We start from the raw sequence: 144,179 nt of genomic DNA on the forward strand, positions 1-144,179 counted from the left end.
TTGTACTCAGTGACTCATTTGAAAATGTGTCCGGCGTGACTATGGCCGTACAACAGGAATGAACACACTTTGAATGGGGATTGCTAGTTGGAGGTAGACGCATGGGACATTACATTGCGGCAATCGTTAGGGATTTCAGTATTCCAAGATCCACTGTGCCAACAGCGTGCCGAGAATATCAAATTTCAGGCATTGCCAGGGACAACGCAGTGGCTGACAGCTTTCACTTAACGACCGAGAGCAGCGGCGCTTGTGTAGAGTTGCCAGTGTTAACAGACAAGAAACACTGCGTGAAAGAACCGGAGAAATCATTGTGGGGTACGACGAACGTATCTGTTACGACAGTGCGGCGAAATCTGGCATCAATAGGCTATGTATGGCAGCAGATGAGCGACGCGAGTGCCTTTGCTTAACAGCACGACATGGCCTGCAGCGCCTCTCCTGGGCTCGTGACTATGTTGGTATGAGTCTCGATTTCAGTTGGTAAGAGCTGATGGTAGGCTTGAGTGTGACGCACACCCCTCGAAGCAATGGATCCAAGTTGTCAACAAGGCACTGTGCAAGCTGGTGTTGGCTCCATAATGTTGTGGGCGGCGTTTACATTGAAAGAACTGGGTCCTTTGATGCTACTGAACAAATCACTGACTAGAATTAATTATGTTCGGCTACTTGGAGATCATTTGCAGCCATTGATGGACTTCATGTTCCCAAACAAAGGTGGAATTTTTATAGATGACAGTCCGCCACGACATGGGGGACACAGTTGTTCGCGATTGGTTTGAAGAACATTCTGGACAATTCGAGCGAATGATCTGGTCACTCAAATAGAGCCGACATGAATCCCATCGAATATTCGTGGGACATAGTCGAAAGGACAGTCCGTGCACAATATCCTGCAACGGCAGAACTTTCGTAATTACGGGCGGCTGTAGAGGCGGTATGGCTCAATATTTCGGCGGGAGAATTCCAACGACTTGTTGAGTTCATGCCGTGTCGAGTTTCTGCAGCACTCCTGGTGTGAGGAGGTCCGGCACAAGATCAGGAGGTATCCCATGACTTTTTTCACCTCATTCAATGTTCGTGAGGAGGAGCAGTTGTTGACAACTGTATAAGCGTGTATGTGCGTTATATACCCGAGTCTGCTAGTATTACTACTATAAACAGAATTTCCATACAAGTGGAGTTTACAGACGGCATACCACTTTCTATTAGAGCTCCAATTGGTTTGAATGCAATACATTCTGAATTTGAAGTACTTAAAAAACAGTTATTTGAAAATATTATAGAATGGTGATTTGGATTGATGTAGAAAAAAGAGTGACATTTTTCAACAGTGATTTATTTTTCACAGTTAACAAGGCACAGGCACAAAAATGTATATTAGCAATGTATAAAAATTGCGTCAAAATGTGTATAGTAATAAATAATATTTGCGGTGTGTTTTGTCCCATCACACTTATTTCCCATCAGACTTCGCAGTTGAATTATTGAAGAGAGAGAGCCTTAACAGTTCATAAATTGTCAGTAGCACGAAGGAAGATATTACAGTCCAGTTGGAGAGACATAGCACATTTTACTCGATGTGAAGCTTAACGGTTCAGCTGCTGCAGTCTCGGAGAGAGAACCATAACGGTGCATAGATTTCCAGTCGTTCTTGCTGAGTTAGAGAGATCTAGCAGTTCATGCGTCTTCAATTGTTGTTGCTACTTCAAAATACACTAAAAAGTTCATTATTAGAATAGACAAAATGCATGGTCATTAGACTCTCGCCACTTCGAGGGAATGGGAACTTATTTTTAGCATTTGAATCAATTCCTGCCCGTTGGAGATATTGTTAGGGAGGTAACCTATTAATTGCTTAAGAATCTATCTACCTTACTAGCTGAGCTATGATCTTTATGTTCCCTTATGAACTCATCTTCTCTCCACAGGTTGGTGGTGATCTAAGAGAAAAGTGATTACTGGTCCTATATAAAATCGTTAAGCAGACCGAAAGGTTCTATCCAATTACTCTTTGACCAGCCTGGCGGGGCAATAAAAGACAGCAAAAGGAAAAGTGAAGTTTTAAATCTCGCGTTTAGGAAATCATTCACGCAGGAGGTTTCTGCGAACAAACTGTCGTTTGACGTAAGATGAACTATGGAGGACATAGTAAAAGACATCCCTGGCACAGAGAAGCAGCTGAAAGAGTTGAAAACAAATAAATCGCCAGGTCTGGATGCAGTCCCATTTCGGCTTTACAGACAGTACTCTACCATACTGACCCTTTGCTTACCGAGCACTTCCCGCAAATCTCTCGCCCAGTACCAAGTCCCAAGTGACTGGAAATAAGCACAGGTGACTCCTGTATATCAGAAGGGTAAAAGAACGAATCTGCAAAATTACAGAAAAATATCCTTAATATCAGCTTGTTGCAAAATGCTTGAATGTATGCTGAGTTCGAATACAATAAACTTTCTTAAGATGGAGGAGCTTCTGTCCGCAAATCAGCACGGTTTTAGAAAGCATCGCCCGTTTCTCTCATGATGTCCTGTGAACCATGGATGAAGTGCATACGGCAGGTTGTATATTTCTAGATTTCCCGAAGGCGTTTGGCATGGTGCCCAAGTGAAGACTGTTAATGAAAGTACGGGCATACGGTGTAGGTTCTCATATACAGGGTGACAATTATGGAACTACACGAAAAAAACGCAAATTATTTACAAACTACGTCGTGCACACACTTTATTCAAGATGTAAACGTCACTATAGCTATTCAGATTTAGGTTATGACATGTTCGATATGCCTGCATCATTGGCGATGATGTGGCGCCGACGAATAGCGATATTCTGCATGACTCGCTGAAATGTCGGAACATCGATGCTGTCGATGAACTCCTTAATGGCTGAAACTTCCTGGCAGATAAAAACTGTGTGCCCGACCGAGACTCGAACTCGGGACCTTTGCCTTTCGCGGGCAAGTGCTCTACCATCTGAGCTACCGAAGCACGACTCACGACCGGTACTCACAGCTTTACTTCTGCCAGTATGGCTGTTTTCAGTTCAGCAGTGGACTTTGGGATTATTGCCGTACACCTTTTCTTTAAAACAGCCCCACAAAAAGGAGTCGCATGTGTTCAGATGCGGAGGATATGACGGTCAATCGAGGCCCATACCAGTGGCCTCTGGGTGCGCCAGGGGCGGAATGCCGTCCCCAGAGTGCTGCTCCAGGACATCAAATACTCTCCTGCTTCGATTGGGTTGAGCCCCATCTTGTATGAGTAACATCTTGTCCAAATCAGGATCACTGTGGATAATGGGAATGAAATCATCTTCCAAAACCCTCACGTACCGTTCGGTAGTCACCGTGCCATCAAGGAATATCACACCGATTATTCCGTGACTGAACACTGCGCACCATATAGTGACCCGTTGAAGGTGAAGAGACTTCTCGATCGCGAAATGCGGATTCTCAGTCCTCCAAAAATGCGCCAATAAAAATGAAAGTGGGCTTGGTTACTGAACCAAACCTCCAATTCCCACATGTCCAGCGGCTAACGTGTAGTTTGAACGTCCTAACTCAAACCGTTCAGAAGCTACGACGACTTCATTTCATATAGTTCAATAATTGTCTCCCTTTTTGTGAGAGGGTCGAAGACTTCATTAGTAATAGAACTCAGTACGTTGTCCTCAACGGCGATTGTTTATCAGAGACAGAGGTACGTCAGACATGCCCCAGAGAAGTGTGATTAGGCCACTCTTATTCTCTTTATACAAAGACGATCTGACAGACAGGGTGAACAGCAATCTGTGGCTGTTTGCTGGTGATGTTGTGGTGTATGGGAAAGTGTCGTCGTGGAGTGACTGTAGGAGGATACAAGATGATGTAGACAAAATTTATAGTAGATATAATGAATGGCGGCTTACTCTAAATGTAGAAAAATGGAAGTTAGTGGAGATGAGTAGGAAAAACAATCCCGTAATGTTTGAATACAATATTACTAGTGTACTGATTGACACAATCACATCGATTAAATATCTAGGCGTAATGTTAAAAAGAAGTATGAAATGGAACGAGGCCGTAAGGACGATAGTAGCAAAGGCGAATGGTCGACTTCGGTTTATTCTGAGAATTTTAGGGAAGTGTGGTTCATCTGTAAAGGAGACCACTTATAGAACACTTATCTCCTGCTCGTGTGTTTGGGATCGCCACTACGCCAGATTATAGGAAGGCATCGAAGCAATTCAGAGGGGTACTAATAAATTTGTTACCTGTAGTTTGGATCAACCTGCGAGTATTACAGAGATGCTTCGTGAACTCAAGTGGGAATCGCTGGAGGGAAGACGCCGTTCTTTTCGCGGAACACTATTGAGGAAATTTAGAGAACTGGCATTTGAAGCTGACTGCGGAATGGTCGCTCATTTCGTGTAAGGACCACAAACATAAAATTAGAGAAATTGGGGTTCGTATGGAGTCACATAGACAGTTGTTTTTGCTCTTGCTCTATTTGCGAGCGGAGTAGGAAGGGAAATGAGTGGTTGTGACGATAGGTATCCTTTGCCATGCATCATGTGGTGGCTTGCAGAGTATGCATGCAGATGTAGATTATTGTACGATTATCAGTTTCGAGTTTCGTTATTCACTCATTGCCCCTGAGGTAATGTTGCCCCTGAAGTAGCAACCGGAAACTGACACCACTCGCTATAAGAAGATGGCGGAGAAGAGTGAAAATAATAATGAGAACCTGCTTAAAAGTTACAGTATGCACGATGGAACGATACAAGAAGTCTGTGAGAGGCAGTCCCTCAAGTGCCACCCCTAGTTCCGCGTTGCATAATCCGAGTAACAGTGTTGCATAATCCCAGGAAGCGCGTCACATAATCTGGGGTATCACACTGCATAATTCGAGGTATCGAAATGCATAATCCGAGGTATCATGTTCCCACATTATCTGGGATACCACGCCGTACTACTGCCGACCTGGAAAGGGGAGGGGGGGAGGAGTTTCTGCCTGTGGCAGTTTAATGACTCTCTCGTTAGCATTGACAGACGTCTTACTGGGCTACATAAACCTCCAGTTGTTTAAATAAATTAAAAAAAAAGCGTTCCCAGCCTACCACACACACACACACACACACACACACACACACACACACGCCCATGGTCAAGCAGATGCAACTCATACATGGCGATGGTGCAGATCCCTGGAACAGTCAGTGCGGGGAAGGCACATGGCCTGCAGACATAGGGTCCTCAGCACAACACAGTCTACAGAGCTCCCAAGTCGTTTAAATAAATAAAAAAAATCCCCATCTTGCTACACGCAGGCGTGGCGCGAATAGTTTTGACATCATAATTGTTCGACGAAGTGGCGATGGTGGACACTGAGGTGTGGACAACTGTTCAGAAACTAATTATGACGTGGCGATGCCATTTTAAATTTAGGACAACTGGAATGGCTCCATTATCTTGGATTTTTTTGTATTTTACGCCTTTTTAAAGTTAAGAAAAGTATTATGCAAATCGGTGGTGGAGGGGGGAGAAACGAAACGAAAGGGATGTGACTACTGACGTCAGCTGAACCGGGACTTTATCTGGATCACCGATGACGAGTGAAAATGTGCGCTGGACCGGTATTCGAACCCAAGATCTCATGCTTACTAGGCAGCTGCCGTAACCACTGCACCACCCGGACATAGTGTTTATTGCAGTTGCGCGAACTATATCCGAATGCCTCTCGGCCAACCCACATTCCCAACATTCCCTCCTAGCACTGCCCATCCGCAGTCCCAACCCATGCCCTCATTGCTCACTACTTTGAGAGTCTCGCAGGAAGTCGGACGTAGTTGTGCATCCGCGCTGAAGGTGGTGGATTCATTGCCCTTCGAGGTGAATCAATTACATGGATTGGATTGGATTGTTTGGGGAAGGAAACCAGACAGCGAGGTTATCGGTCTCATCGGATTAGGGAAGGATGAGGAAGGAAGTCGGCCGTGCCCTTTCAAAGGAACCATCCCGGCATTTGCTCGGAGCGATTTAGGGAAATCACGGAAAACCTAAATCAGGATGGCCGGACGCGGGATTGAACCGTCGTCCTCCCGATTGCGAGTCCAGTGTCTAACCACTCGAAAGAACAAACACCATGCGGAATCTGCAGCTGTAATATGTATTATGTAAATTGAAGGTGGAGGGGGGGGGGGAGGAAGGAAAAGAGAGGAAAGGAAAGGAACCGTTCAATCCATCAACTTCAGTACGGATGCACATTTACGTCCGACCTCCTGCTGGAATTGCAGACAAGCAAGCGTGGAGGACATGGACTGGGCTGCAGATCGGTGACGCAGTCGAGAGGCACACCTAGATCCATGCAACTGCAATGAAAATTCTGTCCGAGTGATGCAGTGCTTAATGCAACTGCCTAGTAAGCGGTACATGCTTGGTTCAAATCTCAGTTCAGCACACATTTTCACTTGTCGCCACTAATCTTGCATAAAGTTCCGATCCAGCTGACATCAATAGTCACTGACCTTTCCTTTCTTTTCTCCCCCTTTTACCTTCAATTTACACAACATGTATCACAGCTGCAGATTCCGCAAAGTGCATGTTCTTTCTGACATGTCCAAAGGAACAGACTCCATTCATTAATGTAAGTTGGGAAAAGCATTATAATTCCGCCATCTTGGATTGGGATATCAGAGGGGTGTGGGAGGAGTGATGGAGGAAATATGGCAACGCTGCGTGATGTAGGGAAAGTTGGTCAGGGAAATCTGTCAACAATGCAGCCTGAGTCAGAGCTCTCATTATACACTGCTGTAATGTTCTGACATAAGGAAGTGATGTGCTGCTTGACACACTTATAGCAGTGCAAAGTGACATGAAATGAAATGAGCACGTAAGGTCGGTTGTAATCAAGGCTAATGATCGGCTTCAGTTTATTGGGAGAACTTTAGGAATGTGTAACTCATATATGAAAGAGACTGCATACAGAACGCTTCTGCGACCGATTCTTCAACACTGTTCAAGTATTTCCAATCCCCATCACGTCGGATTAAACTAAGATGTCTAAACAATTCACAGGTAAGCTGGTAGATTTGTTACCAGTAGGTTAGAGTAACATGCAAGTATTAAGAAAAATACTCTGGGAACTAGAATGGGGAATCCATGGCTGGAATAAGACACTTCGAAACACTACTCAGAAAGTTTAAAGAACCGGCATCTGCGTCAGATTGGAGAATGATTCTACTGCTGCCACCATACAAATTGCGTAAGATCCGTGGAGATAAGGTAAGAAAAATCAGGGCTCGTACAGAAGCACACAGACGATCTCTTTTTCATCACTCCATTTGACGAGAGTAACAGGAAGTGAATGAATAACAGTATCACAAGAAACCCTCCGCCATTCACGGCGTGGTGATTTTATGTATATGTAGATGAGGTCACAGGGACGTAACCACAGTCACTGGTCTCATCTCCCTCCTGAACACCTGTCCGTACCCCATCCCATTTGCAACTCAACGAAACGACCCCCGCAAATCGAGTGTGTGACAGTAAGACGTCCAGCTACCTCTCTGCCCGCCCACATACTACATCACATAATTTTTGAAAATATGGCTGTTTTTAAAACTCTTTTACACTTATCTTGTCTCTTCCTTTGAAATCCAACATGACAATCTTCTGTTTGACCTTTATTAAGTTGGTGGGTAAATTCGTAGTGTTTTTTGTTTTTACGTTGTTATTCCGGTTGCTACAGGTTTATTTGGCGACTGACATTTTTTATTTGTAGTTCACTGTTGCTATTTGAGTTTACGTTGTAAGGTGTATGCTTCGCCGGTGATGGGCGAGGCATGACAGAATCTCTGACCAGAGAGTAGTTTATTGTTAGTTGTTGCTTGTCGCGAGTCTGCGCTTGTCTGCGCGAGTCTGCAGTAGTAGTCAGTCGGATACAGTAGTAGTCGGTCGGCTTTAGTAGCGAGTGGACGGTAGTAGTCTGCGGGAGTCGGCATGCGTCGGCTGTGTGTTCTGGTCGCGACTCTGGTCAGGACTCTGGAGGATGATTATTGGTGTAGAAGGTAAAGAAGCAGCCTTGCGCATATTTAGTAATGTATGTTAATTGTAATTAATTTTTGTTCAGAAAAAAATGCCCCAATAATAATTTTTATAATATAAAGTAACTTTTTTTAAAGAAAAACATTCATTTCAATTTAAAGAACATTTCCAATGGATCGTCACTCCTTTCAAGAATCCAATATATATATATATATATATATATATATATATATATATATATATATATATATATATATATATATATGCCAGCTCTTTTAAAGAAAAGTATTCATTTTAATTTAAAGAATTTTTCCAATGCATTATCATTGCTTCCAAGAATAAAAAAAAAAAAAAAAAAACATATAGGCCAGCATTGCACGAAGCTGTGTCGAAGAATGTATACATAAGAGCAGATATATAATTGCAGTTTTACTGAGGTAAGAATTTTTGCTTGTTTTATTCAGAACACAGGACCGAAGGTCAGCGCTGCTGTCCTTATAAAATTTACCAGATATTATTATTTCTGTTGGGAGGTTACATTTCGTTCATGGTTCATTATTTAATTAATATTATTGTGTGGGTTTTTGGTCAATTTTCATTTATCAATTTTTTGCGGGGTGTTTACGCTTGGCTCCATTTCATTTAATTATTTAAATTTTTTTTTCTGCGGGGAGGTTACACTTGGCGACATCCGGCCAGGATTGTATTTCTTTGTGAATCTTCTGATAAGTAGTCCTACATCTGCTCTTAATTACTTAAACGTAGCTTGCATCTGGCGCAACGCATTTACTAATTTGTCACTCTTTCTTTCACAGGTCATAGGCAATTTGTTGCTCTTTGTTGTATTTGTGTTTGTTGCATTTTGCATTGTCTTTGTTTCATTTGTGAATAATTTTGATTAGAAAAATGCCGCGAAAAACTGTTAACAGTACATCGCGATGTGTAATGAGTGAAATAGCCGACTCAAATAATTTGACCGATAGTACTTGCGACACGCAGTGTAATGATGACAATCCTCCATTTACAGACAATTAGTGCGTACCGACCACTAATATTGATTTTGATCATAGTGATGAGCAGATAAATTCAATTGTGTCGTGTGTTAATTTAACGACAATGGATGACGCGGGACGTTCTGTTACAATGAACGCTGCCCAGCTTGACACACCCGGTTTGCAAGATTTACGTAAAGAACAGACAATTATTTCTAACGAAAATGAACAATGTACTCAAAGTACGACAGATGTATTTGATTCCGATTTTGTGACCAAGAGTGCACATTCGATTGGCAAACCTTTTCAAGAATCACAGAATATCCAAATGGATACACAAAACGTGACAATTGCAGGTATGCCATTAAACAGCACAAAGAATACAGTAGCTAATTTTGACATGAATCGAGTCATAGCATTAATGATACAACTTAACGAGAATCTCAGACAAGAATTTAATGAAAATTTCAAACAACAGAATGAAAGACAAGACAACAATCACAAACAACTTAATGAAATTAATAAAAAACAAGACAACCTTAATGAAAATTTCAAGCAACTTAATGAAAAACAAGACAAACGTAATGGAAACTTCAATCAGTTGAGTAAAAAACACGACCACCTAAATGAACAGAACAAACAACTTAGTGAACAGATTGCAGCTGTTGCCGTGCAGTGTCATGATACTAAAGAACAGTTACGTGAGGAAATTGAGGCTTGTGCTAGGAAAAGTAGTGAAGAAATTAAATCTGTTGCTCAAGAATTAAGGGATATGCAAACAGCTACAACAAAATCACTTAGAGACGAAATTAGTGCAGTCGGTAAACAATGCTCTGAAAAAGCAACACATTTACGCGACGAGTTTAAATTAATGACAGCAGAACTTTCACGCACATTGGATGCAAAAATAGACGCGAAATTCGACCAACAGAACAGTCAAATTGACGAACGTTTTAATCACCACCTACAAAACAGTGAAACGCGTTTCCGTAAATTTATACAGGAACAAAATAAAGTAAAACGACAAGTCATGGAAACAATTACTGCACAGAGACAGGAAGATAAACGTAAATCGTTTGCGAAAGCAAAAACATACGTAGACAACAATATTGCTACGGTATCGGACGAAATTAATACCATCAAACAGTTGAACACCGAATTGCGTGATGAAATTTCCGATCTTAAATCAAAAACAGATACACACACAGTAGATTTTCAAACAGTGACCGACAGACTCGAACAATTAGAACTAACACAGGATTCCGATGTCATCAAAGCTGACGTTAAAAAATTGAACGAAACCACACGTAAAATACAAAAACAAATTAATGCTTCTGACACTAAAAACAATGATCAGGTAAAAATACTGACTGAAAAATATGATGAATTGGCCAGTCGTATTGATGTTATCGAATGTAATAATGACAGCAAATCAGACGATACTTCTCCGATTTCGTTTAATCAAACACCTGAACTCCAAAATCTACAACAGACAACAGTGAGATAGATTCATCTAATAATACATTACGTAGAAAATTGTCAACTTTACAGCAAGAAGTGACAGAGATAAAAAATATTTCAGTTAATAACACGTCACAGCATACGGCACATTCCGAACATTTGTCAGACGCACACGGCCAGTATAATTTAGGTAATTTACAGAGAGTACGTGAGTTAGATTCCGAACAGTCAAAGACAAACAGATTCTTATGAAATCGTGAACCTGTTCACACATTCAGTGACGATAACGTTGATTACGAGCAATTTTCATCCGTAAAAATGTCTAAGGTATTTGAAAATGACAGAGCACAGGTACACGCTTTGAACCGTATACGACAATTTGTTTTTGTATTTTCAATAGCATTGCCTGTAATGCAGAAATTAGAATTAGCATTGGACTGGATACAACAACTTGTTTTTGAATTTTCACCGCCATTGCCTGTAACGCGAAAGCTGAAATTTATTTGCAGCGCGTAATAGACCTCAGGGGATTCATTACGCTTTAATGATTATGTGGCGTAGCGTGCACAGAGCCCCGAGCCGTAGTAGTGCTGTTCAATCTTTAGTTTTCTGCACTGCTGCCTTCTCTTCTACTATCCTTTATATCTATCAAAACAGCTCTTTAACTATCGGTCTATCTAGGATTAAGAATGAGTCAAGAAAACCCGATATGACAAATTTTACCGAAAGTGACAGTTCTCTTTAGACACTCCCGAAATGACAACTGCCACCGTAATTTTAATAACAGATAAAATTGTAATCATCAGTATGTATAGCATTTTCAGCAATCGTCAAAATTATCAGCAACATCGAACGCATTTTGGTTACAATAGAGGTTTTTAACCGCAACAGCATGAAAGCCAGCTGGATAGCATACCTAACCAACAATGTAATGTACAATGTCAACCAGGCTTTAATGTTTCGCCGGAGTACGTGTATAGCGTCGGCCCCAACAAATAGTAACGCACAGCAACAGGGGAATCAGTACGTACAGAAAACACACTATTTCAATTCCTATCGCAATGCACCGTATAGAAATGATTATCACGACAGACGTAAAAATAATGAGCACAATTTTCAGCGTACATTTAATAACAGTCGGTCTTATCAGCAGCAAGGACATCCGCCACAACATATAATCATGAATGAACCAGACAGTAGGTATCATCCAGAACGTAATACGTCGGGAAGAAATAACAGAACAGTTCAAATAGTGGGAATGCCACAGCATCCTCCCGAAAATAATAACACGTCAGATAGAATTTGACGAGATACAGTACAGGTTGCATCTTCCAGTAACGCAAGCAATACTTTTGACATGCAGAATCTTGTTCATGAGAATGTTATTTGAAACATGCCTTGTTGAATGCACCACTTTTATCGCACCCAGATCTTACCAGAAATTTTTCTATTGCCGCCGACAGTTCTAACACCGCTTTAGGCGTACACATTTTTCAAGAAATTGAAGAAGATGGTTGTACAGTAATTAAAAACATCGCTTTTGCGAGTCGCATTCTGTCACCTGCTGAACGAAATTATTCTGTTACAGAACTTGAGACATTATGTGTTGTAAGGGCTTTTGCCAGATTTTGGCATTTTCTTTATGGAAGACACATTACAGTTTATACAGACCATAGAGCGATACAATTTTTACTTTCCGCTAAATTTACACACGACAGATTAAGCAGATGGAAGCTTTATCTACAGGAATTTAATTTTACAATTGTTCACATTCCCGGCACACAAAATATTGTAGCAGATGCACTATCACGTTCTTTCAGCAACAATCAGCAAGACATCGCAACCAACTTCTGCAAAGCAAATTTCAGCGTCATGTACATTCAACAAGTTGCATTTGAAAATTGAATTTCGTCGTCATTACAAGACATAGCACAAGAGCAGAGTAAAGACAACGTATGGAAAGAAATCAAACACCTTTGGCAAGATAGGAATAATGTTACCATTAGAAACCATTACACTGTACGCAATGACATTCTGTTTCGCCACTCTCATCCTGACAGCAACAATTGGTTATTATGCATTCCTGACGAACTTGTTAACAAATTAATCTGGTATACTCATTTAAGTTACGCACATTACGGAGCTAGAAAATGTTTTCTTATACTGAGACAGAACTGTTATTTTACCAACATGGAGAAGCGTATTCGACGTGTTTTAGCGTCATGTAAAATCTGCCAGAAAGCTAAATCAGATACGACTTCACATGTTCCTCCATTACATCCCATTGTTCCTGTTAAATTGAGACATATGGCCGCTGTAGACATTTTTGGTCCGATTCCCAGAACTAATAGAGGTTTTTGCTACATCTTTGTCGCTGTTGAACTCACCTCAAAATTTGTTACCTTCACTCCGTTACGCAAAGCTACTGCTAAAACTGTTTCGAGAGCATTTGTAAAACATTTTCTATTTCATGTAGGGCATGTGTTGAAAGTAATTTCCGACAGTGGATCACAGTTTCGATCTGCTATATTGACACGTATGTTACGAGCAAGAAACATTTCCCCGGTCTATATATCCAGGTACCATGCTTCTTCGAACCCTTGTGAACGATTAATGAAAGCAATTGGTAAACTGTGTAGAATATACTGCCATAAAAAACATATTGATTGGGACACACACATACTATCATTCCAAGATGTAATTAATTCCATACCGAATGAATCGACTATGCTATCTCCGTCTGTTATACTGAAAAATGTTGAACCACCTAACAAAATTAAAGAATTAGTAACATTTCCTACATCTCGTCGACTACGACACCATGAAATAATTGACATTGCGCTGAACAACATCAAACGTGCCGCAGAGCGCCGGAGAAGACAGCAAAAACAGGTTTGTATACGCCGTGACTTTCACATTGGACAGAAGATATTAGTACGTACACACTATTTATCCAACAAAGGAAAGATTAGATGCAGCAAATTTGAGCTTCTATACGCAGGTCCATATCGGATTCGCAGCATTCCTCACCCCAATGTAGTACACGTCGAAACTTTGAGAACCAGAAAAACCAAAGGGAACCACCCCGTATCCAACATCAAACCTTTTATTGAATGAAGATACTTTATGATTTATCACACTGTAATGCGATTTCCTAATTTTTTTATGACCACTTATGCAATTATATTCACATGAACACTTACTGATGATTATCGCATTTTTTCTTGGCAAGTGCCCGGCAAGGTAAGGTTAGCAGGTCGCTTTTCTTGTCGTTACACACCAGACCGTGCATATTTTTCCAGAAGAACTTACACATTTTATGACCACTTATGCAATTATATTTATGTGACTACTTACTGATGATTATCGCATTTTTTCTTGGCAAGTGCCCGGAAGGTAAGGTTAGCAGGTCGCTTTTCTTGTCGTTACACATTAGACAGTGCACATTTTCCAGATAAAATTACGTATCTTACGAATAATTATGCAATTCTATCTAGTGATATATTAATTTTATCAAATTTTCTCTCTATTAAAGTCTTCAATTCTCGCCTCTATTAACTACACAACATACAAGCTGTACACAGAGAAGATCACATTTCTTGTCGTTATACACCCTAGACCGTGCGTATTTTCCATTTTTATGTATGTATGATTGTTTTCCTGTTTTGTTTGTATGTACTATGAAGTATTTAAGATATAACAAACACCAGTTGACTTTGACATTTTGCCTTATGATAACTAAACAGCGTGACTACTTTACTTTTTTTTTGCTGCTACATTGTGATACACTGTGTACATTTTTGCTTCTGAACACTGTCAATGTTTTTGACATATTACGTTTTCTGTCATGCTATGCTGTATGCTCAATTATGTTACTATAAACCAGTTTTTATCTAATGGATATATGAATTAAATGCAAGACATTAATCTTTGTTCATCATTTTCAGAAAGAAATAACGTGTAAACGAAATAAATTAAACAGAAATGGGAATTTCACCTTCGGAATGAACGAAAGAGGATGCAATACCTCGTGATGAAGAGTAAATGGATCAGAATTAACAAGCATTAACAAGAATATACTATACACATCGTAGAATAGCAGTCTTAACTAATTTTTTCTTTCAGAATACGAGGCGATTGATGCAGGCTGTCAGACAGAACTACACATCTTAGTTTTAGTGATGAAATATGCTAGAAATAAGGAATAGTTGTATAATGAATAATGAAGTGACGTTTTTTGCAGATGATAATGAATGGTGATGAATAGTGATGAAGAATATGCTACTATGGATAATGAAGTTTTTCTTTACAGGTGATGATAATAATGGAGTTATGGTGATATGGATAATGAAGTTTTTCTTTGCAGATGAAAATAATGATGAAGTTTATATATTTGCTGTTAGTTAAGAGATGCTATGTAGTTATTTAAGTATTTGTTGCAGTTCGTTTACACAGCATGTCTTATATCGCATGGTATGATGACTGAAGGTTTTGGAAAGGACAGCTGGAGAACATATATATTTTTATACACATTTCACTACCTGTTAATTCGAAGTTCACTACTTTTCAGCCTAATATGCGTTTCTTCTTTCAGTTTCATAATCCATTTTGTATATTTTGCAGGAGAAATTATTCATGAAATTAATGTGGTATAAATAGTTGTTTATTAAACCTATGTCGTTTATGAATGTGATCACATATACTCTACTTGTTTCATAACCTTGCTACAGCTGACTCATGACGAATGACGTTACACATCTTCATTTGCAGCAATAACTCGAAAGCAAACAAAGTAATTACCAGTCTCAAATAATGCTACTAGTTTAAGAGAGTTCTGAATAATACTGATCAGCTCTGAATAGTATGTCACTTCAATAATGACTTCTGAATAACACAAAAAAATGCTTTGTAACTGGCCAATGAATGCCACTGTTTATTCTAATAAGATTACCTATGATGCCAATGATTACTATAATTAGATTAATTATGTATAAATGCTATGCCAATAATTAACTCATTTTGAGTAATGACTTCTGAATAATTAAAAAAAATGCTTTGTAGCTGGCCAATGAATGCCACTGTTTATTGTAATAAGATTACCTATGATGCCAATGATTACTATAATTAAGTGAATTATGTTAATACTATACCATTCATTAGCTTCTGTTTTGAATGATGACTTCTGATGGTTTGTAACTGGGCAATGAGTGCCAATAATTATTATATTCAGATAATTTTATGAACAATATTCTGTAATACTACATACATGGTACAGAAATGTTCAGTAACTGGGCGATGAGTGCCACCAATTACTCAAATCAGTTGTTAGACTAGTGAAATTCTCAATGAAGACTACTATGTGACTTAATGTCCTTCACCTTCTGACCTAATTACCAGAAATTACTGCAATATCCATTTGTCCTGTCTATCCTCATGATCATGGAGCACTATATTTGGTTTTTGCACTAATTCTACGTTGGTCTACTTTACAAGAACATGGTGTTGACACGACATGCTGTCCACCACCTTGAGCGATGGAGATGTTATTATGGTCCCACTGTTTGGTGTACCTAGTGTACTACCAAAATGATAGCATGGAATATTATTACGACATTTCAGTGTCTTGGCTACACTGATTAATACTTCAAGGAAAAGAGCTTCAGATTGTCTCACTTGGTGTTGTGCTTCTGTAGAAAGATATGGACTTTCAGTGCAGCTGCGTGCAACCTAAAGTGCTACGACCATGATGCAATCCTTCCCATTCCTTTCCTAATTCTTGTAAAATGATAAAGACATATACAGTGCGTGTGCACTTTCGTCATTTTGTTAACATGATTTGTATTCATTGCTTATACATTATGTGATTTGCTGATATGTTCTGAACTACAGTGCGTGTGCACTTTTGCCATTTATTAATATGTTTTGTACTCATTGTGTATACATTTGTGATTCCCAGATATGTTCTGAACTTCAGTGCGTGTGCACTTTTGTCATTTGTCAATATGATTTGTACTCATTATGTTTATTTGTTGTAAAAATATTAGAGAGTTTTACAGTGCGTGTGCACTTTATGCCATTTGTTAATATGATTTGTACTCATTACGTATACATTTTGTGATTCCCAGATATGTTCTGTATTACAGTGCGTGTGCACTTTCGTCATTTTGTTAACATGATTTGTATTCATTGCTTATACATTTTGTGATTTGCTGATATGTTCTGAACTACAGTGCATGTGCACTTTTGCCATTTGTTAATATGTTTTGTACTCATTGTGTATACATTTTGTGATTCCCAGATATGTTCTGAACTTCAGTGCGTGTGCACTTTTGTCATTTTTCAATATGATTTGTACTCATTATGTTTATTTGTTGTAAAAATATTAGAGAGTTTTATAGTGCGTGTGCACTCTATGCCATTTGTTAATATGATTTGTACTCATTACGTATACATTTTGTGATTCCCAGATATGTTCTGTATTACAGTGCGTGTGCACTTTCGTCATTTTGTTAACATGATTTGTATTCATTGCATATACATTTTGTGATTTGATGATATATTAAGTACTACAGTGCGTGTGCACTTTATGTCATTTGTTAATATGATTTGTACTCATTTCGTATACATTTTGTGGTTTTCTGATACGTTCTGTACTACAGTGCGTGTGCACTTTTGTCATTTATCAATATGATTTGTACTCATTGCATATACATTTTGTGATTCCCAGATATGTTCTGTATTACAGTGCGTGTGCACTTTCGTCATTTTGTTAACATAATTTGTATTCATTGCTTATACATTTTGTGATTTGCTGATATGTTCTGAACTACAGTGCGTGTGCACTTTTGTCATTTCTCAATTTGATTTGTACTCATTGCCTATACATTTGTGATTTCCTGATATGTTCACTACTACAGTGCGTGTGCACTTTTGCCATTTGTTAATATGTTTTGTACTCATTGTGTATACATTTTGCCATTGCTTGATATGTCTGTACTCAGTGAGTGTGCACTATATTTTATTTCATGTTCTGCACTTATATATCTGTAAATATCCTGTGATTGTAAAGTTAATTAATTAAGAAAAATTTGTTGCTCATGGCAAGTCCAATTGACTCACCATCTCTGCCAAATTTTTGCCCCCCCCCCCCCCCAGTGGAGGGTTATGTAAGGTGTATGCTTCGCCGGCGATGGGCGAGGCATGACAGAATCTCTGACCAGAGAGTAGTTTATTGTTAGTTGTTGCTTGTCGCGAGTCTGCGCTTGTCTGCGCGAGTCTGCAGTAGTAGTCAGTCGGATACAGTAGTAGTCGGTCGGCTTTAGTAGCGAGTGGACGGTAGTAGTCTGCGGGAGTCGGCATGCGTTGGCTGTGTGTTCTGGTCGCGACTCTGGTCAGGACTCTGGAGGATGATTATTGGTGTAGAAGGTAAAGAAGCAGCCTTGCGCATATTTAGTAATGTATGTTAATTGTAATTAATTTTTGTTCAGAAAAAAATGCCCCAATAATAATTTTTATAATATAAAGTAACTTTTTTAAAAGAAAAACATTCATTTCAATTTAAAGAACATTTCCAATGGATCGTCACTCCTTTCAAGAATCCAAATATATATATATATATATATATATATATATATATATATATATATATATATATATATATATATATGCCAGCTCTTTTAAAGAAAAGTATTCATTTTAATTTAAAGAATTTTTCCAATGCATTATCATTGCTTCCAAGAATCAAAAATATTATATATATATATATATATATATATATATATATATATATATATATATATATATATATATATATATATATATATATATATATATAAGCCAGCATTGAACGAAGCTTTGTCGAAGAATGTATACATAAGAGCAGATATACAGGGTGATTCAAAAAGAATACCACAACTTTAAAAATGTGTATTTAATGAAAGAAACATAATATAACCTTCTGTTATACATCATTACAAAGAGTATTTAAAAAGGTTTTTTTCACTCAAAAACAAGTTCAGAGATGTTCAATATGGCCCCCTCCAGACACACGAGCAATATCAACCCGATACTCCAACTCGTTCCACACTCTCTGTAGCATATCAGGCTAAACAGTTTGGATAGCTGCTTTTATTTCTCGTTTCAAATCATCAATGGTGGCTGGGAGAGGTGGCCGAAACACCATACCCTTAACATACCCCCATAAGAAAAAATCGCAGGGGGTAAGATCAGGGCTTCTTGGAGGCCAGTGATGAAGTGCTCTGTCACGGGCTGCCTGGCGGCCGATCCATCGCCTCGGGTAGTTGACGTTCAGGTAGTTACGGACAGATAAGTGCCAATGTGGTGGCGCTCCATCCTGCTGAAATATGAATTGTTGTGCTTCTTGTTCGAGCTGAGGGAACAGCCAATTCTCTAACATCTCCAGATACTGCAGTCCAGTTACAGTAGCACCTCCGAAGAAAAAGGGACCAAAAACTTTATTGGCTGAAATGGCACAGAAAACGTTCGCCTTAGGCGAGTCACGTTCATACTGAGTTGTTTCCCACGGATTCTCAGTGCCCCATATACAGACATTGTGATGGTTGACTTTCCCGTTAGTGCGGAAAGTTGCTTCATCACTAAACACAATCTTTGAAATGAAAGATTCATCTGTTTCCATTTGAGCAAGGATAAAATCACAGAAATCGATTCTTTTATCTTATCAGCTGCAGACAGTGCTTGAACCAATTTCAGACGATAAGGTTTCATAACTAACCTTTTTCGTAGGACTCTCCATATAGTTGATTGTGGAATTTGCAGCTCTCTGCTAGCTCTGCGAGTCGATTTCCCTGGGGTGCGAACAAATGCTTGCTGGATGCGTGCTACATTTTCATCACTCGTTCTCGGTCGTCCAGAACTTTTCCCTTTACACAAACACCCATTCTCTGTAAACTGTTTATACCAACGTTTAATACACCACCTATCAGGAGGTTTAACACCATACTTCGTTCGAAATGCACGCTGAACAACTGTCGTCGATTCACTTCTGCCGTACTCAATAACACAAAAAGCTTTCTGTTGAGCGGTCGCCATCTTAGCATCAACTGACGCTGACGCCTAGTCAACAGCGCCCCAAGCGAACAAATGTACAACTAAATGAAACTTTATAGCTCCCTTAATTCGCCGACAGATAGTGCTTAGCTCTGCCTTTTGTCGTTGCAGAGTTTTAAATTCCTAAAGTTGTGGTATTCTTTTTGAATCACCCTGTATAATTACAGTTTTACTGAGGTAAGAATTTTTGCTTGTTTTATTCAGAATACAGGACCGAAGGTCAGCGCTGCTGTCCTTATAAAATTTACCAGATATTATTATTTCTGTTAGGAGGTTACATTTCGTTCATGGTTCATTATTTAATTAATATTATTGTGTGGGTTTTTGGTCAATTTTCATTTATCAATTTTTTGCGGGGAGTTTACGCTTGGCTCCATTTCATTTAATTATTAAAATTTTTTTTTTCTGTGGGAGGTTACAACGTATTTTGTCATTTGGAGATAGTGAGTGGACTTGTGGACGCTAGAAAAAAGAAAGCCAAGCGGAGAAATCGGAACATTTCCGACATAGTCTTCTGTTCGAGTTCAGTAGCGGGGTGACGGCAGCGGAGGCATTCAGAAACATTTGCGCCGTGCATGGGGATAATGCCACTGTACAGAACGCGGCAAGAAAATGGTTTTCTCGTCGCAGGAAAGTTCGTTTTAACATTTGTGACTCTTGAAATGATAATTAAATGGACACCCTAGCTGCAAACAGGCGTTGATGTACTTCATTGGGGACATGTTGAAAATGTGTGCCCCGACCGGGACTCGAACCCGGGATCTCCTGCTTACATGGCAGACGCTCTATGCATCTTTTTTTTTTTTTAATCTCATTTTGTTCGCTTTTGTTCGTTGTATCTGCTCTGAGCGGACGTCGTAAGACATCCGTTTTAAGTTCGTTGTTGATCGATTAACTCAGTTTTTTTGTTACAGAGGGTGACTAACCCTCTGACCGAACACGCTGAGCTACCGTGCCGGCTCCATGTGAGCCACCGCGGGCACAGAGGATAGTGCGTCTGCAGGGACTTATCCCTTGCACGCTCCCCGTGAGATCCACATTCCCAGCATGTCCACACCACTACATTCGTAGTGCGCCTAATAGATGTTTGCCCATCATACTCATTACTCGTGGCAGATTAATCTACCAAGTCCCTTACGAGTTCGGGCGTAGCGTGTGCATTCGCACAAGAAGTTTTCATATATATTTGTGACTCTCCATGTTCAGGAGACCTCCGAGATTTGATGAAGATCTTTGAAACGCATCAATCCACAGTGATTCACGTCAGTGTACTCGAGAACTGGCAAACGTGATAAACTGTGATCATTCCAACATCGTGCAAGGGGGAAGGTTCAAAAATAGGGTGTATGGGCACCGCGTGCTGTAAGCTAAAACCGCAAAACGCAGCGGGTGGACATAATGTGCCTCTCTGCTTGCTCATCAAATGGGTCGTGAACAACACCGATCATTCACTTCCTTTATTACTGGTGACGAGAAATTTTGTCTTTACACTAACGTAAAGAAAAGAAATGAGTGGTTGTGTCCAAACAAAGCAGCAACTCCCCGCAGAAAGACGTGCACACACCCATAAAACATGTTACAGATTTCGTTAGGTGGAACAGCGATGGTTTCTTCCCCGAGGTCTAACCATCACTGCTGACAGTCATTGTCAACAAGTGAGACGTCTTGCAAACACAGTCTAAGAAAAACTACCAGGAAGACAGCGTAAAGAGATGCTACACCACGATAATGACTGCGCTCAGTCTGTTAGACTGGCAAAAAACTCTACACAGGAGTTTGGTTGGAAAGTCATTCTACACCCACCTTGGTCACCTGATCTTGCGCTCTCAGGTTTTCGACTTTTATGCTCTCTATCCAACAACCTTCAAGGAACTTCCTCTCCGGATGAAAATGCGCTCCGAACATGGCTCGACGAGTTCTTCGGTTCAAAACCAAGTGCTCTTTACAGTTGTGGAGTCTAAAAGTTACACCAGCGTCGGCAGACTGTTGTAAATAGTGACGGAGAATATATTATTAATGCCTAGAGTCTATATTATGTGTATCTGTTGCGTTTATTAAACTTATGGAAAAACTAAACTAACTTATGCACCAACCCAATATTTTCGTGTGCTCACGATATTTGGGCGGCTCTTCCCTGCGTTATGACTACCTCTTCACAATATACACTCCTGGAAATGGAAAAAAGAACACATTGACACCGGTGTGTCAGACCCACCATACTTGCTCCGGACACTGCGAGAGGGCTGTACAAGCAATGATCACACGCACGGCACAGCGGACACACCAGGAACCGCGGTGTTGGCCGTCGAATGGCGCTAGCTGCGCAGCATTTGTGCACCGCCGCCGTCAGTGTCAGCCAGTTTGCCGTGGCATACGGAGCTCCATCGCAGTCTTTAACACTGGTAGCATGCCGCGACAGCGTGGACGTGAACCGTATGTGCAGTTGACGGACTTTGAGCGAGGGCGTATAGTGGGCATGCGGGACGTACCGCCGAATTGCTCAACACGTGGGGCGTGAGGTCTCCACAGTACATCGATGTTGTCGCCAGTGGTCGGCGGAAGGTGCACGTGCCCGTCGACCTGGGACCGGACCGCAGCGACGCACGGATGCACGCCAAGACCGTAGGATCCTACGCAGTGCCGTAGGGGACTGCACCGGCACTTCCCAGCAAATTAGGGACACTGTTGCTCCTGGGGTATCGGCGAGGACCATTCGCAACCGTCTCCATGAAGCTGGGCTACGGTCCCGCACACCGTTAGGCCGTCTTCCGCTCACGCCCCAACATCGTGCAGCCCGCCTCCAGTGGTGTCGCGACAGGCGTGAATGGAGGGACGAATGGAGACGTGTCGTCTTCAGCGATGAGAGTCGCTTCTGCCTTGGTGCCAATGATGGTCGTATGCGTGTTTGGCGCCGTGCAGGTGAGCGCCACAATCACGACTGCATACGACCGAGGCACACAGGGCCAACACCCGGCATCATGGTGTGGGGAGCGATCTCCTACACTGGCCGTACACCACTGGTGATCGTCGAGGGGACACTGAATAGTGCACGGTACATCCAAACCGTCATCGAACCCATCATTCTACCATTCCTAGACCGGCAAGGGAACTTGCTGTTCCAACAGGACAATGCACGTCCGCATGTATCCCGTGCCACCCAACGTGCTCTAGAAGGTGTAAGTCAACTACCCTGGCCAGCAAGATCTCCGGATCTGTCCCCCATTGAGCATGTTTGGGACTGGATGAAGCGTCGTCTCACGCGGTCTGCACGTCCAGCACGAACGCTGGTCCAACTGAGGCGCCAGGTGGAAATGGCATGGCAAGCCGTTCCACAGGACTACATCCAGCATCTCTACGATCGTCTCCATGGGAGAATAGCAGCCTGCATTGCTGCGAAAGGTGGATATACACTGTACTAGTGCCGACATTGTGCATGCTCTGTTGCCTGTGTCTATGTGCCTCTGGTTCTGTCAGTGTGATAATGTGATGTATCTGACCCCAGGAATGTGTCAATAAAGTTTCCCCTTCCTGGGACAATGAATTCACGGTGTTCTTATTTCAATTTCCAGGAGTGTATTTATTTCCTCATGAATTTTGTTGAAAATAATCCACTGCAAGTCGAAAGGAACAATGATTTGCATAATCACAATACCAGAAGGAAAAAGGACCTTCATTGCTCCACATTAAGATTGTCTTTAGCACAAAAAGACATGAAAATGCTGAAACTAAAATTTTTGATTACTTACCCACTGATATGAAATGTCTGACAGACAGAAAAAAATTTGAAAGAAAACTGAAAAACTTTGTCCTTGACAAAACCTTCATTCCGTAGAATGTAATATGTAAAAGGTGATTGGTAGGAATTACTAACTCACATCAGTATATTTATGCAGAAAAAGCATCTTATAAATGTTCAGCATGTAGCCATATTTACAAACTAATGTGCGATGTGAATGCAAAATGGCTCTTTCCACATAATTGCGATTTATCGTGCATAATGATCCATGGAATATGAGACTAACTAATCAACTACCTAACTAAGAACGCCACTGGTCTCTCAGTGTATAGACAGTTTCTCATCGGACAGTGCACAGAGTTGGGTTTGGTGTCTGTATTGTTACCCAGAAAGTACTCACGGAACAAGTTTTTAAGACCTACCAGCGTAGCACGCTGTGACCAAAAAAATGTGAAGATATTCTCAACAGATTCAAAATACATAGCTGTTCTTGATTAGTCTTTGAGGACTAAACTTAAATTGACACTTTATTACTTTTTGCACACCAATGAATACGGCGGTCATGACATATGCTCCGTAATAGGTTTGGCCCAAATACTTGCTCGAATCGAGACCTAGGTATTCAGTTAATTGGTGTTCGTATCCTAATGCAGACTGATCTGTGTCTTGGCTAAATGAGGTAACGATTTGCATATCTTTACGTCAGAATGATTTTCAACACAAGCTTCATTATTCTGACCAATGAAAAACTTCTTTTGACTGATGTCTTTCACTAATTTTTCCGCTTTTTCTTCCAGTTTTAATTTTTCCTACTTTTTTCTTTTTCTTTCTTTCCAATGGCGCCCTATCGTCGGGGGCATCGTTCCGGTCATCTCAGCCTAATTATGCCTTACTACTATCACTGGATAGTTTGTTTAATTGTGTGGTTATTATCTTCCACATATCCTCTTACACAACATACAACAACGTGTCCGCAGCTCGTAGTCACGCGGTCGCGTTCTCGCTTCCCGAGCACGGGATCCCGGGTTCGATTCCCGGCGGGGTCAGGGATTTTCATCTGCCTCGAGATGACGGGGTGTTTGCGTTGTCCTCATCATTTCATCATCATTCGTGAAAGTGGCGAGATTGGTCTGAGAAAAGGTTGGGAATTTGTACGGACGCTGATAACCGCGCAGTTGAGCGCCCCACAAACCAAACATCGTCATCACAGCAACGTGCAGCAGTTCTGAAGAGTATAGAGGTATCTGTAACACCCCACGCTTAGCATCATTCTGAAACGAGACGACTGGCGAGCAACATGATCGAGTCTAATGCCAGACGATAAAATCTTAGGAAAATTGTGAAATGCTGTGAGAAGACTGAACAAAGATAGAACGTAAGTCATCTGTGTTCCGTCAATTCATGGCACCTAAATTACACGTTTCTGTGGACGGGTTACGTCAATTCTCACAGCCATGTGTATATACTTAAAATGGAGGCCTTCGACATTGCAGTTATACAGTGAGGTGACAGAAGAGGGGTGCCCCTAATAGTGTGTCGAATCTCCTTTTGCCCGGCTTAATGCAGCAACTCAGCGTGGTTGGGCTCAAAAAGCCGTTTGAAGTCCTCTGCAGAAATACTGAGCCGTGCTGCCTCTGCAGCCGTACATAATTCCGAAAGTGTTAGCAGGGCACTAAATAACCTCTAGATTGTATCCCATAAATGTTCGATGTGATTAGTGTCGGGAGATCTGGGTGGCAAAATCATTCGCTCAAGTTGTCCAGAATGTTCTTCAAACCATTCTAGAACAATTGTGGGCCGGTGAGGCGGCATATTGTCATCCATAAACATTCCATCGCTGAAAAGCTGCAAACGAGTCTCCTGGTAACCGAATATAACTATTTCCAGTCAATGATCGGTTGAGTTGGACTGGAGGACCCAGTTCATTCTATTACGGAGCCAACATCAGCTTTGCACAGTGCCTCGTTGACAACTTGGATCCACGGCTTTGTGGGGTCAACGCCACCCTTGAACCCTACCATCACCTCTTACCAACTGAAATCGGGAGTCATCTGACCAGCCCACTGTTTTCCAATCATCCAGAATCCGACCGATATGGTCACGATCCCAGGAGAGGCGCTGCAGGCGATGTCGCGCTGTTAGCAAAGGCACTCGCGTCGCTCGTCTGCCGCCAAAGCCCATTAACGCTAAATTTCGCAGCACTGTCCTCGCAGATACGTTCGTCGTATGTCCCACACTCATCTCTGCTGTTATTTCACGCAGTGTTGCTTGTCTGTTAGCACTGACAACTCTACGCGAATGCTGTTGATCTCGATCGTTAAGTGAAGGGCGTAGGCCACTGCGCTGTCCGTGGTGAGAGGTAACTCTTGAAACTGCGGATCTCGGAATATTGAATTGTTTAACGATCAAATCAAATGGCTCTAAGCAGTATGGGACTTAACATCTGAGGTCATCAATCCCGTAGACTTAGAACTACTTAAACCTAACTAACCTAAGGACATCACACACATCCATGCCCGAGGCAGGATTCGAACCTGCGACCGTAGCAGCAGCGCGGTTCCGGACTGAAGCGGCAAGAAGCGTTCGGCCACAGCGGCCGGCTCTAACGATCTCCGAAATGGAATGTCCCATGTGTCCCACTCCTACTGCCATTCCGAAAAGCCTGTTAATTCCCGTCGTGTGATTAAAATCACGTCGTTAACGTTCCACATGAATCACCTGACAAGGGGAGGCCGCCAATTGTGAAATTCAGATTCGATTCATACTACGCATAATAAAAGCTCATGGCCAGAGGTGTAATGTGGCAAAGCACCAAGATGCTCTTCTCAGCCGTTGTCGAGAAAATCGACAGTTAGAAGAAACCGTTGCGGTGAAATACTCTCTACGATTAATAATGTTCTACAGCGTCGTGGCGCTGCGGTAAAACACACACACACACACACACACACACACATATATATATATATATATATATATATATATATATATATATATATATATATAATTCCCGGCAATCAGTTGCAACAATTATGCATATAATAACTTGTTGAAAGTCGTTTGTCGTGGAAAAACTGGCGACTTTGAACATCATTATGTTTTCCGCAAACAAAGTTGTATTTCACAAATGTTATTAATTGTCTTCATAATGTTAACCACGTATAGTTAACGGAAGACGTAGAAACGATATTCCGAAACGAATACGTATAGCGTAAGTCAAAAGTTCGAATTAGAATAGAAACCCCACGAACACAAATTTGCTGTGGCAGGTATGAAATATAAACTCCGTTACTCGCTCGTTACACTTGAAGGACATGTTGAATGGGCCGAAATGAGCCGCCGCATAACAGCGTAGTTGCCTGGTAACTTCGAAAGAAGGTAGATGCGGTCCCTAGTGCAACTTATAACATCGTCGAAAATCAGTGCGGACGTGAGAGCTTTGGTACACCCTGTTAAAAAAACGGAAAAATGGAGGCGGTACAATTGCATAAGCAATTCATTAATAGTTTATATATATATATATATATATATATATATATATATATATATATATATATATATATATATATATATTTGAATTACAAAAAAATTATAATAAAAAATGTTGCATGGCGCGAGATTCGATCCGGCGACCTTCGGATTACGAACCCGAGCGCTTACCGCTGCGCCACGACGCTGTAGAACAGTATTAATCGTAGAGAGTATTTCACCGCAACGGTTTCTTCTAACTGTCGATTTTCTCGACAACGGCTGAGAAGTGCATCTTGGTGCTTTGCCACATTACACCTCTGGCCATGAGCTTTTATTACGCACAGTATGAATCGAATCCGAATTTCACAATTGGCAGCCTCCCCTTGTGAGTACAAATGACAGTTCTGGCAAAGCACTGCCCTTTTATACCGTGTATATGCGATACTACCGCCATCTGTACACATGTGCATATTGCTGGTCACGGGAGTGTACAGTCGCAAGATGCCCGGGCCTGGGACTCCGGAAAGCCACGCTGCACTACCGAGAGGGAAGACCATCGTGTTTGGCGTATGGCTCTGGCCCATCGTACTGCATCTGTAGCAGCAATTTGAGAAGACGTTGGCACCATAGCGACACAACGCACTCTTACAAATGGTTACTTCAAGGACAACTCCGAGCCAGATTTTCTGTAGCGTGTATTCCACTGACTCCAAAACACCTCCATTTGCGACTTCAGTGGTGCCAAGCGAGAGTTCATCGGACGGCAGATTGGAGGTCTGTTGTGTTTTCTGATGAAATCTGGTTCTGCCACAGTGCCAGTGATGGACACGTGTCGGTTAGATGGAGGACAGCTGAGGGCGTGCAACCAACAGCCTATCTGCGTGCTAGACACATTGGACCTACATTTGGGATACCATTTCGTACGACAGCAGGAGCGCTCTCGTGGTGTTCCTGCGCACCCTGACTTTAAATTTGTACCTCAGACTGGTGATTCGACCCGTTGTGCTGCCATTCATGAACAGTATTCCAGGGTTATTTTACATCTGGATAACGGTCACCCACATATCGCTGTTGCAATCCAACATGCTCTACAGAGTGTCGACATGTTGCCTTGGCCTGCTCGATCACCACCTCTGTCTCCAATCGAGCAAATATGGACATCATTGGACGACAACTCCAGTCTCATCCGGATGCAGCATTAACTGTCGCGGTGTTGACCGCGGAAGTACAACGGGCATGGAATTCAACCCCAGAAACTGTCATCCGACACCAGTATAACACAATGCATGCATGTTTGCATTCAACATTCTGAGGGCTACACCGGTTATTAATGTACCAGCACGTCAAATTTTCAATGGCTTACCTCACCTTACATGAACCTGCTATCTTGCAATGTTAATCATTTAAATATATTACCTAGACACATGTATTCAAAAATCTGATTACTCTTCGCTAATTATTTTATGGTATTGCTATTTTTATATGTATGGTTCCTGGTAATAACAGTTTAGTGTGGTGCACTGTCTCGGCACAAGTGTTTCTATCGGACAGCACTTCGGCGATTTGCGTCTCCCAAGCCAGTTACACAAGTGAGAAAAAATGACATACAGTTTGACGTGGATTCCGAAATACGTTTCGTTTCTGGCGAATCTCCACATCACTGGGAGGTGGTTGCTAGGTTAAACAAAAATCTGTTGTCCTACCAGGACACGATCCCACTGCCTTTCGGTTACCAAGCTCGGCCAAAGCCGACTTCGGTTCAAAAATTGCTCGAATGGCTCTAAGCACTATGCGACTTAACATCTGAGGTTCAAAAAATGGTTCAAATGGCTCTAAGCACTATGGGACTCAACTTCTGAGGTCATAAGTCCCCTAGAACTTAGAACTACTTAAACCTAACTATCCTAAGGATATCACACACATACATACCCGGGCTTCGGTTATGCATTGGGAAATTGAGACGTGCAGTAGAGTACTGCAACGCTTTATGTTTGACCGGCTAGAGCTCTCCTGCTGAAGGGGCCACCGATCATCATCACTTAATACGGCGGTGGACCGAACCACTAGTGTTCTGACTCGGCTCGCTCACGTACTCGCTCCATGTCCGTTGTCCGGGCTCCGGGTGCTTGAATGATCGAGCATGACCGATCATCGCTGAACTGTCGCCTCACCTCGCCGCACTGCACAAATCCAACACCTCTTCCTCTCTCTCTCTCTCTCCCTCTCTCTCTTTCTTTCCGTCTCTCTCTCTCTCTCTCTCTCTCTCCTTTGCACCACAGAATTTACGTTTCAAAGAACGGTTTCGTGACACAGTTAACTTCATGCAGTGCGTGGAAAATAATTTTGTATTAAGTATAAGCACATAAAATGAGACTCTTCCCGAACAGAAGTTTTATTCTGCTTGTCAATAAGAGGAAACTGCATTCGCTTCAAATAAATTCTTTCCCTGATGTAAAGAAAGCATACGAACAACATTATACACTGCTGGAAAAACAATAGCGCACCTGGAAAGATGAGGTCGATTTTAATCCAGTGACGGCATATGCCACCTGGGGGATAGTAGACGTGCTGACAATGGCATCAACGCCGTCCGCCGCACAGCTACCAGAGCACCATCTGTGTCTACGGAATGCTCACAGCCAGAAGGCTCAGCGTGGTGCGAACTTGAAGCAAGCAGGCAAGAGACCCACTCGTTCTTCCTACAGCCAACTCAGCGAGTTTGAAAGGGGTCAAACTGTGGCCTTCCGAGTGGCAGGATGGTGTTTTCGGAGAACTGTCACACAAAACGGACGTGCTGCGTCAGTTGTGCAACGATGTGACGATCTGATGCCAGGGTGTGGGTATGGCGAATGCCCAGTGAACGTCATCTTCCAGCGTGTGTAGTGCCAACAGTAAAATTCGGAGGTGGTGGTGTTACAGTGCAGTCGTGTTTTTCATGGAGGGGGCTTGCACTCCTTGTTGTTTTCCGTGGCACTATCACAGCACAGGCCTACATTGATGTTTTAAGCACCTTCTTGCTTCCCACTGTTGAAGAGCAGTTCGGGGATGGCGATTGCAGCTTTCAACACGATCGACCACCTGTTCATAATGCACGGCAGTGGCAGAGTGGTTACACGACAATAACATCCCTGTAATGAACTGGCCTGCACAGAGTCCTGACCTGAATCATATAGAACACCTTTGGGATGTTTTGGAACGCCTACTTCGTGCCAGGCCTCACCGACCGTCATCGATACCTCTCTTCAGTGCAGCACTTCGTGAAGAATGGGCTGCTATTCCCCAAGAAACGTTCCAGCACCTGATTGAACGTATGCCTACGAGAGTGGAAGCTGTCATCAAGGGTAATGGAGGGCCAACACCATATTCAATTCCAGCATTACCGATGGAGGGCACCACGAACTTGTATCTCATTTTCAGATAGGTGTCCGAATACTTCTGATCATGTAGTGTAGCAAGTACTCGTATCTTAAGGAAATTTAACTCAGCCACGAAGAAAGTGAGTTATAAGGTGCTTGTTCGACCGATTCTTGAATACTGTGCATGAATATGGGATTTTCACCAGGTAGGACTGATAGAAGAGATAGAGGAGATCCTACGAAGAGTAGCGCGAGAGTGTTGTCGCAGGCCTCAACAAACTCCATTGGCAGACTTTACAAAAGAGGCTTGTGCATCGTGCAGAGGTATAGCATTGAAATTCCGAGATAGTACTTTCCGGAAAGAGTCGAATAAAATACAGGGAGTATCAAAAATGATTATCCAATTAAAAGAAAAATCATAACTATTCTGTTATTTGAGATATGTGCGTGAACGGCAAACTGTTGGAAAGAGCAAATTCTCGAGTTTTACACGGTGCCCGCTAGGTAGCAGCAGTGTACGCCCACTCCAGTTCTAGTAAAAATGGTGTCGGGACAACAGAAAGCGTTTTGTGTTCTATGTTTTGCGTAGTGCGGGTCAGTAATAACTGTTCAGCGTGACTTTCTTACTAGGTATGCTGTGGATTCTCTTACAGCACAGAGAATTAGACGATGGCATGAACAAATCCCAGAAAGAGGTTGCTTGTGGAAAGGAAAATCGCCGGGCCGTCCCCGAATGTCTGACAAAGACGTCGAAAGCATCCGCCATAGTTTCACAAGTCCACAGAAATCCATTGTCCGTGCAGCTCGACAGCTCAACATGCCCCCGATGTCTGTCTGGCGTGTGTTGCGTCGACGTTTATACATGAAACTATACAAAATTCAGCTACGGCAAGCTCTTTGTGAAAGTGACAAACAACAACGTGTGGAGTTCTGTAATTTCGCTCTTGGCAAGATGGAGGATGAGAGTTTTCCTCCACGCTTAGTGTTTAGTCATGAGGCAACATTCCATTTAAATGGAAAGGCGAACCGTCATAATGAGCTGTGGAAGTTGTAACTCAAGATGTGCTGTCTTGCAGTGTGGAAACAATTTGATTACCGGACTGACATATGCCGTGCATCTCAAGGGGGGCATTTTGAATACCTTTGAAAAGGTATGGGAAAAAAACTTTTTGAATTTCCCCTTCATCAAAAAACAAACTTCATTGCGTATGTTTATTAGTTTCAGAAATATAGGCGTGCCAAATCGCATGATTCTTTTTGATACACTCTGTGTCACTTCCTCACAAATACATCTCGTGTAATGACCACGACGAGAAAGTTCGAGAAATTAGAGTCAATACAGAGGGCTATCGACAATCATACGTTCCACACGCTATTCGCGAGTGGAACAAGCTGGGGGCGGGGGGGGGGGGGGGGAGGGGGGGGATCAATTAGTAGTGTCAGAAGTATCCTCCACCACACATCGTTAGTATGATGTAGATGCATAACTGTAGTATGTACTGCCTACTCTTCACACAAAAAATCTTTAAATATTGCTTTTCTAACAAACTAGGCCTTAGTTACCGAATTTTCCGCCTTTACTCTTTCCACAGGCAGACATTTAAACTCTTTAAGCATTCTGTCGCGAAGCAACAGTTGACAAATGTGCTTGACTTTGCCCCATGCGGCCTGGAAATATAAAAGCATTGAGTGCTCCTTATTCAATACCAGGGGCAGATAACGTTCGGAATGTCCACTGAACGCGAGTTTATAGATGTCACTTTCCTCCAGAAGCACTCTTACGCTTCCTGATTTACTGGTCTGTTCAAGTTATCTCACTTGCATTACAGAAGTGTTTGCATCCATCCTTACATTCTTTAATATGCTGTTTTAGAGCCCAAGTTCCCACACTTGCCATCTCACTGAATTGTTATTCCTAATTGTTTGTGTTGCAGTTGGTCCCGCTCCTATCCGTGGCGCTAAATTCGTCAAGAATGTCTTGATGGTTTGAACCACTGCTGGGAAGATCAAACCGCACTCCACACACATTTGGCGCCGCAGGAAAGCTTTCCAGCTGCTAGCGTTACCGCTAGAACATCCTGTCCACGACTTGGCTGAACGAGTCCGCGAGTCTACTTCCCCCATCGACTACTCCTCCATGCCACCAAGGTCCCCTGTGTCGTATGCTGTTGGCACTTCGTTTATTCTCATTACCTGAAGCTTATCTGGGCCGGCCGGAGTGGTCGAGCGGTTCTAGGCACTGCAGTCTGGAACCGCGCGACCGCTACTGTCACAGGTTCGAATCCTGCCTCGGGCATGTATGTGTGTGATGTCCTTAGGTTAGTTAGGTTTAAGTAGTTCTAAGTTCTAGGGGACTGATGATCTCAGATGTTAAGTCCCATAGTGCTCACAAGGGAACCTCCCCATCGCACACCCCTCAGATTTAGTTATAAGTTGGCACAGTGGATAGGCCTTGAAAAACTGAACACAGATCAATCGAGAAAACAGGAAGAAGTTGTGTGGAACTATGAAAAAAATAAGCAAAATATACAAACTGAGTAGTCCATGCGCAACATAGGCAACATCACAGGAGTTTGAGAGCTCAGAAGCATGGTGGTCCCGTGGATAGCGTGAGCAACTGCGGAATGAGAAGGCTTTGGTTCAAGTCTAGCCTCGAGTGAAAAATTTTTCTTTCTTTATTTTCGCAAAGTTATGATCTGTCCGTTCGTTCATTGATGCCTCTGTTCACTGTAATAAGTTTAGTGTCTGTGTTTTGCGACCGCACCGCAAAACCGTACGATTAGTAGACAAAAGGACGTGCCTCTCCAATGGGAACCGAAAACATTTGTCGCAAGGTCATAGGTCAACCGATTCCTCCACGGGAAAACACGTCTGATATATTCTATACGACACTGGTGACGGCATGTGCGTCACATGACAGGAATATGTTGTCGACCCACCTAACTTGTACACTTGACGAATGGTTGAAAAGATTCTTCTACCTTGCCCGATTTAGGTTTTCTTGTGGATGTGATAGTCACTCCCAAAAAAGTGATGAAAACATAAGAGATTGTCACATAAACTGCAACAAATGAATGCAACAGTTTCCCTGTGTTCTGTCAAAACATATGTTTTTAACGTTTTCAAATTTTTTCGTGTGTACACCGTCAAATCCTGCATTTGTCCAAGCAAATCTGAACATGTTCTGGAATTTTGGAGAGCGAAGTTGATTATGTGTGAGTGCCTGAACTTTGATAATTGTCTGAAAATAAAAAACTTTCAATCGAGGGAAGATTTGAATCAAGGACCTCTCGTACCCCAGTTGCTCACGCTAACCACGGGACCACGGCGCTCGTGAGCTTACAATACCTTGTTATGTTGCGAATGTCGCACATGGACTACTCAGTTTGTATATTTTGCTTATTTTTTTCAGAGTTCTACACAACTTCTTCCTGTTTTCTCTATTGATCTGTGTTCAGTTTTTCAAGGCCTATCCACTGTGCCAACTTAAAACTAAATCTGAGGGGGGTGCGATGGGGAGGTTCCCTTGTCAGAGCCATTTTTTTAAGCTTACCTGCCAATTTTCGAATTAAAATTGGAGCCTCAGATCTCGTCTCTGGCTGACCCTGCACCGAGACACTGTCTGATTTAACGAGTCACGTGAAATGCTGATTGTTATATTCCGCATTATCGTTGCAATAGCTTGTTTCCGATGCACCTGCTGCATAGATCAGGGGTGCAGCCCTGACCGCGCATAAGACGCACCGACCTTCCATCGTCCTGAGGCAGCTGTACTGGCTGTGCAAGCATTCAAATGTTTCCGGGAACTGTACAACTTTCCCCCAAAATAACATGATAACACTCGTTCTATACCCACAGCAAACGGTTCCATAACTATTCCTGCAACAACAAAATTAATTTCACCAATAATGGAAGAGTCCTTTCATTGTGTCATGATATGGTTGATATTTATTACCGCTCTAGACGTCCTGCTACAAAAGAAATTTGTTCTTGTTGCAGTCAAAAATACTACTAAGACATCCATAAATTTCTGTATGAATAGTTTCCATGAGGATCGAAATAACTACATTTTCAGCAAAACGTAGCCTCCACTGAGATAATAGTTCGTGACAACTTTGGAATCTTCCTGTCGATTTGGACCTGTTTCTCGTCAACTACTTTACTATGCGGCAGTCACTCTGGAGCGACTCGCGTGCTGTTTGCCCGGCACGCAGCACGCGACTCGTCTCTGTTACACGCTCCTTAAAATTAGTGCTGTGATAAGCGTTATCTTATCACTGATATTACTTAATTCTTGGAGCAGAGCCTGCTCATATTGTAAAGACATTCTAAAATCTTTAGCTGTACTTTCTCAGCGATAGTGCAAGAGTTTCGCTGGCTTCCAATCTTTTCACTTCATCCTTTCAGATTTTTTAGCTCGTGACTCGCAATTTTTTTGCGCACCGCTACGATCTGAATATAAGTTTGAAACTACCTATTTCAACTTTGTTTCCACCTGCTGCTCTATTTTTACTTGGTACTGGGCAAACTTTTGTCAATGTCATGCATTATATCTGATTTCTGCTTCTTAATTTCTGAGGACACGCAAGAATTCACTACTTCATTACAGTTACCTATTTCTGTTTGTAATTCTGCCTTGAGATAACCTAACGTGTCCATCAGTGACAACAGCAAAAAAATTTTCCCACCCGACTTTTTATCTGGAGCCAACTGGTCCATTACTTCAGCTGTCATTTCTTGAGTGTCATCAATGCCTGCAGGCCCTGAATCGTCCAGATTAAATTAGTGTGGTTCCACTTTCACTGGTTCTAACGATGCAATACTTGGAGCTGCTAACACTGTTCCATTCTCATACAAAACTCTTATCGAGTACATATCTACATATGTTCTCCGCTACTTCCTCTCATGTTTTGCATTAATTTGCCTCTGTCTTCTTAGTATCAAACGAAACGAAACACATCGGTTGAGAACGAGAGAAAAAAACTGATTTCCAAACCCTAACCAACAGTGCACTGTAAAAAAACTGCCTGTATCAGCAAGTGGAAGTCTGACAAGAGTGTCTGATTCTAGTGAATAATAGACCTACCTGTTGGTTCTGCATCTCTGAAGTCCAACATTATGTCTTCGACCTGTCAAACTCACCTTATTTTACCTGCAGCGCAACTGTCAGTACACTGGGCTGACAACGAATTGTGCGATGACAACAACACTCTGGGCGGAAATTGGTTCACCCATAAATGAATAACTGCCAACTGGGTGAAACATTAATATACAGTATTGCCGAGGCCAAGTGACCTCCAGTTCTGTAGGTGCAGATTCGTTACAGCAACTGCACAAAGTTACAAATGCTATGGTCAGATTTCATGGAGCTCACGTGATCGTAACTTATTACTCTTAACCCAACAGTACCAATATTCAAGAAAAAGTTACTCACGCATGAATTTATGTTGCTAAGCTGCCACAACTATATATGCATGCTGCTTTGGAAAAAATTATTGGTACAGATAACAGAAAAAGCTGGACTACGCTCAAGAAGATGAAATAACTATGGAGCAAAGATACGGGTAGGACTCTTAAATTTGGAACATGGAATACACGTACCCTACTACAGCCAGGAGCAATGAATAGCCTAGTCGAAGAAGTATTCGACTATGGGTTGTAATTAGTTGCCCTCCAACAGATCAGCTGGAAGGCTAAAGGAGATACTGAATCAAATGGTTCAAATGGCTCTGAGCACTATGGGACTTAACATCTATGGTCATCAGTCCCCTAGAACTTAGAACTACTTAAACCTAACTAACCTAAGGACATCACACACATCCATTCCCGAGGCAGGATTCGAACCTGCGACCGTAGCAGTCGCGCGGTTCCGGACTGCGCGCCTAGAACCGCTAGACCACCGCGGCCGGCAGATACTGAATCAAAATTTTACATTCTAATACTCTGGGAGAGGTGACAAACAAGGAGATCATGATACTGGTAGCGAAAACAAAGGAAAATCTGTCCTTGCCTTTGCACGATATAATGGTAGTAAATGCACCCTCAGAATAAAAGGAAGATTCTATAACACGACTTTTGTGTATACGCTTCAACCGAAGAATCGGATGATGATGTGGTGGGTAGTTTTTACGATCAGCTACATGAAGTCTGTGAAAGAATACCTGCATACGATTGAAGAATGCTCCTCGGAAGTACTAATGGAAAGCTTGTAAAAGAAGAAAATTTCCACGCCCTTTTTGGCGAGGAAAGCTTGTATGAGGAACCAAGTACTAATGGGCTGAGAGTTCCCAGGTTTGTGGCTACCAATGATCTTAAAGCAGTAAGCACAGTTTCCGTAGAAAAAATATTCACAAAGGTACCTGGAAAATTCCAGTAACGAATAATATAAATCAAATTAAGCATATATTGTTATCCAAGAGATGGCCAAGTGGCACTGAAATTGTACACACGTTTCGGGGAGCAAATTCAGACTCGGACAACTACCTTGTAAGTGTAAAAATAAGAAAAAGGATTTTATGCCATATAAAGTGAAAACTATGAGAATGCTGAAATGGATTGTAGAAAAACTGGTAGACAGAGATACAGCTTTTGAATATAAGAATAAATTTAAACAGAAATTGCAGTTATTGGAGCAAAGTAATGACGCAGATAAGGAATGGGAATGTATTAAGAATAATATCATAACTGTGGCAAAGTTTATAGTAGGGAAATCTAAAAGACATAGAAATGAGGAGCGGTATGATGATGAATGTGGACTGGGGATATAACAGAAGAAAGAAGTGAGAGTAAAATGTTTCAAATTGAAAATGTGAATTAACCAGCTATATACAATAAAAAGGGAATATAAGCGACAAGACTACACAGGAATAGAAAACAGAAGCCTTAAAAAGGGCGATAGAATATATGAAGGGCATTATAACAGGAACGAGAGTAGAAAGTTTTATAAGAAACTAAATGAAGAAACATAAATGTATAGACCTAAAACAATTGGCTGAAGCATAAAGTTGGAATAGTGCTGACAGAAAAGGGGAAAGCGATGGGAAGATGGAAAGAACAATTTAAAGAAATATTAGAGGGTGATTGTACTGGCGGGGAGCAGTGGATACACCGTGTAATAGAACCAAAAACAGATGCGCCTACTCTTTCAGAAGTACAGAAGGTGGTTAACTGTCAAAAAAAATCACAGGTCTCCAGGAAATGGTGGAATAATTGACCAGCTGCTAAAGAATGGAGGCATCACTCTACAGAAACAGATACATTATCCTATCTGTTTAACATGGGATGAAGGAAGAATTGCAGAAGAATGGACAGTAGTTGTAGCTCAGTCCATATATAAGAAAGACGGCAAGGTATGTTGCCTTAAATACAGAGGGATTACTCTGTTGAATGTGGCATTTAAGATTTTATGTCGAAGGCTATAGAGTAGACTCGTCCCATATGTGGAAGATACATTGTATATTGGGTAATTATCATTGTGGCTTTAAGCCTAAGAGATCAATTGTGGATCACATATTCATACTGAGACAAATACAGGAAAAAGCACATGAATATAACCTAGGAGTCAACAATATCTACATAAACTTCAAGCACGTCTTCTACACCCTAAACAGGGAAGAGATGTTAGAAAATATAATTCAGCTTGGCATACAATCCAAATATATTTAGGTTATTAGGGCAGTCTTGCAGGTTCCAAGGCAGTGGTGAGAGTAGTTGGAGAATTAACTGACTGTTTCATCGCCAATAAAGGAGTCAGACAAGGAGATCCACTTTCGACAAAACATTTCAGTTTGACCTAAGAAGCGATTATACGGAACCTGCAAATAGTGGTGCAACTGAAAGAAGCTGCACGGTGTAGGGGGCTGGAAATTAACTAATCAATAACTAAGTATATGAAACTACATAGAACAGGGGACGGTAACCTGGATAATTGATAAGCATAAGATTTTGACGCAGTAGAGGGTTTTGAATAATTTGGGGCTAATATTAAGAAAATGAATTCCATGAGCACTGAAATAAAACTCCTGGACTGGAACAGTAATAGGTGTTATTATACATTTGAAATAGATAATGATGTCTAGGATGGAAAATGATAGCTCAGAATGACTATACATAGGTGTATGGATGCTCACCAGCGCTGGTGAACAACTCACAATATCAGAAGGAAGAATACTATTGAAAATTTATGGACGGATCTGAAGAAAAGATTTGGAGACCAAGGACCAATTATGAGTTGAATAGTCTCGTACAAGGACCTGATACTGTAAGGCTAATTAAAAGTAAAAGAACAGCCTCACAGGAGAACATCCTAAGGGTAGAGGACACAAGAATTACAAAGAGGGTCTTCCAATAGAAACAGACAGAAAGAAGATTAAAATATAGACCGCGTAAACTACGACTAGATGACGAGGAAGACCTAGGAATCAGAAGAAGGAAAGTAAAAGAGGGCAGAGTGGAAGGCAACTGGTGAGGAGGGAAAGATCCATGCTGAGTTGTAAGCCCACATGAGGACGAAGGGACTGTGAACGCTGGAATAATCAAAACATCCAACTTACTGACACGAACTGTAGTGATGGCCTTGCACCTAGCTTAAGCTTTGCATGTTGTCTGACATTGTCTAAGTATGCATGAGTTGTCAGAAAACAAAATATATTTTGGCAACACCAAACAAATTCACTTTCTATGCGACTTTACTTGCTGAGACATTATTGACTTAATATAGACAAAAATCAAAGCTTATTGTGACATAAATGTAGAGTTAACGTTCGCCACACACCCAAGCCACACTGCCAGCCATGTTTTTCCCAACAATTGCAAGTCTCGTCTACTGCTGCATGTCGTGAGTGTCAGTGACGTCGTTTAGTGCTTTTCATATTATAACAGCTTAAATTGACTGCAGCATTGTAGACACTCTCGCAATGAGATCTGACAAAATTTCTGATACCTTCTAACTATGACAATAAGTTACTTTATCATGCACTATTTTTTCTCTATCCCTCCAGCCTTCCTCAGACAGCTTAAATTGACTGCAACATTGTAGACACTCTCGCAATGAGATCTGACAAAATTTCTGATACCTTCTAACTATGACAATAAGTTACTTTATCATGCACTATTTTTTCTCTATCCCTCCAGCCTTCCTCAGACACCTCCTGGTCGTACAAAAGTGGTGTCCACTTCAGCAAACTATGCAGTGTTTTTGCTTAGGACATAGGTAGTAAAACTCCGCAAGCATTCGAATATATTCCTCACGATGTAGACTGAGTCCGTATCACTGGTAACTTGTGTTTCTGTGACCAACATTGCCCTGCTACACAAGCAAGGCAGATCAATAAGCTGAATCGAAATTCAAATATCTCGTGATCCTCCATGCAGATCATGATGCTGTTTCCATCAAGCTTATTCTAAAAAAAATTTCTGTATATATAGATACGATTACACATGATTATTTCTCTCCTTAATTATCTTAATTTATTAATTTATTGCCTAAGAATGCGATGGGCATGCACATTGGACAGATATACTACTGCTACATATCGAGTGATTGCTAAAGTTATTGAAAAGGCTGTATATATAAGATTAATTGATCGTTTCAGATCACATAAATTCCGTTCAAATGTATTGTTTGGTTTCAGAAGTGATATTGCGACTGAAAAAGTTATGTTCTATTTTCTGTTTGTGGCTCTGGATGGATTAAACAAAAAGCTATGAACTCTAGCTGTCTTCATTGATTCAACTAAGATGTTCAGTTATGTTGGTCACAAAATATTACTGCACAGTGTTCTAACAGTCGGCAGGTGAAAGTTGAAGTGATCACTGTAGCAAGTGTCTACTAATACCAGTAATGCTGGCCCCTGATTAGATCACAACTGAGGTATATTTTTCCTACACGTCGGTGAGGGGCCTGAAGATGACGCAGTATAACGCTGAAACTGGTTGCCAAATATAATAAGGTTGGAAATTTGACGGCTGAAAGGTGTTTAATTTGACATCCTCTATCGACAGCCGAGTCCCACAACCATCCCTAAAAATATGGACGTACAGAGAGCTCACAATTGGTTCCTGTCACACTTTAAGAACAGGCAGCAAAACGGCATTCTCCACAGTACTGAGAGGAGGTATGATATGGAGTCTGGTTGGGGCATGATTATTGAGGAGTGCTCCAGTGGTCAAATCTGGAACCGCTGCTATTATATATATATATATATATATATATATATATATATATATATATATATATATATATATATATATATATATATATATATATATATAACATACCTTCTAATGTGACATATGACACTAAAACACTTCTGTTTGCTGATGACACTAGCATGGTAGTGAAGGATGTTGAGTGCAACATAGGCAAGGTATTAAATATTGCAGTTCAAGACCACGTTCATAGCTTGTAGAAAATAAAATTGATGCTACATCACAGTAAAATTTAGTTTATACAGTTTGTAACACATTGTTAAACTACAACTGACGTTTTGGTATATGATAAGTTAGTCAAAACAATAAAAATTCCTATATCTTCAGGCAGGTGGCAAACTGTCATGGAGAGCCCATGTTCATGATTTTCTTCAAAAATTCTGGTATAAGATAAGAATTATTATTGTTATTTTTACCTGATAGGACAGCGCATTCTATTCTTTTATTGCATTAAACCTTTCAAGCACTTCATGTATTTATTTTTTAGGTGCAAGCTTTCCTATTTCGAGGCATATGTTGAGATGAATGATAATTGCCTACATACCTTTCATGTTACTAAGAAGAGAATCAGTTTCTAAATCATACTAAACAATGAGTTAAATATATGTTGTGTTCAGTGCTTGTGTATGATTATTGTTATTTATCTCTTTGTTCACTAACTCGTAAAAAATGTTGTGTTCAAATTCCATTTAATATTACTTCAAAGATATCAGGCAGCTTGCATTATTAAGGAAATGTTTATTGTGTGAGTGCATGAGCATTGTTTGACTTTGAAAAGTGTGACAAATTTTATCAAAATTGACCTACTCAGTGCCAGCAGATAAATTGCCCACTTCAAATTTTTTTCTTAGACTCAATTGCAAGGCAACAACAGGTAGAGCTCCTGTGCCGCCTCATCAATAAAAGCAAGAATAAATATCTGGGGCATTGAGGAATGACTGCAGCTGTGTATAAAGTCAAACAGTTGAAAGTTACTAATTGACAAAAATTTACAGAATCCAGTTTCATTAAATTAGTGATAGATAGACCTTGTACACAATATTTTCCAATGGAGCTCAAGGCAAAGTTTGTAGTAAACTGCTACACTGCTCATACATTGTCACTGAACTTGTAAATCTCGATGGGGGAAATGAACCAATACAAATACACTCCTGGAAATGGAAAAAAGAACACATTGACACCGGTGTGTCAGACCCACCATACTTGCTCCCGACACTGCGAGAGGGCTGTACAAGCAATGATCACACGCACGGCACAGCGGACACACCAGGAACCGCGGTGTTGGCCGTCGAATGGCGCTAGCTGCGCAGCATTTGTGCACCGCCGCCGTCAGTGTCAGCCAGTTTGCCGTGGCATACGGAGCTCCATCGCAGTCTTTAACACTGGTAGCATGCCGCGACAGCGTGGACGTGAACCGTATGTGCAGTTGACGGACTTTGAGCGAGGGCGTATAGTGGGCATGCGGGAGGCCGGGTGGACGTACCGCCGAATTGCTCAACACGTGGGGCGTGAGGTCTCCACAGTACATCGATGTTGTCGCCAGTGGTCGGCGGAAGGTGCACGTGCCCGTCGACCTGGGACCGGACCGTAGCGACGCACGGATGCACGCCAAGACCGTAGGATCCTACGCAGTGCCGTAGGGGACCGCACCGCCACTTTCCAGCAAATTAGGGACACTGTTGCTCCTGGGGTATCAGCGAGGACCATTCGCAACCGTCTCCATGAAGCTGGGCTACGGTCCCGCACACCGTTAGGCCGTCTTCCGCTCACGCCCCAACATCGTGCAGCCCGCCTCCAGTGGTGTCGCGACAGGCGTGAATGGAGGGACGAATGGAGACGTGTCGTCTTCAGCGATGAGAGTCGCTTCTGCCTTGGTGCCAATGATGGTCGTATGCGTGTTTGGCGCCGTGCAGGTGAGCGCCACAATCAGGACTGCATACGACCGAGGCACACAGGGCCAACACCCGGCATCATGGTGTGGGGAGCGATCTCCTACACTGGCCGTACACCACTGGTGATCGTCGAGGGGACACTGAATAGTGCACGGTACATCCAAACCGTCATCGAACCCATCGTTCTACCATTCCTAGACCGGCAAGGGAACTTGCTGTTCCAACAGGACAATGCACGTCCGCATGTATCCCGTGCCACCCAACGTGCTCTAGAAGGTGTAAGTCAACTACCCTGGCCAGCAAGATCTCCGGATCTGTCCCCCATTGAGCATGTTTGGGACTGGATGAAGCGTCGTCTCACGCGGTCTGCACGTCCAGCACGAACGCTGGTCCAACTGAGGCGCCAGGTGGAAATGGCATGGCAAGCCGTTCCACAGGAGTACATCCAGCATCTCTACGATCGTCTCCATGGGAGAATAGCAGCCTGCATTGCTGCGAAAGGTGGATATACACTGTACTAGTGCCGACATTGTGCATGCTCTGTTGCCTGTGTCTATGTGCCTGTGGTTCTGTCAGTGTGATAATGTGATGTATCTGACCCCAGGAATGTGTCAATAAAGTTTCCCCTTCCTGGGACAATGAATTCACGGTGTTCTTATTTCAATTTCCAGGAGTGTACTTCCAACCCATACAAGCAGCCTCATTTATTTTTTGTAAAGATAAAATACAAGTGGGCAGGATCTGTAAACAACTAGTTAATTTTTAATCGTGTCTTTAAACATAGTGTGGCCCTGTAAGTTTTAAGTTGCAGTGTATATATATTAATGTTTTCTTAGCAAATGTGCTTTTCTTACAAAGCGAGGGTCTATGTTTTTCTTCATAACACAGAATGTAAGAGGATGTTTTTCTGATACCATCTGTTACAGGTTTGTTGCAGATGCACTTCTTTGCTTTATTTGTTTGGAGTAGCTGGGGGAAATATTGAACCAATGAAGCACGCTTTCCACAGAGGCTGTTTATTTATCAGAAAATGTCCGCTACTGGAGGTAACTACGCTACTATGTTTTTCTACTGCTATTCAGCATCTTCGTCTTCCTCGTCGTCTTCCTGTTCTTCATCACATTTGTCTCTTTTTTCTATTGGAAGTTTCGATACAGCAACTTTCACATTAAGTATTTCCTCACCTTGATGTACAAGAATGATGACTACTCTCCAGTCATCTCCCGTGAGTTTTAGTGGAAATACTGTTTCCATTACAGTAAATCTTTTAAGGAACATGCCATTCTGAAAAAAAAATTAAAATAGTTTTTGTCAAATAGAAACACACCAGAATTCTGTAACATTTCTTTATAGACTACTGTGACTGTGATTACATTGTGAGTACCATTGCTGTTAAGTCACAATGGGATAATGTTTGATAGCGAACAATATAATACAAGTCGATTGATATTAGTTTCTTGTGGTGAAGTCAGTTCACAGTAAGGTACAAGTTGCTTCCAGAGTGCTTTAGGTAAATAAAAATATGGAATCATCAGGCAATTTTTTCCTATACTGATTAATTGTGTGGGACAATCATGGATTTGTTAAGGATATTACTTCATCTTATTTAAACATCTCCCAGGTAACTGAATTTGCCATGTTATGCAGGATACGTTGTGCCATATTGCTTTAGACATATTAATAGCATACTATCAGCATGTACTATGATTCACTGGTCAATATGGCTGTTTTACAGCCTTTGAGAATGCAATGACAGTGTTCCCACATCCATGCTAATCTGTGTGCTGTGATGTGTGCTGAGAAGAGGTGCCCATGAGAAATAGTGGCTTCGGTACTTCTCAGCTGTTTGTGGATGCTTGGCTGCTCACCACTGACTGCTGTCCAGCACTGGACTGGCAAGGAATTTACTGTGCCATTGACCTCCTATAAAATCTGTTAAATCCTATGCCAACTAGTTTTTGGGCCATCTTTCCTAACCCCAAAGCCCCAAACCCCTTTTCCGGCTCAAGTTAATTGATGATATCTTCATGATCTGAATTCAGAACCAAGAAATCCTATTTTCATTCCTCCACAGCCTCAACATCTTGCCTCCCATTTGACTAGTCTGGTAGTCCTCAGCCCAGTGTACCACTTCTGAGACACTGACATGCACCTCTACATTGACCAGGGGCTTAACTATCTTTTACAATTCCTCCTATCTCTTCAAAAGTAGTATTCCACTACTACCGAATCTACACAATATCTTGGTCCATTCTTATGCCACACTCACTCCGAATCCCTTGCCATCTGTGGAAGACACAAGTGTGGGGCCTGTCCAATACATCCATCCAGTATGTCCTATCCCAGTCCCATAAAAGGCTTATTATACTCCATCAGAGGCTACTTGTGAAAACAGTCATGTCATGTGCCAGCTCTTCTGCAACTTATGCTCAGAATTTCATGTGAACAAGACCACTAACCAGCTGAACTGTGTCCAAGAGAAGAGTTGACCAGCCAGAGCTGTAACACACTGATGAGCACAGCAAGCTTCACTTCAATGGCTGCTTCACAGCCATCTGGATCCCACTCTCCAACATCAGCTTCTCTGAATTACGTAGGATTGGAGCTGCCCTCGCAACACATACATCATTCCCATAATTCTCCTAGCATCAATTTCCACTAGACCCCTGCCGCACACTCACCTCCACACAGCCCCAGGATTCTAACCTGACTCATCCTTGAACCTGTGACTCACAAACTCTTCTGCACAGTTTTCCCCTCTCCTGTTCTGTCAGCTTCACCCCCATGAAACCACTGTTCCATATCATTGTCATCACGTGCTGCACGAATTCACCAGTGGCCATGTCGCATTCCTTCCTGTCCAGCTGCTGCCTCTTCCTCCCACATCTTACCTCCTTGCTCCCCTTACTCACTCCTCCCAACACAACCCCTCACCCTAGTCAGCTGCTGAACTGAAGTCCCAACATAGTGTACTCAGCTGGCACAATGTATCTCTACAGGTGCATGTGTATTTGAGTGTAAGTGTACTGAAGCTAGAAAAAGGATTTATCTAAAAGCTAGCAAAGCTTTCAGTCTTGATTATATTCCTGTTAACGTTTCAACGCCTCTGCTATTCGTTCAGTTTGATGCGTAGCAAGGTGGGATAACTACACTAGCTACAATACTACTCCATAAATAATATTCTTTATATTACACATAATGTGAATACCATAGTTACATAAAATTACTAAATTGTTATCCTTGTACTAGGTAAGGTCAGACAGTAGTGTACAATAATTTTATTACTAAAAAATTCAATAGATAAAAAAATAAATAACAAGTGAGTTTACATCTTTTATTTACTTTTCTACATAGACGCCAATGTTCTCATCTCATTTCTCTCATTGTGGTACCAGTTTCAATTTGCCCTGTTCATAGATGTCCGTTTGGTTGGAATATTGTCACTTGCGGACTGCTGATTTCACCTCTCCAGCCGTTGCAACGCGTTGGCTGTCCGGGAGTTTCTTGATGGGACCAAACAGATGAAAGTCGGACAGTGCAATGTCTGGACTGTATGGCGGACGCTGGAGCAGCGCTCACTGAAATTTGGCCACTTTCTCACAAACAAGAGCAGCAGCATGGGGACAGACATTGTGACCAAGAATTTTGACACAGTCAGCACTAATGTTGTGGCATGTCACGAAAGGCACTATGCAACTGAACCAAAGTTTTAATGTAGGCTGCAGCAGTCACAGTCGTCCATTTTTCAGCAAATTCCACCGACAACACACCATGCACATCCAAGAACACAAGCACTTTCCTAGCAGACTGAGTCACCTCGAATTTGTTTTCGTACTGGGGAACCAACATTTTTCTACTCCATAGAGTCCTGCTTGGTTTCGAGCGTGTAGTGGTACGCCCATGGCTCATCACCAGTGAAGATTCCTTTCAAAATGTCATGCTCTTTTGTAGAGAAATGCATTAAGTGATCTAAGTTTGCCATCATTTGCTGGCCCTTGTGGTTGTCCGTCAGGTTCTTAGGCACCCACTGAGCACTAACTTTACGAAATTTCAACATGTCAAGAACGATATCGTACACCACACTATAAGAAGTGTTGAACTGCTGCGATAAGGTTCGCAGTTGCACACGCCGGTCGTTCAAAATGGCTCCGACATTCTGCAGGGCTGGCAAATCACTGAGGCTCTCACGGCCTTCTTGGAAGAATGCACACCAGATGGAGACATTGTTGTGATCTATATAGTCGTCCCCAGACACGTCGCGCGTGACCCTGCGATTTTTAATTGGTGTATGCCCATTCGCCCACAAATATCGAACTACAATTCGCTGCTCTTCACAAGTTGACGACAGTAACATTCGCGTCATATTTGTTTCGTATTCTCTTTCCAGAGCTGTACTTGAAAACAAGTATATCCTCTGTAGCGCAAACTTCAAACTGTATCGTCGTGAACTTTCAATATTACAGCTGGCCGCCCCCGGTAACTGAATGGTCAGCGTGCTGGATTGTCAGTCCTCTGGGCCCGGCTTCGATTCCCAGCTAGGTCGGGGAATTTTCTCCGCCCAGGGACTGAGTGTAGTGCTATCCTCCTCGACTGCAGGTCGCCGGAGTGGGGTCAAATTGAAATACCGGCACCCGGCGAACGGCCTGCCTGATGGGGGGTCCTAGCCATACGATTAAATAAACATTACAGCAGCAATACCAGGGGAAAAAATTTATTTTACGTTACTTTCATCCTCCCTCGTAATATTTCATTAAGTTTCATTATCCACAGTGTAATTTACTGACTTCTGATAATGATAGTATATCTAGTTTGTATGGAAACATTTTATTTAAAGAAATATTTGTAATTTAACATGTCTGTAAACTAAGTGCATCTCACAAACTGTTTGCTTCAAGATTGATCTAGTTGATTTGCCCCCATTCTCCACTTTTCAACAAATGTTTTACTTTTTGCAGAAACTTTATATTTCAGAAGCTGTTTGTGTTTAAAATTTCGTTTTTTAGAATGTTCCAATCTCAAAATGTAATTCTTCCCAAAAACCAGTACTACAGTTTAGTAGTCCTGATTTTCTGCAAATTTTCACTACAACAATACGTTAGTTTGATAGTTATTTAAATTAAAAAATTCACTATCTGGAAAATCTTTGGTTAACTTGGGGAAATCCTGAACACATTAAAACTTCTAACTCATAAAGTAGTAACTATTATTTCATTATTTTATCTAGTTATGGAGCGTATAATTAAACACACTTACTTCTCTGCTTATTGTCTTTCTATGCTTTTTATTGTTTCTGTCTTTTATGTTAGTAACTAAAATATGGTAGTCCTCTATTTCACCAAACAGTGATGTTTATAATGCCAATAGGCATCATGTTCATAGTTTCAATCAGTCGTGGTTGGGCAGTTAAAGTTTACAGTTACTATGTCAGTTAACTAGCACCGTGTAGCGTAATATGTTAGTCCTTGCCACAAGTGAATTGAATGAAAATTTTGTTAATTGGTTTAACTTTCTGATTTGTGTTAAAATATTGAGGATCCTCTATTTGACAAACCTGGCAATAAAAATGAAACTCAATGTGAATAAATACGAGGAGATCAAGAAATAATTTCGTAGTATTATGTGTGTTCCTTAATAACAGTTCGCCAAATCCAATAGTGACAGGAGCATAATCAAAGAAGAAATTTCATGAAACTTGACGAGGTAAAAACCAGATCAGTAACACTACAGGTTGTTACCGTTCCTCCTAAGTCATCTACATTCCACCAGAACCTCCTATTATTAGAACCATAGCTGTCATGACACAAGAGCGAGAGGTAATTTACATATAAGAGGAAAAAATAAATAGAATCAACTGATCACACACTCAAACCTAGGCAGTTAACAGAAACATACCTATTTATATGTGTACTATTTGCCACACAAATACACACTAAAGAGCACTTCCGTGTCACTCCTTTCAAGTATCTCACTAGTAACCCCCTCTGACGGCAACGCACTGTGCATTCTCATATACAAGCGATCGTAAAGGTGCGGAATGGCATTTAGCGACGGAGTGTCCGAGATACCTAGCACCTAGGGGCAACTGCGCGCCACGAGTGGTGCGTTGTGGCATGGTGGCCGTAGGTGGATGTGCACCGTCCTGTTGCAGGGGAACTTTCTTGTCGCCGAAGCGGTGGAGTAGCTGAGGACCCAGAACTATTGAGTCATATCAGATACAACTAAAAAGTCTACACCGTATCAGGTTGATCTGTCGAATTAGTTGCATCAGTTAACTTCTCCATTAGTTGCAATATTCAACATAATATCCTTCTACTCACCAAGCTTCTATCATTACACGATATAGTATTTAGTCACCATTTCATTCTTACCAAAATTCTGGTCACCACATGTGCATGTCCTCCAGTACGGGCACTGTTGCCACATAATTGTGCTAGTGGGAACTTGCTACACATCACATGCTTTGTCGATAACAACTACCTGACATAAAATTACACTATCTCTATCGTTCTTCAGTTAACTTTTCTTTCTTCCTTTCTCCTTCATCAATGTTTCTAAAATTATTTTCAACACTTCCAGTTTATTTATTTTTCCATTTTCTTCATTATTTGCAAGTTGCGACAGCCCTTCACTTTTTCATTCTTGTCATGCCTTTGCCCATCAATTCCTTACCTTTCATCTCTTTGTGTTCTTTTCCATGCTGTTTCTTCAAAGTTTGCAACTTCATTATCTCTGACCACTGGCTCTCTCTTTATCATCCTTAGTTTGTCAGGCTTACAAATCACATTTGTTCTTATAATTATTTTCTGTTTTCTTCTCCTCATTGTGTGAATAATTCCTTTTCGTAGAAAGCCTCCTAGTCACTCGCAAGAGATACACTGAAGCTTGATAGAAATTGATAAAGGTATGCGTATTCAAATAAAGAGATATATAAACAGGCGGAATATGGGCGCTGCGGCCGGCAACGCCTATATAAAACAATGAGTGTCTAGCGCAGTTGTTACATCGGTTACTGCTGCTACAGTAGCAGGTTATCAAGATATTAGTGCATTTGAAAGTGGTGTTACAGTTGGCACACGAGCGATGGGACACAGCATCTCCGAGCTAGCGATGATGTGGGTATTTTCCCGTAGGACCATTTCACGGGTGTACCGTGAACACCAGGATTCCGGTAAAACATCAGCTCTCCGATATCGTTGCGGCCGGAAAAAGATCGTGCTACAATGGGACCAACGACGACTGAAGAGAATCGTTCAATTTGACGGAAGTGCAACCTTTCCGCAAATTGCTGCAATTTCAGTACTGGGCCATCAACAAGTGTCAGCGAGCGAACCATTCAACGAAACATCATCGATATGGGCTTTCGGAGCCGAAGGCCCACTCGTGTACCCTTGAAGACTGCACGGCACAAAACTTTGCGCCTCGCCTGTGCCCGTCAACACCGACATTGGCCTGTTGATGACTGGAGACATATTTTCTGGTCGGAAGAGTTTCATTTCAAATTGTATCGAGCGGATGGACGTGTACCGGAGACAACCTCATGAATCCATGGACCCCGCATGTCAGCAAGGGACTGTTCACGCTGGTGGAGGCTTTGTAATGGTGAGGGGCGTGTGCAGTTGGAGTGATGTGGGTCCTCTGATATGTACGAGGTGCATTCAAGTTCTAAGGCCTCCGATTTTTTTTCTAATTAACTACTCACCCGAAATCGATGAAACTGGCGTTACTTCACGACGTAATCGCCCTGCAGACGTACACAATTTTCACAACGCTGGCGCCATGATTCCATGGCAGCGGCGAAGGCTTCTTTAGGAGTCTGTTTTGACCACTGGAAAATCGCTGAGGCAATAGCAGCACGGCTGGTGAATGTGCGGCCACGGAGAGTGTCTTTCATTGTTGGAAAAAGCCAAAAGTCACTAGGAGCCAGGTCAGGTGAGTAGGGAGCATGAGGAATCACTTCAAAGTTGTTATCACGAAGAAACTGTTGCGTAACATTAGCTCAATGTGCGGGTGCGTTGCCTTGGTGAAACAGCACACGCGCAGCCCTTCCCGGACGTTTTTGTTGCAGTGCAGGAAGGAATTTGTTCTTCAAAACATTTTCGTAGGATGCACCTGTTACCGTAGTGCCCTTTGGAACGCAATGGGTAAGGATTACGCCCTCGCTGTCCCAGAACATGGCCACCATCATTTTTTCAGCACTGGCGGTTACCCGAAATTTTTTTGGTAGCGGTGAATCTGTGTACTTCCATTGAGCTGACTGGCGCTTTGTTTCTGGATTGAAAAATGGCATCCACGTCTCATCCATTGTCACAACCGACGAAAAGAAAGTCCCATTCATGCTGTCGTTGCGCGTCAACATTGCTTGGCAACATGCCACACGGGCAGCCATGTGGTCGTCCGTCAGCTTCCGTGGCACCCACATGGATGACACTTTTCGCATTTTCAGGCCGTCATGCAGGATTGTGTGCACAGAACCCACAGAAATTCCAACTCTGGAGGCGATCTGCTCAACAGTCATTTGGCGATCCGCCAAAACAATTCTCTCCACTTTCTCGATCATGTCGTCAGACCAGCTTGTGCGTGCCCGAGGTTGTTTCGGTTTGTTGTCACACGATGTTCTGCCTTCATTAAACTGTTGCACCCACGAACGCACTTTCGACACATCCATAACTCCATCACCACATGTCTCCTTCAACTGTAGATGAGTTTCTATCGGTTTCACACCACGCAAATTCAGAAAACGAATGATTGGACGCTGTTCAAGTAAGGAAAACGTCGCCATTTTAAGTATTTAAAACAGTTCTCATTCTCGCCGCTGGTGGTAAAATTCCATCTGCCGTACGGTGCTGCCATCTCTGGGACGTATTGACAATGAACGCGGCCTCATTTTAAAACAATGCGCATGTTTCTACCTCTTTCCAGTCTGGAGAAAAAAAATCGGAGGCCTTAGAACTTGAATGCACCTCGTATAGACACGACTCTGACTGGTGACCGTATGTAAGCATCCTGTCTGATCACCTGCATCTATTCATGTCCTGTGTGCATTCTGAAGGACTTGGGCAATTCCAGCAGGACAATGCGACATCCCACACGTCCAGAATTACTACAGAGTGGTTCCAGGAACACTCTTCTGAGTTTAAAATCCTCCGCTGGCCACCAAACTCCCCAGACATGAAGATTATTGAGCATATGTGGGATGCTTTGCAACGTGCTGTTCAGAACAGATCTCCACTCCATCGTACTCTTACGATTTATGGACAGCCCTGCAGGGTTCATGGTGCCAGTTCCCTCCAGCACTACGTCAGACATTAGTCGAGTCGATGTCACGTCGTGTTGCGGCACTTCTGCGTGCTCACGGGGGCCCTACACGATATTAGGCAGATGTACCAGTTTCTTAGGCTCTTCAGGTGTTTTAATGAGAGTCAACTGACGTGCCACCTTTCTTGCTTATTCTGCTATGGAGACTGTTATAACTTTAACTAAATGATTCCACAGCTGAAAAAATAAAAACAATCAAGAAAATGACCTATCAAGACCAGCATAAGCGAATACTCTGAGAGGGCAAAAGTCATGGGATAGCGATATGTTCAGATACAGGTGACGGTAGTGTTTCGTACACAGGGTACAAAAAGGCAGTGCATTGGCGGAGCTGTCACTTGTGCTCAGGTGAGTCATGTGAAAAGGTTTCCGATGTGATTATGGTCGCACGACGACAATTAACAGACTTTGAACGCGGAATGGTAGCTGGAGCTAGATACATAGGACATTCCATTCCGGAAATCGTTGGGTAATTCAATATTCCGAGATCCACAGTGTGAATAATGTGTCAGGAATACCAAATTTCAGGCATTACCTCTCACCAAGGACGACGCGGAGATCGGCGCCTTCACTTAACAACCTAGAGTAGTGGCATTTGCCTAGAGTTGTCAGTGATAACAGACAAGCAACACGGCGTGAAATAACCCCAGAAATGAATGTGGGACGTACGATGACAGGCGGCGAAATTCGGCGTCAGTGGGCTATGGCAGTAGGCGACCGAGTGTCTTTGCTAGCAGCACGACATCGCCTGCAGTGTCTCCCCTGTGCCGGAGAACATATCGGTTGGACCCCACACGACTGGAAAACCGTGGCCTGATCGAATGAGTCCCGATTTTAGCTGGTAAGAGCAGATGGTAGGGTTAGTGTGGCAGAGACCCTACGAAGCTATGGACCCAAGTTGTAATTTTTGGAAATTTGTGGTAAGGACCAAACTGCTGAGGTCATCGGTCCCTAAGCTTACACACTACTTAATCCAACTTACACTAAGGACGACACACACTCCCATGACCGAGGTAGGACTCGAACCTCCGACGGGGAAAGCCGCGCTAACCGTGTCAAGACGCCTTAGATCGCGCGGCGGACCCAAGTTGTCAATAAGGCATTGTGCAAACCGGTGGTGGCTCCATAATGGTGTGGACTGAGCTTGTGTGGAGTATACTGGGTAGTGTGGTCCAACTGAATTGTACATTTACTGGAAATGATTATCTTTGGCTACTTGGAGACCATTTGCAGCCATTCATGGACTCTACGTTGCCAAACGACGATGAAATTTTTATCGATGACAATGCCCCGTGCCACTGGGCCGTAGTTGTTCGCGACTGGCTTGAAAAACATTCTAGACAATTCGAGCGAGTGATTTAGCTACCCATCGAACATTTATGTCATAAGCGAGAGGCCAGTTCGTGCACAAAATCCTGTACCGGCAACACTTTCGCAGTTTTGGACGGCTATTGTGGCAGAATGGCTCAATATTTCTGAAAGGAGACTTACAACGACTTGTTGAGTCCTTACCACATCGAGATGCTGTACGAAAGGAGACACACCACGATATTAAGAGCTGTCTCATGGTTTATGTCACCCCAGCGTTACTGTTTTAACTTTTTTAAAAGGTTTTCACAGCCAAGTGATCCGTGAAACAATATGACAGGATCAGCCTGAATTACAGTTTGTAGTTATTTCAGTAAATGGGAGATTTGCGCGGTTCACTATAGAATTTTATTTAGCAACAAAATTAAATATATTACTAATTACTTTGGAAGTTTCATGTGGTCCAAAATCTCATCATTTAGACCAAGGACATGAAAATATTTAATTATCACTTGCATTCTTCGAAACTGGCAAACGAACTTTGCTCTTTTTTGAAGATTTTTTTAACCAAACCTGTACTTACATTAAACTTTTTGTACGTATAAAGGTTATTTAATTCTTTGACTCAGACTTTGCGCTTAACTCATATTCAGTAATTTTATTTCTGGTGAAATTCTTTGATCTAAAAACAAATGAAGGAGTTTCATATTTTCCTTTTTGAATATAAATATTGGTAGCAAATTTGAGGAATGAATTTAGAGCAACAGTTCATCACCTAACTATCCTGCAGGGATGGATCTAATGGTGGGTAGAGGGGGTTGTGATGGGGATATGAAATTAAAACTGTATCAAACACGGCAAGTAATTCTAGAAATAATGGAGTACGTTTGACACGGACAGTTTTCAGCTGCCTGCCTGAGGGCCTGCCCGTGTGGCTAAAAAAATGGTTCAAATGGCTCTGAGCACTATCGGACTTAACATCTATGGTCATCAGTCCCCTAGAACTTAGAACTACTGAAACCTAACTAACCTAAGGACAGCACACAACACCCAGCCATCACGAGGCAGAGAAAATCCCTGACCCCGCCGGGAATCGAACCCGGGAACCCGGGCGTGGGAAGCGAGAACGCTACCGCACGACCACGAGATGCGGGCCCGTGTGGCTAGGCGTGCAGCCTGACCAGCTGCAGAAGACACTCCGGCCAGAGGAAGGCAACCGTTCCCAGACTCACAACACCTGCTGCCAACAACAAATCTGATGCGGGGCAAAAGTCCAAAGACTAACGAAGAAAAGACCTCCCACCGAGATAAAAATAACACAAATTCTTATCTCCAGAATGATGCCAGAAATACGGAAGGAAACAAAATCCCCCCATTAATATCCCCCCCCCCCCCCTAGCCGTAGTCTGGAGATATGAGTTCACGATCATAGTGCAAAGCAGAATATTGATAATGCTGAGTGCAAACTTCGATTTTACATTGCTCAATTTATGATGTTATCAAAGTTGAGAGAGTCTGTTGCTATTATACACCGAAGAGCCAAAGAAACTCATACACCTGCCTAATATCGTGTAGGATCCCAGCGATCACGGAGAAGTGCCGCAACACGACGTGGCATCTCTGAAGTAGTGCTGCAGGGAACTGACACCATGAATCGTGCAGGGCTGTCCATAAATCCGTAAGAGTATCTCTTCTGAACAGCAAGTTGAAAGGCATCCCAGATATCCTCAATAATCTTCATGTCTGGGGAGTTTGGTGCCCAGCGGAAGATTTTAAACTCAGAAGAGTGTACCTGGAACCACTCTGTAGCAATTTTAGACGTGTGGGATGTCACAGTGCCCTGCTGGAAACGCCCAAGTCCATCTGAATGCACACTGGACGTGAATAGATGCAGGTGATCAGACAGGATGCTTACATACGGTCACCAGTCAGAGTCGTATCTATACGTATTAGAGGTCCCACATCACTCCGACTTCACACACCCCACACCATTACAGAGTCTCCACCACCGTGAACAGTCCCCTGCTGACATGTGGGGTCCATGGATTCATGAGGTTGTCTCCGTACCCGTATACGTCCATCCGCTCGATACAATTTGAAAGGAGAGTCGTCCGACCAGGCAACATGTTTCCAGTCATGAACAGTCCAATGTCGGTGTTGAGGGGCCCAGGCGAGGCGTAAAGCTTTGCGTCGTGCAGTCATCAAAGGTACACGAGTTGGCCTTTCGCTTCGAAAGACCATATCGAAGATGTTCCGTTGAATGGATCGCACGCTGACACTTGTTGGTGGCCCAGCATTGAAATCTGCAGCAATTTGCGAAAAGGTTGCATTTTTGTCGCGCTGAACGATTCTCTTCAGTCGTCGTTGGTCCCGTTCTTGCAGGATCTTTTTCCAGTCGGAGAGATGACGGAGATTTGATGTTTTACCGGATTCCTGATATTCAAGGTACACTCGAGAAACTACTTCGGGGATACGGTGTTCCATTGCACGTGTGCCAACTGTAACACCACTTTATAAACTCACTTAAATCTTGATAATCTCCTACTTTAGCAGCAGTAACCTATCTAACAACTGCTCCACACACTTGTTGTCTTATATCGGCATTGCCGGCCGCAGCGCCCATTCTACCTGTTTACATATCTCTGTATTTGAATACGCATGCCTATACCAGTGTTTTTTGGCGCTTGAGTGTAGTTCTTAAATCAATAGTGTCACACATGTACTACATAAGTATTGAACTAATGATTTCTATAAAAATGGTTCAAATGGCTCTGAGCACTATGGGACTTAACATCGATGGTCATCAGTCCCCTAGAACTTAGAACTACTTAAACCTAACTAACCTAAGGACAGCACACAACACCCAGCCATCACGAGGCAGAGAAAATCCCTGACCCCGCCGGGAATCGAACCCGGGAACCCGGGCGTGGGAAGCGAGAACGCTACCGCACGACCACGAGATGTGGGCAATGATTTCTATATTTCGTATTTCTCTGAACTACAGTTTCTTGGATTTTATGCTATAACTATGTACTAACCACCCGTGTAAACAAATAATTGTTATATTAAAGCATATTATCTACTATATTTGTATTATTGTTAATACGTGCCAACCATGCTCTGTCAAAACTAGGACTGACGGAAGTTACAAGATAATTATTAGTAAAATTCCAGTTTCAAAGTGCTGTGAAAAAAAAGGACCGCCTTCTCCGAAACGTCAAATTTGAATGGATTATTATAGACGATGAGAGGATAGGTTATGGAAACACAAAATTTAACAAAAATTTTCTCACTGTATGGTGATGCAAGCGCCATGACTTAACTGTCTTCGGCTACACGCAATCGCAATACGACCGCTATGTTGCAAGCTGCACACGGAACCAATGATACTGTCTAATGTGCATGACCTCGCAAGTTTGGTATTCAACAGTTATGGCACTGTTATTTAGGTAAGTCCATCCGCCACGGCAAGGTCGTACAAAATCGGATGGAAAAAACGTTAATTGGCCTAAGGTCGGAAAGTGCATAAAAGCTACAGTGACGCGGGTTTATAATTTTTATGAGGCCAAAAACCCCATGTAGAACAACAATGAAATCGTTTTTAACTGTAGTGAGACTGGCGCGAGACTTGTTCAGTATGCTTTCCACCGTCTTCCGCTACAAGTTGAAATCGAGGAACTGCGTGTTCCACAGCTGATCGGAGTGTCTCAGCAGTCACGGTCAGTGTTTTCCGTTTCTATAACGTTTACCCCTTCTTAGACAGTGTGTTGTGGTCTTCAGTCCTGAGACTCGTTTGATGCAGCTCTCCATGCTACTCTACCCTGTGCAAGCTTCTTCATCTCCCAGTACCTATTGCAACCTACATCCTTCTGAATCTGCTTAGTGTATTCATCTCTTGGTCTCCCTCTACGATTTTTACCCTCCACGCTGCCCTCCAGTACTAAATTGGTGATCCCTTGATGCCTCAGAACATGTCCTACCAACCGATCCCTTCTTGCAGTCAAGTTGTGCCACAAACTTCTCTTATTCCCAATCCTATTCAATACCTCCTCATTAGTTATGTGATCTACCCATCTAATCTTCAGCATTCTTCTGTAGCACCACATTTCGAAAGTTTCTATTCTCTTCTTGTCCAAACTATTTATCGTCCAGGTTTCACTTCCATACATGGCTACACTCCATACAAATACGAGGGGCGTTCAGAAAGTAAGCTCCGATCGGTCGCGAAATGGAAACGACTATGAAAATCCGATAAAGCTTTGCACAGATGTGTTGGGTAGTGTCTCTAGTATAACCCCAGTTAGCATCACGTCGCTCTTCTCATTTCTGATCTCGCAGTGAGTGCGTAAAGATGTCTAGAAAATAGTGTCTGCCGCCAAGTACGAGGGACTGGTGAGAAATTTCGCCTGAAGCTATGCAGCTAACATTACATAACTGTCGTGCTGTTTCTTCTTCAAGACAATTCTCAGCCGCATTCTGCAGGGGCAATGAAGATGCTCCTGCATCGTTTTCAAATGGAAATGTGAGATTACCCACAATACAGTCCGCAATTGTCTCCCCCTGAGTTTCATCTCTGGTCACATGAACCGCTGTCTTTGAAGACAACATTTTGACACAGACAACGAGGTGTAGGCCAGCGTGGAGAATTGGCAGAAAGCACTGGCGGCTGCCTTCTATGATGAGGCTATTGAAAAGTTGGTACAACGCTATGACAAAAGTCTAAGTCAGAACGGCGACTACGTAGAGAAGTAGCTGAAAGGTGTAGCTAATTGTTACAAGTAAAACATTTCTGATGTTCACTGTGGTTTCAATTTGGCAATCAATCGGAGCTTACTTTCTGAACAGGCCTCGTACTTTCAGAAACGACTTCCTGACACTTAAATCTATACTCGATGTTAACAAATTTCTCTTCTTCGTTGCCATTGCTAGTCTACATTTTATATCCTCTCTACTTCAAACATCATCAGCTATTTTGCTCTCCAAATAGCAAAACTCCTTTACTATTTTAAGTGTCTCATTTCCTAATCTAATTCCCTCGGCATCACCCGACTTAATTCGACTACATTCCATTATCCTCGTTTTGCTTTTGTTGATATTCATCTTATATCCTCCTTTCAAGACACTATCCATTCCTTTCAACTGCTCTTCCATATCCTTTGCTGTCTCTGACAGAATTACAATGTCATCGGCGAACCTCAAAGTTTTTACTTCTTCTCCATGGATTTTAATACCTTCTCCGAATTTTTCTTTCGTTTCCTTCACTGCTTGCTCAATATAAAGATTGAATAACATTGGGGAGAGGCTACAACCCTGTCTTACTCCCTTCCCAACCACTGCTTCCCTTTCATGCCCCTCGACTCTTATAACTGCCATCTGCTTTCTCTACAAAGTGTAAATAACCTTTCGCTCCCTGTATTTTACCGCTGCCACCTTCCGTTAAAATTTCACTTTATTCAGAGCAGTTCTTCTTTTTTTATATTACAGATTCTTGAAACAGGAGCATTAATTACAATCACATTGCATATTTGGGGAGGGTGTGGGGTGTAGGCGCTAACAAACTGTCACCCCCTTCATCCTCTCCCCATGAACTGAATCCTTGATCTGTACCTACCAACATGTTGGAGGATGGATTATTGTGGAGATAAAAAAAATCGTTCATAATCATCAGAAATGGGCAACAAAATCATTCATAATTATCAGAAATAGGTGTATGACAAGGGTGATCAATAAGAATTGATCGCTGATTGGATCGGCTGACGTGAAATGGGACCTGAACATCGTCACGGATAGTTCCTTGATGTGTGATGATGATAATGAACCGCGTCTTACCTCTGTGTGTTGCACGGTACAGGCACTGACGAATTCAAATATGATAACATTGTGAGAACGTGGTATCAAAGCTCTTTTAATAGCTAAAAGTTCTGCATTACTGTTCTAATTCCTTATCATGTAACACATTTCACAGTAATTGCACATATGTTTAGCAGAGAGCGGAGATCACAACGAGAAAGACTCTGTTTTACATACCTTGAGAATGGGACACTGTCGAGTGAGATTGCTGGCTCTCCACAACATTTCCATCTTGTCTTTCTGCTCCACCATGTAGCTGCAGAGAGGCATTGGACCTGTGGGTGCAAGTGCACTCCAAGTACTTCCCTGCATGTTCTCTGAGTTTATCTGGATCTGTGACAGATGGAGAGATTAATGAAGTAGTTAGCTATTTAAAAAAAAGAAACGTGCTCCTGGTGAATAACCACTATCATTATGCATCTCTTAGACTTTGCTGCACAACTAATGCATCACTGCTGTACAGTGAGTCCCAAAGCACTGCATCATCACTTTCCAATACTGCAGCTCTGCAGTGTTGGGACAGTGATTGTTCAGGTACACTACCGCTGCTGCTGCTACCACTCTTGTCAAGTTGTAGTGTTCTGCATCACCCTAGCTGTAATTGTGTCCTGTTACCATCTCACTTCACTCCAGTTGTTCCACTGTGTTAGTAATAGTGCACTGCTGATTCTCTGACAAAATGTACTTTAAACGCAGAAAATTCTAAATGGGGTGAATCGTGAAATTAACTTCATAGACAGGATATAGCTACTTGCCGGATCAGGTAGACTATATGTATATATTAGGAATAAGTGGGAAAATTGTAAAATACAGTGGAATTCAAATCACAGTAGCAGCATCTTAAAGTTAATGAAGAGTATGGGATTATTTGTGTTTTATATTGTCAAAGAGTCCCAAGTTGTGGACGGGAGTCAGTTCGTGACTGGTCTTCAAGGCAGAAAGTTATCGCTTAACGTATGCTGGGAGTATTTACAGAGCTAAGTTAAGGTCACACGGGGCCTAAAGCACCCATGAATTGCGTAAGGCGTCTTTTTGCCTTATCATGATCTCTGCTGGACAGCGGAGGGGACGCAGTTAATAGGCGCGCGGCTCCCCACACAACAAGTCACATTTTTGATTGTTGTTGTCTCATGGTTAATGCGTGAATTGGTACGGGGCCAATATTAGAAAGGGTGCCTACATGGATTCTTATCTTGTGAAAAATGTCGGATCTTAGTGTAATAAATAGTGTGTTGGAATAATTGCAGTACTTGGTGAATTATTTACATCCTTCTGATGGATCGGTGTGTTGTGTGACTCAGTACCTCTCTACCCCATGATTACTCCTCCTCACATCGATTAGTCTTGCATGCCGCTACCGCGATCGCGACCAGGCGGTCTCAGCTGTAGAAGAACGCGGGGAGGGCAAACGGAGAGAAATTTAAAAATCAAAATCGTTATCGTGAAAGAACCGGAGACACATACCGCATTGTCGAGCGGAAGGGTAGCATCCGGATTCAATCGAAAGGAATTCTAAAAAGACGAATTGCATAAATGGAATATATTTGCAAAAGCGAGACGACGCAAGGAACTACAAGAAAACCAGGGAGCAGCCTTCGAAGTCGCAGAGCATGCCACGGTACACAACTGCACCAGTGCAAGAAGATGAAAAGTAAGAGTCATATGAGGCAACGCAGTAGTTTGCACAACACCATTCCTGCTATTTGGGCAGAATTAACACTCTTTTATGATACTTACCGGGTGGAATAACGTGTGGCGATCGGAGTGATCAGTATACTTGAGCTAAGGGAGCAATTGTTCCAGCAAGTACCACTGCGAGCTAACAGTATGGCGGAAACAAACAAATTATTCAGAGGGGCAAACAACGAACAGGAGGAAAGCAAGGTAGAACAAAAGGACAGATTTAAAGACTCGGCGTTTTTAGACGGTAGTCAAATTAAAATGGGGGAATAGGATGCATACAGCGACACACCTTGTTCAGGGTCAAGTGAATGCTACAAAAGGAGTAAATACGAGGGCAGTTCAATAAGTAATGCAACACATTTTTTTTCTCGGCCAATTTTGGTTGAAAAAACCGGAAATTTCTTGTGGAATATTTTCAAACATTCCCGCTTCGTCTCGTATAGTTTCATTGACTTCCGACAGGTGGCAGCGCTGTACGGAGCTGTTAAAATGGCGTCTGTAACGGATGTGCGTTGCAAACAACGGGCAGTGATCGAGTTTCTTTTGGCGGAAAACCAGGGAATCTCAGATATTCATAGTGGACAAAAGCACGGTGAGTCGTTGGGCAAAGCGTGTGTCATCATCGCTGCAAGGTCAAGCAAGACTGTCTGATCTCCCGCGTGCGGGCCGGCCGTGCACAGCTGTGACTCCTGCAATGGCGGAGCGTGCAAACACACTCGTTCGACATGATCGACGGATCACCATCAAACAACTCAGTGCTCAACTTGACATCTATGTTGGTAGTACTGTCACAATTGTTCACCAGTTGGGATATTCAAAGGTTTGTTCCCGCTGGGTCCCTCGTTGTCTAACCGAACACCATAAAGAGCAAAGGAGAACCATCTGTGCGGAATTGCTTGCTCGTCATGTGGCTGAGGGTGACAATTTCTTGTCAAAGATTGTTACAGGCGATGAAACATGGGTTCATCACTTCGAACCTGAAACAAAACGGCAATCAATGAAGTGGCGCCACACCCACTCCCCTACCAAGAAAAAGTTTAAAGCCATACCCTCAGCCGGTAAAGTCATGGTTACAGTCTTCTGGGACGCTGAAGGGGTTATTCTGTTGGATGACCTTCCCCATGGTCAAACGATCAACTCTGAAGTGTATTGTGCTACTCTTCAGAAATTGAAGAAACGACTTCAGCGTGTTCGTAGGCACAAAAATCTGAACGAACTTCTCCTTCTTCATGACAACGCAAGACCTCACACAAGTCTTCGCACCCGAGAGGAGCTCACAAAACTTCAGTGGACTGTTCTTCCTCATGCGCCCTACAGCCCCGATCTCGCACCGTCGGATTTCCATATGTTTGGCCCAATGAAGGACGCAATCCGTGGGAGGCACTACGCGGATGATGAAGAAGTTATTGATGCAGTACGACGTTGGCTCCGACATCGACCAGTGGAATGGTACCGTGCAGGTATACAGGCCCTCATTTCAAGGTGGCGTAAGGCCGTAGCATTGAATGGAGATTACGTTGAAAAATAATGTTGTGTAGCTAAAAGATTGGGGAATAACCTGGTGTATTTCAATGCTGAATAAAACAACCCCTGTTTCAGAAAAAAAATGTGTTGCATTACTTATTGAACTGCCCTCGTAGTTGTTAGGAACAAAACGAACCAACATCTACTGGAACACACACACACACACACACACACACACACACACACACACACACACACATATATATATATATATATATATATATATATATATATATATATAATGCAAGCAAATGAAACAACTGATAAGTGGCACAAAATACTCAAATATTCTTCTGCAAGGTGGAGCAGACGACATGCTGTACAGCAAATGAAACAACTGATAAAGTGGCACAAAATACTCAAATACTCTTCTGCAAGGTGGAGCAGACGACATGCTGTAAAGCAAAACATCTACGTACCGAAAATATTAGGTATCTGAAGATGGGCATGAGAGCCCGAAACTGGTTATGGCAGTAAAATAAAACGTTCAATAAGTATTTGTGGCTGGTTGCGTCATTCACCTACTAATATTAACGATATGGAAGGGATTAACGAAAAAACAGGAGAAAAGTTGATAGAGGAATTAGTGGGGAAATAGGAGGGAAAAGAATCACAATGGGCAGCACAACAATTGAGAAGGGGGATTAAGAGCACAAAGAACATAAGAAAAAGAGGCACAACGTTTGAACAGAGAGGGAGAAACAAAAGAAAGAACTTTAAAAAATTAGGGCAAATATTATATGAGCAGGAAGAATGCATAGACAATGCGAGAAAGTAGGGCGAAACATTCAGAAAAAATTTCCAAATTGGAAACACGATTCCAAAAGCAGTCCAAGACAACTGTTGTTGTTGGGGTGGAGATCAGAGCGAACGATGAAACCTCTATAGAAGAAAGTGCGCAACTGGAATGCGAACTGCATACGCTGTGTAGCGACATGATCAGGACTGAGGATACTGTAAAAAGAAACAAGCGAAAGGTGTTACAGACTAAGAGACCAAGCTGAAAATGGCAGAGAAGGATGCTAAAATCGAAAAAACAGTACAAGAATGTATCAAAAAGAGTTAAAGGAGGTAGAGTCACGCCAAGTACACAATGGAGTTGTCATAGTGGGTTGTAGTTGGAGACAGGCTAACTCATTCATCTTTGGAAACTAGTTCACTGATGACCGTTCCTTTTTGGGAACCGTTCATTATTTTCTCATTCGCCATTCCTTTTTTTATATAGGGTAAGTATGCCATCAATGGACCATGTTTCAAATGTTGTGAAACTGAATTCCAGAATTCTTCTGGTAACCTACATTCACTGCGTAACGTTTAGTCCTGAAATAACTTTAACACCATCAGAAAAAAATGCTGAATTATTTTCCGTAAAGATCCATTCATGGATACCCGTTTCCGTCAATGAACCAGCTGAATTCCGTGAATAGTCCATTAAACGTAAATCAGAAATTTCGTCATTAAACACCTTCATTCGAGTATACAACGACTGGGTGGATTTTAATACGGCCACACAGTATCATTAAGTGAATAAAAAGGCTATTAAGTGGAAATTAATTTCAATATGAACGGAACATGTTGATTCGGAACATAAAAACAACTAAATTAGACCAATATTGAAATGCAGTGCAATTCTAAACTGGCATTATCGTGGAATCAAGTGAAATTTAGGCTACTTTATACAATAATTGCCTTTGCGTACAGTTGGGACAAACTATGAGGCAGTTCAACCTCTTTTTCGTAACAAGTGGATTAAAACAAAAGTATCCTTTAGAATTCCTACTAAATCCAACGTAATTTTCATGCACTCGCTCCCTACATGCCATACTTTGAATCATGTCTTCCACTGATCGATTTTGACCTATTTCACAAAATCTACACTACTGGCCATTAAAATTGCCACACCAAGAAGAAATGCAGATGATAAAGGGGTATTCATTGGACAAAGATATTATACTAGAACTGACATGTGATTGCATTTTCACGCAATTTGGGTGCATAGATCCTGAGAAATCAGTACCCAGAACAACCACCTCAGGCCGTAATAACGGCCTTGATACGCCTGGGCATTGATTGAAACAGGGCTTGGATGGCGTGTACGGGTACAGCCGCCCATGCAGCTTCAACACGATACCACAGTTCATCAAGAGTGATGACTGGCGTATTGTGACGAGCCAGTTGCTCAGCCACCATTGACCAGACGTTTTCAATTGGTTTGAGATCTGGAGAATGTGCTGGCCAGGGCAACAGTCGAACATTTTCTGTATCCAGAAAGGGCCGTACAGGACCTGCAATATGCGGTCGTGCATTATCCTGCTGAAATGAAGGGTTTCGCAGGGATCGAATGAAGGGTAGAGCCACGAGTCGTAACACATCTGAAATGTAACGTCCACTGTTCAAAGTGCCGTCAATGTGAACAAGAGGTGACCGAGACGTGTAACCAATGGCACCCCATACCATCACGCCGGGTGATACGCCAGTATGGCGATGACGAATACACGCTTCCAATGTGCATTCACCGCGATGTCGCCAAACGTGGATGCGACCATCATGATGCTGTAAACAGAACCTGGATTCATCCGTAAAATGGCGTTTTGCCATTCGTGCACCCAGGTTCGTCGTTGAGTACACCATCGCAGGCGCTCCTGTCTGTCATGCACCGTCAAGGGTAACCGCAGCCATGGTCTCCGACCTGATAGTCCATGCTGCTGCAAACGTAGTCGAATTGTTCGTGCAGATGGTTGTTGTCTTGCAAACGTCCCCATCTGTTGACTCAGGGATCGAGACGTGGCTGCACGATCCGTTACAGCCATGTGGATAAGATGCCTGTCATCTCGACTGCTAGTGACACGAGGCCGTTTGGATCCAGCACGGCGTTCCGTATTACACTCCTGAACCCACCGATTCCATATTCTGCTAACAGTCATTGGATCTCGACCAACGCGAGCAGCAATGTCGCGATACGATAAACCGCAATCGCGATAGGCTACAATCCGACCTTTATCAAAGTCGGAAACGTGATGGTACGCGTTTCTCCTCCTTACACGAGGCATCACAACAACGTTTCACCAGGCAACGCCGGTCAACTGCTGTTTGGGTATGAGAAATTGGTTGGAAACTTTCCTCGCGTAAGCACATTGTAGGTGTCGCCACCGGCGTCAACCTTGTGTGAATGCTATGAAAAGCTAATCATTTACATATCACAGCATCTCCTTCCTGTCGGTTAAATTTCGCGTCTGTAGCACGTCATCTTCGTGGCGTAGCAATTTTAATGGTCAGTAATGTATTTTCATCTGTTTCACAAAGCCAGTTATTGGTGTATGTGTTTTTTACTTGTTTCATTTTACTCATTATAGGCAGCTTTCTCTTTAAGTTAGAGGGAGGTTTAGGGCTACGCCTTAATTGATCCTTGTATGGAGAACTTGTCAGTATTTTAGCTTCTTGTGTGCCTTTCTTGATCTGGCCTTCAGTGACGTGGAAGCTTTGGGAACAGGAGAAATGTTTTCCAAAAGAACAGCAGTACTTTTTATGAATTTCTTGGCGGTTGTTGTTGGTCTTGCTGAGGTTTCTGTGCATGATGTCGAACCTACCACCCTTTCCATCACCATTGTTGCTGGCTCAATGGCGGCAATACTGTAAGTTCTGCTATGCACGCCATTAGATACGAAGTAGCGACAAATAATACGAATCTAAATATATATCCATGAATAGTAGATAAGATTCACTTACCAATAGTAGAAGTCATACCTGGGATAATCGATGTTATTACCGTACAAAAACCTATAGTAGAAGTTATACCTGGGATAATCGATGTTACTGCCGTACAAAATCCAAGTCGAAGCCGACGGTACACCAAATAACACAATTTTCTTAATGCATTTACATCAGGTCTTCATTGTAGCCTACAACTTTCAAACAAAGGTAGTGGCAAGTTTCTTAACTGGTAAGTCGGTTCAGCATAGCTATATGGGAGTAGCCATCGAGCAAACAAAAATAAAGCGATGGTCCATTCATGGAACCGGTCCAATGATGGCAACATTACCCAAACTGTGCTTGCTACAAGGATTTTAGATAAATTTCCGGAAAAAATATCACGTACGCACAAATCTGCGTGATAAATTCATTGATTGCCTTATGAAGACAGGTTGTTTACTTAGACTTCCGTAGTTGAATGATTCCTTAGTAAGTATCAGATTAGTTAGGTGACATAAAGTTGCAGTGACTGCAAGCCAGGTAGAGAGGACAACTACATAAATATGTTCGGAGGTCATTGAAACTTCCGAAGTCAAATCAAACAAGATTCTCTTTGTTTCTTCAAATCCTTCATGACATAGCACACATTATTGTTTTGAAGCTCTTTACTGTCGAAAAAGATAACCAGTTTCCGATCAGTGGAAGTTACTGAAAGGGCTAAATTGGTTCATGCATTGAATCAGTCATCAGTTATTTGAGAAAGTGTACTTCTGATCAAGCACAGGCAGCCGTTAACAGATGAGAGTGAAACGAATGTGAAATTCAACAAGTCATTAAATATGCGTTATTTTACTTAAAACATAAATGTTACACACAAAACATAAATGTTACACACAAATGTATTTGAAAATAAAGAAAATTAAAGTTCAATGTTATGAGAAGGAAAGTTGCTATTCACCATAAAGCGGAGATGCTCAGCCGCAGATAGGCACAACAAAAAGATTTTCACACTTAAAACTTCCGGCCAATGGATGGAATGTAATAATATTATGAGAAGGAAAGTTGCTGCTCGCCATAGAGCGGAGATGCTGAGTCGCAGATAGGCACAAGAAAAAGATTTTCACACTTAATGGCGGAAAGCTTCAAGTGTGAAAGCAAGATTTTCACTATCTCCGCGTGTGCGAGCAAGATTTTCACTATCTGGCTCTTTTCACGCAAACTATTAGCCCTAGAGGAAAAATGAACAGAAGCTTTTCTTGCGGGAAATTTAATGTAGTTTGATTTTGTACTCGGACCCGATTTCACTTGAGGCAGCGGTTTTCGAATTATCCAAGAGAAACATACAACAGTGCCCTCAAACGCATCTCCGCATTCCAGTCCCCCCCCCCCCCCCCCCCACACACACACACACACACACTCACTCCTCTGCGGTCAGGATTTTTAGTACGTTGCTCATAGCACCTTTTCCTACCACTGTACAAAAATTTGCGACTACACGAATTATTTACCGTATTCAATCCTTTTAGTCTTCATTGGTTGGGCTATTACACCACTGATTTAATGAAGTATTTGTTTAACATTATTAATCTAAACATTCCCGTGAGGATAATTAAAGAAAATAGACTTTTATAAACATAATACAAAAATTAATCTGTTTACAATTATTCGATCTAAACTTAATCCTTACAAGCAGCGTAGTTCTGTAGTAAGAAGGGCATTTAATTTTTAATTTTATGTTGTTTAAATTCACAAAATTGTGAGGTAAAATTTACACAAACGTCAATTTACAATCTGTAAATGCATGACTAATACGGCGTAGTAGTAGCCCGGTCAAAGAAGACGCAAAAAAAACGTCGAATTTGAGAAATAATTCATGTCGTCACAAATTACAGAGGTAGGATGGAATGCTATGAACAATGCACTAAAGATCCTGACCGATGGAAGTAAATGTAAGAGTTCGGGTGCATTTCAAAGTTACAGTTGTACGTTTTTCTTGAATAATTCGGTAGCCGCAGCCTGTAGCGAAAACGTATTTCAGTATAGAATTAAACTACATTCAGTTTCCTACAAGAAAGATACTGCTAATTTTTTTCTCTCGGGTTAGGCGTTTGTGCGAAGAGAGTGAGCGAATATTGAAACTATCGGGCGACGGGCAAGTACTGTAGCTTAAGTGACTTTTGTGGCATATGTGATGTTGTCTCACGACTTGCTAAACCACAAGTGTCCTGTATCAGTTGTTCGTCTCGGTTTCCTCAACACAGCTCTGGTACGTTGTAAACAGTCTGCACCCTAGGCATCATTTGTCTTCACAATGGTGTGGGGATTCGACTGCGGCAGTACTCCTGATCCTCATTTGTGAGCGAGCATTTGAAAGCAGAGTTCAGCATTTCTACTTCTGCTATGTCACAGTCAGTTTCCGTTTCTGTGCTGTCCATGAATGTTTGGGCACTAACTTTGGTGCCACTGAAATGGTTAAAATAGGATTGGAATCTCTTTAGGTATTGCGAGAAAAAAATTACAATAAGATTCTGCTACCATAGTGGCTGAAGGCTTCACTTGTCTTGTGACAGGCAAATGCAATCAATTTGTGATCTCTCTATATAGCGAATGATTTTGTTAAATAAGGACAAACTGCTGGAAATAGTCCCGGAGTGGATAAGGAGCAAATAAGATCATGTGGAGATATGACTGGAAATGCGTTCCAAGATTAGATATACCCACCTGAAGGTGGAAATAAAAGATATTTGGCAGAGTATGTTTCAGTGATTGAAAGCACACATAACAACACACGAGGTGAGTGGGAATGTTCTGATGGTTTCACCTGTGGACACCCAGGCGTTTTGGTCAGCTAAACAATTAATACTTTGTTGAGCACCTCCACGTAGCACACGTATAAATAGTTCTGTCTCAATGTAGATTCATCTGGAACTGGATGTGGTCTGTACTGCTTCAAGAACTACCTGAAGCATGGATTCTTCAGCTTCTTCAGGGGGGAATTCCAAGATACCGTCATCTCACACAAATCATTGAAGGATGATTGCACAGTTGAAGATGGACCTACGCTCAAATACCAGCGTTTGTCTGCTATAATTTTCAGCACTTCTCTTTATACAGCTGTTGTGTCTGACGGTATTACAATGTTGTTGCACATTAAAGCGCGGTTCTGCGCTAAATTTAACTTCACGTAGTTTGCAAAGTAATATTTCCTCGTCAGTGCTGAAGAACGTCTCACTAAACTCACGAACAATACCTCGAAACTTTATGCTGTTAGAGCACTTTACTTTCGGCACGTTGAACCAGACTGAGTTTGTATTCACAACGAATCTTGTGACCACGTGTGCGACGTTCATTACGACGGAAATCGTGTCTGTGGCTTCGAAAAGCTTTGTCGACCACGCGCAACCACGTCGACCACGCGCAACCACGCCTTAAGCTAACGAATCGGCTAGTGTGCTGCACTGCTTGCCTACTATAGTATAACCTGAAACATTGTCATGTGATCAGTATGTTCATGTTTTTATTCTTGTGTCCTTAAAAATACGACAAATACACCAATTTCGGCAAATATTGCCCGAAATATGACCTATTATGGTAAAAGTTATCCGAAATATGACCCATTACTAAAAAAGGTGAAAGTACGACTTCACAGAAGAAATACATTCTATACACTATAACAAATGGATTCGCGCTTAATTGATGTAAAATTAAATTAAAGTGGGCTGGGACAGTTCCGATTTTCTGACTTCAGTCCCCCAGTCCCTGTTGGGTTATGCCGGGAAGCCTAAATGTTCCTGTTTATAGAAATAAAATAAAATTCTCGGTCATGTGAAGTTTCAACATGTAAGTTTTTATGTTTCTAGCAAGTATCCATGCTTTATTTCAATATACTCGTAGTATTGCTGATCTAATATACCATGACGGGCTGTGTTATGAAATGTGTGCACACAACCTATCTGATAATGCGTTCGAGATCTTCAATAACACTTGCGCTAAAGTTTGTATTAGAGGCCTAATGAGCTATATTTGCTTAGCGGTAACCTTAATGCTTTCACGGGCATTTCGTTGTCATAAATAGTGTAGGACTTTTCATGCAGCAGTATTGAAGATAGAAGGACAGCATTTTACAGCTTTAGAGGTTGAAGAAGCACTTCATGATTTAAGAATGAATACGAAAGAAAAACGAATCACTATATTCATAGCTCAAGTTACAAGAAGTGATTCAAGCAAACTTGAATCTGAGGGAGATGTAAACGTTATTAACATCACTAAAACAGCCTGTATATTTTATCATAGCAGTGCACATTACACTGAACAGTGGACTGATCAGTTAATGCATTTTCAGGCTAAATGTGGGTTCTTTTGCACAATGTACCTACATGGGATGAGGTACAAAAATGCTTCGAGTCTCTTAAAAACGTGTTACCAAAGTGCAAAATTAATGATTATTACTTGCTCCTAGAGTGCGTTAATATGCAGCAGTTTGTCATATCTCAGCAAACAGAGAAACAGAACACAGAAAAAACTGTCAGTGACTTGTGTTGGGTACAAATGTTACAGCGCTTCACATTCAGACATATATCTTATGAAAATATTTGTAACATGTGGAGTTTGTGTTATGCATTCCCGATACAAATGCTACAGTCGAGCGTGTATTTTCTTTGATGAATAAGACACAGGCATCAGAACTCAAATGAAAGTTCACTTTGAAAACAATAATGATGCTGAACTGGAGTCATCTGGAATTCTACGACTTCTTAAAGGGATACAAATATGTAATGAATTAAATTCGGTTTGGTGGCAGGAATGAATTAAATCTGTGTGTTGTGTTCTGTTTGCTGACTATTAAGATTTAAGTGTATTATAAGTATACAGTAACTATGAATGCACCTATGTTTTAGATTATGTTTGTTGTATCATCATTTGGTGCCTACTATTCATTTCGTTGTAAGCCATAATAATATCTAACGATTACAGAGAATTATTTCATCCTGAACACTCGGCAATTATAAAAATGGTCCTATTTTCGAGTCCCAGAAATCTGGTCACCTTACTGAAGTTCAGGAAAAAAATCTGAATTACCATTAAAATCCTGGCCCTATTTATTACTTACGGACTTGCCACCGCGGCGACCTTGTAGCATAAACACCATTCACGCCCTCTTGAGGCTTCAGTTAAAACATTACTTCAGAGGGAATATTCCTACTTGCTAGATCTCATTTGTGCTTTCAATCTTTTATCTCCATCTTCGAGTTGGTATACTTCCCTTGGAACCCATTTATGGCTATATGTCCGAACATCGTTTTCTGTTCATTATACTGTCAGGAGTCGTTTCCTGCAGTTTGTTCCCATTTAGCAAAATTAGCCTTTATAGCCTATGTTTTGTTTTACCCCTACTGTGCTGTAATCGCTGTTCCTTTATGAGTTTCGTAGCAGATGCTGTACACCATGAAGAGTCCCTCCCATCATGTACTGTTGTATTAGGCACGCAACTATCCAGTTCTTGCCCAACTACTCTTCTAATCTGAATTGACTTTAGCTCCTTTTATTGTACAGGGTGAGTCAGAAGTGAAGATCGGAAAGTATTCAAATACCTTATCGTATGCTTTCACGGTTACATGGATCTGGAAATGTATTCTAAAGTGAAAATAATGTTCCCTGCTCATAGTACGTCTTTTTTCTGCTTCAAATTAAAACAACGCAGGCGTCGCTCCATGAAAATACGATATGTGATCGTGTTGTTTTGCTTGTGGTTCTGGCGAATGCTACGGCACGTAATCGTATTCTGTTATTGTGTCAAGGTGATACTGCTGTAACCATTTTTGTTATAATGATGGATACAAGCAGATTTACAACTGAGGAACGTGTTCTTCTTTGTGTATGGGTGCATGAAAAGTGTCGAACGGGTGAGGCTTAGGATGAAATTAGAGAAACCATTTTTAATCGCTTCAGGAAAGAATCCCAGATGGATGCTAATTCTCGGAAATTGGAAAGAAAGGCCTTTGCAACCGAGTTTGTGACAAATGCATCATTCACTAGCAGAATCAAAACCGAAGCTGTTCACGGAGATGAACATGCCCGGAACTTCCGTGCATCGTTGGATGAAGAAAGAAGGTTACCATTCATTTCGATCCGGCAGCATCAATGAAAACGAAGATCAGCATACAGAGAGAGTTTGAAATATTAATAAGTGTTTAGTAACACTCGTTTCTGTGTTATCACCTTCTTGCGTGTATCTTTTTCTATTAAACAAAGTTTCTGCTAAATCACGGGACTCGTTTCATGTTCCTTGTTGCATTTTATGATGCTTCTTGTTTCAATACAATAGCATTAAACATTTCCGATCGTGACTTATGGCCCATCCTATACGGGTTACAGGAGTTCCCCTCTGTACATATAGTCTTGAACATGCAAATTATGACGCCAATAATATCAGTTTGCTTAGTTAGCGTCTTCTATACTATAACGGTGAACAAACTGACAGTGATGGGCGGTCTCAAACGCTTTGTGGATTAGACGACGTTATACAATGCAATTTTGACGAAATGTGAGACTATTACAAGGGGCTCTTAATGTAGGGAAATACATTGTACCTCGAAAAAGTATGACTAATTGGTCGACTAGTTAGTCATGTCATGCAAGAATCGGGAGGTCATGTAAACAACATGTTCCAATTATTGGGGATACTAGGAAACTACAGTTTGTTTACGAAAGAAACTGGTTACTTAACAATTGTATTACTTATGCTAGAACACTGCTCACGTACGTAGGTCAGACTGACAGAGAACAACAAAAGAAAGACAGACAGAGCCGGTGAGTTCAGTCAGCCCTTTGCCCTGGGGCGCGAATGTACTAGACGCAGAATCAGTGGCAGACCTTTGAAGAGGGGCCCAAATGACTTGCGCACACTTGGCAGCTCCAAGAACCTGTCTCGAGGATAGATTCTGAGCATATTCTTTAACTCCCTGAATATTCGAATGCTTCCTGCAGAAACCGCGGAGGCTTAATTAGGTAGACAACAGCTTGTACAGAGGGTTGAAAACAAACATTTTTCTGAAGTTCCATGTGTGAAAGAGACCAGTGTAATGACACGAAACATTCAGCTGCATGCACTTTTCAGATACCGTGTGTGGTATGGCTATTGTTGCTGTTGCTGCTTTACACTTACTATTGTGTCTTCAGGCACGTCCTCCAAGATTTCGACCAAACCGTCCACGTACGAACATTCCTTGCTCCATTTCTCCACGTTGATATCGATGATGTTGAAAAACTTTGAGCTCGCGTTCGTAATAACTTCATTGATAACAAAGTAGAAATCACGCTGAAACAGACAACAGACAGTACTTACTGGTTAGATAACATTTTTGGACTAAAATCGCTATTTTACATCTTGGTTTGACTTGGACAAGTAGGCATATTAACGGTCTTTTTTAATAAAATGGTTTTTGAAAATCTTTGCGTGTTCAAACACAATGACGTTTTACTAATTTGTAGCTAGCCACATAAGTTTTTGTTTTAATGCAATCACAGTTATTATGCCAGTACTACGAGAGAGTAAACATAAACATCATAACAGCACTGCTAAAACTACTGAAACTAACTTATTTCAAAAGGTTGTTCGAAAATTCCTATTGATGAAACATCCTATGTAGTGAAGGATTACAGAGTAGGAGCGTCGTGAAGGTGTAACACAAATAAATAATAATAAAACACCTCCGTCGTTTCACAACACACCCGCCATTACAGTGTTCTGTTTTTTTTGTTCCCTAAAAAATCGCTCGCAAAATCTCCGCAACGATTAATATTAAGCTCTTATTCCATTTCTAAGCTCAACATCTCACTCATTATGGATGTATGGCCACTCAATTTTTCAGGCTAACTAATGGAAAATTTTAGTGCACAACACTGAAACCAAAAATATTTTTGTGAGAGTACGACGTGGATGACTAAAACAGTACTATATCTGCTAATAGCTTACAAAACTAACGGAACAGCGTCGTCTTGAATTCGTACCAATGCAAATGATTTTGAGCGTGGCGTAAAATAACAATACTGATAAAATTAAATACATTTTTATTCATAGAAAGTATATGATAATACATCAACTGAAAGCTTCTGGCAGATAAGAACTGTGCACTGGACAGGAACTCGAGGGTGGAATGAACTAATAATTTTCTTAAAAGTTAATATGATTAAAAGCCAGTGTCTTTGATTAAAACAAAAACTGCCTAAAAAAGTTCGAATAATACTCGTGCCACTATGCGCGGCATTTTGAACACTGTATCCAGTCTTCTGATGGACTATCAAAGCAGAACCCATTACATGTAAGACACTGCTGTAAGCATTCGTGTTCCACCTGTGCTTCCTTATCAGTCATCGTCTATTCATACGTGAGCTTGTTAAAACACTTGTACCTAGTGTACTGTGAATTTTCTTTTTCTTTTTATCAGGTGGTCAGACCGAGTTGGACATTTCTGGGCAGTGGCTTCACCATGTGAGGTTTTAGTGTCTCGCATTATGTAGGGTTGTTAGAATCATTAGGGTGCCAGAGGAATGAAGTTAACCTAAGTGGTTAGTCAGCTATCTCCGCTTTTCAATTTGCATCAGTCCTTCTCTTCTGTGTGGTCAGACACTTTTCGGTACCCGACTGAATGCGCGCTCTGTAATGCTCAGGGTATGCATACGAAGGTATGAAATCACAAGGACATTGCATCTTGGTCACATGCGTATTTGTGTCGAAATGGGAAGAAGTGAGTGGCCTCGACTCCACGGACTGGCAGCTGCGAACGTTCTTCTAGGGCGGTTTCACTGAAGGTACGTCTGCTCAGGTCAACTGCTAGCTATCTTATAATGATGAAGGAGCAACACCGACATCAATTGCATGAGAGCACTGAAATAATTCAGTGGCGATAAGTGAAAACTTGTGCTGGACCGGGACTCGAACATGGGTTTCCAGTTTTACGCGAGCGGCCGCCACGACCGCTACGGCTATCGGAAAGCTTCCCGTCCAACCCAAATTCCCAACTTGTCGCAGACTACTTCTATGGCCCCCTCGCCCCCGCCCCCTCATGATCATTTTCGTCATCGCTCGCAGCATCTCGCATGATTCTCGCAAGAGGCCGGACCAGGGTGTATCCACACTGAAGATATCATGAAATGACGTCAAGATTTAGATATTACTGGTGTGTCAATGGTTTCTGGTCTTTCGGGCATGTCCGTGCCTTGACAGTATTTCATTATATGTTCTGTGTGGATGCACACTAGAGCCGATCTCTTGCGGGAACCGTGAGCAATGCCGTGAGCAATGAGGAAAATGAATAGGGGGCGCTACGGAAGTAGCACGCGACAAGTCGGAGATTTGTGTTGGACAGGATACATGCTCGGATAGCCGAAGCGCTGAAGGCCAATGCTCGCGTAAAACGGGAAATCCAGGTTCGAATCCCGGTCCAGCACAAATTTTCATTTATCGCCATTGAATTATTTCAGTGCCTCGTGCGGCTGACGTCGGTTTTTTACTTTAGGGTGGTCCATTGAAAGAGACCGGGCCAAATATCTCACGAAATAAGCGTCAAACGAGAAAACTACAAAGAACGAAACTTGCCTAGCTTGTAGGGGGAAACCAGATGGCGCTATGGTTGGCCCCCAGATGGCGCTGCCATAGGTCAAACTGATATCAACTGCGTTTTTTAAAATAGGAACCCCCATTTTTATTACATATTCGTGTAGCACGTAAAGAAATATAAATGTTTTAGTAGGACCACTTTTTTCGCTTTGTGATAGATAACGCTGTAATAGTCACAAACGTATAAGTACGTGGTATCACGTAACATTCCGCCAGTGCGGACGGTATTTGCTTCGTGATACATTACCCATGTTAAAATGGACCGTTTACCAATAGCGGGAAAGGTCGAAATCGTGTTGATGTACGGCTATTGTGGTCAAAATGCCCAACGGGCGTTTGCTATGTACGCTGCTCGGTATCCTGGACGACATCATCCAAGTGTCCGGACCGTTCGCCGGGTAGTTACGTTATTTAAGGAAACAGGAAGTGTTCAGCCACATGTGAAATGTCAACCACGACCTGCAACAAATTTTGATGCCCAAGTAGGTGTTTTAGCTGCTGTCGCGGCTAATCCACACATCAGTAGCAGAGAAACTGCTCGAGAATCGGAAATCTCAAAAACGTCGGTGCTGAGAATGCTACAACATCGATTACACCCGTACCATATTTCTATGCACCAGGAATTGCATGGTGACGACTTTGAACGTCGCGTATAGTTCGGCCATTGGGCACAAGAGAAGTTACGGGACGATTTTTGCACGCGTTCTATTTAGCGATGAAGCGTCATTAACCAACAGCGGTAACGTAAACCGGCATAATATGCACTATTGGGCAACGGAAAATCCACGATGGCTGCGACAAGTGGAATATCAGCGACCTTGGAGGGTTAATGTATGGTGCGGCATTATGGGAGGAAGGATAATGGACCCCCATTTTATCGATGGTAATCTAAACGGTGCAACGTATGCCGATTTCCTACGTAATGTTCTACCGATGTTACTACAAGATGTTTCACTGCATGACAGAATGGCAATGTACTTCCAACATGATGGATGTCCAGCACATAGCCCGCGTGCGGTTGAAGCGGTACTGAATAGCTTATTTCATGACAAGTGGATTGGTCGTCGAAGCACCATACCATGGCCCGCACGTTCACCGGATCTGACGTCCCCGGATTTCTTTCTGTGTGGAAAGTTGAAGGATATTTGCTATCGTGGTCCTCCGACAACGCCTTGATAAGGTGCGTCAGCGCATTGCCAATGTGTGGTGTCACCGCTAGACACCACACTTACTAGGTGGTAACTTAAATCGGCCGCGGTCCTGTAGTACATGTCGGACCCGCGTGTCGCCACTGTGTGATCGCAAACCTAGCGCCACCACATGGCAGGTCTCGAGAGACTGAGGAGACCTCGTCCCCAGTTGTACGGACAACATAGCTAGCGATTGGACGTGCTAAGCCTTGCTCTCATTTGCCGAGAGATAGACAGTAGAATAGCCCTCTGCTAAGTTAACTGGCGACCACCTAGCAAGGCGCCATTTGTATCAGTGCCTATAGCTTACTAATATTCAAGAGAGATGTATTCCAAGGACTAATTAAAAGTTAAGTAACAAGCATCTACTTACTTTTCTTCTTATTCATTTATAAGTCTCATGTTCCAGACTTCACGCCCGTCTGCGTTAGCATTGCGTGCCCTATCGGCTACAGCATTGTGTCTAGGCTGTATGGTCTAGACACAACATTATTGGCGACGAGAAAAAGAGTTTGTATTAATTCGTTTGTGTCATGGCTTCGCCGCATTCTCTGGATGTACTGTCCGAATTTTATCGCTTGCAGAATCAGCAGACGCAGGCGTTATTGGATGCACTTGGACAGCTCGTCCAGGGTCAACGTGCGCTGCAACCCGATGCGGCAGCCGCCGCTTCTTCGCTACCGCTGCCACAAAACGCTGTTGCACCTCCCTTTAGGCCATACGTGGCGGCCGAAGAAACATGGCAAGAATGGTCCCGCCAGTTCCAGTTTCATCTAACAGCCTACAGAATTCAAGGTAACGAGCGGCAGCCGTTTTTGCTTTCTTGTGTCGGTGTGTCTACGTACCGTGTGATAGTGAAATTGTTTCCCCGACGCGACGTAGCAACTCTGACCTACGAAGAAATTTTGTCTGCTTTAGATGCCTATTTCAAGGAAACAGTTAATGTAGTTGCAAAAAGGTATACGTTCTTTCGTACAAAACGTACGGCCGGTCAGACTTATAGGGAGTGGGTTGCGACATTGCAAGGACTTACTAGGGAGTGTGCGTTTGAATGTGAATGTGGCCTCCCTTATTCAGATACTATGGTGCGTGATGCAATTGCACAGAACGTTTCTGATGTTCGCATACGGGAACAGATTTTGAAACTAGTAAATCCCTCCCTTCAACAAGTGATAGACATATTGGATAGGCAAGACACACTTGACTTTGCTCAGGACTCATTTGAAACTTCGCCAGCAGTGTGTCACATTCACCGGCCAGCCGGGCCCGCTGCACGGGACGCTAAGCAGCCCTCGCGCCCGTTACCGCAGCGGCAGCCTACCTTGCAAACACGTGCGCCGCGTAAGCAAGCAACTGCAGTGAAATCATGCCCGCGGTGTGCAACTAGACATTCGCGTGAAAATTGCCGGTCACGCCAAGCTATTTGCTTTTACTGTCAAAAGAAAGGACATGTTCAAAGTGTTTGCCAGAAAAAGCTTAGATCAGACAATCACAATAATTCCAGGCCCTTTGCTTCGCGCCGGAATCGAACCCGGGACAATCAGGCTCGTGGACCTTCGCCCATGGACATTCATGTAGTTCATTCCCACCCGTCCAGTGACACTTTAGCTAACGGTGACTGTGTTCGTCCCACAAACAGTGTGCGTCGACGTCGCCGAAAATCCCGTGAAGTCGCAAGTGCTTCTGTACCTGTATCAGTTCAAACTGCACGTGACAGTCGCTCTTGTCGTCAGCAGGACAATAAACTTTTTGTGGACTTAAACTTTGAAGGCAAAGTGATACCATTCCAGCTCGATACCGGAGCTGCAGTTTCATTGCTCAATCACGACACGTACAAACAACTGGGCAAACCGCCATTTCGTGCCGCAAATGTTAAGTTACATAGTTACTCTGGACAGCATATACCTGTGTTAGGACAGTGCAGCCTTCGTGCCACATACAAGGGACAGACAAAACTTGTATCATTTTACGTTCTTCGTTCTACTTCTGCAGTGAACTTGTTTGGTTTAGATTTATTTCAATTGTTTAATATGTCTATAGTAAATCAGGTCCTATCAGTGAATCAGACTGTGCCTTCTGCCAGTGTTTCTAGTCTTTGTGAAGAATTTGCAGACATTTTTGCACCGGGCCTTGGTTGCGCTAAGAACTATGAAGCGCATTTGGAACTGCAAGAAACCGCGCAACCGAAATTTTTCAGAGCGCGCAATGTTCCCCACGCATTGCGTGATGAGGTCGCCAGAACATTAGCCGATTTAGAATCTCAAGGTGTAATTGAACGTGTGCAGGCTTCTCTCTGGGCCTCACCCTTAGTAATTTTGCCAAAACCTTCCGGTAAACTGAGACTTTGTGTGGACTTCAAGGCAACAGTGCATCCACAACTTGTGACTGCCACTTTTCCTTTGCCCCGCCCGGAAGATCTTTTTGACAAACTGTGCCCGGGAAAATATTTTTCAAAATTGGACCTAGCAGATGCGTACTTGCAAATACCTGTGGACGCAGAATCCCAGCGCGTCTTGGTGGTAAACACGCATCTTGGCTTGTATCGCTTCAAAAGACTGCCATTCGGGTGTGCATCCGCCCCTGCTTTGTTTCAGCAATATTTACAAACTGTTTGTGCGTCGGTCCCTACTGCTGCGAACTATCTGGACGATATTGTGATCTCCGGAAAGACAGAAGCCGAACATTTGCAAAATCTCCGAACATTATTTCAGGTCTTGCGTCAGAATGGTCTTCGCTTGAGGAAGGACAAATGTGTGTTTTTTGCTCGGGACTTACCCTACCTGGGGCATGTCATCAATGCCCAAGGTATACATCCGAGTCCAGAGCACGTCCGTGCCATACAGGAGTTGCCTTCGCCACGGGATGTTAAACAACTACAGAGTGTGCTGGGTAAAATTAATTATTATGCAAAGTTTGTGCGCAATGCTTCTTCCATTTCAGCTCCGCTTCATCGCTTACGCCGTAAAGGTGTTCCGTTCGTCTGGACGACGGAATGCGAACGCGCCTTTCGCCAGTTGAAATCGGCGTTACTTTCAAATACGTGCCTTACGCCATTCGATCCCCAGAAGCCCCTTTTGTTGATGGTAGATGCATCGGATTTCGGGATCGGTGCTGTGCTTGCGCACAAGGATGGCTCGCATGATCGCCCTATTGCCTTTGCGTCCAAATTGCTCTCATCTGCGCAAAGAAATTATTCACAGATAGAGAAAGAAGCTTTAGCTCTCGTGTTTGGTGTTACAAAGTTTCACGATTTCTTGTATGGTCGTCACTTTACCATCATCACGGACCACAAACCTTTGACATCGCTTTTTCATCCGACCAAGCCTGTACCTCCACGTACAGCGCAGAAATTCATTCGCTGGTCACTTTTTCTCTCGCAGTACCGCTACGATATCTTGTATCGGTCCACTGCTAAGCACGGAAACGCTGATGCGTTGTCCCGTTTGCCTGTTGCTGAGGATAAAGCATTCGATTCTTCCGAACTTGCTTGCATGTTCATTGATTCGGAAACCGATGACGTGGTCGTATCGTTTCCGATTGATTTTCGTCGTGTAGCTGCAGCCACAGCTGCTGACCCTGTCCTTGCTACTGTTTTGCGTTTTGTTGCTACGCAATGGCCCTTGTCCAAGTCACGGATCGAGGATCCTTTGGTTCGTCGTTTTTTTGCTCACAAGGAGAGACTTTTTGTCCGACGTGGTGTTTTGTTGTTGCGTTCCGATAATGATCAGTCCAGAGTCGTGGTCCCACGTTCGTTACAGTCCTCTGTCTTAAAGCTTCTTCACCAAGGACATTGGGGTATAGTGCGTACGAAACAACTTGCTCGTCAGCACTGTACTTGGTTCGGAATCGATGCGGCGATTACGAATATGTGCTCTTCTTGCGTGGTGTGTGCCGAACAACAATCCGCACCGCCGCGGAAATTCTTTGCATGGCCGAAAGCCACTTCCCCTTGGCAACGCTTGCACATCGATTTTGCTGGTCCATTCTGGAATGCTCGATGGTTGGTTGTGGTCGATGCTTTCAGTAATTTTCCTTTTGTTGTCCGGATGTCTTCCACGACGTCTTCTGCCACAATCCAAGCCTTGTCTGCTATCTTTTGCATTGAAGGTCTTCCGCAGACTATTGTTTCCGACAATGGCCCACAATTCATGTCCGCCGAATTTCAGTCTTTTTGCAAGGCCAATGGTATTCAACATCTGACATCCGCGCCGTTTTCGCCTCAGTCAAACGGTGCCGCTGAACGATTGGTCCGGACTTTCAAGTCCCAGATGTTGAAGTTGAAAGAGTCGCATTCTCGGGAGGACGCATTGTTGCTCTTTTTGTCTTCGTATCGCTCTCAGCCCCGCGATGGTCGCTCGCCGGCTGAATTGCTCCATGGTCGTTCTCATCGCACCTTGATGTCTTTGCTGCATCCGCCACATCAGGTTCCTGTGCAGCGGCAGACTCCTGCTTTTGCTCCTGGCGACGTTGTCTATTATCGCACCTATCGCGGTTCACGGCGTTGGCTCGCGGGGCGCATTCTTCGCTGCCTCGGCCGCGCGATGTATTTGATTTTGGGGGCCTCTGGTGAGGTGCGTCGGCATCTCAATCAGCTGCGCCTCTGTCGTCGCCTGGGTTCTGCCGCTCCCCGTCTGCTTTCAGCGACGGCGCCGTCAGGTCAGCGCCCTGGGGACCCATCTACTGGCTTGCCTCACCCCCAGGTGTTACCGACGCTGCCTTCCATTTTGCCTCATGGCGTCGCGCCGCCGCCGCAGCCGCCGCCGGCGCCGCCCGCAGTGGACGCTTCGCTGCAACCGCCACGCGCCTCCCTGGGTCACGCGCCGCCGCTCGCTTCCCGTGACCGGCCGTCCTCCGCCATGGACCTCTTGCCCGCTCCGGACCAGATGTCGTCATCGCGCGTCGGATTCCCCGACGCAATGGAGGTCGACCCTTCAGCCCCTCCTGTCTCATTACGTGCGCATACTCCGCATGTTGACGTGCACCCTGGACTAGGTTTTCAGGCGTTTCCTAGCTCCCCTCGGACCGAATGGCCGGGTGCGGGTGGCACAGCCTCGCCTGTTGTTAGGCTCCCCACCTCATCGCATACGTCAACATGCGGTCCTCCCCACGGCGGGCGGAAGCCTTATCTCACGACCGTTCGCCGATTTGCGGGGGAGGAATGTGGTGTCACCGCTAGACACCACACTTACTAGGTGGTAACTTAAATCGGCCGCGGTCCTGTAGTACATGTCGGACCCGCGTGTCGCCACTGTGTGATCGCAAACCTAGCGCCACCACATGGCAGGTCTCGAGAGACTGAGGAGACCTCGTCCCCAGTTGTACGGACAACATAGCTAGCGATTGGACGTGCTAAGCCTTGCTCTCATTTGCCGAGAGATAGACAGTAGAATAGCCCTCTGCTAAGTTAACTGGCGACCACCTAGCAAGGCGCCATTTGTATCAGTGCCTATAGCTTACTAATATTCAAGAGAGATGTATTCCAAGGACTAATTAAAAGTTAAGTAACAAGCATCTACTTACTTTTCTTCTTATTCATTTATAAGTCTCATGTTCCAGACTTCACGCCCGTCTGCGTTAGCATTGCGTGCCCTATCGGCTACAGCATTGTGTCTAGGCTGTATGGTCTAGACACAACACAATGCATGTGCGAACATTACGGAAGACGAACTACTCGCTGTTGAGAAGAATGTCGTTATACGTATTGCCAAATGCATTGAGGTTGACGGACATCATTTCGAGCATTTATTGCATTAGTGTGGTATTTACAGGTAATCACGCTGTAATAGCATGCGTTCCCAGAAATGATAAGTTCACAAAGGTACATGTATCACATTGGAACAACCGAAATAAAATGTTCCAACGTACCTACGTTCTGTATTTTAATTAAAAATACCAACATGTCACCAACTGTTCGTCTAAGATTGTGAGCCACATGCTTGTGACTATTACAGCGCCATCTATCACAAAGCGAAAAATGGGTCCAACAAAAAAATTCATATTTCTTTACGTACTACACGAATATGTAATAAAAATGGAGGTTCCTATATAAAAAAACCGCAGTTGATATCCATTTGACCTATGGCAGCACCATATAGCGGGCGAACCATAGCGCCATCTGGTTTCCCCCTTCAACCTAGACAAGTTTCGTTCTCTGTAATTTCTTCGTTTGTCGCCTATTTCCTGAGATATTTGGCCCGGTCACGATCAATGGACCACCCTATATATATATACTGGGTGATCAAAAAGTCAGTATATATTTGAAAACTGAATAAATCACGGAGTAATGTAGATAGAGAGGTACAAATTGACACACATGCTTGGAGTGACATGGGGTTTTATTAGAACCAAAAAAATACAAACGTTCAAAAAATGTCCGACAGATGGCGCTTCATCTGATCAGAGTAGGAATAATTGGCATAAGAAAGTAAGACAAACCAAAGATGGTGTTCTTTACAGGAAATGCTCAATATGTCCACCATCATTCCTCAACAATAGCTGTAGTCAATGAATAATGTTGTGAACAGCACTGTAAAGCATTTCCGGAGTTATGGTGAGGCATTGGTGTCGGATGTTGTCTTTCAGCGTCCCTAGAGATGTCGGTCGATCACGATACACTTGCGACTTCAGGTAATCCCAAAGCCAATAATCGCACGGACTGAGGTCTGGGGATCTGGGAGGCCAAGCATGACGAAAGTGGCGGCTGAGCACACGATCATCACGAAACGACGCGCGCAAGAGATCTTTCACGCGTCTAGCAATACTTTTTTTTGTTCTAATAAAACCCCATGTCATTCCAAGCATGTGTGTCAATTTTTACCTCTCTATCTACATTATTCCGTGGTTTATTAAGTTTTCAAATTTAAACTGACCTAAGTTGGAGATTCCCAGGAAACACTAACAGGCGGAAACAGCTATCCGATAGCGAAAGGCGACCTGTTAAGAATACTGGATGAACGAATCCACAGACGTTTTTATGATCTACTACAGATCACTATTGTTACTTCTTACGTCTAGACACAATTGCTTCATTCTACCTTCCTGCCACGTCTCCATATCGTCCTAACTGTTACAATTCCTTAGATCCGACTGGCATAAACACACCACTTCACTGCTATGACTTAGGTCAACGGTGGCGGGTCGCACGTCATTGTACCAGTACACACCACCTACAGTGCGCCAAAGCGAGGTGTGCGCTCTTCTAAGGGGCTGACTAGTATTTTGTTCCGTGAGGTTACTGGTACTGAGCTTCAGTGTAGATTGCTTCCCAGATTAACCCACCCAAAACTTCTACAGTCAATATTCACCGTGCGTCAGAATGAATGAAAATGAATAATAATAATAATAATAATAATAATAATAATAATAATGAAACTTCCTGGCAGATTAAAACTATGTGCCCAACCGAGACTCGAACTCGGGACCTTTGCCTTTCGCGGGCAAGTGCTCTACCATCTTTTTTTTTTTTTTTCAAGGGCTCTACAACTTTTTTATTTTTATTACTTATTTATTTATTTATTGCATTTTGTTCGTTGTTGATCGTTGTGTTTGGTCGTTGCGCACGTTACATGACATCCGTCCAAGTTCGTTTGTTGATCCTTCCACTCAGTTTTTTTTATTACAGAGGTCAACCGGCTCTCTGACCGAACACGCTGAGCTACCGTGCCGGCAGCATCTGAGCTACCGAAGCACGACTCACGCCCGGTACTCACAGCTTTACTTCTGCCAGTATCTCGTCTCCAGTATCTCATTCTGGAATAATAATAATAATATTTATTCAACATCTAATAATCAAATACAATCCCTGGAAATAATACAGTTTCAGGACATCATACAGATTATTTTTCTGAATACGTCAGTTTATAAATTACAAACTAAAGATTTATTTGTATCAATAAATTTTACATTTTGATGCATTTTACATTTGGTAGTAGACAATCACAATATTACAAATATTGTTGTTAACAACATTATATTAGTTGTAGGTTACTTAAAACTATGAGCTTGACATACTTACGAAGCACTTTTCATATAGATATAGTACTCGTCTACGGAATAAAAAGGGTTTTCAATTGGAATTCTTTTTAGGTGATCTTTTAATTTGTTATGAAGGGCTGTGAGACCTTTTGGTAGGGCATTGGCTAGCTTCAGCGCAGCATGAAGTGCTTTTTTTTCATATAAAGCTGTTCTGTGGCTATTTACATGGTGTCTGAACTTTTGCCTTGTGTCGTATTGGTGCAGGTCACAGTTGAAATTTGGATTTATTGTTTTCACGAGCAATATAACTTTCAATATGTATACACCTGTAATGGTAAACACACCTAATTTTGGGAACAGATTCCGACATGATTCTTTAGGTTTGGCACCACAAATAATTCTAATAACTTTTTCTGTAGTATTAATAATGTGTTGAGGTTGGCTTGAGTTGCTGCACCCCATATTTCTACGGCATAGTTTAGATTTGATGAGAACAGGGCATGATAATCAGTTTTTAGAACACCCATACCCTTACAATATTTGCTAATCATATTTGTAGAAAATACATTCTTCGACAGCTTACAGGCTAAGGAATCGATATGCATGTCCCATTTGAGGCTGCCTAGAACTTTGTCCATTTTTCCTTTTTTACAAGACTTCAGCGTACAAAAATGCTGTAAAAGCCGACAGAGAAATATATACGACCTGTTACTTATAGGACTCACGCACTTGTAACGAACAGCAATGTACATTCCATAAAGCACAGTTAAAAAAAAATTCATTAGAAAAATCTTATAACTGCGCCTTCATATTGATTCTTTACATAATCAGCATTCACATTTAAGGATTCATCGTATCCTTTAACAACATTGTAGCCGCCGCATGATAGCACCTAGAAGTTCTACGTCGGAGTCAAAGTGTTGAGAGCCAAGCCACTTTCTCATGTGCATAAAGATGTGGATCTAAGTCGTTGCTGTGGAGATGGTCAAAAACGCCCCATTTCAACAGACGCTAGAGATCTTCCACCCGTCGAGCAGAGTGTGGCCACGTTATTTCAAAATTTATTATGCCTCCTAGTTCCATAACATTCACAAATGAGATCCCTTACGTAAATAGCCATAACCATACTGGCTCATAGTTCTTGTTTTTCCATGGAGGTATGACGCCTCACCACTGACAGCTATTTTGCCCGTAGAAACAATTGTTCGTTGTTTTGTGGTTCTCAGAAGGAAGTTTTGGAATCCAAGGACCACAGAATTTGCAATACCATAATTGTTCACAAATTATATCATGAAAACCCGATATTTGAGATAACGTGAAATGACGGTTTTCAAGAATTTCATTTTTGTGAACGTTCTCTACCAACCAGCTGCTATCTATAGGCGGACTGCCACGGACTATCACCAACATTTGTCCTTTTAATTTTAAACAAACTACGCCATTGGCGCAAAATAACTGCACTCTTAACATACAAGGGGGCCAACGGCCTTGGCACAGTGATAACAACGGTTGCCGCAGACCACCGAAGTTGAGCGCTGTCGGGTTTGGCCTGCACGTGGATGGGTGACCGCCCGGGTCTGACGAGCGCTGTTGGCAAGGGGGTGCGCTCAGACGTCGTCAGGCCAATTGAGAAGCTGCTTGATGGAAAAGTAGCGGCTCCAGTCAAAAACTGACAACGGTCGGTAGAGCGGTGTGCTGACCACACGTCCCTCCATATCCGCATCCAGCGAAGCCTATCGGCTCAAGATGACATTGCGGCCTGCCAGTACCGTTGGACTTCCCGAGGCCTGTTCGGACCGCGTAACATTTAAGACACATACAGCACAAAATTTGTTTAAAACCGTACTACAGAGCGGATTTCAATCTTCATGAAATTTTCGATTGCAAATCTCATACTGAACGGCACTTGTAGGCAGATGAGAGGCAACTGAGCTTTTTGGCTATCACAGTTCTAAGTCAACTCACCGTCTGCACGCTGAAGTCTAGTAAAAAAGGAAAAATGGACAAAGTTCTTGGGAATTACAATCCAGGGCAGCCTCAAATGGGACATGCATATCGATTCCTTAGCCTGTAAGCTGTCGAAGAATGTATTTGCTACAAATATGATTAGCAAATATTGTAAGGGTATGGGAGTTCTAAAAACTGATTATCATGCCCTGTTCTCATCAAATCTAAACTATGCCGTAGAAATATGGGGTGCAACAACCCAAGCCACCCTCAACACATTATTAATACTACAGAAAAAGTTATTAGAATTATTTGTGGTGCCAAACCTAAAGAATCATGTCGGAATCTGTTCCCAAAATTAGGTGTGTTTACCATTACAGGTGTATACATATTAAAAGTTATATTGCTCTTGACAACAATAAATCCAAATTTCAACTGTGACCTGCACCAATACGATACAAGGCAAAAGTTCAGACACCATGTAAATAGCCACAGAACAGCTTTATATGAAAAAAAGCACTTCATGCTGCGCTGAAGCTAGCCAATGTCCTACCAAAAAGTCTCACAGCCCTTCCTAACAAATTAAAAGATCAGCTAAAAGGAATTCTAATTGAAAACCCTTTTTCTTCCCTGGACGAGTACTATATCTATATGAAAAGTGCTTCGTAAGTATGTCAAGCTCATAGTTTTAAGTAACCTACAACTAATATAATGTTGTTAACAACAATATTTGTAATATTGTGATTGTCTACTACCAAATGTAAAATGCATCAAAATGTAAAATTTATTGATACAAATAAATCTTTAGTTTGTAATTTATAAACTGACGTATTCAGAAAAATAATCTGTATGATGTCCTGAAACTGTATTATTTCCAGGGATTGTATTTGATTATTGGATGTTGAATAAATATTATTATTATTATTCCAGAATGAGATACTGGAGACGAGATACTGGCAGAAGTAAAGCTGTGAGTACCGGGCGTGAGTCGTGCTTCGGTAGCTCAGATGCTGCCGGCACGGTAGCTCAGCGTGTTCGGTCAGAGAGCCGGTTGACCTCTGTAATAAAAAAAACTAAGTGGAAGGATCAACAAACGAACTTGAACGGATGTCATGTAACGTGCGCAACGACCAAACACAACGATCAACAACGAACAAAATGCAATAAATAAATAAATAATAAAAATAAAAAAAGTAGTAGGGCCCTTGAAAAAAAAAAAAAAAGATGGTAGAGCACTTGCCCGCGAAAGGCAAAGGTCCCGAGTTCGAGTCTCGGTCGGGCACTTAGTTTTAATCTGCCAGGAAGTTTCATTATTATTATTATTATTATTATTCATTTTCATTCATTCTGACGCACAGTGAATATTGACTGTCGAAGCTTTGGGTGGGTTAATCTGGGAAGCAATCTATACTGAAGCTCAGTACCAGTAACCTCACGGAACAAAATACTAGTCAGCCCCTTAGAAGAGCGCACACCTCGCTTTGGCGCGCTGTAGGTGATGTGGACTGGTACAATGACGTGCGACCCGCCACCGTTGACCTAAGTCATAGCAGTGAAGTGGTGTGTTTATGCCAGTCGGATCTAAGGAATTGTAACAGTAAGTTAGGACGATATGGAGACGTGGCAGGAAGGTAGAATGAAGCAATTGTGTCTATACGTAAAAAGTAACAATAGTGATCTGTAGTAGATCATAAAAACGTCTGTGGATTCGTTCATCCAGTATTCTTAACAGGTCTCCTTTCGCTATCGGATAGCTGTTTCCGCCTGTAAGTGTTTCCTGGGAATCTCCAACTTATATTCAGATACTGTTATTACATGAGTGGTGTCTGTTCTTTCGTACACAACACAGTCATGATTCCGCTGATATATATATATATATATATATATATATATATATATATATATATATATATATATATATATACCGGGTGATCAAAAAGTCAGTTTAAATTTGAAAACTTAATAAACCACGGAATAATGTAGATTGAGAGGGTTGCTGGCCCTCAGGTGCTACTTTGGCTCCGGCATAACACCCCTCCCCCCCTTGGAAAAGCTGGTGCGGCACAGGCGATCGCGAGGGAGAGAGTATTAATATAGCCCAGTGCCATAGGCTGATCTGCAGCTGAGTCCTTCTGATGGAGGCAGTGGAACCCAGCCGCTGGAGAGTAGGGCGCCGCCTTCCGCGCGAGGCGGCTGGAATGCCGAAGCAGTGGTGGTTGCGAGGCGATGTCGTGCTGGGAAAGCGGCATGGGGACGTCTGTGTCGTCGAAACGAGGCGGCGCCGAAGAGGGGCCGGCAAGTGGGTTCAGGCGAAGGTCCCGGAACTACCCCAGGTCTGGAGTATGCGGCGGCGCAGGGCTAGCAGCTGGCGTCTGCTGGCTATCTCCAGGAAGATCATCCACCAACTGGAGAGGGCATTAACATAGGCCCCAAGGTTGGGGCTGGCGATGGTAGAGAGAGGGGAGCCAGTGTTTGGGGCTGTGGCTGCTCGAGGAAATGAGGAGACAGTTGGTTGCAGTGACACGAAACCACCCTGTTGTCCAGGCGTACGTCGAACAATTGTCGACCACGGGGCCTGATAACGACCCCCAGAAGCCAGCTGGGCCAGGGCCCGAAACTGTGAGCCCACACCTTGGAGCCTGATGAATATCGGGAAGCACCAGGCAGGGTGCAAGGTCCAACCTGCAGCAGGAGGAGAGGGAGTAGAGTCTGAGGCTGGCGACCAAGGAGCGGTTTGACTGGACTCTTGTCACCCACCAGAGTGGCCCTGCAGGTACTGTAAAATAATGTAAGAACTTCTTCCTGAGAACAGTCCTCCATCCTCCATGTACTTCTTCATCTGAGTTTTAAAAGTGCGAACAAGGCCATGGAGGAGCACCCCATTGACAGTCACCAGTTGATGGTGGATGGAGAAGAAGAATCAGCCTGGGCGTGAGGTGGAGGAAGCATCAGCCAGCCGCAGAGAACATAGCGCGCACCAGTTGTAGGTGCGGATCTACAGTCGTCGCTGCGGCCACCCACTCAGCCATGACTGGGAATGCATCTAACGCATCCTGTATGTCGTCATGAAAAATTAGGAGGTCCAACGAATCGAATGCTGAATCCTGGCCGGAGGGGAGCTGAGGTAAGGTATTGGCATTGGCATGCTGGGAGGTGGGCCGGAAATGGATGGTGTACTTAAAACGTGAAAGGAATAGGGCCCATCTCTGCTGGTGGTGGGAAGTCTTTGTGGGTAACTGGGCTGATGGGGAAAATAAGGGCACGAGGGGCTTAAGGTCAGTGATTAAGTGAAAAGACGTACCATACAGGGATGGCAGGAATTTGGTACCGGCAAACACGATGGCTAGGGCCTCCTTCTCAATTTGGGAATATTTTCAGTGGGCATCTGTAAGGGATTTAGATATGTACACCACCAGGCGTTCTAATCCATCCAGTAGACGGTGCGAAAGGACAGCCCCAACACCATAGTCTGAGGTATTCGTAGCCAAGAGGAGAGGAAAAGATATGTTATATGGCATGAGACACACCGCAGAGCGCAACCTCCGCTTTAAGGTTTGGAAAGCTGATTCACAAGCCAGGGACCAATGAAAAGGCACGTTCTTTCGGCATAGGTAATGGAGGGGCGCCGATGTGGGCGGCGGAGGGAATGAACTTCCGATAGTAAGCAATTTTACTCAGGAAAGACCGCAATTGGTGGACTTCACGTGGACGAGGAAGGACCATTATAGCGGCGATGTGGGAGGAGGTAGGCGATATGCCATCGCAGGAAATGATGCGACCGAGGTATGAGATAGCAGGTTGCATTTTAGGCCCGCAGTCTGCAGGCATAGGAACAATTGTCACAGATGACTGAGATGTTCAAAAAAATGGTTCAAATGGCTCTGAGCACTATGGGACTCAACTGCTGTGGTCATCAGTCCCCTAGAACTTAGAACTACTTAAACCTAACTAACCTAAGGACATCACACACATCCATGCCCGAGGCAGGATTCGAACCTGCGACCGTAGCAGTCGCACGGTTCCGGACTGCGCGCCTAGAACCGCGAGACCACCGCGGCCGGCGACTGAGATGTTCATCAGTGGTATGGCCGGTGACAACGATGTCGTCTAGGTAGTTTATACAACCTATCACATCGTGCAAAAGCTGCTAATGCTGAAAGATGGCCGGTGCACTAGTGATGCCATAGTCTGCATGAGGCAATTCAACCGGAACAGCCCAAACTGTGTGTTGAGGACGGCCAAGTGAGTAGAAGGCTCATTGAAAGGTATTTGGAGGTAGCCCTTGGCAAGATTGATCTTCGAAAAAAATTGACCCCCTGAGAGCTTGGAGAACAGGTCCTCGAGACGCAGGAGGGGATAAGTCTTCAACCTATATCTGAGGGTTAAGTGTAGCCTTGAAGTCGCCACAAACTCGCAGACACCCATCTGGTCTCTTTAGGACGACCAAGGGTGTCGCCCACTAACTGTAACGGACAGGAGTGACGACTCCGTCGACTCCCTTCATGGTGAAACAGTCCATTTCTTGTTGAAGAGGCTACTGGAGGGCGTGGGGAACCTGCTGCACACGGAAATACTTGGGGCAAGCAGACGGTTTCAGCTGGAGCGATGCATGAAAATCTTGAGCACAGCTGACGCCCGGCGAGAAGAGGTCCTGGAATTCCACGCACAAGGTATCTACTGCCGGAAACGGAACTTAGGAAGACACCAGATGAACACTGTCGTCGATGGCGAAGCCAAAGGCCCAGAAGGCATCAAACCCAAAGAGATCCACCGTGGCCGCATTGTTGACAACAAGGAAGGTAACTTTCCGGCGAACCGATTTATACAGGACGTAAGCCGTGAAATGACCCAACAGGGCGATTGCTTGCTTATTATAAGTAAGGAGGCGCCAAGGTTTGGGCGCCAGGGAGGGGGGGGGGGGGGTGGAGCAATCTTCGCATAAGAGGAATAGTTGATCAGTGATACCGCTGCTCCAGTACCCACCTGCATCTGCAACGGCCGACCGGTGACCTAAACGTCGATCATCAACTTGGAAGATCCTGAAGACTGCACCTGGTTGCTATCCATGGGTATAGGCCCCCGACAGTCATTGGCCGGGTGAGGAGGGGGCTGCCGAGATCGGCAGACTGAACTGACATGTCCGTTAAGGTTACACACTGCACAATATGCCCACCTGTCAGGGCAGTCTCCCCGTGCATGGTTCTTAAAGCATCCTGGACAGGACGGCAGGGGGCTGGCGAGGGCGCCTCCGTGCACCGACAGTCTGCGCCGGACCCGTGGAGCCGTTGGAGGGCGCGAATTCCTGGACAGGGCGGCTGCCCTGTCGACGCTGTGCAGAACAGGGCGGTCGGCGCCGGTCATCGGAACGGACGGTGGCAACGTCTTCGATCTCCGCCAGCGACGCGACGGGCTCCGAGGCGTCGTGGTCGCGGAGGGCCGCCACTTCTGCCCAAGATTCCGAACGCTTGTCGGCCGCCGTAGTGACTTCGTACTCCAATGCTAGATCAATGATCTGGTCCAGAGTGGGATCGTCGAGTCTGAGGGCGTCGCCCCGGAAAGCGACGTCAGTGGCAGCCTGGATGAGGATTCTTTGGAGACTCGTATGTTGCAGTGACATTTCCGGCTGAGACCTTGCAGTTCCACTGTCCACTGTCGATAGGATTGGCCAGCCTTCCTGCGACACTGGTAAAATTCGACACAGGCAGCCAACATGTGGAACCGTCGTGGGTAGTAAGCAGTGAGAACCTCACAAATATTGGAGAAAGTCAAAGAATCCGGAGGTTGAGGTTGGAGTTTCGTCAAGAGAACATACACTTTGGACTGGTTCCAGGACAAAAAGTAGGAATGACGAGCAGCCTCTTGGACAACCTGGTGGATTTGAAAATGCTGCTGGAGCCGCTTCTCGTATGTTTCCCAGTCTTCAGCATCCTCGTTGAAAGCGGAAAACGGCGGGGGCGGCGGAACGGACGGTTTTGCAAGAGTTCCGTAAATAAACGTTCCTGTGTATCCTGAGATTTCTTGCAGAACTGTTTAAAACCTTGTAGTAAGTACTGCACACTTTGCACCAGCTGCTGAAGTACAACTTCCGCCATGAGGAAGACACATGCAGGCACCAACTCGTCGCTACTTGTGTAGTGATTGACAATCCGCAATTTTTCACAAACACAACTTTTATTTATATACGTTTACAAGGTTGATGACTTCTAAATTTTCCACGAAGGTTCGTGGTAACACACACACACACACACACACACACACACACACACACACACACACAAAAACATTAGTAAAAGTCCAGTTCAGAGACGAAGACGTAATCTTCAACGGTCGAAGTCCACGAGGTCGGCATCCAGAGTGAACTGAACTTCGGGACTAGTTCTAGCCCCTAAATAGCTGTCTCCAGCCAATCAGGTTGTGATGTAGTGATACTTCCTGTAGGCTGTGGCTAGAGCTCCCCCTGCAGGATGTAGCTCTCGGAATGACTGTTTCCATTATCTTGCATGTAAATAGCTGGTGTTTAACATGTTGCTTTTGGTACGTCTTGGACATAGACAACCCCGTCCTCTGTTGTGTAATATGGGTTGCCGGCCCTCAGGGGCTACCTTGGCTCTGGCATAACAACCACCTCGACATCTTCTTACATAGCCGCGTCATTTCCGTACCGAGAAATGTACGACAGTGACTGATATGCTGGACTCACATTCAGAAGGCGTGAAATTCAAATCCCCATATCGGCCTACACATCTGGATGTAGACTAGCCGAACTACCGTACATGTTTCCATTGGTCAGTAGTCCATGTTTTGTATCGTTGAAGCTTGAGCCAGCTTCTCCTTTCCACTCAGCTGGTTTGTAAGTGGTGTGCCAACAGAACCTCTGCATAAAAACGTGTTTTACGCGTTTTAGGTGGAAAATTTTCCGTTGGCACTGTGTGATACAGCACACATTAACCTCGTGTTAGTGTCTTACTCGTTAGAGGTAACGGACATAACAAGTTTCTTCAATGTCCACCACTCTCTACGAAAAACTTAACGTTAAGTCTATGTTTGGTGTTGTGTTTTTCAGATGATTGCTTATGTTGTAACGTAATTGTACATAAAAGCGATTCATTTACGTTAACTTCCTCCATACCCTCCTTGCCCCATAGAGACGCTCGGTGTTCGACAGGAGTGCACAGAATCTTGACCTTTTAATGTAGCTTTATTCTACATGGTACAGTCACATTAATGTGACCACCTATCAAAAGCCTGAACAGCCACCTTTCGCCGTGTGAACGTGCAGGAAGGGGACAATGAGGTCCTGGAAGGTACCGGCAGGGATGTGGGGCCATTCCGACTCCAGCGCCGTGGCCAGCTGTGCAGTGTTCAGCAGTTGAGGATGCATGACTCAAACACCCCGATCGAGGTGAACCCACAGAGTCTCGACTGGATTTTAATTCGAGAGGTTTGACGGCGAGGGGAGTACGATAAACTCATCCTGGAGCTCTTCAAATCACGCACGTACATGGCGAGCTGTGTGACACGTTGCATTGTCCTGCTGGTAGGTATCATCGTGCAGAGGATTGGTTGGTTGGTTTGGGGACCAAACTACAGGGCTTCAGACCCTCGTGTAAACGAAAAACAAATTGCATTTAGGAGAGGACATAGTCCCCAAAGATAGATGAATACTTGTATTGATCAATTGTGTCTTCCAGAATGATGAGAGGCCCAGTGAATGCCACGAATGTTCCCTCTTCCTGCCTGAAGCCTTCCGACGATTGTTACAGCGCCGCACACGCCAGAGAACAACCGTCTGATGGAGCATAAAAACTGATTCACCAGGCGAGCCCATCTGTCACCATTCAGTGAGTGTCCAGTTGTGGTATTGGCGTGCAAATTCCATCCTTCGTCGCCGATGAACAGCAGTCAGCATGGGTGCGTGAAACAGGAGCCTGCTGCAGAGGCCTGTAAGCAGTAACTTTCGCTGAACGGTCACTGAGGAGACAATGTTCGTAGCCCCTTGTTTCACCTGGGCTGTCAATTGCTCAGTAGTTGCACGTCTGTTCGTTCCGTACACATCTCTGGTGCCGCCGTTCACCCCTGTCATCTATGGCTCGTGGTTCACCACAGTTGCCTCGGCGCCGGTTTTGATAGCGCCGTTTTGCCATGCACGGTGTACTTTACCACGGCGGCAGGCAAACACTTTACAGACTTAGCCGTTTCGGAAATGCTTCCACCCTTAGCCCGAAAGCCAATGAACATGCCCTTCTGGAAGTCAGGTAAATCGCTCCTTTTTCGGGGGAAATGTCTGCACTGTTTTCTTCGTCTCTACAGACACACTTTATATATCCTCCACTGTTAGTGCTGCCACCAGCAGTCTGTGAGTGGTTATTGCAGGTTGACGTCGAACGTAGGCAGCGTTCAAATTAACGTGACTGGACCGTGTATAAGCAGCGATGAAGTAATGTAAACATTTGAACTTCCGGTGGAGAGTGACGTCGATACGGAGTCAATAGATACAACACTGGCCATTAAAACTGGAACAACATGCTTGGGTACAGAAATGAAATGAAATGTCGTGTGACGAGGGCCTCCCGTCAGGTAGACCGTTCGCCTGGTGCAAGTCTATCGATTTGACGCCACTTAGGCGACTTGCGCGGCGATGGGGATGAAATGATGATGATTAGGACAACACAACACCCAGTCCCTGAGCGGAGAAAATCTCCGACCCAGCCGGGAATCGAACCCGGGACCTTTGGATTGACAGTCTGTCGCGCTGACCACTCAGCTACCGGGGTCGGACTTGGGTACAGAAGTGAGTAGCATTTGAGCACAACCACGCAGAGTAGTTAGGTGAATCTACAGAGTGGCTATAATTAAACTTTGACTACTTGAGAGGGCCGTCATGAAAATTAAAATTATTTCGTTGCCAACGTCTTCTTTTGTACAGATTTGCTTGTGAGTAATTTAGAACTGGCGTGTACATAGGTATTAGAAGTGAGGTACGCGTTGGTCCAATTGTTCTCATTTTTAGCTCTTTAATAGCTTCTTCTGTAGGAGTTTCACGGCAGATAAAGCATTTAATTTTAGGACGTACAGTGTGTGATGCGTTAGATCATTGAGATGCCATAGATACTAATGAAGGCGCAGAGCTTTTAAAGAGAGTTGTACGAGTACATCAGATGTCAAAAGAGCTGGAAAAGTCAAAGCAAGATATTCAGAGAGTGGGGCTCGATTTCGAAGAGTCCCAGGGAAACTGTCATCAACTGTGGGGGGGGGGGAGTCTAGGCACTGGGAACTACATTTGACCAGTGTGAGGAAACAAACAGGGAACGAGAAACACTTTGTAGTAGATATCAAATAGAAAATGAAAAGCTAGTTGACCCAATGGAGCAGTTACAAAGGCAGCGTGATTGCAAGGGTACACAGCTCTCAAAACTGCAAGCACAGAAGCAAGAGTTGATGAAGAGGAAAAGAAACTGGAACAAAGGAATGATGATCTGGAAAGAGTTACTTGTTCACTTCCCCAAATTCCCACGTGTCGCTATACCCAGTAGAATTTCACTAGGTTCCCTCACTGTTGTAGGACCTACAGTTGATTGTTTATTAACTGGGTGAAGTCTTTAGCGCTAGTACTGAACTTTTATGAGGCGAGTGTCAATAAAGGCCACAAAATTATTAAAACGTGAACTGCGAAGGAAAACATAAAAACCACCCTTAAATCATGCACACGAACTCGCCAACACATACAAAACAATGAAAATCACGATGTCAGATCTAAAACTTACAGAAAAAAGGAAAATGCAGTGGAAAGAATTAAAATAATATCGCAGATGGCTGTGGCTGGCTGATCGCAGGAATAAAAGTTATGACGCAGTTAATGTACAACACACTGGAAACTCCAACTTCAAAAAAATTTAAATGCTTTACCTCACTTACATAAGTACGTAGGCATTCACACCGGTGTACAACACACTGGAAACTCCAACTTCAAAAAAATTTAAATGCTTTACCTCACTTACATAAGTACGTAGGCATTCACACCGGTGTCCTCTTGAATAAAATAATTTTGGGTGTTAGGCTGAGTCACTATAAATCACTGAATTGCCGACGTTTCGGGTGACTTTGTAGCCGTCCTCTTCAGCGCGGTTAACTGTTTTATAACGACCTGCCTAATATCCAAAATGATTTTATTCAAAACTTTGCCACACTTGTCTTGTCACCAGGTACAACATGGGCAGACCCCGATCTCTATTTGTTTCTGCCCACCAATCACAATATCAACTGAGCTGACAAAAGTCATGGAATACCTCTTAATATTGTGTCGGATATCATTTTCTCCGACGTACTTCATCAACTCGACATGACATGCACTCAATAATTCGTTGGATGTCCTCTGCAGAAATGTAGAGTCATGTTGCTCTATAGCCGTCCATAGTGGTGAAAGTGTTACCGATGCAGAAATTTGTGCACGAACTGATCTCTCGATTATGTCCCATAAATGTTCGATGTGTGGCCAGATCATTCGCTCAAATTGTCCATAAAGGTTTTCAAACCAATCGCAAAGAGCTGTGGCGCCGTGACATGGCGAATTGTCAGCCACAAAAAATCCATCGATATTTAGGAACATGAAGTCCATGAGCGACTGCAGGTGGTCTCCAAATAGCCGGTCATAACCATTTCCAGTCAATGAGCGGTTTAAGTGGACCACAGGACCAGTCCGTCCCATGTAAACCCAGCCTACAGCGTTATGGAGCCACGTCCAGCATGCCCAGTGCCTTGTTGACAGCTTTGGTCCATGGCTTCGTGTGGTCTGCGCCACCATCAGCTCTTACCAACTGAAATTGTTATTCACGTCACCTGGCCACAGATTTCCAGTCGACTGGTGTCCAACCGATATGGTCAGAAGCCCAGGGGAGGCGTCACAGGCGAGGCCCTGCTGTTATGGAAAGCACTAGTGTACGTCGTCTGCTGCCATAGTCCGTCAACGCCAAATTTCGCTGCACTGTACTGACGGATACGTCCGTCGTACGTCCCACATTGATTTCTGCAGTTATATCAGGCGGTGTCGTTTGTCTGTTATCAGTGGCAACTCTACGCAAACGCCGCTCCTCTCAGTCGTCGGTGAGACGTAATGCCTGAAATTTGTTATTCTCTGCATACTGTTGACACTGTGGATCCCGAAATATTGAATTTCCTAACGATTTCCAAAATAGAATGTCCTATGCGTCTAGCTCCCATGTTCAAAATCTGTTAATTCCCGTCGTGCGGTCACAATCACGTCATAAACCTTAACACATGAATCACCTGAGTACAAATTACAGCTTCACCAATGCACTGCCCTTTTATACCTTGTTTATGCGATACCACCGCCTTCTTTATATGTGCATATCGCTATCCCATGATTTTTTTGTCATCTCGGTGTAAAACGCTCTCAGTTATAACGTGGCGTACAGTGATTTGCACGGCACAGGCATCACAGACTTAGGATTTCTCTCGCCAGTGTGGGAAGGTACGTGTTAGGATACGGTGGCCAGTTCGGAGGCAGGCCAGGCCCACTTAATCTCGCCGGAGTAACCGGCACGTTGAACGCCGCGGCGGACAGTTGCTTCACTGACCGTAGCTTGTAGTCCCTCACTGCCAGCCACTAGTCGTCCCACAATTGCACGGATCTCGATTCACCAGCGAAATGGCTCTCTGCAGGGAAATGGCAGATTGTGTCTCGTCATGTCCCCTGCAGGCGTTGTTGACGGCTCGTTCTGCCTGTTCTGCTCCCCAAACCTCGAAGTGCCCCAGTATACAGGAGTACCTGCTTCTGCGCAGCTGTAGGATGTACACTTGGTCATATGTTCACAAACCGCAAGTGGAAGTATAACGAACCGAAAATGTTTTCCTTAGGTTGATAGTAACCACCTATTGTAGGATTAAATGTAATATAGATACAATGCAACATCGGTGGAGCCCTGTATTAAGCAAACGTGACTCGCACCGCTAGTTTTACTCATACAGCTAACTAGCTGTCACAAACAGGAAAGCCGAACAAAGACACAAACAAATCCCACACAACTAAACATAACGAGCGGCCGATTTTATAATCGAATTGACCTCTCAGATTGCAACTTGGGATGATAGAGGTACGGTATCACTGCAGCTGGTCCCGGAAATATCTTCGGGGACCAGCTGTAATGGTGAAACCTCTGCACTAACGCTTCCCAACTATCACGCATGAACTGTCGCTATTGGCACAAATCCGTCGGTAGCCCTATTATCGCCCAGACTATCACAGAGGGATTTTTCCCATGGTGCTTGTGGCAATTTCATCCCTCTGCCCTTGAAACCGCTACCCTTCAATTGCTTTCCGTCTACTGTCTCTTCAGTGGCACCGTATTGGTGAATGATCGCACGCAGACGTATGGACATCACAGATCTGCATCCTGTTACTTCTCTTTTTGAAAACTGACAATTTTGTTACAGGTGACACAATAACTTTTCTGTTGGCTACCATGCAGGTGTAGGCATGAAAGTGGTCCAATTCCTCGGTCATGTATTAACTGGACCATATTTTCTAATGGGTACCCATGGTGAGGAACGTGTCAAAGTAAATCTTGAACTACAATGAAGTGAGAAAAGTCATTGGATATCGATATGCACAATTACAGATGGCGGTATAAAAGGGCAGTGTATTGATGGAGCTGTCATTTTCACTCAGGCGGATCATATGAAAAGGTATCCGACGTGGTTATGGTCGCTGGACGCAAATGAAAGGGCTTTGAACGCGGAATAACAGTTGGAGCTAGACGCATGGGACATTCCATTTTGAAAGTCGTTGTGGAATTCAGTATTCCGAGATCCACATTGTCATGAGTGTTACGAAAATACAAAATTTCTGGCATCACCTCTTATCACGGACAACGCAGTGGTCAACGGCCTTCACTTAACGAGCGAGAGCTGCGGCATTTGCATACAGTTGTCAGTACTACCAGACAAGAAAAAAAATGCAAATGTGTGTGAAATCTTATGGGATTTAACTGCTAAGGTCATTAGTCCCTAAGCTTACATACTACTTAAGCTAAATTATCCTAAGGACAAACACACACACCCATGCCCGAGGGAGGACTCGAACCTCCATCGGGACCAGCCGCACAGTTCATGACTGAAGCGCCTCAGACCGATCGGCTAATCCCGTGCGGCACCAGACAAGAAACACTGCGTGAAATAACCCCAGAAATCAATGTGGGACGTACGACGGACGTATCCATTAGGACAATGCAGCAAAATCTGACGTCAGTGGCTTATGGTAGCAGACGACTGATGCACGTGCCTTTGCTAACAACAAGACATCGCCTGCAGCGTCTCTCCTGGGCTCGAGACCATATCTGTTGAACCCTAGACGACTGCAAAACCGTGGCCTGCTCAGATGAGTCCCAATTTCAGCTATTAAGAGCCAACGGTAGGGTTGGAGTGCGGCGGAGACCCCACGAAGCCACGGACCCAATTTGTCAACAAGGCACTGTGCAAGGCAGAGGTGGCTCCATAATGATGTGGGCCGTGTTTGCATGGAATGGAGTGGGTTCTCTGCTGCAACTGAACTGATCATTGACTGGAAATGGTTATAAGTGGAGACAATCTGTATCCATTCGTGGAGTTCATGTTCCCAAACAAGGATGTAATTTTCTCTGGGCCACAGTTCTTGGCGATTGGTTTGAAGAACAATCTGGCCAATTCGAGAGGATGATTTGGCCATCCAGAACGCCCGACATGAATCCAGTCGAACATTTATGGGACAGTTCATACACAAGACTCTGCACCTGCAACACTTTCGCAATTACGGACGGCGATAGAGGCAGCACGGCTCAGTATTTTTGAAGAGACTTCCAACGACTTGTTGAGTCCATGCCACGTCGAGCTGCTGCACTGCGCTGGGCAAAGCGAGGCCTGACGCCCTATTGGGAGGTGTCCCAGGACTTTTGTCGCCTCAGTGTTCTGCCTCGGACGGTGTCCGCTGGCTGTGGCTCGGACGGTGACTCGGGCGTACCTTGTTGCTGGGCGCGTCGTCGGGGTCTGGCTGCGACGGCGGCCCGCCGCCCCCGGGCGGCCCGCCCTGGCCCGACACGACGGCCACGACCGCCACCAGGAGCGCCACGGTCGCGCCGAGCGCCGCCGCCCTGCACGCTGTGTCCGCCGGCATGGTGGCTGCTCGCGCCACCCGCGCGCCGCTTTTAAAGCCGCCACTAAGCGCTTCCTGGTGTCGCGTGCCGCCCTGATACCGCCGCCCTAATCGCCGCATCTTAGTGCTGCGCCCTGCTATTCAGCGCAGCGCATCCGCAGCCCTCGGCCGACACGCGAACTGCACATCGCCAAGATACACTGCACTGATTTCGCTCAAATAGCCTTGTGACACACGGTTTATGGGTGGCTACATCGAGTGAATTGCCTCCATTGAGTTTCACAGTGGGGCAGGAAAGTAATACGAGGCGAAGGGAAAAGTTATCGTCCTGTAGGCGAGAAATGGGCTTATTTTTCGACGGTGTACTCAGTTACGAAGAGTAATCGCCCATTTTTAATTACACGCCCCGATAACCGTTTTTGGGAGGGTGCGCCAGTCCCATTACGGACGAGGGCCGGTGGGCCAAACAGCATGGTTGTGCTTTTTAGGCGGTTTCCCACAACCGACTAGATAAATACCGGACTGGTACCGAATTCCCGCGCAGTGGCCGAGAGATTCTAAGCGCTTCAGTCCGGAACGCGCGACTGCTACGGTCGCAGGTTCGAATCCTGCCTCGGGCATGGATGTGTGTGATGTCCTTAGGTTAGTTAGGTTTAACTAGTTCTAAGTTCTACGGGACTGATGACATCTGATGTTAAGTTCCATAGTGCTCAGAACCATTTTTCAACCGATTTCCCGCCTCAGTTACTGGTCTGATACAGCTCTCCATGCTACTCTAGCCTGTGCAAGCTTCTTCATCTCCCAGTACTTACTGCAACCTACATCCTTCTGAATCTGTTTAGTGTATTCATCTTTTGGTCTCCCTCTGCGATTTTTACCCTCCACGCTGCCCTCCAATACTAAATTGGTGATCCCTTGATGCCTCAGAACATGTCCTACCAACCGATGCCTTCTTCTAATCAAGTTGTGCCACAAGCTCCTCTTCTCCCCAATTCTATCCAATACCTCCTCATTAGTTATGTGATCTGCCCATCTAATCTTCAGCATTCTTACATACCTACTCCAAATTTTTCTTTTGTTTCCTTTACTGCTTGCTCAATATACAGATTGAATAACATCGGGGAGAGGCTACAACCTTGTCTCACTCCCTTCCCAACCACTGCTTCCCTTTCATGCCCCTCTACTCTTATAAATGCCATCTGGTTTCTGTACAAATTGTAAATAGCCTTTCGCTCCCTGTATTTTACCCCTGCCACCTTCAGAATTTGAAAGAGAGTATTCCATTCAACATTGTCAAAAGCTTTCTCTAAGTCTACAAATGTGAGAAACGTAGGTTTCCTTAATCTATTTTCTAACATAAGTCTTAGGGTGAGTATTGCCTCACGTGTTCCAACATTTCTACGGAATCCAAACTGATCTTCCCCGTAGTCCGCTTCTACCAGTTTTTCCATTCGTCTGTAAAGAATTCGTGTTAGTATTTTGCAGCCGTGGCTTATTAAACTGAACACTATTCGCATATATTTAGAAAATGTTTGAACTCTTTTACTTGAATAACATTAAACGTAGACAGTTACGGTGCAGACATTCCGTCCCGGGTGCGAATTAAATAGTAACCATACCAACCCCGCGTGGATGCTGGCCAAAGGCGCCAAAAAAAGAAGAAGCCATAAAGTTTTAATTGTATAGTCATAACTTTAGTCCGAAGACTGAATTGATGCAGATTTTCATGATAGCGTACACTTTACAGGCTTTATTATTTCTGTGTAACGACCGTGAACCACGGGTCTTGCCATTGTTGGGATGGCTTACATGCTTCAGCGATACATATAGCCGTATCGTAGGTGCGACAACATTGGAGGATTGGTTATCTGTTGAGAGGCCAGACAAAGTGTGGTTCCTGATGAGAGACAGCAACCTTTACAATAGTTGCAGCGGCAGCAGTCTGGACGATTGACTGATCTGGCCTTGCACCTGTAACATCAGCCAAAACGGCCTTGCGGTACGAGTACTGCGAACGGATGAAAGCAAGGCGAAACTACAGCTGCAATTTTTGCCGAGGGCATGCAGCTCTACTATATGGTTAAATGATGACGGCATCCTCTTGGGTAAAACATTCTGGAGGTAAAACAGTCCCCCATTCGCATATCCGAAAGGAGTCTACTCAAGAGCATGTCATCATCAGAGAAAAAACAAAATGGTGTTCTACGGATCGCCTCGTGGAATGCTAGACCCTTAACTGGGCAGATAGATTACAAAATTTAAAAAGGAAAGTGGATAAGTTGAAGTTAGATATACGAGGAATAAATGAATTTAGATCGCAGCAACAGCAGGGTTTCTGTCCAGGTGAATACTGGGTTATGAATAGAAAATAAAATAGAGATACTGCCGGAGTATCTTAAATAATGAATAAGAAAATAATAATGTGGGAAAGCTACTATGAACAGCGTAGTGAACGCTTTATTGTAGCCAAGACAGACATGACCCATCGCAGTAATACAACTTTATATACCAGCTAGCTCTGCAGAAAATGAAGAGGTTGAAGTAATGTGTGACGAGATGAAAGAAATTATTGAGATAGTTAAGAGAGACGAAAATTTTGTTGCGATGGGGGACTGGAATTCGATAGTAGGAAAAGGAAGTGAAGGAAAAATCGTAGGTAAATATGGAAGCGGAGAGGGAGAGGGGGGGGGGATAAAGAGTAAGCTACATGGTATAATTTTCACAGAGCGTAATTTAATCATGGCTAACACTTGGTTTAAGAATCTTGAAGGAAGGTTGTACACGTGGAAGAGGGCTGGTAACACCGGAGGTTTCAGACTGGTTACGTAACGGTAACCAGATTTTAAATTGTAAAATATTTCCAGGGGCGGAAGCGGACTCCGGCCGTAATTAATTGATTATAATATGTAGATAAAAAATTGAAAAAAAGGTAGGAAACTACGGAGATAGGACCTGGATAAGTTCAATGAACCACGGGTTGTTGCGAGTTTCAGAGGAAGCATTGGGCACGGACTGACTAGAACAGAGGAAAAGATTACAGAATAAGACGAATGGGTAGTTTAGGTAGTGAACGCAGCTGACGATGAAAGAGGTAAAAAGACAAGACTTAGAACAAATCTTTGGCTAACAGACGATATACTGACTTTAACTGATGAAAGGAGAAAATATAATAAAGCAGCAAATGAAGCAGACGAAAGGGAACACAAACGTCTAAAAATGAGATTGACAGGAAGCGCCAAATGGCTAACCAGGAATTGCTAGTGGAAAAATGTAAGAATCGTATATCACTATGGGAAAGACATATACTGTATTCAGAAAATTTAAAGAGGCCTTTGGAAAAAAGAGAAGCAGTTGTGTATCAACACCTCAGATGGAAAGCCAGCCCTAATATGGAGTATACTGGGGCGATAAACTTATAGGCAGTACTATAGAAACGGAAGAGGACTTGCATGAGGAGGAGATGGGAGACATGATACTGCGAGAGGAATTTGACATAGCGCTGAAAGGCCTAAGCTGACAAGGTTCTGGGTGTAGATGAAATTCCGTCGGACCTACTGATAGCTTTGGGAGAGTCAACCATGACAAAACTCTTCCATCTAGTGTGAAAGCTATATGAGACAGAGAAATATCCTTAGACTTCAAGAAGAATGTAGTAAGTCATGTTCCAAGGAAAGCAGGTGCTGACAGGTGTAAATGTTACCGAACTATCAGTACAATAAATGATGGTTGCAAAATACTAATAAGAATTCTTTATACGTCAGTGCCGACTCTACGACTTATCTTAGAAGACAGGTAAATGGAAGGTAAACACACGTTTATAGCATTTACAGTCTCAGAGAAAGAATTTGTCTATGTTGACTGGAATACTCTCTCTGAAATTCTAAAGGTAGCAGCGGTCAAATACAGGGAGCGAAGGCTATTTAGAACTTGTACAGAAATCAGACGGCTGTTATGAGAATCGAGGGGCATGAAAGGGAAGCACTGGTTGGGAAGGAGGTGAGGCAGGGTTGTAGCCTCTCCCCCATGTTATTCAATCTATACATTAAGCAAGCAGTAAAGGAAACAAAAGAAAAATTATGAGAGCTAAATAAAGTTCAGGGAGAAGGAATAAAAACTTTGAGGTTTACCGATGACATTGTAATTCTGTCAAAGACAGCAAAGGACTCGAAAGAGCAGTTGAACGGAACTGACAGTGTCTTGAAAGGACACATCAACAAAAGCAAAACAAGGATAATGAAATGTATTCGAATTAAATCATTTAATGCTCAGTGAACTAGATTAGAAAACGAGATACTAAAAGCAGTAGACGAATTTTTCTGGTTGGACAGTAAAATAACTGATGAAGACCACTGTAGAGAGGATATAAAATTTAGACGGAATGGCGAGAAAAGCGTTTCTGGAGAAGAGAAATTTGTCAACATTGAATATAAATTTAAGTGATAGAAGTCTTTTTTGAAAGTATTTGTATGGAGTGTAACCATGTAAGGATGTAAAACATAGACGATAAACAGTTTAGACAAGAAGAGAATAAAAGTTTTTGATATGTAATTCTCCAGCCGAGTGCTGAAGATTGCATAACTATATTATTGAGGTGGTACTGAATAGAATTGAGGAGAAAAGAACTTTGTGGCATAACCTGACTAGACGAAGGCATCGATTGATAGGACACGTTCTGACAACGGATTACTAGTTTAATATTGAAGGGAAGTGTGGGGAGTATAACTCGTAGAGGGAGCCAGTAGATGAATACATTAAGCATATTCGAAGGATCTAGATTGCAGCAGTTATTCGGAGATGAAGAGGGTTGCACAGGATAGAGTAGCGTGGAGAACTGCATCAGACCAGTCTTCAGACTGAAGACCACAACAACAACAACCACAACGTACATCCATTTGAGCCTGATCACTGTATTCAAGGTTTCGCCTCCCTCTTCAATTTTTTGCCCCCATCACACACAAACACGTACACTTCCTTCCATTGCCAAACTCAAAATTCCTTGAACCTCAGGCTGTGTCCGATCAACTTACCCCACCTTTTACTCAAGTTGTGTCGTAATTTTTTTTTTACACACTTCGATTCAGTACTGCCTGATTTATTATTCGATGTACCCATCTAATCTTCTTGAGTGACTTCGCATTTCGAAAGGTTCTATTGCCTTGTTGTCTGAAATGCATATCGTTCATGTTTTATTTCCATACAACGCTACACTCCGGACAAACACCTTACTTTCCAGCTCTTACATTTTCCTTAGATGTTAACAAATTGATCTTAGCCAGAAATGCTTTCCTTGCTTTTGCAGCCCTGCATTTTATATCCCCTCTACTTTCTCCATTATAATTTTGCTGTCCAAATAACAGAACCCATCTACACCTTTTAGTGTCTCATTTCCTGATCTAATTCCGTTGGGTTTCCTGTTTTACTTCGACTAAATGCCATTACCTTAACGTTCTACTTTGGTTGATGTTCATCTTATAACCTTCTTTCAAGACACTATCCATTCCGTTGAACTGCTATTACAAGTTCTTTGCCCTCTCTGACAGACTCAGAATGTCATCCGCAACCCACAAAGATCTAGTTTTTTTTTGTTTCCTTCAGAGCAATCTCAATGTACTTACTGAATAACAGCGAGGATAGGCTACAACCTAGTCGCCCTTCCTTCTCGACTACTGCTTCCCTATCATGTTCTTCGACTCGAGTGCAAGATGTAAACAACCTTTCGGTCTCTATATTTTATTCCTCCTATCTTCACAATTTTAAAGAGTGTAGTCCAGTCCTTTTTGTTGAAAGATTTATTGAAATCTACAAATACTATAAACATTGGTATCCTTTTCTTCAAGCTCTCTTCTAATATAAGTCGAAGAGACAGGAATGCCTGCTGGGAACCAAACAATCTTATCCCAAGGTCGATCTCTACCAGTTCTCCCATTCTTTTGTAGATAAGTCACGTGAATATGTTCCAGACATTACTTATTAAACTGATGGTTCGTTGCTGTTAACTCCTTGTTTGGAATTGGAGTTACCACATTCATCCTGAAGTCTGAGGGTATTTCACCTGTCTCATATATCTTTCAGACGGATCGGAATACTTTTTCTCATGACTGGCTGTCCTAAGGATGTCAATAAACCTGAGGTGATGTCGTCTCCTCCCTGGGCCTTATTTCAACTTATATCTTCCAGTGTTCTGTCAGATTCTTTGCACAGTATCATATCTCCCATCTCGTCTTCAGCTACTTCTCTTTCTATAATAAAGTCCTCAAGCTTTTCTCTTATATAGACCTTCTATGCATCCTTCCACCTTAAGGCTTTCCCTTTGCTGAGTACTGGCTTGCCACTTGGGCTCTTGATATTCTTAAATTGTTTCTCTTTTCTCCACAGGTCTCCTTAATTTCCTTACAGGCAGCATCCATCTTTCTTCTAGCTACACATACTTCTGCACCCTACTATTTGTCCCCTAGCCATCTCTGCTTAACCATTCAGCAGTTTCTGTCAATCTCAATTTTTAAACGTCGGTAATCCCTCTCGCCTCCTTCATTTGCTGCATTTTTATGTTTTCTCCTTCCGACGGCTAAATTCAGTATGTCCTAAGTTATCCAGGGATGTACCTGTCTGATATTCTGTTGCCTTCCCTACTTCATCTCTCAAATATACCAATTTCCTTTCTGTTGTAAGCCTTTCCCTGTTTCATTCCAACGTTGTCTGATGCTCCCTCTGAATCTCTCAACCGCCTCTCGTTCCTTCAATTTATCCATCTCCCCTTTCCTTCATTTACCACTTTCCCGCTATTACTTCAGATTTAGTCTGCAATTCATAAATAATAAATTATGGTCAGAGACAACATTGGCCCCTGGAAATGTCTCACAGATTAAATTCTGTATTCGAAATATCTGTCTTACCATTACATAATCAATCTGAAACCTTCCCATGTCACATCTCTTCCAAGTATACTTCCTTCTAAGACGGTTCTTAAACCAAGCATTAGTAATGATTACATTATTCATTGTGCAAAATTTCTGCTAGGAAGCTTCTACGTTCATTCCCTTCCCCCATTCCATATTCTCCTACAATTTTGCAGTTTTTCTTTTCCTACTACCGAAATCCAGTCAACTAACATAATAAAATTTTCATCTCCGTTGACTATCTGAATAATTTACATGATCTCGTGATATATAATTACAATTTCTTCGTGGTCTGTGGAGCTAGTTGGCTGGTATAAACCTGTACTGCTGTAGTTGGTGTTCGCTTCATGTCTATCTTGGCTACGATCATGCGTTCACTATACTGTTCACAGTAGCTTACGCACATTAATGTCTTTTACTCATTAGTATACTACACCTGCATTACCTCTGTTTGGTTTTTTATGTATAACCCCTTACTCACTTGACCATAAGTCATGTTAATCCTGCCACTTTACTTCACTAATGCCCTGTATATCTAGCGTCCACTTATCCATTTATCTAATCATATTTTCTAACTTGCCTGCCACATTAAGTGATGTAACAGTCCTCGCTGAGATCCATAGTTATGTTTTGTTTCTTCTGTTTCTGCTGATGACGACATCCTCCTGAGTAATCCCTGCCCAGAGCTCCGAATGTGGAATTATTTTACCTCCAGAATATTTTACCCAAGAGTATGTGTAATACCACTACCCCTTGGGACCCTATATCCTATTCTTATCTTATCTCCACTCTCCCGAAGAGGAATATATAATATTAGTAATTTACACTAATTTAAACTGTTGTTTTGACATTATTTACATTGTATCTCACCAGTAAAAGGACTGAAGGAACATGTTGGATTAAAAACTAATATACCATCCTAATTTACACACAATACAATCTTCAGGCTCATGGTAGGAATGATTTCGCGATTGTAATTATGGAGTAATTAACGATTAGAGTTCCGACATTTTCAAGTCATAGAGAGACAGCTATTCTTATGTTTTAAAGCCAGAAATTGTCTGAATCCATAATAAAAGTATGACATGATGATTTTTCAGTCATAATCAATCACACTAATGTTTAAATTGTTATTAATTACTTAATAACAACTAGAAGTGTAATTGCAACCATATAGAAATGTAAATGTTAGTCATACAAAAATTAATTAGTTGCATTGGATAAAACTAATCACACTGTACATCTGAAAATGTTAGCATGATTTTTCTTTCAGTCAGTTAATTACTACATGCAAATTAACGAAATATTTTGTTGTAATGATAAAACATGTAATTTATAGTCTTAATAGAAACAGATTCTTTCCTGTCTTTCTATGGAATTATTCACTTTTATTTTATGTAAATTTCTATGTAATTTGGAAAGATGTATGTAAAAACTTTAATAGTTCTTATGTAAAATACAATAGGTAACAATGATAGTAGTTCTTTAAAACCATATAAATAGAGGCGATTTGTACACCGCCATATTTCAGTCTTAAGGCGAATTTTATATCAAAAGAATATAGTCAGACTTTGTTTAGTCACAGTGAAAACTGTTTTATAACTGGAAGATGTAAATTCTACCATGTAAAACATGTTCGCCACCGAACATCTGGCGTACGAAATAAAAACTTTTGTAAACAAGAAAATATTCTACTAAAACGTATTTCGACCATTTGTAACGTCTAGTAAGAAACAAAAACAACATATTATGTAGTAATTAGAAAATTAGGTGTATCATATTGTGTCATTGTATAAAATTATGTATTTTTTTTTATTATTTATTTTTGAGAACGTCTGCGTCGGCGAGTAATAAAACCGACACAGAAGATAAATGTTAAACAGAGATTAAAAAAGGAACTAGTATATAATACGTGATGAATATGAATGTCTTTGTCTTCTTAATTTGGAAGTTGTGCGAGTAAGATCTCCTGTGTTGTCGTAGAGAACGCTAATGTAGCATTCTTTTGTCGAGACTAAGCAATGTACGCCATTACGTGTGAATTCACAAAGGTCTGTAATCACTGAGATATTTAAATGTTTTAATAGAGTTGTTTAAATGAAAACTTGTATTATTAATTGTTAAAGCTTGCTTGCCTATTATCCCATCCTGTTGAGACATTTTTCAGTTATATAAATATTATCTGTGGTGCTGAGCTGCGTGGAGAACGAAGAGCCGCTGCCGCGGCGTATTTAAACGACTTACAATATAGTCGAGCATACCGCAAGGAAGCGGTAAAAATAATAGTAAAATAATATTATTTCTTTTAGCTCCCAGACTGGCAGTGCAGATCAGCAGATTTTATGATGTGTTGCAGGTTGACGCGGGCTGCTGATAGGATATAGTACCAAGTACGAATAAGTTAATGTACCTTCAGAATCTGATAGGAATCTTGCTGTGCTCCGTTCTGGTCTGGCAAACTTTATAGTGACAACGTATTTTTTTTAAAGAGAGTCTCATGTTCTTGGGCTAGTCGTGGTATGAAATAGTATTTTACCGAGAAATAAAATCCACTGCAAACTTGTGTTTTTGAATGATCATACGAACTGTAACATCAGTGTTCATAACAAAGTAATTTCAATTTTCAATAACTATGAAGTAGGGAAGATATATTGATTCTTAGCATGAGTTACAGCTAAAAAAAAAAAACGTTCCTTTAATTATAGGCCAGATACAGAACAATAAGACTTCAATATATATATATTTTATTTTGCTAAAAGGTAATGATGATAAAGAAATTCAAAGCACAGCAACGCAAAAAGCATTTCACGTAACTCTTTTCATATATGCGTTGGTACGCTAATAATAATAATAATAAAAATAAATAAACAAAAGAGCAACAATTTACAATTCACGAGTTACGCGAAACATTTCATAATATCCATGTGACGATGCAGTAACATCAGAATGAACCTATGGCAGCATCAAGAAGCAACTCCTCGGATTACACAAGATACGTGTAATTTCTTGCAAAAATTATACCAGCCTAATTGAACTTGGTTTAATTTTCGATATTTTGCAGTTAAATCGGTAAAAAACCAATCAACAAACTGGTGGAGGGTTATCTGAATGCTAGTAATGTGTTATAAAGCGTGGTATGAAATAATTAGTGACTGAACATTGTTTTTCTTGTGTCAAACGTGAATGTAAACATTTTCGCCACGTTTTATTACAGATGTCATTACCATTAAGCTATGCTGTAGAGTTGCATGCCATCGTGGAAAAAGTAGTGGCATTAGTTTTCCTTTGCTTTCAGCCATTCACAGTATCAGCACAAAAAGGCAATGTTGGATAATATTACTATGTCAAATCCATCAACCACCTGGACTGTTACCCTTCAACTACGGAAAAGGCTACTGTCCCTCTTCAGGAACCACGGGTTAATCTGGCCTCTCCACAGATATCTCTCTGCTGCGTGTGGCGGAACCGGTTTATAGTATTTCGTAACTTTAAGGGGCTCCGGAACGCCCTATACTTGCAATGTTAAAATAACGCTTATAAATTACATCTTTCCTCGCAAAGTATTTGAGGTAGGAAGTTGAACTTTTTACAGATTATTTATTGGAATATGGGCTACAACTTAACACAGGGATTTTACAAAATTTTAGTTCAGTTATTAAAGATGATTTTTTTTCAATTGTAATGAAAATTCACAACATTTTTTTGCAATTTTTTATTTATATATTCAAAAATATACAGTTTTTTGGAAAAAGGCTGTGTTAAATTATGCATAAGGTACTGTGTAACATTTACTGAAAGTTTGAAACAAATATGTTTGGAAGATCCTTAGAAAACATGTAATTAGTATGAGAAAATAAAAGTTTTGGGAATCGAGCGACAAAGATTGGATTAACTTTTTAGTGCATTTCAGGTCCATAGGATGGATTATCTTCATCCTCTGCAAACTCCTCCTCCAGCTTCCTCTTGTTCCTCCTCCTGTTTACTCTTGCTTGTATTTCTAGACTCTTTACAGCCCTGTCTGCAGCCCGAAGGCATTCCTTGTCTAAAGCAAGCATCGCTCGTTGTTGTGTTCGTAGATTTTGCTACCATTTTCTTCAGTTGCAGTTACTGCAACACTGTTCCAAAAGGTGGTCATGTATGAACACTTATCACATTTCAGTTGTATTTCACTAGCAAGTCCTACGTGCTTTATTATGGAGAGTTCCAGACCAACTTCACTACAATGAATACATCTTACACAGTTTGAAAAAATTCCTTTGAGAACCGACATATCAAATATTTCATTCACATCCGATTCGCCCATAAAACATTCATAGTTTTCACTCATTGAACCAAGCTTCTTCTGTGAAGTATTTTCTTTCCCACTTTGACTGCTATGGGCAGGTGTACTTGAGAGGTTAGGTTCACTCACTTGGTTATCGTCTTTATTGTTTACAGTAATAACACATACCTTTGGCTTTCCAACATTTCTCCTTTTCTTAAAAGCCTTCAGAGGATTTCTAATAACTTTACTTTTACTCATTATTATACTTCAACAAAACAGAGACTCAAGAAACAGAATTAATTACGAATATTTTCGAGATAACGACAGAGTAAATAAACATGAAACAATCGACAATCACACCAGCGATATATATTGAACCATCACAGGTTAGCCACAACACATACTTTATCTCACATCACTAAAATGTACCTGATGAACACAGACGTTAATAATAACGCCATTTGACAGCAGTTTAACAGCGCCACAGTGGGTCACGCCCATGTAGAACACATTTCAAAAAAAATTTAAAAATAGTTGTAGTCTTCGGAATTGAATAAATTATATATCTATTAAAAGGTAATAGTCTGCAGATTCAGAAAACGCAAAAAAGTAAAAATTGAACTTTTCATGATTTTGAGCCTTTCCGGAGCCCCTTAATTAGAATATGAATATGAATAATAGAATATGAAGCAATTGGTATAAAGAATGCTTTTTCCAAACTTTCTATAAAAGAAAGTCTGCTATCAAGACATTGCTTTTGTTCAATTACTTTATTTATGACTAAACGTATCTAAAACTGAAGACACTCGTCCGTGCTCTGCACTGCAGCTCTGGCAACGTCGTTCTCTGTTCATTGGCTGACTGTATTTTGTGACGACAGATGCGCAGAACGAACCTAAACTCGGCCGCCGTCGTAAATGACGCGGTCTTTAGTAAAATCAGCTGTAAATTACTAACGCTAACGGCTGCGCTCCTCATTGCGGAGCTGAAAATTAACACTTAAAAACATTGATTAGATTGGATTACAATTGAAATAAATACAAATCCATGTCTAGACAATAGTGACCCTATTTTTCAAATAATAATTAACAATATATAGTTACAGGTTTTCTCTTTACAGACCTCACACGTCTCACGTCCGAACAGTTCATCGGTTAGCACAGGAATAAGAAATGAACCACAGTTAACAAAAAAGGATTATAATTGTCATAGTCCATGAGTGTAGTTCTCTGATAATAGTTTTAATTCACGTAGAAATTAAATTATTACATAAATAATGAAATAATTATCGTCATTCTTACACGATACAACCCTTTTTTACATAGTAGGGATAATGTTTGTTGAAGTTTGTACACTTAGTTCATTTCAACATCTTGTGGCTAGAACATGGTGTCGTGGATATTATATGTGGTGGTACTTAGGATACCGGTATCTGCACCATTAAGGCACTTGACGAGATCCATGATTCATGCTGGGGGGACGGAAGTTTTAATTACTATTAATAATTACGTAACTCTATTTTTTCGAGGTGATAAGTAAGTTCTTGTTTCACCTCAAGAAAAAAGTAACCTCACTATATTCTAATTTTTTAAAATTGTTGTCTAATGTTTCGTCTGTCTGTATAATGATTACCGGTTTCGTACTAATTTCGAAAATTTTTAGATAACCAAAAAAAAAAAAAAGAAAAGAAAATACAAGACACGCTAAGTTTGATCTGACGTAACTAACCTGAAACACCGAGTGCTAAATATGAAAGTGTGTGTGAGTATGAAACCCACTGTAGCTGCAGAGAGAGCCATCAGTTTTATGTACTGTGTGAAGAATAAATAAGTCACTGATGTATACGAAAGTGGCAATTAAAAATTCCTTTCAAAGACCATACAGTTGAGAATCGGTAGGCTAATCAGGTAAGATCGTCGTGAACATTGAGCCAATCGTCCCACCGAAGCACCAGACTGAAGGTACCCATTTGATGAAACACCGTGTCTGGCCGCACATCCTCGTCCGATGGGAAACGCCGACCCTTCAAGGCCTTTTTTAAGGGACCTATGGCTTGATAATCGCATGGGGAGAGGTCAGGTATCATCAAACCCCCACTTGCTGTCCGTAAAAGATGAGACGGACCTCTCAGATCGACTGGCGTCTGGTGTTGAATCGCGACCAGGCCAGAACATGGCACACCATTCCACGACTAAGGGTTTCGACAGACAGGCTGCCCCATACGCATTCTTCATTCCACGATGCATGTCTACCTGTGTTTGAACTTCGACAGCCACGAAAAGAATAACAGCACGTTCTACATCTACATCCATACTTCGCAAGCCACCTGACGGTGTGTTGCGGAGGGTACCTTCAATACCTCTATCGGTTCTCCCTTCTATTCCAGTTTCGTATTGTGCGTGGAAAGAAGGATTGTCGGTATGCCTCTGTGTGTTCTCTAATCTCTCTGATTTTATCCTCATGGTCTCTTTGCGAGATATACGTAGGAGGGAGCAATATACTGCTTGACTCCTCGGTGAAGGTATATTCTCGAAACTTCAACAAAAACCCGTACCGAGTTACTGAGCGTCTCTCCTGCAGAGTCTTCCACTGGAGTTTATCTATCATCTCCGTAACGCTTTCGCGATTACTAACTGATCCTGTAACGAAGCGCGCTGCTCTCCGTTGGATCTTCTCTATCTCTTCTATCAACCCTATCTGGTACGGATCTCACACTGCTGAGCAGTATTCAAGCAGTGGGCGAACAAGCATACTGTAACCTACTTCCTTTGTTTTCGGATTGCATTTCCTTAGGATTCTTCCAATGAATCTCAGTCTGGCATCTGCTTTACCGACGATCAACTTTATATGATCATTCCATTTTAAATCACTCCTAATGCCTACTCCCAGATAATTTATGGAATTAACTGCTTCCAGTTGCTGACCTGATATATTGTAGCTAAATGATAATGGATCTTTCTTTCTATGTATTCGCAGCACATTACACTTGTCTACATTGAGATTCAATTGCCATTCCCTGCACCATGCGTCAATTCGCTGCAGATCCTCCTGCATTTCAGTACAATTTTCCATTGTTACAACCTCTCGATGTACCACGGCATCATCCGCAAAAAGCCTCAGTGAACTTCCGATGTCATCCACAAGGTCATTTATGTATATAGTGAATAGCAACGGTCCTAAGACACTCCCCTGCGGCACACCTGAAATCACTCTTACTTTGGAAGACTTCTCTCCATTGAGAATGACATGCTGCGTTCTGTTATCTAGGAACTCTTCAATCCAATCACACAATTGGTCTGATAGTCCATATGCTCTTACTTTATTCATTAAACGACTGTGGGGAACTGTATCGAACGCCTTGCGGAAGTCAAGAAACACGGCATCTACCTGGGAACCCGTGTCTATGGCCCTCTGAGTCTCGTGGACGAACAGCGCGAGCTGGGTTTCACACGATCGTCTTTTTCGAAACCCATGCTGATTACCACAGAGTAGATTTCTAGTCTCCAGAAAAGTCATTATACTCGAACATAATACGTGTTCCAAAATTCTACAACTGATCGACGTTAGAGATATAGGTCTATAGTTCTGCACATCTGTTCGACGTCGCTTCTTAAAAACGGGGATGACCTGTGCCCGTTTCCAATCCTTTGGAACGCTACGCTCTTCTAGAGACCTACGGTACACCGCTGCAAGAAGGGGGGCAAGTTCCTTTGCATACTCTGTGTAAAATCGAACTGGTATCCCATCAGGTCCAGCGGCCTTTCCTCTTTTGAGCGATTTTAATTGTTTCTCTATCCCTCTGTCGTCTATTTCGATATCTACCATTTTGTCATCTGGGCGACAATCTAGAGAAGGAACTACAGTGCAGTCTTCCTCTGTCTTTGGAAAAAGACATTTAGTATTTCGGCCTGTAGTCTGTCATCCTCTGTTTCAGTACCATTTTGGTCACAGAGTGTCTGGACATTTTGTTTTGATCCACCTACCGCTTTGACATAAGACCAAAATTTCCTGTTTCGACTAATTTGGTAATAACGTCAGTGTAGTTCACGTTTCCACACTTACTGCAGGCATGTCAGAAAGACACGGATGCCACACTGAGCCCTTGCCTATACGTCGGTGCTTATATATCAGCATCGGGGCCGGGCTACGTTGCATATACGCTGTTGTAACGCCCTTCAATGGAAACTTGCTGATTGGCCCTGATAAATTACGAAGTCAGGATTTACACAGGATTGCGGGCAACCACAAGAATGTTTCAGATTTGTTATGTGAGATCAGACATCTACATTTACATCTATACCCAGAAAACCACTGTGAAATGCATGCTAGAGGGTACATTCTACTGTAACAGTTATTAGGGCTTCGTCCGATTCCATTCGTGTAAGGAGAGCGGGTAGAATGACTGTTTAAATGCCTCTAGTTAATCTAATTTTATCCCCACTATCCCTATGTGAGCGGTACTTATGGGATTGTAGTATATTCCTAGGGCCACTATTTAAAGCCTGTTCTTGGAACTTCTTAATTAGGTATTATCAGTATAGTTTGCATCTATCTTTAAGTGTATGCTGGGTTCAGTTCTTTCAACATCTCTGTGACACTACCTCTGGTGAGACAAACCTGTGATCATTCGTGCTGCCCTTCTCTGCATATGTTCAATACCCCCTCTCAGCCCCATTTGGTATGGGTCCCACACACTTGAGTAATATTCTACAATGGGGCGCAACAGTGATCTGTAAGCAATCTATTTTGTATACTGATTGCATTTCCCCAGTATTCTACCAACAAACCTAAGCCTATACCAGCTTTACCTACGACACAGCATATGTGATCGTTCCGTTTCATAACCCTACGAGTGTGTCATCCAGATATTTGTACGAATATTCCGATTCCAATTGTGACTGGTTGATATTATAATCATAGGATACTACGTTTCTTGTTTTGTTTTGTGAAGCACACAATTTTATATTTCTGAATATTTAAAGCAAGTTGCACAACTCTGAAATCTTATCAATACCCGACTGAGTATCTGGGCACTTTTCTTCAGACAGTGCGTTATTACAGATAATGTCATCACCTGCGAAAAGACTGAGGTTCTAAGTTCCCTGTGAAACGTCCACATTCACTTTTTCTTATTCTTATTTCAGTAACTCCCGAATTTGTCTTCGCTGATACTTGCAAACATATTGCTGTAACCACTATCGATTTTTTTTATTTAGCAACTTTGCATGAGCATGAGTCAGACCCAAGTACAATTTTGTACTGTCAATTTTATAAAATCATAACCACATACACTATACAATTATCATTGATATATCATTTTTAAATACAATAGTATCACACACTATTACACATTTTGTATCTACAGTGCAGTCTACGGATACACACTTTATTTCTATTACTCTGTACATCAGATCAAATCTTGAATTTACTGCCCATCTGCCTATGCAACTTTTAATTATGGACATTTACAAATTTTCGCATTTAGTACGTATTCACTGCCTGAACGGAAATCATTTTCTGCAAGATATAGTTTCATTGTTTGCTTATGTTTCTCCTTCAGGCTGCTGTTTGAAATATGAAACCGTAAACAGCTGTACAGTTTTATTGCCGTAAATACATTGCGATACAGACAGCTTACGTGTCTGGGAAGTCCCTCTGAGACGTTTGGCGGAAGCTTTCGGTCACTAGTTTTCGGGCAATGGGCACACAGTTTGTAGGCAATTAGGAGGCCTCGCATCCGAATACTTTTGAAATAAGCACTGTGCTTGTACGAGCACCTGGGATGGCTAGACGGTCGACTGGAGTTAGATGCGGCGGAAGTGGCTCTGCAGTCCTGGTGAGACAGCAAAGGCGCCGACTGACGGGTATGCTCGGTCGCTCAAGCAAGTCCCAAAATTTGAGTGGGTGTGCACAGCATACCTCATTGAAAACTGTAGTATTATTTTTTCTTTACGTTACTATTCATCGTGTCCAACCGGCACTGTAAAGGTTTGCTTCTTGACCGTAATTAAAATCGACTCACTCATCGCATTGATGGGCGACTGGATTTTGTGGTACACTGCCGTAAAAATGTTATCTTAAAACAAACAGCCAATTGAACTCGGAAGGATTAAATTTCATGTCGACATATAAGTGACCATTTTCTAAAAATGCCGAATATTAAGAGAATACCACTTGTTAAATTAATAATGTAACCTGAAGGTGGTAACCTTTAATCATGGTTATTGTATTAGATAGCTAGAAAAGAAGCCGGTTAGGTACGATACGGTGAGGACGTATACATTACGAAGTATGGATTTAATTAGCGGTTTCCTTTAAGATAACCTTTTGACACAACCACATATGTTATCAGTGAGCCGACACACCTGCCGCGAAGAGTGCGCCATCCCTCCTATAACTAAAACATTCAGTAAATGGAGAGTACTTTAACAGCTTTGCGAAGTTCTTTGCGCTTTAATTGGCAGCTCTGCAACAATTAAGAAACGCAACAGCCAGCGAGAAATTTTTTCCTTGTGAAATCATGTTGGATATAGTGTAACTTATACTGAAATAGAATATCTAGACTTCGCAACTGAAAGAAGTCAGAACGTGTAAACCGCTAGACGTTCGTTTGTGTTCTGTTTGACCTGTGTCATCTGTGCTTGGAATTATATTATGTCTTCATGCCTTTCCTGTCAAAATCGTTAAAATGGATAAGTATATAGTGAAATACAAAAGGATGTCGACTGATAATGGTGATGGTGATACCGAATCGATAGCGTGTAGCAGTGAAACTGATATATCTTCGGCAACTTGTGACAATGAAATTCCTGTTACTATTTCTGGTGATTCCACTAAAAATGATACCGGTACTGAAAGTGGCAACCGCAGGGGCAGGAATTTTCAAAAACGTTGGGTAAAAACATATACATGTATTCAGTATGATGAAAAAGATGACCGAGTTTATTATTTTTTGCCTAGATCTGTGTGTGAAAACAAGAAATTGCCCCCGAAAACTGTTACTGCGAACAAGGATTCCTATAATGCATTCGTTAAGTACAGCTTTAAGAATAGGCCCGTTGCTCTAAAATGATTCAACGCTCATGAAGAAAGTAATTTGCATATGTGTTTAGTTAGTACAAATAATTCTATGAAAAAAGGAGTAACTATTCTGTCATCAGTTAGTCATTCTAAGGCAAAAGAAATGCAGGTCGCTACTGTTTGTTTAAGGAAAATTTTTACTTCAGTACTGTTCTTGGTTTGCCAATGATTACAGGTGGATGTCTCATGAAATAATTAATAAAATTATAACACTAATAAGCATGTCTCTTCAGAGAATTTTGATTCAATAAAATATCAATTACAGAGTAGATATCTGTTCGTTTTCGTACTGTTGACCAAAATTTTGCTGTTCATGATTTGTTTTGTGGTTTTTATAAGTACAGATTCAGATACCCTGTTTAAATCTGTGAAGGATATATTATTAAGACATTCTATTTCTGTGAACACTTGTCGTGGGTGATGCTACGATGGCGCAACGAACGTTAGCGGTTGTCTGCGAGGATTACAGTCACCGATGAAAAGGAAATTGAACCCAGGGCCGTTTACATTCACTGCGTGCCTCATTCCTTAAATTTAATTGTTCAAGACTCATTTAATAACATTCTATCAATTCTCAAAGATTTGATTTCATTTATTCGTGGTTCACCCAAGAGGCTAGTAAAATTCAGAAATCTTAAATAATTACTTTCAGAATCTCGTGACACTGAAGCAGGCCAAGGTTGAAGACGGTTCTGTTCAACGGGATGGTGCGTGCACGTTGTATCCGTTTTGTGATAAATAATAATTATTAAGGTCTTTTGCAATTTCTTAATGATACGCAAGGCAAAAGAAACGATGCTGGTACAAAAGCTAAAGGATTTCTAAAATATCTGCAAACACTTGAAAGTCTGTTTCATATAAAGAAGCTTATATTTGTATTCCGAAAATAGAGAAACTTAATGCAGTACTTCAAAAGGTTTCACTGAATTTCCGCCTTACTCGTAATTCTGTAGATGCTGCTTTGTCTTCAGTAGAAGGTGTCAGAAATACGGATACATTTTTATAACTTTGTCAACATGCTAAAGAAAAGTATGGTGGATTGGAATTAAGTCTCACCACTGTTTTACGCCCTAGAAATTTTCCATTAAAATTAGGAGTTGGTGACAAGCATAATTCCGCAGATATCGAAGAAAAGTTGCGAATTTTATTTTTTAAGATACTGCATCAAACAGAAAGCAGCTTTAAAAGCGGAGTTCCGCCAGAAACAATGTCATGCCTTGTCAAAATAGAACAGTTGTTATTAGGCAAAGAAGATAGTAGTTACGTTATTTCCAAACGGTGAAGATTTCGACTATGTAAGACTGACTCTTCATAGAGATACTTCGTTGGATGTGGTAAAACAGCAGGTCAGTGTAGTGCAATACAAGAGTACGACAGAGGATGACAAGTGCGTAGCACTGAAGAACGTGATACCAGAATGTGTAAAGTTATTGCGACTTCTTTTAACGATACCTGTATCCACGTGCACTGCAGAACGTTCGCTTTCGCCACTCGAATACTGAAAACTTAAACCAGAACCACCGTGAACCAAGACCGGTTAAATCACGTAGCGTTGTTGAACATGCATTTCGATCTCGCAAGGGCACTGAGCCTGGAAGCTCTAATCAACGAATTCATCAGCAGAACAGCTGTCAGGAGAAGCACGTTCCAATCTCCCCAATTTAGGTGAGTGATCATGTATTTTAAGTCACTTTTGTAGAATTTACCTGTACTATAATTATTAGAGGATAATTACGAGTTTTAAAGTGTAACATGATGAGCACACCCCAAGATTTTCAAAAGTCTGCGCCTATGTGAGATAATTCCATTTATTGCGGTTATTCGAAGTGGTTGCTTATGTACAAGGCTTTCTATTAATAAAATGACAGAAAAAATTGCGACACCACAAAATAATTAATGTAGAGTAATGAAATTTCGGAAATACATTTGTCTAGGTATCATATTCAAGTGATCAACATTGCAAGGTCACAAGTTAATGTAAGCGCGAGATAAGCCACTGCACATGTGAACCGGTGGTGCATTTATAACCAATGTAACTGCTACCGTGTTGAATCCAAGCATGGAAACGTGCATGCATTGTGTTGTACAGGTACCGAATGTCAGGGATGGCGTTCCGTGCTTGTTGCACTCAATATAGGGGAGATTAATGCTGTTTGTAGACGATGATGGAGCTGTCGTCCGACGATGTACCATATGTGCTCGATTAGAGACGGATTTGGTTATCGAGTAGGCCAAGGCAGCATGTCGACACTCTATAGCGGTGCGTGGGCGAGCGTTACCCTCTTTGAGCCGGTGGGTTTCTGGCGCCAGGCGATATCGATTCTTACTTCCATCTTTGATCGTTGTCCCTGTGCCTTGTTCTCTTTGCGTCTTTGAGGCAGGCTATTTATGGTGGCGCGCGTGCGCAAGTCGAGGAGAGTGGGTCCGCGCATGAGCCGAGTGAGTCTGTGACGTGACGTGCTTTTGATATCGTCGTTGTGGGGAGTTGGCGACACCATGTCACGTGGCACGGCCGTATGCCGTGAGGACCAGTTGAGTTGGAGCAACGAAGAAGCATGGGCCGCTGCCGGAAAGTATTGGTGCAAATGGTTCTGAGCACTATGGGACTTAACTTCTGAGGTCATCAGTCCCCTAGAACTTAGAAATACTTAAACCTAACTAACCTAAGGACATCACACACATCCATGCCCGAGGCAGGATTCGAACCTGCGACCGTAGCGGGCACACAGTTCCAAACCGAAGCGCTTAGAACCGCACGGCCACACGGGCCGGCCCGGAAAGTATTAAAGTTGTATTGACACGGCTGGCCTGTGCCGACCAGGATTTGCTAATACCTCGAGAGTTATGTGAATGGATGGCGTGTGAATTTCACATGAAGAAGAAAAAATTAATCGCCAAGCTTTCGTGGTGGGTTCCTCCTTCTGTATATAGCGAATATTATTGTGTACTTAAGGATTGTTCACTGTTGCAGTTGCTCGTGCTAGTGGGCAGCAAAACATTCACTGCAGTGGTGGCGAGGCGAGTTATGTTCAGGAAGGGCCATGAAATTATGTTTCTAAAGTGGCTAGAAATAGCGCCTCGCATTTGTAAGTTTGGATTTGATTTTTAGTGGCACCCTGAAGGTAGCTGATTCACTTGAACGTAATTTCTCAATTTAGTTATAGATTTGAATTTTCTGGTTTTACGAATTAGTGGGAGTTGTTGTTGTTTCTTAATAATTTCTTGTGTGTATGGATTGTCACGTTAGGTACTTAGCATCTAGATTTTTTATTTTTGGATCAAAGGAAACTAAGCTCGTTAACTTGTAATATGTTTATATTTATGTATTGCTTTTCTATATATATATCTGTGTGTGTGTGTGTAACTTGTATATACTCCAGTGTGTCTGCCGCTCATGTTTTCCTGTTTTCAGAAACGTGTATATTGGTCGAAAGGGAACATACCTCGCCCCGCGAGCGTGCAGTGTGACGGAAATCTCAGGATTTGAACTCAGGGCCGTCCGGACCCCAATAACGCGCGGTTTTTGTATTCCATTCAACGAGAGGCTTGTTTTAAGCAGAAGATTTCCTACTGCTCAAAGTTGAGTATAAGTTCACCCTTTGGATCGTGTGTTTGTGAAATCGTAATAGATTAAAGTTTGCTCGCGCCCATCACATGTTCATCAAATTGACGTTTTGCCATAAGCTTGCATAAGTGTAAAACTAAGTGACAATAAAAAGAAGTCAGTAAATTTATGAACGTAAACACACACAAAGTGCAAATTTTACCCCGGTTGTGCCTGTCACTATGTTGCATATTTAAAGTAGTTTAAGATTTTGTCATATTGCAGTAGCGCTGTGGCAAGACTGAAATACCTCCTGTTTGCAAGTTAATTTAAGTTACTGCTTCCATTACATCGAAAAGTTTCGTTCCTGTATAACATTTTTAAATGACTATATATTTCAAGCTGTTTCTACAATTCTTTATACTTATTTTGTGCATTTTTAAATACTAATTGTGGATAGAGCCTAGATATGCAAATGTTGTTAATTGATTATTACTACTAATGAATTCATGTGTATGTGTAATCAATAAAGAAGTGTTGCAACTACACACTAGTTGTGTTACTGGTGTACAAGGTTAGAGTGTGCAATCGCCACACCACTCTTCGATAACACTCCCCGGAATGCTATTGATGAATGGCAGCACAACAGGTCGAATGACGTAGAAATTTGCAGTCCGGTTGTGTGGGATAAGCAGGAGACTGCACAAGCTGTTATAAGAAATCGCACCCCAGACCGTAACTCCAGGTGTAGGTCCAGTATGTCTAGCACGCAGACAGGTTGGTTACAGACCCTCAACTGGCTCCTACTAACCAACACACGGCCATCACTGATACCGAGGCAGAACTAACTTTCATCGGAAAACATGACAAGTCTTCACCCTGCGCTCCAATGAGCTCTCCCTCGACACCACTGAAGCCACAGATGACGGTTGTTTGGTGTCAGTGGAACGCAGAGTACAGGGCGTGTTGCTTGGAGCTGTCCTTTAAGTAACAGATTTGTATCGGTTAGTTGTGCCACTGTGGTGCCAACTGCTGTTCACATTGCTGCTGCAGAGGCTGTACGACGCAACAGAGCCATACGCCGAACATGACAGTCATCCTTCTCGATAGTGCTACGTGGCCGTCCAGGGACTGGTCTTGTTTCCACCGTATATTCTCGTGACCACCGCCGCCAGAAATCATGTGCAGCGGCTACATTCTTGCCAAGTCCTTCTGCAGTATCGCAGAAGGAACATCTAGCATCTCGGAGCCCTATTGCACGTCCTCGTTAAAACTCAGTGAGGCGTTGATAACGGCGTCCTTGGCGCCTCAAAGGTATTCTTGACTAACATCAACCCACCACGTCCAATCTCAAACGTAACCACCGTTCACGATCGTTACATCATATATTTAAAGCAAACTCATTTGCATCCTCATAGTGACGCTACTAGCGACACTTATGTGACAGGCGCAAAATTTGAATAGACATCATTTTTCAGATGTAGAAACACGCCATTTATGTAGCATATACATTCGTGTGGTACTCGTTTTGACTAACTTCCTTTGCTAAACTTTCTATGAATTGCGGAAGTGCGCTAATATCCATAAGAGTGGTGTTACAACAGCTTCATATCTTCGTGAACTTAATAGTCTTCAATCTGGTTACGGAATCGTCAATTAAATCACTCTTCCCTTCAGTTTAGTTTCATCTATTGTTCTCTTGAACTCGTTCATAGAATTGAATTTATATAACTACTACTCTATCTGTTTTATGTCGCCGTGTCTTTCCAATGCAGAGTGACTTGTGTCCAACGTTCGATTGATTTGGAACCAGTTATATGATCTAACTGCACGTGCCGTTTCCAATTTCCAACTCCATTTGTTGAATATCTGAGTACGTAGTAGTGTATCAACCGCCATTTCATGATCATGTGTTACAAGATACCTCTCTTCGTTAACTAACTGTTGCACGTGATACAATTTGCCAAATATTTAATATCTTCAATACTTTCCTCTATTTATAACAAAACGTAGCTCATTCTTATACATGCTACTATCATCTGAGAAGATAGGTCTTAGCTAATGTCTCCAAGTGGAGAAATACTGTGGCTGATTATGAAAAGTCATATTCAAAACTGCAACATTATTCAATAGACTCTAATTTGAATTGGTACCAGTATTTGTCTTTTCGTATTTGATTATTGTGATAACGTTAAGTGGACTGATTGCCATTGCACAACAATGAAAGACTATGTGTTATCACTACTACATTTTGGTAGTTTTGACAGGATCTTACGAATGATTTTTCGTGTTCATTGATGTTCTATTTTTCATGTTATACCTATTATTAAGATGCTCGATTTATGTAAGTGCGAGCTGCACGCATTTTCAGCCTCATGACTGATCGAAAACGCCAGAGAACTGACCATTAAAAGTTGTCCACTGCAGTGAAATTCACGCACCACAGGGTTAAACAGTCAGCCAAACACTAATGATCACTTGGAACAGACCGTTAGCAAAACGAACCAAACAAATGCGAAACCAGTAGCGCCACTGCATTATCGATAGCAGCGATGCTAGTGGATATAAGCTTCCATTCCCCTACAAAAATTGTAACTGAATTCAGAAGGACTGTAGAAAACAGAAGGCTCCTCGGGGTGGGTTGGTAAGAGAAGACCGGTACAGTTGGGGAGGGAGGGGGTGGTGGTGGTGGTAAGGGGTTTGCCCAAAAGAAAAGAAAACAATTAACGAGTTAGAAGAGTAATAAGAACGGAAAAGAATTTCCACGAATGTCGTTTGGTTTGGTGCGCTTTCCACCATTAGGCGGCAATACCCGTTTCGTTATTCACTACAAAATTGTAAAATTGCTGTTGAAATGTTATGGAAAGTGAGACGTGAGAGAAACTTGTATATGAAACAAACATTAGTTACCAAATTCGTCCCTACAGTGCAGCCAAAATACAAACAAATTATGAGGACAGAGTAAACGTGAAAATTTGACACTGTAACATCAAAGAGGAACAGGAGTTAACAGTCTGTAACTAAAACATTGAAGCTAAGAAAATTTATGTTCAATAACAGTGCTACCATACGCAGTCAATGTATCAAAAACACGACACACATGAATCATTGAATATATCAAAAATACATTGAGTGCATAAACAACTCTAAGTCACAACGCTAACACACAGAAATAGAAACAACACTAAGTGCCTTTCATTCATCAATCATCAACACACAAAAACATAACTGGCGCATGAGCGCTCGCCGAAGAGAGAAGAAACAAAAAACATCACTGAACCACAGCTGGAGGAGGTGCTGTTCACTGATGCCAAACTGCAGTCTGCGCGGCCAGCCCTTTACCTCTGATATATACTTGCCCCTGACGTAGGCAACCCGCAATGTGTGAGATGCTGTACCTGGCCCTGCTGCTACAGAAACTGTATAAATAAACAATATTCCACACACCGCAATCGTTTTCCTGCCAAATAATCAATCGAGTGAGTCTTTTTCCCACCAATTCTCATGTGGGGGAGGGGAATGGGATGGCTGGGGGGTTTCCCAGAAGAGGAGAGGTTAATTAATTGATCGATTTAATTAATTTCCCAGAAGAGGAGGGGTTAATTAATTGATCTATTTAATTAATTAGTCAATCAAACTGACATGAAAAGTGTGCTTATATCAGCGAGTGGGGTTTCAAGAGGGGTGCAGGAGGAGGTGGGGAGGAGGAGGAGGAGGGGAGAGGGGTAGGAGTGACACGCAAAACCACGTAACCAAACAGTAGGTTAAGAACCTGTCAATCAAAAGAGAACAATAGGTTTACCTTGAATGTATACTTGCCCCTGTCGTAGGCAACCCGCATCATGGTTTGATGCCCCTATTGCCCGCTACTGTTGTGTCAACTATGAAGTACTTAATAGTCGGATAACGCCTTTCACTGTATGTCTACGCTCATCGGTCAGAAGAAGCATCCGTTTCCCGTGAAATTAAAGAAATATAAAATGAAGTACAACGCTTTTCGCCTCGCACTTCTCTTAGTTCGTTTTTTAGGGTAATTACCCCAGTCATATACAACGTATTTTTCATGAATGCATATGTCGTGCACTCAGAGGGCATTGGGGGTCTGCTGTACAAATCAGTTCAGCTGATACGCGTCATGCAAATCAGGAGTGATTTCATTGCTTGACTAAGCTGCTCTCCAGCTTGGGCCATAGCATTTCTAGACACACGCAACCACTGCACCAGTATTGCATCCGCATATTCGTGATACTGCTGACCCGCTTTGAAATGACTGCACCGCCGGCTGCTGTCCGGTGTGTTAGAACAGACGGATTACTCTTAGGGAGGCCAACTCTCCCAAAAGACTTGCAATACGGCGACCGAATCCCGAAGGGGATATCCCGGCCAATAAATGCCATACGATCAGTACAGTAATTCCCTCAAATCCAGAGTGGGCGTTTTACCCACTCTGAACACTGTGCGTGGGTACAGCTACCCATTACGTCCGTACCAACTTCGGGCTCCTGTGATGAGCAATATTCGTTTCGGCTGAGTCCACCTACACAGTGCAAAAACGAAATAGCAAATATTTACGAAAGACCAGAGAAAACGCGCCTGGCACTCTTCTACACCTCCACTATAGCCTTCAGACCACCGTGAAGTGCTTGCCAGTTATTAGGTTTTCTACCAGTTCCAGTCACGTAAGGAATGCGGGAAGAATGTTTGAATGCCTCTGTGCACGCTGTAATTATTCTAATCTTGGCCTCAAGACCCCTATGTGAGCGATGCGTAGTGTGATAAACCTTTTGCATTTCTTTCTTTATGTTTTCGTTTTCTTTAAAGGCAAAGAGAAAAGGTGAAGCGGTAGCCCAGCGTAGAGCCTGTGCCTACCTTAACGTATTTTTGATTTTCAGATGTTAAAAAACATAAGATGTTTTTACTGTTCCTCGGTAAGAGGAAGGCTTCGCGCTCTGCTAGTTACCTTATCCCGTAGTCGTAGACCGCCATTTTGGGCGATGTGAATAACTGAGGATTATGTATTTTCTGTCTGCATCGAACTGAAGAATATAGATTATATTAACTAAAAGGTTGTATGAGTAGTTATTTCAAGTAGTACTGTAATAAGAAGAACTGAAGACCACCTGTGTACTTCGGAAAATTACGAAGATCCGATTAACGCAACATGGACACGGTCAGATTTTGTAGATGGATACGGCGATCGGACGTAATAGTATAAGCTGGTAAGCATAAACCTGCAAACAAGAGAAGGGCTATTTCATTTATGTGGAACTAATATGAAAAATTCTTTACCCGTTTACAGGCATAGCCCAGCTTATTGTGCTTGTCCGAGTGCCGAAAAATAAATCTCGTTAATTCCATGTATCTAAAAGGCTACATTTTATCATTTTTACTGTTTTTTATTATATTTTAGTAGGGGTTGTAGTATATTACTAGAGGAATCATTTAAAGACGGTTCTTGAAACTTTGTTGGTCGATTTTCTCGGGACTGTTTACCTTTATCTTCAAGAGTCTGCCAATTCAGTTCTTCAGCAGCTCTGTGACAAGCTCCCACGGACCAAACAGACCCATAACCATTCGTGCTGCGCTTCTCTGTATAAGTTCAATATCACATGTTAGTCTTATTTGGTACGGGTCCCACACACTTAAGCAATATTCTGGGACAGGTCGCACGATTTATTTTGAAGCAATCTCCTTTGTAGATTGATTGCACTTCCCCACTATTCAACAAATAAACCGAAGTCTACCACCCGCTTTACCCAGGACTGAGCCTATGTGATGATTCTATTTCATATCTCTACGAAGTTTTGCATCCAGGCATTTGGACGAGTTGGCCGCCTCCACCAGTGACTCGTTGGTATTAGTCGTAGGATACTATCTTTTTTCCTTTTGTGAAGTGCACAGCGCTACATTTTTGAACATTTAAAGCATGTTGCCAATCTTTGCACCACTTTGAAATCGTATTAAGATCTGACTGAATATTTATGCAGCTTCTTTCAGACAGTGCTGTATTACAGATAACTGCATCATCTACAAAAAGACTCAGGTTACTATTAATGTTGTCTGCGAGGTCACAATATAAACTGCAAGGGTCCCAACGCGATTCTCTGGGCACACACGAAATTACTTCTACATCTGTCAGTGACTCTCCATCCTAGACAACATGTTGCGTCCTCCCTACCAAAACGTCCTCAGTCCAGTCACAAAATTCACTTGAGACCTCACATGATCGAACTTTCGACAATAAGCGTGTATGTGGTACTGAGTGAAACGCTTTTCAGAAATCAAGAAATACTGCATCTGTCTGACTGCCTTGACCCAAAGCTATCAGTATGTCACATAAGAAAAGTGTAAGTTGAGTTTCACATAATCGACGTTTTCGGAATCCATGCTGGTTGGCTTAAAAGATATTCTGTTCGCGACACGACATTATGTTTGATCTCCTAATATTCTACTATAGATCGATGTCAAGGATATTGAACTGTAGTTTTGTAGATTACTTTTACACTTCTTGTAGGTGGATCTGACATGTGTTTTTTTTTCCATGAGGGACCTACGTAAGGGATCTTAAGAGAGACACCCGGAATACTCTGCCAAGTGCGTTACATCGTGTACATTTCTGGTTATTTCTTCTCGTTACTGATGGGTGGAGAGCGAAAAGAATGACTGATTCTACGCCTCTGCGCGAACTGTTTTTTTTTTTTTTTGCCTAATTTTGTCTATGTGATCTCTGCAGGACAGATGAGAAGGGAGCTGAATTCACAGCTGCAGTATTCACAGTTTCTCTGCTGGAAGACTATTCTCCAAGTTTCCTACGTAAGTCCTTGCTAGACGTATGGCATCTTCCTTTGACTGTCTGCCAGTTAAGATTTCTTGCATTTATGTTCGATTCTCTCGTCTGTCAAAAATGACAATGCGCACCGCTCTCTTTAGAATACGCTCGATGACTTCTGTCACTACGACCTGATATGGGTCCCATAAGAAAACTCACGATGGGCCAGACAGATGTGCTTTGCAAGCAGCATTTTCTGTAGACAAACCGTAAACTGTACTTTCCCAGTGTCTTAGCATTTGCATCAGCAGCAACGAAGTCCATGTGGTCGTTCTACTTCATATCTCTGCACAGTACTTCTCGTTACTAAAACTGGCTTCACATGACTAATAAGCATCACTGCTGCCTCACAGCCAATGCAAGGGTTAAAAGTGTTTATAATAAATACTAATACTTTTTAGCACACTGATGGTCATTAAAATTGAAGATCAGTGAAGACGCCATGCAACAAATGTCAGTTTCAGCACAACCGCACAAAATATGAGGTTGATCCTTAAATTTTCGTTTTGCATGTTGGTATTCCGCTTGCTGTGGCTTTTTTTATCGACTGAAATTTTTTATTTGTATTTTACTGTTGCTATTTGTCTTTATATGTTGTCATTTGATCATTTAGCGATAGTGAGTGGAGCTGTAGACGCTAGAAAACGAAGTAGCCAGAGGAGAATCCTGAGCATTTGCGACAAACTCTTCCATTTATGTTCATCAGAGAAATGACAGCAGCAGAGGCAGCCAGAAACATCTGCGCCGTGTATGGGGATAATGCCACTGGACAGAGCACGGCAAGAAAATGGTTTTCTCGTTTTAAAGAGGAACGTTTTGACATAAGTGACTCTCTGTGTTCAGGAAGACCTTCTGGGTTTGATGATGATCGTTTAAACGCAGCGGGCCGGTGTTGCCGAGCGGTTCTAGGCGCTTCGGTCTGGAACCACGCGACCGCTACGGCCGCAGGTTCGAATCCTGCCTCGGACATGGATGTGTGTGATGTCCTTAGGTTAGTTAGGTTTACGTAGTCCTAAGTTCTAGGGGACTGATGACCTCAGATGTTAAGTCCCATAGTGCTCAGACCCATTTTGTTTGAACGCATTTATCCTCAACGGTCCACGTCACTGTACTTGAGACCTGCCAAATATGATGATCTGTGATCATTCTACCATCGTGCGACGTTGCGTGCAGTGGGGAAGGTTCAAAAATCGGGCATAGGGTTACCACATGATATAAGCCAAAATCACAAAAATCAGCGGGTGGCATATGTCCATCTCCACTTGCTTGTTATCGGTTGGTTCATGAACAACACCGACCATTCCTATCCTGTATGGTTACCAGCGACGAGAAATGCTAACATAAGGAAAAGAAAGGAATGACCGATCTCAAACAAAGCAGCAACTACCAGTACAAAGACCTGCACGCATCCACAAAAGATAATGTTATGCACAGCGTGGAACGGCAACGGTGTGATGTACGCCCCTAGATTTTCACCTTTTCCGCTCTATATCGGACAACATGGCTCGACGAATTATTCGCCTCAAAACCACGCCACTTCCACAGTCGCGGAATCGAAAAGCGCTGGCAGACTGCTGTAAACAGTGAAGGAGAATATATTATCGATGACTAAACTCTCTGTTATGTGTATCTGTTGGATTTATTAAACTTACGGGACAACGCTACGAGGTTATGCACCAACCCAACACGTAAGAGGAACGACATCTACATTGTATACAGGCTGAGTCAAGAGAAAAGGCACAGACTTTGAGGGTGGCAGTATTAAAGATTCTGAACAAAAAATTCACATGGACATGCGCCCTACTCCTAAATATTTCCGAGACAGAACATATTTAATAATAATTTTAACCTTTTTCTTCATAAATCTAAAAACACAGCCTCCAGCGAAAACGTGTCGCAGTAAAAAGTTAGACTACATTAAATTTCCTATAGATAGGGTCCTGTTCATTTTTTGTCTAGAACTAATAGTTTGCGAGAAGAGAGCGCGAGGATATTGAAAATTTCGGGCGACGTTCATGCACTGTTGCTTAGGTATACTCTGCTCATCACAAGAATAAACCTGATGTAAGCAAACACAAACGCGGTGATTGGTCAGAAGCCGTAGCACACGTACAATGGTGTTGTTACGCTTTTGGAAGTGATCGTACTTATGTATTAGATATATTATTTCCAAGTTACGTTAAATGAAATGTATTAAACATATCAACGTTTTTCTCTTAATCACGCTTTAGCTATGTGGTTTTTATTTCGAAAACCGTGCACAGTCACGGTCTGTGTACTGTTGTGTTCTGATTGTCACGCTATTAATACGGAGTATTAAAATGGCTGAGGCAGCTTCCTGTTCCGTAGTGAAACCCGCGGGTGGAACACCGTTAAAAAGTGCCGAGAAATAGGTTGTTTTTAATTTTTTTCATAAATTTACAGAAAAAAATCGGCTCTGAAGTTTTCCGAGGGACTGTATTTAATACAACTGAGATACCATCACACGTTGAACATATAGCGGAATCGGTAGTGTAGTAGCTTCAAACATAGCTCAGTTTATGGATCATCTTAGTCATCTCCTTTTTGTTCAGTTTGAAATACCTACATCTCGTAGTTGTAAAATTCATCACCATTTTTTGAGTAATGCTTCTTGTTTCTAATTACATACCACATGTGAAAGTTCTGTTTTCATTTCAAATATTAATTCTTGATTAACGATATTTTCTGAAAGATTGTTAATAAAGGTCACTTAAATTAAGAAAACATTACAATTTAATCCTTTAGAGCAAAAATGAAAACCCAAATGCTCTTTATTTGGACTATGTCCGCTGTTTTATACCACAGATGTAGCCTCACACGAACCAGAGTGATAAGTGTCGCAGAAACATGAAAAACAATCATTTTCACAGCGTCGAGCACATACAAATACTGCATTTTTACATTTGTTACTGTAACATTAAGATATGAACGCAATAGAACTGATCTGGAGCTAAGATAAGCGATTTGGTGCCGTGTCGTCCGAACAAGACGCAGGCAGGGTGAAAGCACTACAGGCTCAAAGATGCCATAGTCTCGCCACTTGCGCGAGTTCCACCAGCGCCACGAGCGGCGCTGAGGATGATGATATCGACTTCGCCTCGGCCAGTTACCGCCCGAGTACAATCCGCCAATGACCTGACGACAACGGACAGAAGCCTATTAGGGAGATAGAAGAGTAGATCTCGACGACTTGGTTATAATTCATCGTCCACGGCTGACTTAGAAAGAGAACGCCGTTTAGAAGGAGCAGACAATTGTTGTAAATTGTATTTGCTACGTGCTGTGAAGTTTACCTACGATTATTTGCACTTAGCCATTGAGGGCCTTTTTAGTGTTATAGTACGTGCAGTGTTGCAGACTTGATCTTACAAGAGGTCATAAAGATATGTAAATCTTTTTAATTCATTTGTGTGACTTTGTCACTAATTTGTTGGAGTGTTGTAGAACCTTCGTTCTCCTATCCCGTTACCTGACCCTGGGGCATAGCTCTGTAACAGTGGCAGGGAGAAACTGTCTTAGCAGTGTGCTGCACCAGAAGCCGTTTCCAGAACCCACAACCTCGGCCTACCGTTACAACAGTGGCAATCCGCCTCCACAGCATTAACCCTTAAATGCATGATTTTTTTATTTCTAGCTGTAAAAATTACCACGTTTAGTTTATAGTGCCTACATTACGAAAAAAAATATTGAAATTTTTTAAAAATTAAATTAACAAAGCATTGTTGTTTTAAATCGCTACAATCACAAAAACAGACCTAATTTCAAATATGTCGTAAAGACACTCGAATTAACTGTCTACACCATATCTACATCCGTTTTCAAAATAAAAAAGCAATTTTAAAACCCACAAATCAGTGCACAAACACCAAAAAAAGTCTCTACATTCCGCCAAAACACACGCGCGGCAGTACATCCACACAGCTGATTGTCGAACTGGTTCAGTTCATCCTGCCATTTACGATCGCTATGAACAACTAGCAGCTTAGCAGTTGCAGTAGAGTGTATACACTTAACTACATAACGAACTTGTTTCAAAATGTTGCTCAGTATAGGATACATTGAAGAAATGAAGTCTGTAGCTGATCATCTACACTGTGCATTAAAGGGATAACAACGAGGCCTTTACAAAATTGGCGACAAGGGTTTACAAAATTTGGCCCAAGAAATAACAGGACTGTAAAGCTGCCAGACATACTGGAACTAACGCACGCAGCTTTTTCACACGTCACTGCCGAACGCAGGAGGATTATAGAACGGCTCGTCATAAAAGAACAAAATGCGGCGCCTGGGTGGCTTAGTGGACTGTTGCTAATCGACTCGCTAGCAACGTAGCAGATGGCAGTTCCAGAACTGAAACGTATTTCTCGCATTCGGATAAGGAAGGTGCAAAGAGATTACCCGGCGTCTGACTGTAATTAATACCTTCAATGGCTTCAGTATTCAACAGTACGGTGAAATCCCTGCAGTCTGGTTTTGCATCACACAAAGCTCACTAAGAAAAATTACCCTGAGTTTAACTTAGAAATTTTCATCATTCTTGTTTGTGACTAGAATTCTATGTTAGGTGAGAACGAGAGCATTTTACACTTCCTGTCTGGTCACTTAAGAAGCGTAGTAGTAGTAGTGCTGGAGTTTGCCGAATATTATTTCATCCTCTTTAAAAATTTAATGACATTCGAAGCAATATTGCTTCTCTGCTCGTCTCTCTTTACGTCTGATGTGAGCTGCAACTGCTCACATCATTGCAGGTTAGATGGACCACCGGGGTGGCCAGTGCTGTCCAAGTTTAATGCGCCGGTAAAGCATTATCGCTCAGTCTATGTGCCTTCAACACAGCATAAAACGTGTCCTTATAATCGTACTTGACTGTATTGGACACAGCTTGGCTTGCACTCGACTTGAAACAAAATCCAATGAGATTCAAGTAAACGCGGAAGAATGCATGGCGCAATGTTTAGATCAGGTTTATTCTTATGATGAACAGAGTATAGTTTTTGTAGCCCACTTTGAGGACAGGACACTTGCTGTCTACCAGGCTGGGAAACAGCCTCAAATTGGCCTATAAAAAAGCCACCTAAGCTACTGCGCATGCGCTCCGCGTGATGCTTCCTGTGTCCTCTCCCTCTCTTATGCCACCGGCAGAGTCGGCTGTTTCGTTAACGTTATTAGTTTCAGATTTCCCGTGAGGGTAATGAAAGAGAAAAGACTTTCGTAAATGTAATGCTAAAACTAATTACCTTTACAATTCGACCTAAACTTAACCCTCACGCAAAGTAGCTTCGTGGTAAGAAGACCAAACAAACACAACGATTTAATTGTTAATTATATAGTGTTAAAATTCACGATAGTTCGAGGTAAAAATTACTTAAATGTCAATGTTACATAAAAGTATAAGTGACTGAAGTGATTTCATAAATTCACTGCAGCCACATTAACTGACGTATTGCCACAATACTCAACACTTATAGAGAAAAACTCGAAAAGTTTTATATAGTTGCAACTGCATTGCAGATTTCTGCCACGAGGACACAGCAGTGAGCTGTTAGGCAAGATGGCGAAAGGCACTGAAAAAAGCGTATGTTGTGCTTGAAATGCCTTCACATCAGTCTGCCGTAAAATTACGACGACACATCAGAACGAAGTTCAACAAAGATCCACCATCTGCCAACTCCATTGGGCGATGGTATGAGCAGTTTAAAGCTTCAGGATGCCTCTGCAATGGGAAATCAACGGATCGGCCTACAGTGAGTGAAGAAACGGTTGCCGCACGTGTGGGAGACATTCGCACGTACTCCACAGAAGTCGGGCGTAGTCCACGGAAGTCGACAAACGGAGCAAGTAGATAGCTGAACGCACCATAACCGACCGTTTGGAAGATCTTAAGGAAACGACTGAAGTTGAAGACTTACCGCTTGCAGTTCCTACAAGCCCTGACTCCCGAAGAGTCAGACGCCTTGAATTTTCGGCACAGTTGCAATAGGTTATGAAAGAGGATGGGTTTTGTGATGAACCCATCCTCGTTGGTGAAGCAATATTTTTTTGTGAATGGCACAGTGAAGAGGCACAATATACGAATCTGTGGGACAGAGAATCCCCACGCTATTATGCAGCGCAGTCGAGGTTCACCATAAGTTAATGTGTTCCGTATAGTGGAACAGTTTAAAGTTTACAGTCCCTTTTTCTTTCGGCTGAAGACCGTTACAGGACACGTCTATCTGCACATGCTGCAGAATTGACCCACGCCACTGCTGGAGACCGACAGTGTGAACTTCATCCACTAAAAGAATAAGGCTCCACCCCACTTCCATCACGATGTTTGTGTATTCTTAAGAACACTTTCAGAAAGAGATGGATCAGTTGTGGTGGGGGCTGATGATCAGCAATAATTTATGTCATGGCTTCCACACTCTCCCGACCTAAACACAAGCGATTTTTTAGTGTTGGATTATATGTAAGGTTCAACATTTGAGCCTTCTCTACCAATAAATCTACCAGAACTGCCAGCTCATATCAAAACTGATTTTGAACAGACTGACAGGGATATTCTACGCCGAACGTGGGAAGTAGTTGATTATCGATTTGATATATGCAGAATCACTAAGCGGGCCACACATGGTGCACATTAATGCGTCAAACAATGCATTTGAGTTTTTCTATGTGTGTGCGTAGACCTGTGACAATATGTCGAATACAGTGAGGTGACAAAAAGTCATCGGATACCTCCTCACATCGAGTCGGATCTCATTTTGACCGGCGTAGTGCAGCAATCCAACGAGATATCGACTGCACAAGTCGTTGGAAGTCCCCTGCAGAAATATTGAGCCATGTTGCCTCTGTAAGCCGTATATCATTACGAAAGTGCTGTCGGTGCAGGATTTGCGCAAGAACTGAGCTGTCGATAATGTCCCATAAATGTTCGACGTGATTCATGTCGGGCGATATGGGTGGGCAAATCACTTGCTTGAAATATCCAGAATGTTCTTCAAGCAAATCGACAGTTGTGGCACAGTAACATGGCGCTTTGTCAACCATAAACATTCCATCTTTGTTTGGTTGCAAATGGTCTCCCAATAGTCGAACATAACCATTTCCAGTCAACTATCGGTTTAGTTGGACCACGAACTCAGCCCATTCCACGTAAACACAGCCCACACCATTATGAAGCCACCACCAGCTTGCACAGTGCCTTATTCACAACTTGTGTCCATGGCTTTGTGGAGTCTGTACCACACTCGAACCCTAACATCAGTTCTTACCAACTGTAATAGAGACTCATCTGACCAGACCAAGGTTTTCCAGTCGTCTAGGGTACAACCGATTGGCTCACGTGCCGAGGAGAGGCGGTGCGGGCGATGTCATGCTGTTAACAAATGCATTCGTGTCGATCGTCTGCTGCCATTGCCCATTAACGCCAAATTTCGCTGCACTGTCCCAACTGATGCGTTCTTCATATGTCCCACATTGATTTCTGGGGTTATTTCATGCAGTATTGCTTGTCCGTTAGAATTAACAATTCTACGCAAACGCCGCTTCTCTGGGTAATATTCAAATAAATGTGTCTTAAGTATTGATTATATTAATTTCATGAAAAAAATTTGTGTATATCAAAATATCTCTACAAAACATGAAAACAGTTTTTTATGAATATGTATAAAGGGAACAAAACTTATATGGAAAAAGAAGTAAGTGCCATCCTTTCGTTTTCTGGAAAACGCTGTAAGTGCCTTACTAAGTTTGTGAAAAGGATGTAAGTCAAGGGTTTATGTTAAAAAAAGATGGTAAGTCCATTGTAGTTTTGAGAACGTTTAATAACTTTTCCTATAATTTTACTCTTTCAATGCTAGGCTAATATAAAAAAGGTATAAAATAAAATTTTACATGATTTTTTCTGGTTGGTACACTAAACACACAACCGAAGAACACTCTAAAACACACACGTGAAACGACCGAAATCACTGCCATGTCAGTGTACTGTCACCAACTAAAGCAACTGCTTAGCTAATGAACATACATCATGGCGGTGGCACTTACATCCTTTCCCATCTCAGCCCCGCTGGCACTTGCACAGTGCTGCTATCTTCGAACTGCTCTCGAAACTAGTAGGAATTTTTCTGGCACTTGCAACCTTTCTCGTTTCATTACGCTTGGCTTATACAATCCTTTTCACTATAAAAGTCTTTTTTTTTATTTTTGGCACTTACATCCTTTTCCATTTTTTGTACTCAATTCTTGTCACGCTCTTGACACTGTGGATCTCTGAATACTGAAATCGCTAACGATTTCCGAAATGGAATGCCCTATGCGTCTAGCTCTAACTCCATTCTCCGTTCAGAGTCTGTTAATTCCCGTCTTGCGGCCATAGCGACGTCGGAAATCTTTTCACGTTCTATCACTTGAGTACAAATGACAGCTTCGCCAATCCACTGGCCTTTTATACCTAGTGTAGCGATACTATCACCATCTGTACAGTAATGGAATTCAATATAAAGACATGGACATTTGTAGGAAAATTAAAGTTTTCTGTTGCGCACAGTGTATATGTAGCAGTATGAGATCCAGTACACTGACAAATTCAGTCAAATGGTATCGCATTTGTTGTCAGTAGTAGGATATATGAAAAAAACGTCAACGATTCAGGTGGTAGAGGGTGGAACTCAATATAAAGGCAGGCGCCTCTGTGTGGTGTTAGTGTGTGCGTACTTGCCTTTTCTGCAAACAAGAAATAGACACCAATACTGACAGTGGGTACTGCGTACGTAAAACATTTATCAGTTGATGAAAAAGCAAAAATTTCTGCGTAGAAAGAAATGGGACTCTCTAATCGGCAAACCGCCAATAAGGTGAACTATTCAAGTACACTGATTCATAATTTCGTTAGATTCAGCTCACGGTATGGACAGAACGGAAAATATGGGCAAAGTAGAAAATTATCAGAGGCATCGAAACAGTTACTTTTGTATAAAGCAAGGGCTACAGGTCGTTTTCGTCTCAACTTGTTGCTGATTTACAGTTGCCAGTAACTGGCTGACATGTACGACACATTTTCTCAAACGAAAGCATCTTGTATTCGAGAAAATACTGCAGAAACCTGCTCTAACACCCAAACATAAACACACTAGACTGAAGTTTATTTGAAAACGTACTTCATGGATTCCAAAATGGCATAAAGTGGTCTTCAGTGATTAAAAGAAGTATAATTTAGATGGGCCATAAGGATTTTAATATTATTGGCTTGATCTGAGAACAGAGCAGTAGGTAAGAATGAACAGTAATTTTGGTTGTGTAAGTGTCTACATCTACATCTACATCCATACTCCGCAAGCCACCTGACGGTGTGCGGCGGAGGGTACCCTGACTACCTCTACCGGTTCTCCCTTCTATTCCAGTCTCGTATTGTTCGTGGAAAGAAGGATTGTCGGTATGCTTCTGTGTGGGCACTAATCTCTCTGATTTTATCCTCACGGTCTCTTCGCGAGATATACGTAGGAGGGAGCAATATACTGCTTGACTCTTCGGTGAAGGTATGTTCTCGAAACTTTAACAAAAGCCGGTACCGAGCTAGTGAGCGTCTCTCCTGTAGAGTCTTCCACTGGAGTTTATCTATCATCTCCGTAACGCTTTCGCGATTACTAAATGATCCTGTAACGAAGCGCGCTGCTCTCCGTTGGATCTTCTCTATCTCTTCTATCAATCCTATCTGGTACGGATCCCACACTGCTGATCAGTATTCAAGCAGCGGGCGAACAAGCGTACTGTAACCTACTTCCTTTGTTTTCGGATTGCATTTTCTTAGGATTCTTCCAATGAATCTCAGTCTGGCATCTGCTTTGCCGACGATCAACTTTATATGATCATTCCATTTTAAATCACTCCTAATGCCTACTCCAAGATAATTTATGGAATTAACTGCTTCCAGTTGCTGACCTGCTACTTTGGAGCGAAATGATAAGGGATCTTTCTTTCTATGTATTCGCAGCACATTACACTTGTCTACATTGAGATTCAATTGCCATTCCCTGCACCATGCGTCAATTCGCTGCAGATCCTCCTGCATTTCAGTACAATTTTCCATTGTTGTAACCTATCGATACACCACAGCATCATCTGCAAAAAGCCTCAGTGAACTTCCGATGTCATCCACCAGGTCATTTATATATATTGTAAATAGCAACGGTCCTAAGACACTCTCCTGCGGCACACCTGAAATCACTCTTACTTCGGAAGACTTCTCTCCATTGAGAATGTCATGCTGCGTTCTGTTATCTAGGAACTCCTCAATCCAATCACACAATTGGTCTGATAGTCCATATACTCTTACTTTATTGATTACACGACTGTGGGGAACTGTATCGAATGCCTTACGGAAGTCAAGAAACACGGCATCTACCTGGGAACCCGTGTCTATGGCCCTCTGAGTCTCGTGGACGAATAGCGCGAGCTGGGTTTCACGCGACCGTCTTTTTCGAAACCCATGCTGATTCCTGAAGAGTAGATTTCTAGTCTCCAGAAAAGTCATTATACTCGAACATAATACGTGTTCCAAAATTCTACAACTGATAGACGTTAGAGATATAGGTCTATAGTTCTGCACATCTGTTCGACGTCCCTTCTTGAAAACGGGGATGACCTGTGCCCTTTTCCAATCCGTTGGAACGCTACGCTCTTCTAGAGACCTACGGTACACCGCTGCAAGAAGGGGGGCAAGTTCCTTGGCGTACTCTGTGTAAAATCGAACTGGTATCCCATCAGGTCCAGCGGCCTTTCCTCTTTTGAGCGATTTTAATTGTTTCTCTATCCCTCTGTCGTCTATTTCGATATCTACCATTTTGTCATCTGTGCGACAATCTAGAGAAGGAACTACAGTGCAGTCTTCCTCTGTTAAACAGCTTTGGAAAAAGACATTTAATATTTCGGCCTGTAGTCTGTCATCCTCTGTTTCAGTAGCATTTTGGTCACAGAGTGTCTGAACATTTTGTTTTGATCCACCTACCGCTTTGACATAAGACCAAACTTTCTTAGGATTTTCTGCCAAGTCAGTACATAGAACTTTACTTTCGAATTCATTGAACGCCTCTCGCATAGACCTCCTCACACTACATTTCGCTTCGCTTAATTTTTGTTTGTCTGAAAGGCTTTGGCTATGTTTATATTTGCTGTGAAGTTCCCTTTGCTTCCGCAGCAGTTTTCTAACTCGGTTGTTGTACCACGGTGGCTCTTTTCCATCTCTTACGATCTTGTTTGGCACATACTCATCTAACGCATATTGTACGATGGTTTGGACTTTGTCCACTGATCCTCAACACTATCTGTACTTGAGACAAAACTTCTGTGTTGAGTCGTCAGGTACTCTGTAATCTGCTTTTTGTCACTTTTTCTAAACAGAAAAATCTTCTTACCTTTTTTAACATTTCTATTTACGGCTGAACTCATCGATGCCGTAACCGCTTTATGATCGCTGATTCCCTGTTCTGCGTTAACTGTTTCAAATAGTTCGGGTCTGTTTGTCACCAGTAGGTCTAATATGTTATCGCCACGAGTCGGTTCTCTGTTTAACTGCTCAAGGTAGTTTTCAGATAAAGCACTTAAAAAAATTCACTGGATTCTTTGTCCCTGCCACCCGTTATGAACATTTCAGTCTCCCAGTCTATATCCGGCAAATTAAAATCTCCACCTAGAACTATAACATGATGGGGAGTATTCTGCACTATAGGTCAATCACGCATTGCTTGGCTGAACACTAGAATGAACTCTAACACGTACACTGAGATGTTAGAGGCAGAATGGATTAGAATGTATGAGGGCCTATCGGACGAAAGTCTAATGTTTCAGCAAGATAATGCACCTGTGCAGGTTTCTGGTACAATAAAAAATGTAGTTTGAAGATAAAGATATCGATGTCTTGCCCTGTCCTGTACGTAGCCTGGGTTTGCACCGCGAGGAAAACCTTTGAGAGTAGTTGCAAGGCGTCTTCATCGCAGTGGGAGGAACGTGCAGGCCGTATGTGAGCTGTAAATAGCGATACGAAAAGAGCTACAAACCACAACAAAATGAATACTGAAGAGGATTTTTAAGGTACTGAGAAGGAACGGAAGCTGGAAATAAGTTTTAACAATGTAATAACACAATAGGACAGTGAGTGCCTGTAAGTAGACTGTTTAGGTTTTTATGTTGGTGACGCTACGTAGCGCTCTGTAAGAAAATCGCTGGTGCGCTGTGGCTGGTTGGACTCATTGTTGGATTATTCGTTAGTGTAGTGTTGGGCAGTTGGATGTGAACAGCGCGTAGCGTTGGGCAGTTGGAGGTGAGCCGCCAGCAGTAGTGGATGTGTGGAGAGAGATCCACGGTTTTGAGATGTTACTATGAGCGGACGACATGGGCGTGTGTCCGTCAGAAAAAGGAAATTTGTAAGACCGGATGTCATGAACTGATATACAATTATGACTTTTGAACGCTATTAAGGTAAATACATTGTTTGTTCTCTGTCAAAATCTTTCATTTGCTGATTACGCCATCAGATAGTGCCTTCAGTAATTAGAATCTTTTATTTAGCTGGGAGTATCGGCGCTCGCTGTATTGCAGTAGTTCGAGTAATGAAGATTTTTGTGAGGTAAGTGATTCATGAAAGGTATAGGTTAATTTAGTCAGGGCCATTCTTTTGTAGCGATTATTGAAAGTCAGATTGCGTTGCGCTAAAAATATTGTGTGTCAGTTTAGAGATGATCAGAATAAGTAAAGAGAGAACTGTCGGAGTACGTTCAGTTTTGCTCAGCTGTTTGAAAATCAAACAACGTAAGAGTATTTCCAGCACTGTCATTCTTTACATACAAAGGGGAAGTTTCATGCCTTGATGCCAATTTGCATGGAGGAAATGCAAACACCTTATTTTGTTACTCGTATTATGAAAGAAACTATGTAATTCCGTCATGACTGTTTATGTCTTATATGTATCCACTACTTTCATAATAAATTCGATACATGTATGCTTCAGACCTTGCATACTACTTTCGTAGGCACCCTGCCTTTATATATGTGCATACCTCTGCCCAACGACTGCCGTCACCTCTGTGTAATACAGCTACAGGAAATTTGTGAAATCGCTTCAGTAATTTACAGTAACAGGAACTGCAATGGCAAGAACAAGAGGCTTTCAACATTCAAGGATGATTTTAGCCCTGCAGCCAGGCGACTAGCGCGAGTTTTGGTGTTCTCGTAAAGATAGTCATTTTAGATTATAAAACATATAGATTAGTACTGAATACGTGGTAAATAAGTGTATTAGTGTGCCGTTTAAGTCTACCATTAAAGGTTTCATTTTTCTTTACGTAATATAGCAGAAAACACGAAAAGACCGTACAGTCGTATTTTCTGTTTACGTTCTGCTGAAGCAAATGTATAGAATTTCGTTTAGTTGTTCCTTGCTCTCTCCAACAACTTAACTTAGCGTACCTCTTCATTATTTAACTAGCATTTCCGGAAAGTAGCGTAAAGTTTAAGTTGTTGTTTCAGAAACTTTGTACTTTTGTTTTTGTTTACACACAGTTGCGTAAACAGTTGCGTATAGGCCAAATTTGTGTAACCATATTTTCGTGTTTATCTGTAATTTAACTGACTTATTCTTAATAAACTATTACGTTTATCATGAGTGAAAAGTGCTTGACTTGCCGTAGAATTGTTAGGTCGGGGCTTTGGTGTGATGGGTGCTGTAGTTTTTTCCATGTGGGTGACTGTAGTGGCGTGGGAATAGGGGAAGTAAATGAGACTCATCAGTGGTTTTGTAGGATTTGTAGTAGAGATAGGAAGATACTAGAACAGGAGGGGAAAATTGCCGCCCTTCAGGCTGAGTTAGACAAGGCCAGGGGAGATCTTGACAGGTTAAGGAGGGAGAAGGGTAAAGAGAGGTGGGAAGTGGCAACAGGCAACAGGAGGAACAGGCCTAGAACTTTGTCTGACAGCTTTATGGTGAATGTGGAAAATAGATTTGACCTGTTGCTTCAGTTAGAAGCTGGTGAGCCTCAAGCAGTTGCAGGTGTAGACAGGGCACAACAAACTTTCAGCAGCAAATTGAAAAGTAAGAATGTAGGGAAATCAGTAAAGAGAAAGAAAGTGTTGTTGTTAGGTAGTTCCCATGGAAGAGGTGTTGGCCAACTTTTGCAGGATGAACTAGGATCAGAATACCAGGTCACCAATTTTTTTAAACCTAGTGCTGGTCTGGAGCAGGTGACAGAGGATTTAGGATCACTTTGCAAAGATTTCACTAAGGAAGACACCGTGGTTATAGTGGGTGGGGCAGGTAACAGTATTGACAGAGATCCTGGGTACAGTATAGAGTCTGACCTGGCGAAGATTGCGTCAGCATCGAAGCATACTAGTGTTGAGTTTGTATCTGTTCTTGGGCGCCATGACCGACCTCATTTGAACTCTTCTGTCAAGAGAGTTAATTTGGAGCTGGAACGGCTGCTCATGTCGGGTGCGGGGTCACACATTGGTGTGGTTCCTGTTGATTCTCTCAGTAGGTGGGATTATACTAGGCATGGCCTTCACCTCAACAGGAAGGGGAAGGGTAAATTGGCTGGGGAAATAGCAGGAAAGTTAAAGGGGGGAGGCACTATCATGAGTGGTAAAATACCAGTGGTTATAGGATTCAGAAAAGACCCTTTTTTAGGGTAGGGAGGACAGAAAGAAAGCAAATTTTAAGAGAGGTTAGAACTGAGACAAATCTTCAGTTTGAGAAAGAAATCAAAAAACATAATTCCAGCTTATTACATCAGCATAAACAGCCATTGGTTAAGAATTTTCAACTGTCAGCAGATATTTTAACTCCACCCAATCTTAACTCAGTCAATGAGAAATGTCAGCTATCTTTATTGCATCAAAATATTCGAGGACTGAGAAATAAAATTAATGAATTAACTATCTGCATAGATGAATTAGAGTCTTCAAACCCAGCTGACATAATCTGCCTCTCTGAACATCATGTGACCACTGGTATAGAACTTTTAAGTGTTACAGGGTTTAGGTTAGCATCTCACTTCTGTAGATCAGAAATGGAGAAAGGAGGAGTTGCCACATTCATCAGGA

The 144,179-nt window shown here is 42.4% G+C and overlaps 1 protein-coding gene across 1 annotated transcript; it reads right to left on the reverse strand.

Moving 5' to 3' along the window:
• Window positions 1-43,224: 43,224 nt before the first annotated feature.
• LOC126235100 (uncharacterized) lies at window positions 43,225-100,587 on the reverse strand. Its single transcript, XM_049943834.1, has 4 exons — window positions 100,336-100,587; window positions 72,760-72,912; window positions 58,875-59,030; window positions 43,225-43,508 (listed from the first exon to the last, which is right to left on the reverse strand). Exons 1-4 carry the CDS (start codon window positions 100,585-100,587, stop codon window positions 43,299-43,301), a joined length of 771 nt encoding a protein of 256 aa, XP_049799791.1. The 3' UTR covers window positions 43,225-43,298.
• Window positions 100,588-144,179: the final 43,592 nt, after the last annotated feature.

Source organism: Schistocerca nitens, chromosome 2 (genome assembly GCF_023898315.1).
Source record: "Schistocerca nitens isolate TAMUIC-IGC-003100 chromosome 2, iqSchNite1.1, whole genome shotgun sequence".
NCBI lineage: Eukaryota > Metazoa > Arthropoda > Insecta > Orthoptera > Acrididae > Schistocerca > Schistocerca nitens.

Excerpts from the sequence above, each read along its gene's own strand:
- LOC126235100 (XM_049943834.1), bottom strand. The coding sequence starts at position 100,587 with ATGCGGCGATTAGGGCGGCGGTATCAGGGCGGCACGCGACACCAGGAA. Across the intron at positions 59,031-72,759 it reads ACGTGCCTGAAGACACAATA|ATCCAGATAAACTCAGAGAA; the intron begins GTAAGTGTAAAG and ends CATCTGTCACAG. Across the intron at positions 43,509-58,874 it reads GACAGTGTCCCATTCTCAAG|AATGGCATGTTCCTTAAAAG; the intron begins GTATGTAAAACA and ends TTTTTTTTTCAG.